The sequence below is a fragment of the Microtus pennsylvanicus genome, chromosome 8 (genome assembly GCF_037038515.1).
Source record: "Microtus pennsylvanicus isolate mMicPen1 chromosome 8, mMicPen1.hap1, whole genome shotgun sequence".
Lineage (NCBI taxonomy): Eukaryota > Metazoa > Chordata > Mammalia > Rodentia > Cricetidae > Microtus > Microtus pennsylvanicus.
Window position 1 is genome coordinate 17,673,133 of NC_134586.1, and position 144,179 is coordinate 17,817,311.

At 37.5% G+C, this 144,179-nt stretch overlaps 3 protein-coding genes and 1 pseudogene across 9 annotated transcripts; 2 read left to right on the plus strand and 2 right to left on the minus strand.

Moving 5' to 3' along the window:
* Nucleotides 1-3,821: 3,821 nt before the first annotated feature.
* LOC142855921 (killer cell lectin-like receptor 2) lies at nt 3,822-106,432 on the minus strand. Of its 4 annotated transcripts, XR_012911564.1 has the most exons (12): nt 106,366-106,432; nt 71,143-71,211; nt 67,529-67,688; nt 65,725-65,939; nt 63,965-64,054; nt 62,902-63,087; nt 61,028-61,170; nt 59,225-59,328; nt 52,635-52,708; nt 48,413-48,449; nt 7,722-7,887; nt 3,822-3,903 (listed from the first exon to the last, which is right to left on the minus strand). XR_012911564.1 is itself a non-coding variant. In XM_075982550.1 (9 exons), exons 4-9 carry the CDS (start codon nt 65,834-65,836, stop codon nt 52,549-52,551), a joined length of 795 nt encoding a protein of 264 aa, XP_075838665.1. In that variant the 5' UTR covers nt 65,837-65,939; nt 67,529-67,688; nt 71,143-71,211; nt 106,366-106,432; the 3' UTR covers nt 51,151-52,548. The 4 variants fall into 4 exon arrangements, 2 of the variants coding, with proteins under 2 accessions (XP_075838665.1, XP_075838666.1); XR_012911563.1 differs by lacking the exons at nt 3,822-3,903; nt 7,722-7,887 and having other exon boundaries at nt 48,376-48,449; nt 51,169-52,708; XM_075982550.1 differs by lacking the exons at nt 3,822-3,903; nt 7,722-7,887; nt 48,413-48,449 and having other exon boundaries at nt 51,151-52,708.
* Nucleotides 21,770-48,376, minus strand: LOC142855918 (killer cell lectin-like receptor 2). 4 transcript variants are annotated; one of them, XM_075982546.1, is made up of 8 exons: nt 44,451-48,375; nt 43,637-43,802; nt 41,557-41,616; nt 38,240-38,317; nt 34,196-34,378; nt 32,308-32,450; nt 30,493-30,596; nt 21,770-23,322 (listed from the first exon to the last, which is right to left on the minus strand). In XM_075982546.1, exons 2-8 carry the CDS (start codon nt 43,749-43,751, stop codon nt 23,187-23,189), a joined length of 819 nt encoding a protein of 272 aa, XP_075838661.1. In that variant the 5' UTR covers nt 43,752-43,802; nt 44,451-48,375; the 3' UTR covers nt 21,770-23,186. The 4 variants fall into 4 exon arrangements, with proteins under 4 accessions (XP_075838661.1, XP_075838662.1, XP_075838663.1 ...); XM_075982547.1 differs by lacking the exon at nt 38,240-38,317 and having other exon boundaries at nt 34,196-34,399; nt 44,451-48,374; XM_075982548.1 differs by lacking the exon at nt 38,240-38,317 and having other exon boundaries at nt 44,451-48,372.
* LOC142855920 (killer cell lectin-like receptor 2) lies at nt 87,183-102,936 on the plus strand (annotated as a pseudogene).
* Nucleotides 106,433-111,705: 5,273 nt separating the features above from the next.
* Nucleotides 111,706-132,129, plus strand: LOC142855922 (killer cell lectin-like receptor 2). The gene is made up of 8 exons (XM_075982553.1): nt 111,706-111,825; nt 113,451-113,617; nt 115,137-115,226; nt 116,161-116,382; nt 118,685-118,824; nt 119,573-119,676; nt 129,777-129,926; nt 130,011-132,129. Exons 2-8 carry the CDS (start codon nt 113,503-113,505, stop codon nt 130,054-130,056), a joined length of 867 nt encoding a protein of 288 aa, XP_075838668.1. The 5' UTR covers nt 111,706-111,825; nt 113,451-113,502; the 3' UTR covers nt 130,057-132,129.
* Nucleotides 132,130-144,179: the final 12,050 nt, after the last annotated feature.

Genomic DNA, 144,179 nt, shown 5'->3' on the forward strand with positions numbered 1-144,179 from the left:
GAGTTAACGATGGGCAGGTGGTAATTTGGAGTGAAGTTTCAGAGGCAGAGAGGATACCTACATCCAGGTTAAGCGATCTCTGTTGCCCTTGACTATTTTGCAGAACTGACCCTTGATGATGGTGTATTTACTAGGGCCAAATATGAGCTCTGAGTAAGGAAGCCCGGTGGTCAGATAGCTGTGATTTCCACAAGCATTATCTCTAGGGTGAAGATACAAATGCTTGTACACCTGCTTACAATGTCAAGTTCTAATAAATCTAGTAAATGACTGTGAGCTTAAATTTATTTCTCATTTAGAAGTCTAGGTAGGCATCACCATAGAGCTCATGATGCAGTATATGAGCTCCCTGTGTATCTTGTCAATAGTTACTCTCTTCTGGGTCTTTTTCTCTTTGTTCATGTAACACACACATGCTTTATTGATTGTACCTGTAATCATATCTCAAGCCTGGGTAAAGTGTGTTCTCATTCCTATTGTATCTTACCTGTTTTGTATATGCCCATGAGCCATGTATTTCATGTATCTCCCCTTTCTGTTCCTATGATAAATCTATATACTCTTTTTCTACTTGGCTGAGATACATGACTGAAGAAAGGTGATCTTTTATTGAAAATTTATCTCTTTGATATCCCTTTCCCATAGAATTCTATGGATTTCATTTCCTGTTTCATCTTTTTTTTTGACAGATTTTCATTAATCTAGTCTGGTTCAAATTCACTGTGTTGCCCAAGCCAGCCTTGAACTCCTGATCCTCTTGCTGTTAGTATTCAGGCATCTGTACTGGCCTGACCTTGGAGTATAAGTCCTCAGCTGTAGCCACTAAAAGCTCCTCCTGTTCACATTCACTATGTTCCCTTTTTAAAAAGGCCCTGCCCACCTCCCATCTCTCTCTCTCTTTCCCTCTCTGTCTCTGTCTGTCTGTCTGTCCATCTGTTTCTGTCTCCTTTCTCATCTCTTCTGCTACTCCTGTCACCAGAGGTTGGTTTTTCCCTCTCCCTGTGCCCCATTTCCATTCACTTCACTCCAATAAAAAAGATCCCTCTATCTGAGCTCTGTCACATGACACCTTTCTCTCTTGCATTGCTTTTTTTTCCTTAAAAAAATTACAACTCTTGCCTCTGCCTTCCAAATGCTGAGAATACAATTGTTTACCACTGTACCTGTCGACATTCATTATGTAGTATTTGTAATGGTCACTTTCCATAGATTCACTATTCATCTTGCCTTGCCTATTAAGATTAAATTTGCTGCCATGTTCTGCTGAACCTTTGGGAATTGCATTTCTTCTAAAGCCTCAATCAGCATAGGAATCTGCTTCCTGGCTGTTCATAAATATATTGAATACAGTTTTAATGATTAGTTTGTATTTGTTCAGGGGCTTGATCCATAGCACATTATTCCCTGATTTGTAATTCTCCTAATTCAGCTATCTAATTGGTGGTTATAGATAGGCATCACCTTTTTAAATGATTTATTTTTATTCAGCATTTTAAGTTACTTCTCACTGTAAGGTAGTTGTGGCATTAATGTACCATTCCACAGAGACTGATATTGTGTTGAATACAGGGAAGTCAGCCAATCACTGTTTCAGTTCAAAACTTATTACCTCTGAAGAGCGGGAGGAAAGAGGAAAACATCCCAAATAGCAGTCACAAACTCTTATCCACAACTGTATTCCTAACCTCACCTTTCTTCTTTAAACACAGTATAGGAGATCTTGGTATTGCCAACTGTGAGGCCCATTTCCAGACAGCAGAGATCCAAAAAGGACTCCACATTATCAGTGCACACTATTTTTTTTTATCTGGGGAGTTAGGGAAAAAGACACACACTCTCTTAATGGTTTCCTTTAGACCTTTCTTTCTTCTTTTTTTTTGAATTCTCTATTCTTTATTTTCTTGATGATTTCCTTCTCTTATTCTTGATATTTTCCTTCTAAATCCATCTTATTTCTTGATGTTTCCCTTTTAGTTACTTCTAACTCTATCCTTGATATTTTTCTTCTAACTCTCTTATTCCTGATGTTTTCCTTCTAACTCATTTTTTAAATTTTATTTTATTTTTATTAAAAATTTCTGCCTCTTCCCCACCTCCCTTTTCCCTCCTCCTTCCCCCACTCCCCATGCCCCCTCCCCTCCCCCTCCCTCTCCAGTCCAAAGAGCAGTCAGGGTTCCCTGCCCTGTGGGCAGTCCAAGGTCCTCCCCCCTCCATCCAGGTCTAGGAAGGTGAACATCCAAACAGGCCTTCTAACTCATTTTAACTCTCTTATTCTTGATGTTTCCTTTCTAAATCTCATTCTTGATGCCATCCTTGAGCCCATTTTACCTCTCTCTTGATGTTTTTCTTCTAGCTCATTTTAACTCTCATTAACTCTATCTCTATCTTTCCCTTATAGCTTATTGTCCCAGAAAAAATCTTTCAGGCAATACAAAAATTACAGTGCGGATACATTCTTCTTATGTGAATGATTACAATGAATACAAAATAAATAGTAAAGAACAGCATGTTTTTCACATCCCTTACCTGAGTATACATTTTACACATAATAAGTGAAAAGCAAATTATTCCAAGAACCTGCATACATTCATAATAAGCAACTTGTTATAGATTAACCATGTGGGCAAGCAAGGTACTCACAGTTAGGAGTTTCACTGGCAGGCTGAAGTTATGCAGTTACGAAGGAAGGACTAATTACTTTACTATTTATCTTGAAAGGTAATCTTATAAGGAATCTTAAAGGAATTACAAGCATAAACTTTTATATATGAAAAACTGTCAGTCCATTCTACTTCAAATCTTTAGGGTATATATCTACTCATTAATAGTTTCTTATATCAGGAGATTGAGTGTCAAAATGGATATAAGGAATTAATCATAACCTTTGGTCATCAACCAATCCTAGCAAGAAAAGTGCATCAGTTAGTAATAATAGGTTTGCTTTGTTCTTGTTTCCTGACCTTAATGTTTCACACATTCTAAAACTTTAGATTATCTTCTTGGGTTTTTCACCTTAAAGCTATCTGATGAAAACATCTTAGTCTAACTTTATTTTCAAAGCTTTGTTTCAACTGTGATGCACTCTGAAACCTGTGAGCACATCTCCCAACATTAAGGGTAAAAGAATTCAAGCTAGCTGGGCTAACTGGGACTCAGTCATTTTCATTAATCACTAAGTTAAGCCACAGTCTGTAGAACTCCTCAATAGAAACTCTTGTGTCCTAGCTGTGTGACACTTTCTTGTATTTATTTTATTCATCAAAACTCTGTATAAACTAACATTATTGTTATCAATTTGACAGGACAATTTAGGGAGGAATCATTCTCATGACAATCCAGAGATACTCTAGAAGAGTGGGAAGTTTCCATGAGATAAACACACTATATTACAGGCAGTGGGGGTCTCCCCACAGTTTTTCACACCATGCCAGATACCAAAGAAAGATAACATCAGCAAATATGTAAAGGCACAGCAAAAGCAAAAGACATTCTGGGGTCTGTGGCCTTGGGGCCTTGCCTAGCTGAGAATGGCCTATCAGAGAGTTCCCTTCTGGTGGGACACTTTGACTTTCATCTGCCACCTGCTGTTCCCCTGATATGGCCACTAATACCTTGCACTCTGTGCCACACATTTATTTTTTTTCTATGTTTGTTGCAAAAAGTATCACAGGGAAACATAGTTTAAAAATATCTCCTACACACCATAATTTATCCCTGATGCATGAGCTGAATTTTTGGAGTCCATTCGTTATGGTGGGATTCCTTGCTCAGGCTTGATGCAGGGGCGGGAGGACCTTGGTCTTCCCTTAAGCTTTAATGACTTCCCAAGGAAGGCCTTATGCTTTCTGACAGAGTAGATGGAGGTGGGAAAAGCAGGAAGCAGGGGAGGGGGAACTGAGTTTGCTATGTGAAATGAAAAAGAAATAAAAAATAAAATAAATTTATCCCCTAGTAATAATGAATTGTATTTTACTTGTGGATAAAAAATTAGCAATATGAAATAGATGAGGAGTTGAGTTGTGATCAAGAGAACATGTCAATGTTTTATTTGTTTCTATTCATTTATTTTTTGTTAATGTATGCACATGTGTTTGCAAATATCACACAGGACAGATGGAGTAAGAATATAGTTGAAGGAGACACTTCTTTCTTTCTCCTGTGTGGCATCTGAGGTTTGAACTCAGGTTATCAGGTTTGGTGATAGTGACCTGATTGCACTGAATCATGTCACTGGCTCAAGACCATTTTTTATGACTTTAGAGAAAGTGAAAAACCCTTAGTGATACTCTTATTTTTTATTCCATATTCTGTATATTTTAATTAATATACTTTGTTTTAATAATCATGGTCTTCATTACAGTAAGCTTCATTTGTAAATAACTGCCCATTATCTTTTTTTTGTTTTATAGTGATTTGATAGTAATAAAATTAGGACGTGCCACAGGAGGCTGTGCATTTCTCAGCTCAACAGGCATACAAGATTATGATTGTGATAAACCCCTTGGCTGTATATGTGAAAAAAGAGCACAAAAGTGTAAGCAAAGAAAAGGTAAAAATGGAATGTTGCCATCTGTGTTTGTTTCCTCTGATGATTTCAGACTAGTTAACACCTGAATGTTTCATTCACAGGTCTCAGTTGGCTGCATAAACCAAGTGAGGAGCTGGAAAGGGAAGATGACTTTCCAAAATCTGACTTAACAAAGCAGAAGCCATCTTCCTTCCTGATAAAAAGAGCAGCTTGTGTCAACAGTACTGATGCTCTCTGATCCCAGGCCCTGAAGAATCACTTTTTGTTTCCTGAATGACACATGGAACGAAATACAGAACATTGATAAATGGCACACATATCTTATTATCTCCAGATTAAATCATCTCTGTATCCATGGCTTTGACATAACAATGAAGTAAAATGCAGTTGTATGTTTCTGTTTCCTTGCTAGTTAGCTGATTACTGTTTGATATATTTTTTGCAGGTGGAAGAATTTATCTTGAAAAAGCATTTATTTTCTGTAAATTATAATTTCAGACTTACTTGATAAATAGTTTCAAAATAGTTTAATGAACCCATACCATAGTCCAAATATTCTCTTTCTCGATAGCTTGATGAGAAGTAGAACCCCTATAGACATGGTAATATTCATTGAGGCCAGCTTGATGGATGTCTCAGATGTATAATCTTACAGGTACAAAAGTTTGAAGAGAGTAAGTTACATAGTGAAATTTTTGAATATTGTGGGCTATAGAGTGAGATTCTCTCTCAGGAAGCCTAATAATTATGATGGTGATAATAATAATACCAAACTGTCCTTAAATATTTTCTAATGACAAATAAATTATTTTAAAACATCATTTTGAAGTAATAAATTGTAGTATTGATAAAGTTATATGTTCTAATCTATAATCCATGTTCATATTTGTCAGTTTTCTGGGTGTTTGCTTCCTCTCATCTGGGTGACAACTGAAAACTGAGCCTTTTCCCTTCCCAGAATTATTCTGTTCTGGCCACCCTGACTATAATTCTGCTTGACAACTAGCCAATCAGCTTTTTATTAAACCAGTACAGGTGACAAGTGTCACAGAGTTCAAGATCATTGTCCCACAACATGTAACAAAAGGATAAATACTCATACCACAAAGACATTTGTTCAATTGTTTTCATACCAGCCTTACTCATAACAGCCAGAACCTGGAAACAACGTAGATGCTTTCAAATTGAAGAATGGATAAAGAAAATGTGGTAAATTTAAATAGATATATTTTATGTGCCTTTGAATTGGAGTTCTTCCCCTTCCATTCCTTTTATTCTTAGGTTCAATCTTCTCATGGTATCCTAGTTTTTCTGGATGTTTTATGTTAAGAATTCATTGGATTTATCATTTTCTGTGACCAATGAATCTATTTCTTCTATAGTTTCTTCAACATTTGAGATTCTCTCTTACATCTCCTATATTCTGTTGGTTATGCTTGCATCAGTATTTCATATTTGTTTACTCAGGTCTTCCATTTCCAGAATTCCCTTGTTTTGTGTTTTCTTTATTGTCTCTATTTCACTAATCAAGTTTTAAACTGTTTCCTTCACCCATTTGATAGCTTTTCTTAGTTTTCTTGAGTTTCATTAAGAGATTTATTGATTTTTTTCCAATTTTTTGTTGTCTTTCCTCCATTTCTTTAAAGCATTTTTTTTTTCCATTTACTCCTTAAGGGTTTCTACCAGTTTCTTAAGGTTATATTTAAGATTGTTTTCTTCTGCTTCTTCTGGATTAAGATGATCAAGTCTTTTTGTTTTATGACCAGTAGGTTCTGACATCACCATGTTCCTTTTAAGGATGTTGAATAAATTTTTGCATTGGCACCTACCCATCTCTTCCTCCAATTGGTGTTGGCAGTGTCTTTTCCTCTTGGTCAAATCTTTGCAGTTGCTGTCTTTGTCTGAGGTACCTGCTCTTACTCTGCTCTGTGCAGTTGCTGTCTTTGTCTTAGGGAGCCACTGAGGTCTCTCTTGACCCACTCTCTTGGTTCACTCTGTGCAGTTTCAGTCTCTTGATCTGCTCTGAGTTCCTCTGAGGTCACAGGGGATGGGTGGGTTTGGGGGCAGAGTGGGTCTTCTTGCTTACAGTCATTGGGGGAGGGTGTTGGAGCACCCTACATGCAAGAAGTTTACCTGCTTACTGACTAGTGAAACGGAAGCAGGTGGGGAAGGGACACATGGATTTGCCCTAGTACTGAGGGCCTCGGGAGGGGGGTTCCAGCTGGCTAGCTGATCACTCACCTTGTTGTCTGCTCTATGCAGTTACCACCTGTGCTCCAGAGTTTCTCTGAGGTACTGGAGATGGGTGGATTTGGTGGCGCTGTGAGTAGTAGTTTAGCAGATCTGAACAATGGAGGGTCTACATGTACACTTTTGTCAAATATTTGTTCATATTTGTGAATCTCTCAGTGAGTTTTTCTCTTGTAGTTGTCATATGTTGAGTGTACATATATATATGTGTGTGTGTATAGAATTGTATATATATATATACATATATACACTTTGTATTCAAAACCTTTGATAGACAAATATGTTATAACATTTTCCTACTGTCTACATCTGTATATTCTAAAATACGTCATTTAACAATAGAAAAGTAAATATTTTATTGAATTGTAACTTACCACTTTTTATGTTTTCAAACTAATGCTTTAATTATATCAAATTTGAAGAGATTTATTTGTGCCTTTTTTCCTAAAAATTATATAGTTTTAACTTATTACTTTAGCTCAATTTATATTTTATTTTCATTTTTATTTTTTATGTAAGTATGTGTGTGTGTGTTGTTGTGATATTTTGTTTGTGTGTTAACAAATAAAACTTTCCTGAAGATCAGAGTGCAGGGCTAAGCCCGTAGAGGCCCGGGAGTGGTGGTACACACATTTAATCCCAGTATTTGGGAGACAGAGGTAGAGGAATCTCTGTTATTTCAAGATCACCCTGTGATACATGAGATTGAATTTGTCTAAAACAGAAAAAGAGCAAACACAAATGTGATCCCAGCCTTTGGGATCCCACACTCTTAATCCCATCACAAGGGAGTTAGAGACAGGAATGATGTGGCTGGACAGAAAGAGGAATATAAGGCATGAAGAGACAGGAGCTCAGTGCAGTGGTAACCTATTATTAGTTGATAATCATCAGACAGTTTGCAATGTCTAGTGTGTACAGTGCCTAGGAGCAGAGCACTCACCTTTGTGGCAAATGTCTTTAGAACCGTGAGTCTCATCCTGACTGGCTGGACTCTGTGACTCTGAAGAGGACTCAAAAACTCTTGAGTTTGAACATATCACGTGCTGATTCCTCATTTTGGGCAGAAGCAAGAAGGCTTAAATTAAAATATTGTCTTGGGATGATGTCTAGGTAAAGAAAAAATTAAAATGTCCAAGTTTAGAACATTCCAGAACTTTATGCTGGCGTAGGGTGGAAGATTATTAACTCATTTAAAGATCTGAATGCTGTAAAGATCTGAATGCTTCCAGGTGGCTGGCTTTCAAAACATATGATAATTAATAAACAAATTATTAAATCATCAGTATTTATGATTTATCTTGCTTCTTCCATTAAACAGTATTTGAAGGGGCAATAAATAAACAGGTAATATTAACAATTTTTGGTGATCTCAATTCATTCAACACATTATCTCTGATGACATTTTCAAAACTCATTTATAATTTCATTAATTCCCTAAAAATAAAATGTCTTCCTATTATAAAATTCTACAAAGTGCAGAAGAAAGTAGACAAACCACTTGAGCTAATCACCAACTAATTAATTCTACTGATCACTCTATATCACACACATACACAACAAAAATCATAGCACAATGAAAGAAAATTCTCTTGAAGCTAAATTCCAACAGACCTAATACAGTCTTAATACGATCAACTGTCTTTCCTATCTCTGTTACTGTCATGCCGGCCATTTCTAACTGATTGGTATTTCTATTGAATAAGTATGATCCTGTGTAAAGGTGTCTGAAGGAATCAAAATTGCTGTTACCTATAGCTCATTCAGGTGGTGATGAAGATGGAGGAAACTGGGGATGTAGAACGAGTTGTCCTTTCCTGTTCTCGTTCCCCTCAGAAGCTCCAAATGAAACACAGAAGAGAGTCCCTCTGCAAGATACTTCAGCACTTAAAGTTCTGTCCCTCCTCTCGACCAAAGTGAAAAGAGGAAATTGTACGTTGAAAGCTAATACTGAAAGATCGGAATCATGAACTATGCATTCCTGCTTATGAAATAATTCCACTTCATACGCAGCAGAATCACATTTTTAACCAGTATTTCTTGACTGAAAGGAAAAATGTAGATACATTTTGACAAAACACTGTCAACATTTTCAGCTAAAATATAATGTGATTAAAAGAAGCCATTGTTTAGAAGAAATTATTGAAACATCTCTATATGAATATAAGGGTATATAGAATAAATGGGATGACTAAATTTTTCAGTTCCAATTTATGTAATTTTCAGGAATTTTGTCTTAGTTTAATATTTATTACTATTTAAGGGGAAGCAGAACTGTTTATTTTTTAATTTTGTCTATTGAAGTCAATGTATATTAGGAATGCCATATTATGACAGTCACATTCCCTTTGTGATTTTCTTGGCATTTATTGATCTAAACTTTAATGTTTACTATGAAAGTTGATGTCTTTCCACATTGGTTTCTTTCCTGTCATTTCTATGAGGCTGGGCTATTAAACCCAAGCTCTTGCACGTCTGCCACAAGAGATGAACTTTGAGCTACATGTTCATCTTTTGAGGACTTGCTTATTTGTTTGTTTGTTTGTTTGGTTGGTTCCTGGTTTGGGTTTTTGGTTCTGTTTCAGACAGGATCATGATGTACAACTAATAATGACCTGAAACTCACTGTGAAGCCCAGGCTGGACTCAAATCCAATATTCTCCTGCATCCTCCTCCTCAGTTCTGTGTTACAGATACATATTACTGAAACAGTTTACACTGTGTGTGTGCCTGTCTCTGTGTGTCTGTGTGTCTCTCTGTGTGTGTCTCTCTTTGTGTGTGCGATGTGTATGATGACTACAATACTATTTATATAAACAAAAACTTACATGCAACAAGACATGATAATACACTGCTGCAATCCCTGGAATCACAGGAAGGAGAATAATCAGAAGTGCAAGGACAGCTTGGTGTACTACATATTGAGTTTCAGAACACCTAGAGCTATTAAGTGAGACCTTATCTGTAAAGCACCCCTCCTCTCTGGCAGCAGGTGTCATAAAGCAAGCCTATCCATCGCATTCATTGTTTTACATATGTTATCTGCAAATATCATCCTTCACGTTGTGTCGTGGGTCGACAAATGTTAGGCCTCACCCCAAATGATGACAACTGACAATAGATTTCCAACCTTGAAAAATCTGCACCCAAATAAACCTCTTTTCATTGTAACTTACTGAGCCTATTGCTCTGCTACAGTAACGGTAATGAACCAGCATACACATTGAGCTAGGTTCTTTATCCTATCATATCAAACTGGTAGTGGTAGCTAGTATTGTAGGCTTGGCAAGATCAAGCAAAGATAAGACTTAGGCGCACCTGCCAGAGATTATCTATGCTATATTTAGCTCTGAAAAAGACTATGAAGGACTATATTTGCTAGGTTAATCGAGGTGGGAAGATCCATCCATTGTAGCTGGTGCCATTTTCCTACACTGGGATCCCGTGTATGAATGAAGAGAGCATGCTGAGTTTGTATGCTCATTAATTGTTCTGTTTCTTGCTATGATGAAATTTGATCTGTTTCTTGCTATGATGAAATTTGATCAGCTGCCTCAATCTCCAGCTACAGTGACTTCTTTACCACAAAGGACTATAAACTTGAACTGTGAGTGAAAAAGAACCATTCATTCCTATGCTGGCTTATCTATGTTTTATCATAACAGAAAAAGAACCTAAGACACTGTGATGGCAAGTTGTTTTGCTTTGTTTTAGAATAGAGAAAATAAGTAAAACTCAGGATCTGAGAAATTCACAATAGTGAGAAAAACAACACTGATGACCTCAAGTCTGAGGATTTCCATCAAACTGTTCACAGAAAAGTTAATGCTGTTGAGACATTTTTCTGATTTCCATCCATGATGGGAGGCTGTGGTGCTCAGGAGGAACACGGAGCAAATGCAGAGCACACATGTGAGTGTTGTTTGTCTCCTCTCTCTCTAAGACTGTGATTCAAGCTCAATGTCCTTTCATTCCTGTCTGTGACAGTAGAATGGACAACAGATATGGTGTCAGCAGTGTGCTTGACAAGCAAGAAGAAGAGTGTGAACAGAAACTGCATACATGGTAGAGACAGAATCATACAAATAACTGGAAAGGCAAATGAAGGAGCAGCTGCAAATTTTATATTCTGTTTATTAGGAAGCTCTGAGTTTCTGATAAAGTCTGCAAATGAAGATGATTACATTAAAGATTGAGGCTCTTCACATCTAATTGATTGACACTCAGACTGCAGTTCCTTGAGCAAAGTGTAGCATAAAAAGGAAGCATGAAACTTAATCTCAACCAGCTAATAAAATAGAAAAGTGAGAAATGTACAAAATGTTTTTCATTTTCTTTATTTTTTTCTTCTAACTTCACTTTTGTGTAAAAACACATACAGATAAACATAAATATATATCCACTATATGTCTATGTTTCTGGTTCCTTGCTACAAGAATCACTTTTATTTGAAAGCCACATCATGTGCCCACTCACTTGTGGTGAGTCTGCAACTAGGAAGCTGTGCACATCAGTGCAGTCACACCTTCCAACCTCTGGTCACACCCTCAGCCCTCAGCAGGCTTTATCATTTCACATGTGCAAACTGCTCTTCCTGCCCAAGCTGAGGAGGTTATATGGATTAGCTAAGAGTCCACGGAGAAGTTTAGCTTGAACCACTTTGCTGGGAAAACTGTCTTTTTTGGTTGGTTTCCCACCTGATATTACTTCTTTTCAGAGGCTAAAGGTTGACAACACTAAACTTCACACTTCTTAAAACAAAAAAAAGAAAAAAAAAACAATCAAAAAGAAAAAACCCTCTATTTTGAGATTTTCTGTGCCCATACTCACCTGATTGTCCTAGCATTTATAATCAGAGTTGTTCTAATACTCTGTTATTGTACCTACCCACACAATGCTTATGTATAGTGCTAGTGTGTCCTTCTGGTCTAGAAGCACTGAGAGCAAGGAAATTAGAAAGACATTTTTGGAATTCAGTAAGAGTAATAAAGGGACCACTAACGGGTTTCAAATGGATATCTAGGCTCTTTCATATTGGGGAATGAAATCTATCACTAAACTTTTTGCCTCTTCAGTTCCAGTCTACTCACTATATCATAGGACAGAGAAGAGACTCTCCAACTCTGCTACATCCTCTGTGGAGTCTATAGGCTCTTCTCATCCTTCTCAAAGCATTCTTTCTTTTAAATTTAATTTTTTCCTGACACATAGTCTGATAAGAGTCGAGGATGGCCCAGAAATGCTTTGTAGCTGAGACAGGCCTGGCCTCCTGATTTTCCTCCCTCCAATTTGTGAGTTCTTCAGTTACAGTATAAGCCACTTGATTCCAGCCCTCATATCGTTCTTTCACTTTGTATACTTTTTTATTTTTTTTCAGATGTTTTATACTGGCTAGTTATTCAGTAAGCCTAGGAATGCATCTATTTAAACAATCAAAGGGAACTGTGGTGCAACTTGCACCTTAGCTCTTCAAAGTAACTCTTACACATATTAAGTGAAGATACAGGTTTCTAATAGTTCAATATGCAAATAATGTCTATTGTTCATCTTCCTGATAAAAATGTTCATAGAGTGAACTGGACAGTTGACTAAGCAGATCAGAGCACTGGCTGCTCTTCCCAAAAACCCAGTTTTGATTCTGTGAACCCACACAGGGCCTAAGAACTATCTGTATCCTCAGTTTCAGAATCTCTGACTTCATCTCTAGCATCGAGGAGTAATAAGCTCATTATCTGGTACACAGACATACATGCAGGCAAAACAACCATATATATGAAAAAAGTTTTTTTCAAAAACTGTTCACATATAGACCAGCTTGGCATTGCTTAAATACTTGCCTGTCCTCTTCACAGTACAAAGAGGCACAGAACATTGAGAGTTAAAAGAAAACTGAGTTAGTATGAGATTATAGGAGAGCCTGGTGAACACATCATTTCTCCAGTCTTTCTTGCTGCTCTCTGTTGTTGCATTGGGTGCACAGGGGTAATACGCTCAAGACTATATGTAAGAAGATGTGGATATGTGCATAGTGAAGAAACTTTCTAAGAGTTCTAGTGAAAAACTAAACATAATTCCTGAAAATATTGAATAATTTACCAAGGTAAAACCATAAAAGGTAAGTTTTAAAAAAGAACATTGATTTTAGTTTTATAAATTAACAGATAACTTCAAAATATTGAAAGACAAATTATCATTATAAACTATCAATATGTGTAAGACATAAGTCAGAATACTCAGAAAAATAAAGACCTCACCCAATGGTGAATGAAGACATACCATGAGTTCAAACATTTATTTTAACAGTGTAAACGAATGCAGACAGATTGTAAAAATATATATACAGCTTTAATGGCAAAATAGACTTACAGAACCACTGTTCCCGCGGAGTCCAGGAAAGCAGAAGGGAAGGCTGGGAGCACGCTCACCAAATTCATAGGCAAACATTAGCCCAAGGCGAACACGCCCCCCAAGGGGAGGGACTTATCCCTACATCTCTCCTTTTTGTCTAAATAAGACAGAACCAAACCAAATACAACTATATACAATAACAACAAATAATAAATATAACAAACAATATTGAGAACAAAAGCTTTGCTAAACATTCTATCTCAAGGAGTCCAAATAATGTAGAGAGTAACTACAATTATATAATCTTCAACTCCGTCAAAGATTTGAGAAGGGAATAAACACTACTCAACAAACGAGATATATCCAAAATGTACAACAATTGACAGAGACAACTGACTACCTGGGCAATCACCCAAAGTCTCGTTTGCAATGTTGAGTCAACCAATTTTGGCTAAGGCCTAACATAACTGACATACCATAATTAAAGGCAAGGAACTTTTCAAAACTATCTTACCCTGTCTTGGCAGGATATGACAGTCCTGTTTTATTCATTGATGCACACTCTGTATCTCTGTCAGTGGTTGAGGTATAGGCATTTCTTTGCCCAAAGGCCAGTTCTGCCAAATAGAAAGGCTCCAGGTGGAGTGTCATTGGTGCTCAACATTCTCTCGGGAATAGAAGAAGATGGGGCCCCACAATTCTACCTGGTTGATATGACATCATGATACTGATAGCGCTACTACAAGACCTGCTTTGGGTACCAGCTGCACAAGACTATCCCAACTTGGTTAGCTGAAATGGTGCACATCTTGTACAACATTCTGGTCAGACCTCCACAAAATACTCAGAGACTATTTGCAATTTTAAAAGACATTGATCTTGAAATTTAACCATCATTTTACTTTCACAGGATCCCCCAGAAAGAACGTCGCCCCCATGACAGCTGGAAGTAATTCTAGAGGACGACGTCCCCTCTCCCAGTAAAGTTTACCTCTGGGTTTAGGGACATCATTTAGGGGTTGGGAGGTTGGGGGAGGAATTTTATAAGCTCAGGGATCATTTTGAAAAAAAAAGAGGGAAAATGATGGGATAATAGATTTATAATTGTGAGTTACTGCTTTTAGACAAATATATTGGTATCTATTCTTGTATATTGATACAAAGTTAAATTATATTGACTATTGTATGCATGCATGTTTCTATCTCTGTTTAAAACATTTTTTATATATTGACATATATTGTATTGATATATATATATATATATTGTATACATTTACCATATTGCAATGTACATTTCTACCTCTGATTAAGATACTTATATAATGTTTGTGCATTGATATATATTTGCCATATTGCAATGTATATTTGTACAGTGTTTATATTTGGAGGTCATTATCCTCATTTGTTACACAGTTGTTTATTGTCTTAGTCTTTAAGTTAGATAGATATTGAGAATTATATAGATAAATAGTCATCTAAGTTTGCCATTTATAATTAGACTAATCAGGTTCTTTAGATATATAGAGATTATACTCAGTATAGATCGATAATCTTCAACTTCTTCAAAGAGCTGTAGAAAATGGCCTTTAATCTAACTCAGAGTGTTGTGGTAGTGAGACACAATTGCTCCTGGCAACACCACTCTATTCCCAATCCTTTAAATCAATAACTATGAGAGGCCTTCCTTTTGGTAATAAAGAGGGCAAAGGAATTCCAGATTGCAGAGGGCCCATAGGTTGAATAACCTTGTTGATGGTTCTGAGATCTGTCACCATTCTCCATTTACCTGATTTTTTCTTAACCACAAATACAGGAGAATTCCAAGGGCTGGTAGATTCTTCTATATGTCCAGCATCTAATTGTTCTTGTACCAGCTGTTCTAAAGCCTGTAACTTTTCCTCAGCTAAAGGCCATTGCTTTGACCATATTGGTTTCTCAGACAACCATTTTAGAGGTAAGGCTGTTGGTATCTCTGAAGGGACATCGATTGCTTGTTCTTGCACAGCCCGAATGGCTGGTTTTCTCTGTTTGTAATATCTTTTAATATTATTCTCAGAAATATAGGCTCTAGAAGTAGCAGGAATGTTAATTTCGGTATTCCATTGTTGTAATAGGTCACGACCCCATAAATTCATTGCGATATTGGCTACATATGGCTTTAATTTTCCTATTTGTCCCTCTGGCCCTATACATTCAACCCATCTCGTGTTCTGCCTTACTCTAGATAGGATTCCAATTCCCAGGAGCTGATCATTTACATTCTGAAGAGGCCAATACGGATGCCAAGATTCTGGGGTAATGATACTTACATCAGCACCTGTGTCCAGCAGGCCAGTAATAAAAATGCCATTTACACACACTCTCAGTTTAGGTCTTTGATCATTTATAGAAGTTTGCCAAAACACACGTAACTTATCTTTCTGATCATTATTGCTTGTAACAGTAGGCATGGGGCTTCCTAATTGTCCTGACGAGGCACCTTCTCTGCAGAAACTGAAAATGACTGAACCATGTTTGCCATGGGGGCCTGTGAGGCCCTCCCTCTCACGTTTCCCATCTGTATCAGGTTGCCTTGTCTATCTCTTGTAGACCTGCATTCATTCCTCCAATGTCTGCCTTTTCCACATCTTCTACATAAACCTGAAGGCTGAGTCCTCCTATTCCTCTTATTTCTAGAAGATGCATTATTATTATTTCGGAAATCTATTGTCTACAATTCCTTTTCATATGACCCATTTTGCCACAATTAAAACATTTGGTATTCTGGTGTCTCCTTTAACCATTGGAAATTGCTTCTTCTACCCATGCTTCAGTGCCATAATCAAATGTATCAACATTGAGTGTATGCAAGACCCATTCTTCCAAGAGCGCTGATCTGAGCTTTAAAGTCCCCAAAAATCCTTTTGCATTCCACATTTGCATTTTCATAAGCCAAAGACTTAATCATTATACGTCTTGCTTCTGGGTCAGATATCCCTATTTGTACAGCCTTAGTTAATCTTTGTAAAAAGTCACTAAAGGGTTCTCTCTGACCCTGTTTAACTCTGACAAATGATTCCATTCTCTGTCCTGGGTCTTGTACCCTGTCCCAAGCCCTTAAGGCTGTTGTAGTACACATGGAGAGTGTGTTTTCATCCAAATTAGCTTGTTCCTGAGGGTTGGAAAAGAGCCCTTCACCTAGAATTTTATCTAGGGAAATGTCAATTCCTTTCGCTTTTTCCTGCTGTTCTAAGAGTCTAGCCTCTTGCCTGAATAAGCATTTCCATTTCAATTGCGGTCCACTCTCAAGTACTGCAGAGCTCAGCTGGAGCCAGTCCGAGGGGGTTGCTCTACTTGTTGTGGCCCAAGATCTTAGCATCTCTTTAACAAAAGAGGCTTGCATCCCAAAAGTCATGACAGCCTGTTTTATTTCCTTGAGATCATTCATACAGACAGGCTCCCATGTATCCTCCTTGATGACCCTAGGGTTTCTGGAACCAATCACCTTCTCTGTTGTTATTACTGGAAAGGCAGGTAGAGCTGTAGGTAGAGCTTTGTGGAAATTGCCCCAGAGAGATTTACCCACAGATGTAGTTAAAATTTGCCTTTCTACCCTTTGCTCTTCTTCATCAGAATTTAGAAAGTCCTCAATCTTTTCAATTCTATTCACCATTGCCTTCTGCAATGTCTGAATCTCCTGTCCAGAATTATGTTCCAAAGCCTTCATTGAGGATTCTAAAGTATGAAGTTTGTCCGTTAGAGATAACATCTCATCTTTGGACATAATTTTAATGGCACAAACCGTGCCTTCTTGTATTGACAATCTTTCCATCAAACTTGCATAAGCTTTAGACAAAATCTGATTGTCACATTCAGCAGTTTTGATTCTCTCAGTTAATGTTTCATTTCCTACAGAAAGGGACTGGAGCTTATGGTCCAAATCAGCTGTTCCCTCTTCCATAGTAATGAATTTCTCCTTAATATCAGCCACTAATGTTTCAGTTCCTACTGAAAGGGACTGAAGCTTACGATCCAAATCAGCTGTTCCCTCTTCCATAGTAATGAATTTCTCCTTAACATCAGCCTGGAGAACTTCAAACTGATTCTTGAGAAGATTGTTGTCATTCTCAATTGTTTTTAAGCATTCAACCTCTGCCTTAAGAAGCCTGGATTCGTCTTGTAAAGACTTTATCATATTTCTATTATCAAACCATTTAGTGACAATGAAAACTACAAATCCCAGAAGGATCCATAGATGTGGGGTGATAGACACCTCTTGTAAAATCTCCCACATGGTACAATTTAAAAAACTGTTAAATTCTTGAATCCTAACGTGTTCAGACATTTTATTTATAAAAGAAACTTTTTTTTACCTGCAATGATCGGTTCCTGCCAGTGGTGGTCTCTGTGTTTTTTGGAGCCTGTCCTGGAACTAGCTCTTGTAGACCAGGCTGGCCTCAAACTCACAGAGATCCGCCTGTCTCTGCCTCCCAAGTGCTGGGATTAAAGGCGTGCACCACCACTGCCTGGCTGGCCTCAAACTCACAGAGATCCGCCTGCCTCTACCTCCCAAGTGCTGGTATCAAAGGCGTGCGCAACCACCGCCTGGCCAAGTCACTTTGTATCAGACCAAATCTGCCATTGTGGCGGCTTTTGTTGCAAAACCACAGGTACTTGAGCTTCTGCTACTTCTGGCAGTGGGGTTCCGCTGCAAAGTTAGCCAAGGCAGGCAGAATGGGCCTGTGTGGCCGAGTGTGTCTCGGACTTGGCACTGGGGCCCGAGTCACGAACTAAAAAACAGCACCCAGGAGGGTGCTGTGTTAGCTAGCGGGCTACCTGCTTGAGTCAGGGGCAAAATAGCCCGACGTTGGACACCAAAATGTAACGGTGTAAACAAATGCAGACAGACTGTAAAAATATATATACAGCTTTAATGGCAAAATAGACTTACAGAACCACTGTTCCCGCGGAGTCCAGGAAAGCAGAAAAGACGGCTGGGAGCATGCTAGCCAAATTTATAGGCAAACATTAGCCCGAGGCGAACACGCCCCCCAAGGGGCAGGACTTATCTCTACAATTTATTTCCTCTTTTGAGAATTCTTTGCTTAGACCATGTACCCTACTTTTAATTGGGTTGTTTTCTTTCTCTTTGATTATTTATTTATTTATTTTACAACCTAAACTCAGTTTCTCCTCCCTCCTTCCCAGTCCCTTTCCCCACTTCTCCTCTACCCCTCCTTCATCCACTCCTCTATTTTTAATGAAAAATGGGTAGGCCTCCCATGGATATCAAGAAAACATGGCATATTAAGTTACCGTAAACTCAATGTCTCCCCTTTTATCAAGACTGGGCAAATCAACCCAATATGAGAAGTAGGGTCCCAGAAAACCAGTAAGAGAAACAGACCATTCTCCCACTGTTAGGAATTCCACAAGAAGACCAAACAATACAATATATATGCAGAGGTCTTAGATCAGTTCCTTGCATGCTTCCTGATAGTTGGATTAGATTTGGTGAGCTCCTATAAATCCAGTTTAGGTGATTCTGTTTTATTGTGATGTCCTTGATCCCTCTGGCTTCTATAATCCCTCCCTCTTCTATTCATCAGGATTCCCCAGGATTAGCATAAAGTTGGCCATAGGTCTCTGCATCTATTTCCACAAGTTTGCTGGATGAAGCCTTTCTGGCAACAAGTTTCATAAGCACCAATTCCAGCACATCTAATAGGCAGAATAGACTGTAGGTCAAAGATTATGTGGTTGGGTTGATGCCCAATCCTTCCATTGCAAGTCTTGCCTAATCACAGGAGATCCCAGTTCAGGCTATGTTATGGATAGGAGACTTAGTTGAGGTCATCCTTGTAGATTCCTGGGAGTTTTCATTGCACCAGCTTCCTACATAACCCTCAAGAGCCTGCAACCTTCCAGATGGCTCTTTCAATACTTCGTCCACTCCCACCTGATCCCTTATGTTCCCATCCCAACTGCCCCCAGTCTACCCATGAAATCTCTTCTATTTCCCCTACCCAATGAGAGCTGATCAATGCCCTCAAGTCCAAGTTTTGCTCATCAGGTGCACAGTAGCAATGTGGTCAAATCTATAGGATGTTCTGCTAACTCTTTTACTAGATCTCTGAATTCTGCCCCAAGAAAAAAATTCATGCTGCTCCTTTAGGAGTGACTGTGTTCTCCAGAGTTGGCTGTTCCATAGAGGATTCTTCTCTACTTTTGGTTTTCTATATTTACCATTTAAAATCTCCATTTTCCATATATTTCCATGTGGTTCCTTCATAGTGCCTCCTGCCATGTTGATGTGCAGATAGGTCTGCCAAATTTTGTACCTCATACCTCCCAGACTGTGAGCCTAATGCATCTCTTTTCTTCATAAATCATTCAGCTTTAGGTATTTAGAAACAACAGTAATTGAAGTTGGTAAACTGGATTGATTGATTTGTTTCCCTTTTAACATCTTAAAAACTAAATTTATTAACTCCGTACAAGGGAGGGAACCCTGACTGCTCTTTGGGTTGGAGAGGGAGGGGGAGAGGAGTGGGGAGAGGGGAGAGAAGGGTGGGAGGAGGGGGAGGGAAATGGGAGGCTGGGAGGAGGGGGAAACTTTTTTTTCTTTTTCTCAATAAAAAAAAAAACTAAATTTATTTTACAATTTCCTAGCTATTTAGAATGCTTTTTGACTACATTCATCCTTACCCATTTTCTCCTTCCCATCCTCTGTCAATACTTTTTTATTTCTAAATGTCTTTTTCCAATACTAGTATCTTTTTGATTCATTTTGTGCTTCACTGATTTATTTGTTTCTTTTCTGGGGTCCCTATATCTGGCCTTGCCTCTGGAAAAGTCAAAATCTTCTTCTAACATTGTAGACCACGGTATGGAGCCCAGGGAGGGGGTGCAGTCTAGGCTCTTGGGCAGGGTTAAAAGAGTTTAATGGGCAGTGTTTTACCTGGGGTCTTCTCGATACTCTAACCTCTGAAAATGCTGTCAGGGTATGGGCCCTAATGTGGAGCCCCAGGAAACATATGCATTTTTGGGATTGCTGGGTTGATTTTAAGGAGTGTTAGTGAATGGGGATAAGTGTTTTACCTAGTTTATCTGGATCCCACCTGGCCCCTGATAAAGCCTAAGACTTCTTTCAAAGTAGTAGGCTGGTATATGGAGCCCAGGGGTGGCAGTGCAGTCTGGGGTTGTTGGGCAGGCAAAAAGAGATTAAATTGGGAGGTGTCCCGTACATACATGGCATCCCTAGGACCAACCTGGACTTCAGTAAAGCTGCTGACTCTAACATGAGTGGGGGCCTGGCTTGTTTGTTGATTTTCTGTCCCATCCAGTTTCCCACAACTGTTTAGCCCCAAGTAAAATCACACATAGGTTTCCATAAATTATAAGCTGATTGGCCCATTAGCTATAGCCTCTCACTGGATGACTCTCACATCTTGATTAACCCATTTTTCTGATCTATGTTAGCCATGTGGATCAGTACCTGTTTCAATGAGGCAGATCACATCCTGCTGCTTTGGTCATCTGGGCAGGAGTCTGAGGAATCAACTTCCTCCTTCCCAGAATTCTCCTGTTCTCATTACATTATTTCTACTTCCTGTCTGATTTTTCTGCCTATATTTCATGCCTGGCCAATCAGCATTTATTTATAACATAAATGAGAGAATACAGACAATTCTCCCACACCAGCTGACACTGGGGTCCATAGATTTGCCCTCTGCTCAGGTAAAACTTAGTTTTCTTCTGTAGTTGTATGCCAAGATATGGGAGTACACACTTATACAGCCACTTTGGAAATCAGTACTGCAGTTCCTCAGAAAACCTGGAATCAAGCTACCATAAGATCGGATTATACCATTCTCAAGGATTTATCCAATGGATGTCCAATCATACCAGAAGGAGACTTTCTCAACTATGTTCAGAGCAGCTATTTTTATAATAGCAATAATGTCTAGAACATCTAGATGGCCCTCAATTAAGGAATGGATAAAGAAAATGTAGTACATTTATACAATAAAGTATTGCTCAACTGTTAAAAGCAATGACATCAGAAAATCTGAAGGCAAATGAGTGGAATTAGAAAAAGTCTTCCTGAGTGAGGTAACCCAGACTGGAAAAAGACAAATATGGTATATGTTCAATCATAAGAAGAGATTAATTGTAAAATCAAGGATAACTGACCCTGAGAAACTAGGTAACAAAGAGTCTTCTAAAGGGCACACGAGATCTCCAGGAGAAGGAGAAATAGAAAATGTATCATGAATAAAATGCAAACAGGTGTGTGTGTGAACATAAAAATTCAGGTTCGTGGGCATAAAGATTGCAAGTACTGAAAAAGACTACTGGAAAGAGTGGCCATTTCACGGTCAGGCAAAATCCTAATGTGAGAGAAACTCCCAGGAATCTACAAAGATGACCTCAGGTAAGATTCTTAGGAATAAGGGATAAGTAGCCTGCACTGGCCATCTCCTGTGAGCAGACCAGGCTTCAAAGAGAGGGAGTGGGAAAAAAAACCCAGTCCCATAACCTTTGGCCTTTTAGCCTGCACCATGTCTTGGCTATTCTGGGTTAAGGGTGGCCTAGAGATTGGGGTTTCTATTGTTGTAGTGAAACACAATGACCAAAAAGAAAGTTGAAAGGACAATATTTATTTGACTTATACTGTTCATCATCAAAGGAAGTCAGGACAAAACTGAAACCTTGCAGGAACCAGAAGGCAGAAGCTGATTCACAGGCCACGAAGAGGTGCTGCTTACTGGAAGTTTCCCATGACTTGTTCAGCCTGCTTTTTATAGAACACAGGATCATCAGTCCAGGGGTCATACCACCTCTAAAGGACTGAGCCCTCTCTATTTGTCACTAATTAAGAGAAGGTTCTATTGGCTTGTCTACAGTAAGATCTTTTTGAGGTACATTCTCTCATGAGGTGCTCTCCTCTCAAATGAGTCTAGCTTGTGTCAAAATAACATAAAACTAACCTGCACCATGGGTTTGGAAGATATGTATATGTTTATAAACTCATATTTCCAGTGACTTACAGTGGTGACGCTTAATTACACTCCAAACTCAAATTTGATATTTTTAACGTCAGGGGCAAAAAATGAAGGCATCATAAGTCTGTAACCATTTTAGACATAAAGGACATTACAAGTGAATATAATTACAAATGATAGTGAATGTGAGGAAATGTTAATACTGATATAACCGAGAAAACTGAGAATTTTTAATATGGAGTATGGAATAGATCATATGACTAGGTCAATACTTAATTTCTTGAGTTTTATCATTTTAGTATGATGTTATAATTGAGATAGTTTAGAAAATATTTATGGAAAGTTTAGTATTATTATTAACACCATCATTATTATTATGCTTCATGAGACAGAGTTTTTCTGTAGCCCATGATGGCCTGAAGCATTTGATGTAGCCCAGACTGTATTTAAACTCAAGTAATCATAAGATTATAAGTTTGTGCCATGACATCCATCTGGACTCAAAGAGTATTACTGTATCTAGGAGATTTCAACTCATCAACAAATGATCAGACAGATTGGGAAAGAGAGAGAGGAAAGAGAAGAGGAGAAGAAAGGAGAGAGAGAGAGAGACAGAAAGAGAGAGAGAGAGAGCAAAATTACAAACACTAAGCAACCAACTGAGAAATAGAACCCTGAAACAGCATCGTACTTCTTAATTGTGATATCAAAGCAGTGGAATAGTAAAATGGTTTATCATAGTGATGATGAGTTACTTGTGCTATTTATCTGGGTTCTGCATTTGTTTCTTTGTGACATTCAGGAAACAAAGGAGTGATTCCTTAAAGCTTGGAACAAAGAGCATTCATTCTCCAGATGAAAGTTCTGTGTTTTAGCAGGAAGGAAGGTGAATTGTGCTGTGTAGTTAGATTTAAGCAGAACATTCATTTCTTTTCCAGCTCATTGCCATATTTGCTTGGCTGACTGAGTCCTGTAGTTAAAACATTCAGTCGTTAAGCAGTTAAAAATTATCACAGGATATCAGCAACGATGATAAAATATTCCAGTTTTTACTTTCCTTTCATCCTGTACACTTAACCAGGAAATCTATCCATTCTCTTTTCACAGATGCATGGGTGTTTTGCAGCACAGTCACCTTCCTGTATTCCTCGAAAACTGAGTTGTGCACAGCCTCCATTTTCTTTTAATAATTTTGGTTTCATCAAATCACTATAATGCAAAGAATATAATGGACAGTTATTAAAATATGAATCCTTTATTGTTCTATTCAATGATTTAAAAACAATGTTTATTGACTAAAATATACAGAATATGCACTTAATTGTAACTATTTTGCTAAAAGTTCTTTACTTTTCTCTAAAGTCATTTAGAAATGTATTGGTCCAGTGACATGGCTCAGTGCATGGAAACCATTGCTACCAAATCTGACATCCTGAGTTCAAACCTGAGATACAACACAGTAGAAAAAAAAGTGAATTCTTCAATTGCCTTTTAATACTGATGTGTTGTGACTGTGGCATACAGTTGTATACATTCATATAAAGAAATAAATATAAAAAAAACAAGAATGGTCTATTTATTAAAAATCAACTCCTTATATATTCCTCTCTGTTAATTTTTTTCTTCAAGTAAATATAATTTCAGCTATCACCAAAAGATAATTTCACAGTAAAGCTGATTTCCTATTATTCTTTTTGCAATAAAGACATTTTAAAAATAAAAGATAAAGTAAACATGAACCACAGGACATGGTCCCATGATTTTGGCAACACCGTGAGTTTTCACAAGACTAGGCTGATGAGAATCTGTGCAAAAGAAGGGAAAACAGTGAATAAAATCCATACTGTATTGGCAGAGATGTCAAAGGGATAAACATTCAACAAATGTTCACCATTTTTTGTCCCCTTGATTCAAGTTGTTAAAAATAAAGTATCTAGATTTACCACAGGAACATCAAAAGACATAAATTATGCTAATTGGTATTTGGGGCATAGACAGAACAGGTAAGATAAAGTATAAATGAGCACACACATTTGTTAATCATGAGGTATGATTATGGGTACAATCAATTAAGTGTGTGTATTGAATGTCGGCAAAGAGGAAAAGACCCAGAAGACAGTAACTATTCATAAGATACACATGGATCGTCTTGAGTTCAAAACTTTCTTCCACAGTAATGCCCTCTGAAATCTCTACCCAAGAAACACAAGTTAAGTTCACAGCTGCTTACTAGGTCCATTAGAAGCAGGTGTCTAAACTACTGCATTTTCACACTGGAGAAAATGCTTGTGGTGGTGAAGGAAATCTCACCTCTAGGCTTTCAAACTGAATCCTCAAGTGTGGCCCTAGTACTCATATCACCTTCAGTGGAGAGTTCTGTAGCATAGTCATGGTCTACAAAGATGTTTTAACCTGAATGCAGGTATCCTCCCAGGCACTGATACTTCACACCAAATGTTTCTACTTGCCCATCTCTGACTCTGTATAGTGCTTTAGCCTATAAATATATTCACTAACTTTGTGGCCAACTATAGTGCGTCACAGCATCAATTCTAGTGCTTGGGAGGTAGATGGAAAAGTATCGGGGCTATCAAGTATAAAATGATACTTAAAATATAAAAACCAAAACTAATAAAAGCGAAAAGATTCTGTGTTCTTTGAATATATTTTAACATCTTTTAAGAGTGTCTGTATCCTGGCCATCTCTGTGACAGCCTGCTTGAGAGTGTACTTGAAGGATAAAGAAACATAATTTTCTGTATATTTGTAAATTAGCTCTCCACTTTTGCAGGATCAAGTTTAAATAGAAGTGAGCCAGTCTTGTCATGTTCCCAGACAGTGAATGAAATATTCCTGAGTGTGAATATCATGCTTCAGATAGTTTTGTGTCTGTTGGCGAAGAAACTCAGTAAATACAACAAAGAAAATGACATCATGAGCAAAAGCCAGCAGAAATAGTACATTAAACCCATAGAACTTTAGACACTGGGATTACCAACTAACACAAGTGAAATCGAAATGGTTGATATCTGTCCAGAGAAAAAGGACCATACAGGCAGAGTCACACCTGTCCACAGTCCCATCACCTGAGAGATGGAGACAAAAATATCAGTAGTCCAAGGCCAACATGGGAAAAACAAATTTCTTTCTAAAGACAGCAAAATCAATATAAATTAAAATGATTCCAAATGCAATTAAAACATAATTAGTCCTCCTTTGCTTCTGGGACTGTTAACTTGTACTATCACTTAGGATATCAACATGGTTCTTTCTCAGAAAATGGTTAATCGATCTATATCAAGAGCTAGTTGTGCTTCGCTTGGGCTTATACACAAAGCATAATCCTTCCTACCACAAAGGATGGTCCATACTACCAAAAAGGGCATTTTCACTTACATTCATAGTGGCTTTATTTATAATAGTTGGAAATTGAAAATAGCACAGAAAAAGAGCACAAAAAGAATGGATAGAGAAAATGTGGTATATTTTCACAATGGATTAGTGTGAAGCTGTTAAAAGCAAGGACATCAGGAAACTTTCCCCAAACTGGCTGGAACTTGAAAAGATCATTCAGAGTGAGATAACCCAGATCCAGAAAGAAACATGATATGTACTCACTTATAAGTGGATTTTAGCCATAAACGAAAGGATACCTATACTTCAATACACAGATTCATGAAGTTAAGTGATGTGGGAATGTCATATATCAATCTGTTGATTTCATTGGTTAAGCAATAAAGAAACTGCTTGGCTGGCCCTCATAGGTTAAAACATAGGTAGGCGGAGTAAACAGAACAGAATTCTGGGAGAAAGAAGCTGAGTCAAGGAGTCGCCATGATTCTCCCACTCCAGACAGACGCAGGTTAAGATCATTCCTGGTAAGGAAGGTCGTGGGCTACAGCAGATTATTAGAAATGGGCTATTCCAGGTGCGAGAGCTAGCCTAGAAGAGGCTAGATAGAAATGGGCCAAGTGGTATTTAAAAGTTTCGGTGTATTTATTTCGGGACATAAGATAGAGCTAGCCACGTGGGCGGCCGGGTGCCGGGACGTAGCCCCGCTGCTCTTACTACTACAGTTAAGTAACAAGGAGGGCTCAAATTCAGGGGGCTTGCACAACAAATCTCACTGTGAATTGGAAATAGAATAGTCCTCATGGGTGGATTATTGTAGGTGGGCATGGGAACAGGAGCAATCAGGCTTGGGGAAGATGGCAGATGAGAGTACTGGGAAAGACAACTGGAATGAGGGTCATTTGTGGTCTGAGTTAGAAACCTAGTGCAATGGAATCTCCCAGGCATCAGTGAGGGTGACCTCAGTCAGAATTCCTAGCAATGGGGCATACAGAGTCTGAACCGGCTATTTCCTGTAACTAGGCAAGACATTTAGTGGAGGAGTCGAAACCTCATCCCAATCCCATAAACTCTGATCAATAATTTGCCCTGCTTATAAGAGATATTGGGGTAAAAATGATGCAGAAGAAATTAGAATGGACAGTCAATGATTGGTTGAGTGTAATATCCATGCCATGAGAGGGATCCTATCCCTAAAACTGCGTGAGGCTGGACAGGCCAGAGACCAAGGTAGGAGCCTAAAATGACTCTCAAAAATGTCAGTGAAATGATTCCTATTGATATTCTGCTATACTCATATATTGTTGCCTAGTTCAATTATCACTGGGTGCAGCAATAGATGGAAATGTGAAGAGACACAGAGCCAAACCTTAGGAAATCCTTGGGGTATCCTGTGGAAGAGGGGAAGAATGATTATGAGCATCAGAGGCACCAAGGATTCCACAAGAAAACCACAGAATCAACGGCACAGTGCTCATAGGGACTCACATATACTAAACAAAAAGCAGGGAGCCTGCATGGGAGTGACGTAGGTCCTCTGTAAATGTGCGACAGTTGTGTGGCTTGGTCTTCTTATGTGTCTTCTAACAATGAAAGTAGGACTTTTCTCTGACTATGTTACCTGTCTTTGGGACCTGAATGCTGTGGGACAATGGTCTGTACCCTGTCACATGTATTTTAATAAAATACTTATTAGCCAGTAGCAAGGCGGGACGTATGGGTGGGGTGACCAGGCAGAAAGTAGAGGTGATGCAATAAGAACAGGAGAATTCAGGGAAGAGGAAAAGAGGCAGTCTGCAGTATTCATACAGATACATTGGAAGCAAGATGAGAACAACTCACTGTTAAATGTACCAAGCCAGGTGGCTAACAAAGACAAGAATAAAGGGTCAAATTAAGATATAAGAATAAGTTAATAAGAATTCGAGCTAATAGGCCAACCAGTGTGTAATTAATTTAGTAGACCTCTGTGTATTTCTTTCGGTTTTATTTACTGCAGGACCAAGTGGGACAGAAATTTCTGTCAGCAAATGGTGTCAATGTGGACAGACAAATCCACTTAAATCCTGACAGACCTTGGGAAGTAATTCTAGAAACAAAAGAACAGAGCTATGTATGGCTTCTTAGTAGCAGCATTTTCTCCAGTGGGCTTTGTTTGCAGGAGGCAAGTGTGTCTCATTTTAGAAAGGCTTCCTGACAAAGCTTTATCTGCAAAAACATGAAGCCATTTTAATTGTCTGCTGGCAATTCCTTGTGCCTCCTCCCTTCTTCTTACCAGTGTCTTCTGTGCTTGGGAATTCTGCCTAGCTATTGGCCACTCACTTTTTTTATTAAACCAGTAATAGCCACACATCTTCACAGTGTACAAAAAGAAGGACCCTTTCCTCATACTGGATTGCCTTATGCAGCTTCAATTGGAAACAAGATGCCTACATGGGAGGAGGACTGCCTTTTTTAGAAGAGAAAGGGAGGGGGAGTAGATTAGAGCTTGGAAGAGAAAGAGAAATGGATAGGGACTGAAAGTAGATGAGGGAGGGAGAGAAGACTGTAACTGGACTAGAAGAAAATAGTTAATTAATTAACATTATTTTATTTATTTATTTTTGCTTTTTTAAGACTGGTTTCTCTGTACAACACCTCTGACTACTAATTTGTGGACAAGTTTGATCTTAAATTCACAGAGAAATGCTTGTGTCTCCCACCATGTGCTGGAATTAAAGGCATGCACCACCACCACATGGCAACAAAAAAAAATTTTAAATTAGTAAAAAATAGGCAACCCTCAAAAATAAAACAGTATTTTCTTTTTTTTTCTCTTTGGATATTCACATTGTAAAAATTGAATAATAAACACTGTGTTTTTAAAATATATACACATACATAAATACACATACATATAGATATATACACACATATACATATGTTTTACAATTTATTTGAGGAGAAACACAGAATTCCTATGAGATAAATTTCAATATTAGTATTTCTAAAACCATCAATAAGCATGAGGAATTGATATATGTGAAATGCAAATAGAGGGATGAATTCTGAGGATTAAAAGATCAAATGACAATAGCACTGAGGTAAAAAAAACAGGCGAGGTAAAAAGGTGTATTAACTGAAGCTAAGGATCTATAAAAGGACTTACAGACCACCACTAGTTAATAAACTTGTGTTTGGAAAACACACTGCAGGATCTTTTTCACTTAGGTAGTTTGGGATTTTTGTTTGTTTTTGTGTGTCTTTGTATGTGTATTTAAACATTTTTGTCTGATTGGGTTTTTTGTTTGATTTAATTGTCATTCTTTTGTTTTTGTTTTTGGAGAACAAAGGAAAGAACTTGATTTTAGATGGTCAGGGATGTGAGAAGAATGTGGGATGTGTTAGCGGTTGGGAAAGGTGATCAAAATATAGTCAATTGAAAATGAAAATATGACTAAAAATGAATAACAAAAAACATAATTATTAAGAGAAAATCAAAGTATAAAGCAGGAGACACACGTAGGGGAATTACTGGTCAGAGAGACCACAGAGGTCACCAATACAACACAGCTTTTTGCCATTGCCCTTGGATAATTCCCCTTGCAAGATGGTAAGATCTGTAAGCTGAAGACAGCACACAATTTGTTTTCAGGACATAGAGAAATCAATATCAAATCAATCAGGAAACAACTTTACCTGGGCTTGTTTTCAAAGGATGACAAGGTGCTGCTGGAGTAGAAAAGATAATAACGGTCTTACCCAGCACTGAAGCCAGCATGCTACAATACTGGGCTGCTAGGCAAGATGTGCCCAGTGGTACCATTATTATGGGATAACTTACTGCTCTCTTATAGGAATTGAGATTTTTAATACACGAAGAATAATGTTTGGTATTGTAATTCAAATCAAAAACTTATGATTGTGGAGGTCAAGGACCCTAAGGTGGAACCTGCGCCAATTATTTTGTTAGGTGGGCATGTAGCTAACTGCTTTCCACCTTGGTCAGAGAAGCTTCTTTTGCAGTAGATAGTAATCTGCACAGAGCAAGGGAAGCAGTCAAAGTTCTGAAGAGAAGAAAAATGTGTTTAGCGTTACAGGGACATCACCTTCTTCACCCTCAAAAGCACCCAAGTCTCTGGGAACAACAGGGCAGAGGAAGAGGAAAAAATATGAGAGCCAATTGATGCTCTGTGCAATCTTGCCATCTGGACATGACAAGGCTTTACCACTCACAAACTCACAGTAACTGTGGTTACCTATGTGAGACTTGAACAAGATCAAAATGGGCGACATTCCAGCATAGATGGGGAGGGATCCTCTATCTTTTAATGAGTGGCTATTGTTAGGTGACAGCTGCTGGATATGCTAGAAACATTTCTTATTAAGGTTTTGGCCAGGTATCCTTGCCCCAGTGAATGTCCATTAAACATGTACCAGGGAAAAACTTTGGTTACAAAAAGAGGAAGCTTGAGAGGGCAAATAGGGTATAGATAGGATAATAATTCATTTTGTATATATATGAGATTTTTAATTAATATTATTTATAAAGAAAATCAATAAACAGTTTTCTGCCATGTCAGAAGTGAGCAAGCTCAGAGCTTATAGACTAAAGCACCTTGAAATGTAAAGTAGATATGTATACATATAAATATATGTGTATATATATTTCTATATTTATAAATTAAAAATTATATAAAATTACTACAGAAACAGGTCATGAATGTTTAAGATACTCACACTCATTGTATCTTCCATGAAGATCAAATCACTTCACATTATCTTAAACTTTGGGTCTTTTTTGTTGTGCCCTGTGCATATTACAACACACAATCCTGAGCTGTGTTCACTAGTACATTACTGGCCATCAGTTCCTACACATTTCTATTTCCTGTCTATCATTTGCTCAGATACTGCCTTCTTCTTCCTTTCCCTACCCCTGAGCTTCATAGAAAATGAGAAAAGTCATGTATAATGAGAGAAAAGCCTTTGCACAAATCCTACCAACTCTGAAACCAGTGTTAGAATTGAAGGGTTCAGGAAACTCACAGTTTAAATGTGCCATTGTCAATCCATTGCCATTCGCTTTTGCTTGTTTCATAAAATAATCCAATCCAGAAAGTGTTTGTATTAAACTGATACTTTAGAAACTTCTGTAAGGAAAATAAAATTTTATCTTAAGATAAAATTTTTCTGTTTGATGAGAAAAGAACAGCAATAACAGTCCTGATATTCTTATGTCAGCTCTTTTCTGTCCTGTCCTCCAGCCCTTCAGTTCCTCCAAGTTCATTTTTAAAGTGATTTCTCATGTTATGTCAGAATCAGACCGTTACAAAAATTATTTAAAATGAAGCACCAATGTCTAGAGATACTACTTTCATGAAAAGATTTACATCTGTGATTCTCATTGAAAGGCTCAGTGTGTAGCCAAGCCTGGCCTTGAACTCACAACCTCCCTACTTCAATCAGTAAATGCACATTGCATATCCAGCTCCTTAAGTAAGTTTGATGCTTCATGAAATTATACAAATTCATATTTCAGGAGACTATGGATGCATGTGAGAAGTGTTCATCCTAAGTGAACCCCAGCTTCAAACCAAATTCATTAAGATGAAAAATACCATGAAAAGCTGTGCATTAACCTCCATGTTCTAGTGAGAAAGCCATGCTATTTTTCAGATCTAAAAGTGACAGAACTTGAGGAAGTGGGAGGTTATGGAAGAAATTAATGTGTCTTGCATGTGACATAGTTGGCCGTGATGGCTAATAAAACTATTAAATATCTTAGGGTATGATTTTAAATTTATCCATGTTTACTGTATCAAATGAAAAATTATATCATTACTTCATATAAAAATTTATTTTATTCTGTAATTATTCAGCATGTATTATATTGGTGGAATATTGTTCCTCATGGCTAAATGAAAAAGATTTCCAGCTGACCATTCAATCATTTCTCTAGAATAAAACCTTCTATGTATTTGAAGAGATTTCTTTCTTTGTTTATTTTTGTGTTTTGAGACAGGTTTTCACTCTAGCTTTGAATCCTATTCTGGAGCTAATTCTTGTAAATAAGATTGGTTTTGAACTCAAAGAGATCTCTCTGCCTCTGCCTCTTAAGTTCTGGGATCTAAGCAATGAGCCACCAATGCCAGACTTTGAAAAAATTTCTATACTGAAAATGTAAACATCTAATGTCAGTATCTTGGCCACTTGTTTTCCCTTAATACTCATTTCTAAAGATAGATAACATTTTGTGAAAAATTAGAATATCGTGAGGTAAGTATTATGGACAGATTCAGTGAAAATCAACATGGTTCTAACTAGAAAAATTACTTAATTCCATGGTTCTCATGTAATCTACACTTTTCAGGTTGGCCCATTGGTCAGTTACATTCCCCACTGCCATCCAATTACTCATCTCAGGCAGTCTCACTTCTGGGTTCCAAAGAACAAACCCAAGGCAGTTGCTTTTCTGTGTGTAGCTGGCCCTCTATGGAGACACATAACTGTCAGTCACAGAACGTGCTGTAATAAAATAATTAAATAATAACATCATCAGGGAAAACATGTTGCTCTGAGTGACTCTCTTGCAGATTCATGAGAAACAGGGGAGTTTGCAAAGACTGCTGTCTCTTTAGTAGAGCCTCCCCATAACAGACTCCATGTCCTGACGACTAATCTAGAACCAGGAGGGGTATCCTGAGAGACCCTTAATGAAGTATTATCTTTTATTAAAGGCAACTATATCTAATCCTTGATGGTCTCTCTTTCAATAAACCTGCCTGTGGTTAATATTTCATTATCCAAGATTTAGAAACAGAGTCTAAGAGAATAAATGGGCAAGTAAAGAGTCTAAAGTACCAGTTCATCATCATCATCTATCTTTATAAGGGAGAAGCTGCAGTCCTGGCAGGTCTTTTTACAGTCATTCCAGCGTTTATTGTCCATGATGAAATAATAACATTTTATTCCACAGCAGAACAAGTGTGCTTCAGCACATTTGCCTACAACAGAGAAAGAATTGTGAAAATCTTAATCTCAGGTGTTCTATTATTAGAACAATGTATTTCTTACCCATTTATAACTGAGTAAAATCTCATAGCTCTCAGAAATTGAGATTCTAGAATGCTGAGTGAACCTTCTACACCTGTGCTCTATGCAGCACCATTTATAACAGAAATGTGAATATGATTTAAGTGTTCATTATGGATGAATCAATAGAAATAAATGTAGCATGTATACACAAAGTAATACTATCTATCCTTGAAAGGGAAATAAATCCAGCGGGGCATGGCTTATGCCCATAAGCCCATCTCTATTTAGGCCGAGGAAGGAAGTTCACCTCCAGTTTGAGGTCAGCCTTTGTTAAACAGTGAATTCCAGGCCAGCCTTGCCTATACAGTATATTCCAAGTGAGCTTTGGTCATACAGTGAAAATATACCTAACACCTAGCACCTAATAACACCTATAAGTCTGTCAGGTAACTCCTTACTGCTGATCACTTAGTGTCAGTTGCCCACATCTATTATGAATGTACATCTGTGCTGTGGTCTATGTTACATGCTTTTGCCTTAATAGAAATAAGAGACGTATAAGGAAGCTTTTGATGGCGATTTTATGTTCTCCTGCCTTCAGTAGTACACTCACAGCCCCAAAGTTCAAATTTGAATACATTAAAACGTGTGGTTTCTTAGCTACATTTATTTGTTTACTCTGGTGGTGACGATACCCCCTCTCCATTAATAAACATTTATGTCCAACCCTTATTTTTCTGTGCAGAGTTAACATCCCTGTGTAGTTCAGGCTCCTTGGAATTTACTAGACACCAAGACTGTCCTCAAATTTGCAATTTCCTTCCTTTGTGTTCTAATCACAAGCATTGAAGAATTGTGCTACCACTTAGAGTTGATAGTTATTTTATTCTAATACAATAATACAAAACATTTTTGATGAGTTTGGAATGCCTCAAGGATTATTTTTGAATCTTTATTTACTTATTTATTTATATTTTAAATTTACCAGTTTTAAAGATATTTTTAGTCTTTAACTAGTAAAGATTGTCAACTCCTGCTATCAAACAAGTGAGATCATATGCAAGAGTTCTTTGTGAACTCTAAAGTCTGAAAAAATAGTTCATAATTAATGGTAAACTGTATCAATTATAGTTAACCAGTCATGATGCAAGGGAAGGTTCCTTGTAACATTTGATATTTTCATCTTTGTGTCACTGATAGACATACAGCAGTGTGAGCACCATGGTGAAGCTCTCATGTGCACTGTACGGAGGACACTCTGGTCACAAAGAGACCAACTTTCTGATGCCAATGTAGAAGGAAAACAAACATACAAACAATTTTTTTATTACTGTGTCCATGTCAATGTTTTAAGCTCTTATCAGCCTAGGAATTTGGAAAACACTCTCTTACTGGGAACTCCCACATTCTGTTAACAACAAAAGGGAGACCTAGATTTCCTCACAGATGAAAACAACTTGAATTCTCAGTTGTGGTGGTTTGAGCTGCCTTTCCTGGAGCAGTAGGAGACAGAACAGTCACTGAGTTCTAGAAACTGTAAGATGTTGTAATTCAAACAGGGACTTCTTGTGTTCTGGGCCCCTACAGGATATAAAGAAACCCAACCATTAATCCACACATCACCAGGACTGTAACCTGATAACTAGACTTCAAATCTTTTGGAGAAGAATCAATATAGAACAATGCAATTCCTTATTCAAGTTCCCCTCCTTACCTGTGTACTTTCCGTAATCTAAAACAGCCTTAGTTTTCCCACTGTTCTGTTCCTCCTGATTTTTGCAGCCTTCATAATTTGATGACTTATTTGTCAATGTTTTATTAGAGGAGCTGATATTTTGTACAGTGCTTTGATTGAGGTTGTTTTGACATTTTATTAGATCATGTTTATCTTGAAAAACTAAAATTAAAAAAGATATAACTGAAAATGGTTATTAATACTAAATATTTAAACTTAAGATATAAGAAAAGATCTCATGTTGTTAACATATACCATTACTTCATTTGATATTTTGCCGTTTTAAAAAATAACATCTCAATTGACTCACTAAAAAGTTGAAAACATCATTTTCTACCATAAAGTTCAGTATAAAGTAAATGATAAAGCAGAATTAAGTTATGGTTGAAGCTTATTACTTTCCAATCCCTTCAATTTTTTCTCTGCATAAAACTTACAAATAAATATCAAACTAACGAATTCAGTCAACCTTTAACATACTGGAAATGAGAATTAAGAAACATAAAGATATGGCACAATTCTCAAAGCACTAGATGGAAAATACAATATTCTTTTTTATTTATTTTTTCCTTTTTTTTATTGATAAAAGGAGAATAAAGAAAAAAAACAAATTTCCACCTCCTCCCAGCCTCCCCTTTCCCTCCCCCTCCTCCCACTCTTCTCCCCCTCATCCCACCGCTCTGCCCTTCCCCCACTCCTCTCCCCCTCCCTCTCCAGTCCAAAGAGCAGTCAGGGTTCCCTGCCCTGTGGTAAGTCCTAGGTCCTCCCCCCTCCATCCATATCTAGGAAGGTGGACATCCAAACTGGCTAGGCTCCCACCAAGCCAGCACATTGCCTAGGATCAAAACCGCGTGCCATTGTCCTTGGCGTCTCATCAGCCCTCATTGTTCGCCATGTTCAGAGAGTCCAGTTTTAACCCATGCTTTTTCAGTCACAGTCCAGCTGGCCTTGGTGAGCTCCCAGTAGATCAGCTCCACTGTCTCAGTGGGTGGGTGCACCCCTCGTGGTCCCGACTTCTTTGCTCGTGTTCTCCCTCAGTCTCATACAATATTCTTGTGTGTAGTTATATTTTAGTACCACCTGGGAGTTATTTCCTCCAAAGATGTGAAGGAATCCAACAGCGGTGAAGTTTTAACATCTCTGTATGCATCTAGTCTTTTTATATAATCATATCTTCAATATAGACTGAGCAAAAAAATAAAAGAACACCATCATTGAAACATCTTGTGTGAGGTAACCCAACCTGGAAAGACTAGCATGGTGTATAATATGCACTTATAAGTGAACATGAACTGTAAATAGGACAACTACATTATAGTCCACAGATACAGATAGACTAGCTAACAAGGTAGGTTCATGGGAAGATGTCTGGATCTCTCTGGGAAGGGAGAAAAAGAAGAGATTTTATCAGTGGACTGAGGACCGGGAGGGATGGAGGAAGATGTTCTAAAAGAGAAGAATGATGAGGGTGGTTGGATTCCTGGCTCAGGTAGAGACCTGGCACAAGGGAATTTCCTATTCATCTACATGGATGACCCCAGGTAAGACTCTTGGCAATGGCAGCTATGTAGCCAGGAAAGACCAAGTCCTGTGATCTGCTAAAACTGCCAGTGAAAGAATTGAGATGGCAACTCAACCACATAACCTTTGACTATAGTCAGTTCTGCCGATAAGACTGGCATGGATAAGGGTAGCCTAGAGATTGGGGGTATAACCAACCTATAACTTATCTACCCTAAAATAAGAATAAGCCTACCCATGACACTACCAGGACCTAATTGCTGGAGCAACAGGACCCCAGATACCTAAAATAGAACCGGACAACTAGAGGGAAAAATGTCAATGTAATGATGCCTAGTAATATTCCACTAAACTCATAATGATTCCTAGTTCAATTGTCTTCAGAGAGGTTTCATCCAGCAACTTATGTAAGCAGAGACAGAGACCCTCAGCCAAACCTAAGATTCAGCTCCTGCTGAAGAAAGGCAGGAACCAACAGCATCAAGGACTTCAGAAGAGAAGTAACAAAATCAACTACTCTTGACTCATGAGAGCTCACAGTGCCTGAATAGACAATCAAGAAGCCTGCAAAATAATTACTGGACACTTCCTATGTGGCATTTGTATAGCTTGGTCTTCTTGTGAAACACCTTACTGTGGGAGCAATGGCTGTCTCTTACTCTTTTGTTGGCTTTTGGGACCCTATCCCTCATGTTGGGCCACACTTTCCAACTTTAATACAAGGGTAAGTGGTCTTACAGCAACTTGATATGTCCATTTTTTGTTAATATTCATGGAAAGCGGACTCTTTTCTGAACAGGAAAGGAGTAGGCATACATGGGGGTTGGGGGTCAGAAAAGATTGGGAGTGCCTGGGAGAAGAGGGGAGGGGAAATAGCAGACAGGAGGTAAATAAACAATTTTTTTAGAAGTTGAAAAATTCTGTGTGAAGAGCTGTGCATTAGACTTCATGCTCCAGAGAGGAAGCCATTCTTTAGTTCAGACTTGCAAGAGGCAGAACTTGATGAAGAGAGGTGATGTGGGATTCCCCTCTGTATGCTGTGAATTCCATTGGTAAATATGAAACTGGTTTGTCCTGGTTGTGTAGATAAGAGGGGAAAACTAAACTGATTGCTGGGAAAAGGGAGGCAGATTTGAGAGAAGGCATGTATCCCAGACAGAGACAGAAGCCACTCAGAACTTTACCTGGTAAGTCACAGACACATGTCAATACACAGATTACTAGAAATGGGTTCAATTAATATGCAAGAGATAGCCAAAAGGAAGCTAGACCTAATAGGGAATGCAGTGATTAAAATAATATAGTTTCTGTGTTGTTATTTTGGGGCTGAACAGCCAGAAAACAAACAAGTGGACTCCTTCCAACAAAGAGGGGAAGATATTTGGAATTATTATAATGTACTTTAAATTTGATATCCCAATAGAATGAGGACTACTAAAATTACTAAATATATTTTGGCATATGAATTTGAATTTAACTATGCTTTCTGTAACAAATAGAAAAGTACATAATTACATAATATGGAGGTAGATTTTATGCTGTAATTGTCCAAACATGTGTAAATAAATTAGTTTAAGTTATGCATCATGTTCTAAATGATTCAAGCTGATTCTGCAATCATTTTTCTAGAAAATACCCTCAATGTATTGGAATAGATTTCTTTCATAATAAATGTAAACAATGTCAGGATCTTGACCATTTGATTTCTTAAATCCTCATTTCAAACGATAGACAGCATTTTTGAAATATATGAATATTATGAAGCTAATATTATGGGCAGATTCAGTTAAAATAACCATGGGGCTAACTGGTAAAAACCACTTATTTTGTGGCTCTTATATAATTTCCATTTTGCAAATGGGCCCAGAAGTCAGCTAGTTTCTCTATTGTCATCCAACTGCTCATTTCAGACAGTCTCACTTCTGGATTTCAAGGAATAAGCACTATGCTCCAGGCAAGTGTAGTTGGCATTCTGTGGAAATAAATAGATATCAGTCACTGGATATTCTACACTAAAGGATTAAAATTATTCAGGGAAAACTTGCTTCTCTGAGGGACCCTCTTACAGATTCTTTAAAAAGGGAGGAGATTGCAAAATCAAAATTGTCTCTTAAGTATCAAGTCTCTTTGTAAAAGACCCTGTGTCCTGACCCAGCAGGAACAGGAATTAATTTCCTTGGAGACTCTTACTGCATCGTTTTGCTCACATTATTGGTAAACCATATACAACCCTTGAAGGTCTTACTTTCAAAAAAATACCAGCACTCAGTACCTCACTTTCAAAGGGTAACAACAGAGTCTAGGATAAAAAGTGACAAGTAAGAGTCTACAGTACTAGTTCATCCTCCTCATCTGTCTTCAAAAGTGACAAGTAAGAGTCTACAGTACTAGTTCATCCTCCTCATCTGTCTTCAAAAGTGACAAGTAAGAGTCTACAGTACTAGTTCATCCTCATCATCTGTCTTCAAAAGAGAAAAGGTGCAGGCCTGCAGGTCTGCTTACATCCACTCCAGTGTTTATTGTCCATGATGAAATTACATTTTATGTCACAGCAGAAACAGTGTCCTTTAACATCTTTGTCTACAGCAGAGCAGATAATAGTCAAACCTCTTATTCTCTGGTATTCTGTTATTAGAATAATGTATTTATTAAAGGTATGTAACGAAGTAAAATCTCACAGCTCTCATAAATAGAGATTGTAGAAGGCTGAGAGACCCCATACATACTCATGCTCTATGTAGCAATATTTATAATAACAATATGGGGAACAACTTAAGCATCCATTATAGATGAATCAGAGAAATCATAGCACATACACACAAAGGAGTACTATATATCTTTTAAAGAAATGAAAATGGCTAGGCATGGTGGTTTGTGACTATAACCCTGGAAATCCATAGGCTGAGGCAGGAGAATCACCACCAATTTGAGGCCATCCTTGACTAATAAGAAAATTCTTGGCCAACCTTGGCTATACCATGAGCCCGGACTATGGAATTAAAACATATCTCACATCTAATGCCTCCAAAGAGAAATCCACTTAAGTGAACAACAGTTATGTAATAATCTCCCAAGAGACTCCTGTCTGCTGTTCAGTTAGTGTCAGGACAGAGCATCTGCAGTGCGCATATTAAATTACTAAAGAGACAGCATTGTCTTTGCATTATCCTCCCATTCTCAGAAGTCTACAGAAATTCTGTCAGAGAAGCCTGGATGGATTTGAGGATGCAAAGTGAAACATTCCTGGCCCACGACCATACTTTATGATTCCACTCAGATGAGCTTCAGTGCCCAAGTTCAAGAAGCAGAAGCTTTGAGGATCCCAGGGTTTGATTAGTGGGAAATGAGCTGCTCTGAGGCCATTACATGTAGAACACAGTGCTAGATCTGCATTAATAAACAGAGCCCACAGTAGTTCACAAGTGACTGTGCACTCAGAGTTGTGCTGAGATCTATTTTAAATGCTCTTTCCTTAAGACAACAAGTAAGAGACTCACAAAAAAGCTTTTGAAGGTGATGGACTTTTCTGGTGATTGTAGAGATGCCTTCCCAGGTACACCCAGATCCCCAAGCATGTCAAGTTAAATACATTAAAATGCTTGAAGTTTGAATAGTAATAACAATTCAATATGATTGTTTTGTGAAGTGTTGGAGTTCGCCTTGCTCTATTAATAAACTTTGTCTCTGACCTTTGTTCTGTGGAGTTTTATCACTGTGTAGCTCAGGCTTTCTTGGAATTTGCTGGGCTGCCCAGACTGTCTTCAAATATAAAATCCTCCTGCCTTGGTCATTTAATCCAAAGCATTACAGAATGGTGCTATAATTGGAAGTGATAGTTATTTTATTCTAAAATCATAACATAAAACATATTTTATTAGTTTGGAATGTTTCAAAGATTTTTTATGCTTTTTTTCTTTCACATATTTTAATTCATCAGGTTAAAATATTATTTGTCCTTGTACAATGAGAATCTGCACTCCTATTGTGAGTAGAGACCATATGCAAAAGCTCTTGGTTAACATAAAAACCTGAACGAATGTTAAAAGTTATTGACAAGAAGTTAATTAAAGAAAAGCAGTCATAATGGAAGGTAAAGAAAATTTCTCACAACACATCACATTTTAGTTCTTCTCCTATTACTAATGGAATCCCTAGCAGAAGTACAGGAGTGTGGGCACCATTATATAGTTCCCACGTGCTTGTAGGAAGTATGGCTCGGTCACAAACTGGCAACATATTTGATATCAACTAATGAGGAAACACACACACACTTCTATTTTTTACTGTAATAATTCAAATACCTTATTCTATTTCATACCAAATACTCGGTAAATATACTCCTACTGGAAAATTCCATGTTCTTCAAGAACAAAGTTAAAGACTTGGATTTGGTCATAAACCAAAGAATTTATTTTCAGGTGTGCTAACTTGTGAATCTATCTCCTGGATGCAGTAGAAAAAAGAATAGCCACTGGGTTCTAGAAACTGTAAGATTGTCCTAATCCAAACAGGAATTTCCAAGATTTAAGGCCCCAGCACGAAATAAGGAAGCCCAACTATTAAGCCACAGATCATCAACCTCATAAGTTGCTAACTGGATTTCAAAGCTTCTGTAGAAAAAATACAATACAGAAAAATGCATTTCCTTTTTTCAAGATCCCCTCATTGCCTGTGTGCCCTATGCAATTCAAAAACAAAAAACAAAAAACAAACAAACAAACAAACAAAACTCATCTTCCCTACAGCATTTGTTTCATTCTCTGTTGAGGGACTCCAGTTCATTTTGATGTTTGTGGCCACCACACTCCCTAGGTTTTTTTCTCAGCATTTTTCCTCAAGTATCTGTCCTTTTCCATGGTTTAATACATTAGATTGAGGTTGTTTAGAGTTTTTTGCAGTTGATGTTTTTCTTTGCTATACTGAAGAACTAAACTTAGTAGTAAGTATAATATAAAAAATGCTTATAATAAGTAAATATTGAAATTTAAGGTTAGAGAAAATCTTCAAGTTGACAGGAAATACATATCATTATTTTATTGCTATTTTGACACCTAAAAAGCAACTCTTCATTTAACTCACTATAAGAATGGAAATATGAACTTATCACAATTGGCAGCTTCAGTGTAAAGTAGATGAAATAGCTAAAAATATTATGATGCAAGCACCTTATGTTCTGATTACTTCAGTTTTGTAGCAAAAAACTTACAAATAAATATTTAAGTAAAATAGTCAGAGAAACAATACAGTTTGGAAATTTGAACTAAGAAACATGAAATAACACTGCAGTTATCATTAGAGCAGATGGAGTACCCACAGGAAAAGAGACAATCATATGTAGATTTGCAGCTTTGTTGGAGCTTAGCCCATCAATGGTTTTCTCTAAGGATGTGAGTTCATCAAACAAAAGGTAAAGCTGAAGTTCTAGAACTTCTAACTTCTGTGTACAGATTCCATCTCATCACTTAACCATGTCCGTGATATAAAATTTTCAAAGAAATCCACAAAACAACGTAATTTATTTTGTACTGCTACTTTTTATAGGCTGTCTATGTAAGATTCATAATCACCCAAGCAGAAATCAGAATATCAGCAATACATATGCTATAACAGGAAATCTTATTATGAGTAAGACAAGCAGCCCCAGAGTCATTGTAATGTCCAAGGGTTTAGGAATCCAAGGGAAAAAAAAAACTTACAAATTCTGGGCCACATGGAATGTCACCTGATGACAGACAAAATAATGGACAAAGTATGTTCTCTGTGGCATAATTAGTGTCTATTGGCATTGCCTAGGAAAATGATGTATGCAAATTACTCACTGTATGTCAGCCACAGTGCGATTGCCGTCATCAGAAGTAAGCAAAGGATCCCAAGAGCCACTGCAATGAGATGTACGGAGATTGTAAGAGATATAACTCTAAAGACATCAAAATTGGTAAGAGAATTATCCCCAGGACCATCCCATGGTTCACCAGTAGCCATAACCTGGAGCTTCATATGACAAAGGGATGATAAACTCTAATGTTTCAATCAAAATTCCAGAATACAAACTAACTCCTACACCTAATGTTCAGGGAACAGCTCAGAAGAGAGGACATTGTAAAATTATATACATACAACGTATAAACATTGTAAAATACAGAGATTCAAGACATGGAGGATACATTCAGCAATATCAAAATTAGCTTAACCTAAGCAAGACTAGCCCAACCCCAACCACTGAGAACATGCCAATAAAGACCGGGGAAAGGTTTACCTGATCCCAGCCAATTGATGGCAGGTGATAGAGAAAATAAATCTCTTCTAGGTTTGAGCCCATAATTGGATATCTAATACCAAATTGTCAGCTCTAAAATACATGCATGTGAACAGTAATAAATGGAATGTCAGATTGAATATATAAAGACATGTAAAAATATTACTAAAAATTAAAGGGAAGGAAACGATAAAGATAATACATCAAAGTAGGAGCATTATGAGGAACTGGAAGGGTAACAGAGAAAGGGGAATGGGATATAATAATAATGAATAAAGACGATAAGTAAATTATATTTACTTGCATACACATGTCATAATGAAACCCTTTATTTTATATAATAAATAAATTTTAATGATCTCTAAATAGTTTATGTTTTAGATTTCTAGATGGCAGAACACTATTCTGCTCATTCCCTATGTATAGAAGAAGTTCTCTAGGAGTTTAGATAATTTTTGCCCATTCAGCCTTGAACTCTCAGACTTCCTGACTGAGTCTCTAGGTAGCTGGAATGACAGGTTTGAACTGCCTCTTCCAGCTGCACACAGTTTGTTCATCTTACAAAGCACTGAAGGCATAAGCACGATGCAGGTGCAAAACTCCAAACTGTAATTAGCAGCCCACTAAAGAGATCACAACTCAGCATGAAGAGGAAGGAAAGATCAATCTTGACAAACTTTGAGAACCTGGTAGCCAGTCTAAAAATTCTGAACTCTATAAAGTTCCATCTTAAAAAATTCTTAGAATTCAGCTCTTTTTCCTTTCTATCAATTATGTCTTTCTCAGAAAATAAGCTATCTACCCTTGTGACTCAAGGTCTTGGGTTCTAGGGTCCCGCATCTTATTATCACCACACTAACATAGCAGAAGTTTTCAGTTTAGACATTGAATGGGACAATATATGAAGACAAGGGAATGAGAGTAATGACTTTGACTTCCCTTCTGACATGACTATTGATGCTGATGATTGGCATTGGAATGTCTTGTTTAAAAAGACATATGCTTTTAACACATACTTTTCTTTTCTTTTTTTGTTTGTTTTGTTTTATTTTTTCAAGACTGGGTTTCTCTATAGCTTTTGAGCCTGTCTTGGAACTAGTTCTTGTAGACTGGGCTGGCATCAAATTCACAGAGACCTGTCTGCCTCTGCCTCCTTAGGTCTTGGACTAAAGGTGTGTACCTGCATGGTCCAGCTTTACTTTTCATTTCTTTAAGATTTTATTTCTTTAGAAAATTTGGTGTTTCCTCAGAATGTAGTTCATTTCTAAAGGCCTCATATTTTAAATCATAATTTGATAAAATTAATTAAAAGCTGATGTTTTCTCAAATTTATAAAAATGTATTCAAGGCAGGCTAGTTGGCTCACAACTGATATCCCATCATTTGAGCAGCTGAGCGGGGATAATCAAGTATTCTGGGCCACTTTTTGCACACAGCACAGTTAATATTTGTCCTGGCTACTTGAGATCCTGACTCAAAAAAATGACAAATAAATTATTGATTTTTTCAGTCTCAAATTTTACTTTTTTAATAAATGCTTCTAAATCTTCACTTCTTCCAGCAGTGATTACCTATTATCAGTTGATAATCATCGACAGTTTGCAATGTCTGGTGTGTACAGTGCCTAGGAGGAGAGCACTCACCTTTCTGGCAACCCTCTCTAGGACCATGAGTCACATCCTGACTGGCCGGAATCTTTGACTTTGAAGAGGACTCAAAAACTCTTGAGTTTGAATATATCACGTGCTGATTCCTCATTTTGGGCAGAAGCAAGATGGCTTAAATTAAAATATTGTCTTGGGATGATGTCTAGGTAAAGAAAAAATTAAAATGTCCAAGTTTAAAACATTCCAGAATTATAGGGTGGAAGATTATTAACTCCTCTAAAGATCTGAATGCTGTAAAGAGTGTGGAAGTTGGCTGGCTTCCAAAACACATGATAATTAATAAACAAATTATTAAATCATAAGTACTTATAATTAATCTCATCTCTTCCATTAAACAGTATTTGAAGGGGCAATGAATAAACAGGTCATATTAAAAATTTTTGGTGATCTCAATTCATTTCAAGTATATCTAACACATTTTCATTGATGAAATTTTCTAAACTCAATTACAATTTCATGAATTCCCTAAAAATAAAATGTCTTCCCATTATAAAATTCTACAAAGTGCAGAAGAAACTATATAAACCACTTGAACTAATCACCAACTAATTAATTCTACTGATCACTCTATATCACACACGGACAACAAAATTCATAGCACACTAAACGAAATTCTTCTCTTGAAGCTAAATTCCAACATTCACAGGCAGACCTAATACAGTCCTAATATGATCAACTGTCTTTCCTATCTCTGTTACTGCCATGCTGGCCATTTGTAACTGAATGGTATTTCTATAGAATAAGTATGATCCTGTGTAGAGGTGTCTGAAGGAATCAAAATTGCTGTTACCTATAGCCCATCCAGGTGGTGATGAAGGTGGAGGAAACTGGGGATGTAGAACAAGTTGTCCTTTCCTGTTCTGGTTCCCCTCAGAAGCTCCAAATGAAACACAGAAGAGAGTCCCTTCTGCAAGTTACTCAAGCGCTTAAAGTTTTGCCCCTCCTCTCGACCAAAGTGAAAAGAGGAAATTGTATGTTGAGAGCTGATACTGAAAGATCGAAATTATGAACTATGCATTCCTGTACATGAAATGTGGATCACATTTTTAACCAGTATTTCATGACTGAAAGGATAAAGGAAGATACATTTTGAGAAAACACTGTCAATATTATCAGCTAGAATATAATGTGATTAAAAGAAGCCATTGTTTAGAAGAAATGACTGAAACAGCTCTATATGAATATAAGCGTATATAGAATAAATGGGATGACTAAGTTCTTTAATTCCAAATTTTAATAATTTTCAGGAATTTTAGCTTAGATTTATATTCATGAATATTTCAGAGGAAATGTCACAGTTTATTTTTTTAATTTTGTCTATTGAAGTCAATGTATATTAGGAATGCCTTAATACAGTCACATTTCCATTGTGATTTTCTTGGTGTTTACTGATCTACCCTTTAATCCGCACATGTTTACAATGAAAGTTGAGGTCTTTCCACATTAGGTGGTTTCATTGCTGTCATTTCTATGAGGCTGGGCTATTAAACCCAATCTCTTTCATGTCCTTCACAAGAGATGGACTGTGAGCTATGAGTTCATCTTTTGAGGACTTGCTTATTTGTTTGTTTGCTGGTTTGGTATTTTTGTTTCTGTTTCAGGCAGAATCATGTTGTATACTAATAATGGTCTGGAATTCATTATGCAGCGTAGGCTGGATTCAAATTCAATATTTTCCTGCATCCTCCTCCTCGGTTCTGTGTAACAGATATACATTACTAGAACAGTTGACACAATGAATATGTGTGTGTGTGTGATGTGTATGATGACTGCAATATGACTTATATATACAAAAGCTAACACGCAACAAGGCATGATAATACACTGCTTCAATCCAAGAACACAGGCAAGAGAATAATCAGAAGTGCAAGGACAGCTTGGTCTACTACATATTGAGTTTCAGAATACCTACAACTATTAAGTGAGACCTTATCTGTAAAGCACCCCACCTCTCTGACAGCAGGTGTCACAAAGTAAGCCCATGCATCCCATTCATTGTTCTACACATGCGAATCTGCAACTATCACACTTCACTTTGTGTCATGGGTCGGCAAATGTTAGGCCTCACCCCAAATTAAGACAACTGACAATGAGATTTCCAACCTTAAAAAATATGCACCTAAACAAACGTCTTTTCATTGTAACTTACTGAGCCTATTGCTCTGCTACAGCAACTGTGATGAACCAGCATACACAATGAGCTAGGTTCTTTATCCTATCATATCAAACTGGTAGTGGTAGTTAGTATTGTGGACTTGACAAGATCAAGCAGAGAAAAGACTTGGTCACAACTCTCAGAGATTCTCTAGGCTAGATTTATCTCTGAAAAAGACTATGAAGGAATATATTTGCTAGGTTAATCTAGGTAGGAAGATCCATCCATTCTACCTGGTGGTATTTTCCTACATTGGGATTCCAGACTGTATAAATGAAGAGAGCAAGGTGAGTACAATCACTCATTAATTTCTCTCTTTTTCTTGCTATGATGAAATGCGATCATCTGCCTCAAGCTCCAGCTACATTTACCTCTTTACCATGAAGGACTATAAACTTGAACTGTGAGTGTAAATTAACCCTTCATTCCCTATCTGGCTTGTCTATGTTTTATCATAACAGAATAGGAAACTAAGACACTGTGATGGCAGGTTGTTTAATATAAGTAAAACTGAAGATCTGAGAAATTCCCAGTAATGAGAAAAACACCACTGAGGACCTCAGGTCTGAGGATTCACATCAAACTGTTCACAGAAAGGTTTATGCTGGTGAGACATTTTTCTGATTCCCATCCTTGATGGGAGGCTGTGGTCCTAGGAGGAATACATAGCAAATGCAGAGCAGAAGAACATGTATGAGTGTTGTTTGTCTCCTCGCTCTCTGAAACTGTGATACACGCTCAACATCCTTTCCTTCCTCTCTGTGACAGCAGAATGGACAACAGATATGGTGTCAGCAGTGTGCTTGACAAACAAGGACAATAGTGTGAACAGAAACTGCATACATAATGGAGACAGAATCTTACAAATAACTGGAATGGCAAGTAAAAGAACTGCTGCAAATTTTATCTTCTGTTTATTATGAAGCTCTGAGTTTCTTATGAAGTCTTCAAATGAAGATGATTACATTAGAAATCGAGTCTTTGCACAACTAATTTATTGACAAACTGCAGTTTTTTGAGCAAAGTAGAGAACAAAAAGGACGTATGAAACTTAGTCAGAATCAGCTAATAAAACAGAAAGTTGAGAAATTTAAAAATGTTTTTCATTTTCATTAATTGTTTTCTTCTAACTCCTCTTTTGTGGAAATAGATAAATATATATTCCACTATATATCTATGTTTCTGGATCCTTGCTGCCTGAAACAATTTTATTTGGAAAGCTGCAACATGTGCCCTCTCACTTCTGATGAGACTGCAACTAGGAAGCTGTGCACATTAGTACAATCACACCTTCTAACCTCTGGTCACACCCTCAGCCCTCAGCAGGCTTTAACGTTTCACCTCTGAAAACTGCTCTTCCTGACCAAGCTGAGGAGGTTATATGGAATAGATAACAGTCTACCTGACAAGTATGGTTTGAAACCCTTTGCTGGGGAAACTGTTTTTCTTGGTTAGTTTCCCACCTGATGTTACTTCTCTTCAGAGGCTAAATGTTGACATCATTAAACTTAACACTTCTTAAAGCAAGAAAAACAAAAAAAGAAAAAAAATCCCATATTTTGAGATTTCTTTTGCCCATAGTCACCTGATGTGTCCTAGCATTTATAATCAGAGCTGTTCTTATACTCAGTGTTATTGTGCCTACCCAAACACTGTTTATGTATATATAGTGCTAGTGTGACTTGCTCCTCCAGAAGGCCCAAGAGCAAGGAAATGAGTAAGACATTTTGGGAATTCAGTACGAGTAATAAAAGGACCCCTAAATTGTTACAAATGGAAAACTAGGCTCTTCCATATTGGGGAATGAATTCTGTAACTAAGTTTTTTGCCTCTTCAGTTCCAGTTCACTCAATATATCATAGGTCAGAAAAGAGATTCTCCAACTCCACTACATCCTCTGTGGAGTCTGCAGACTCAGATCATCCTTCTCAAAGTCTCCTTTCTTTTACGTTTAATTTTTTTTCTTACACATGGTCTGATGTAGTTCATTTGGCCCAGAAATGACTTTGTAGGTAAGGCAGGCCTGGCCTCCTGATTCTCCTCCCTCCAATTTGTGAATTCTGTGGTTACAGTATAAGCCACTTGGTTCCAGCCCTCACATTATTCTTTCACTTTGTGTATTTTATATTTTGATGAGATGTTTTATTCTGGCTAGTTATCCAGTAAGCCTAGGAATCCATCTATTTAAACAATCAAAGGGATCTGTGGTGCAACTTGCACCTTAGGTCTTCAAAGCAACTCTCACACATTTTAAGTGAACACAGGTTTCTAATAGTTCAATATGCAAATAATGTTTTCTATTGTTCATATTCCTGATAAAAAATGTTTACATAGTGGACTACATACTTGGCTAAGCAGATAAGAGCACTGGCTGCCCTGCCCAAGGACCCAGTTTTGATTCCGTGAACCCACATAGGGCTTTAGAACTATCTGTATGCTCAGTTTCAGGGTCTTTGAGTTCATCTCTAGCATTGAGGAGTAATAAGATCATTATCTGTACACAGACATACATGTAAGCAAAACAATCATACCTATAAAAAAGTTTTTTTTAAAAAAAAACTGTTCAAATACAGACCAACTTGGCGTTGCTTAAATACCTGCCTGTCCTCTTCACAGTACAAAGAGCCACAGAACCTGGAGAGTTAAAAGAAAACTGAGTTAATGAGAGATTATAGAATAGTCTGTTGAATGCACCATTTTCTCCAGTCTTTCTTGCTTTTCTTTGTTGTTACATTGGGTGCACAGTGGTAATATTCTCAAGAATACAGTGGAAGATATAGTTATGAGCATAGTAAAGAAAATTCCTAATGTATCTAGTGAAAAACAAAACAAAAATCCCGAAAATATTGAACAATTTACCAAGGTTGAACCATAAAAGGAAGGCTTTAAAAAGAACATTAATTTTAATTTTATAAATTAACAGATAAATTCAAAATAGTGAAAGATAAATTATCATTAAAAATTATCAATATATGTAGGACATAAGTCAGAATATCGTGATGTGGGAGTGTCTTCTTTCTATCTGTTGATTTCATTGGTTAATTAATAAAGAACTGCTTGGACTGATAGGTCAGAATTTAGATAGATGGAGTACACCAAACAGAATGCTGGGAAGAAGGGAAGTGAGCCAGATGCAATGGAGCCAGCCACTAGGTCAGACGTGCTGAATATTTCCTGGTAAGCCGCCACCTCGTGGTGCTACACAGATTATTAGTAATGGGTTAATCAAGATGTTAGAGTTAGTCAGGAAGTGGCTGGAGCTAATGGGCCAAGCAGTGCTTAATTGAATACATTTTGTGTGTTGTTATTTAGGGTGTAAAGCTAGCTGTGCAGGAGCTGGGTGGGACAAAAAGCAGGCCTGCTCATCTCCTTACTACAATAGTGGGAGAAATAAAGACCTCACCCAATGGTGAATGAAGAAACACCATGAGTTCAAACATTTGTTTCCTCCTTGAGAATTCTTTGCTTAGTCCTGCATCCCACTGTTAATTGTTCTGTTTTCCTTCTCTTTGAATATTTATTTATTTATTTTACTACCTAAACTCAGTTTCTCCTCCCTCCTTCCCAGTCCCTTCTCTTACTTCTCCTCTACTCCTCCCCATCCACTCCTCCATTTCTATTGAAAAAATGGGCAGGCCTCCCATGGATAACAAGAAAACATGGCATATTAAGTTACTGTAAAACTGAATGCCTCCTCTTTTATTAAGGCTGGACAAATCAAACCAGTATGAGAAGTAGGGTCCCAAAAGCCAGTAAAAGAAACAGACCTTTCTCCCACTGTTAGGAATTCCACAAGAAGACCAAGCAATACAATATATATGAAGAGGTCTTAGACCAGTTCCTTGCATGCTTCCTGATAGTTGGATTAGATTCTGTGCGCTCCTATAAATCCAGTTTAGTTGATTCTGTTTTATTGTGATGTCCTTGATCCCTCTGGCTTCTATAAAACCTCCCTCCTCTTCATCAGGATTCCCAGGATTAGCAGAAAGTTTGACTATCGGTCTCTGCATCTACTTCCACAAGTTTGCTGGATGAAGCCTTTTTGGTAACAAGTGGCATTAAGTGCCAATTACAGCACATTTAATAGCCAGAATAGACTGTAGGTTTTTTTCCAATACTAGTATCTTTTTGTTTAGTTTTGTGCTTCACTAATTTATTTGTATCTTCTTTGGGGTCCCTATATCTGCCCTTGTCTCTGGAAAAGTCAAAATCTTCTTCTAACATTGTAAACCATGGTAGGTAGCCCAGGGAAGGGGATGCAGTCTAAGGCTGTTGGGAAGGGTAAAAGAGTTTAGTGGGCAGTGTTTTACCTGGGGTCTTCTTGATACTCTAGCCTCTAGAAAAGCTCTATTGTGGGTCTGGGCCCTAATGTGGGGCCTCAAGTAACATATGCATTTTGGGACTGCAGGGTTGATTTTAAGGAGTCTTAGTGAATGGGGAGCAGTGTTTTACCTAGTTTATCTGGATCCCACCTGGCCCCTGAGAAAGCCTAGGACTTCTTCAAAAGTAGTAGGCTGGTATATGGAGCCCAGGGGTGGCAGTGTAGTCTGGGGTTGTTGGGCAGGCTTAAAGAGATTAAATTGGGAGGTGGCTTGTACATACATGGGATTCCTAGGACCAACCTGGACTTCAATAAAGCTGCTGAGGCTGGGGTTCATAGATTTGCCTCTGCTCAGGTAAAACTTAAGTCATCTTCTGTAGTTTTAGCCCAAGATATTGGAGTACACACTTATATCACCACTTTGGTTTTTAGCACTACAGTTCCTCAGAAAACCTGGAATCAAACTACCATAAGATCTGACTATACCATTCTCAAACATTTATCCAATGGATGTCCAATCATATCAGAAGGAGACTTTCTCAACTATGGTCATAGCAGCTTTGTTTGTAATAACAAGAATGTCTAAAACGTCTAGAAGCCCTCAATTAAGGAATGGATAAAGAAAATGTAGTACATTTATACAATAAAGTATTGCTCAACTGTTAAAAGCAATGACATCAGAAAATCTGAAGGCAAACGGGTGGAATTAGAAAAAGTCTGACAAAGACTACTGGAAATAGGGGCCATTTCACAGTCAGGTAAAAACCTGATGTGAGAGAAACTCCCAGGAATCTACAAAGATGACCTCAGCTAAGATTCTTAGGAATAAGGAATAAGTAGCCTGCACTGGCCATCTCCTGTGAGCAGACTAGGTTTCAAAGGGAGGGAGTGAGTAAAAAACCCAGTCCCATAACCTTTGTCCTACAGCCTGCTGTTCTGGGTTAAGTTGACCTAGAGATTGGAGTTTCTATTGTTGTAATGAAACACAATGACCAAAAAGAAAGTTGAAAGGACAATGTTTATTTGACTTACACTTCAGCATTGCTGTTCATCATCAAAGGAAATCAGGACAAAACTGAAACCTGGCAGGAACCAGAAGGCAGAAGCTGATGCACAGACCATGAAGAGGTGCTGCTTACTGGAAGTTTCCCATGGCTTTTTCAGCCTGCTTTTTATAGAACACAGGATCATCAGTCCAGGGGTCATACCACCTCTAAAGGACTGAGCCCTCTCTATTTGTCACTAATTAAGAGAAGGTTCTATAGGTTTGTCTACAGCCAGATCTTTTTGAGGTACAATTCCCTCATGAGGTGCTCTCCTCTCAGATGAGTCTAGCTTGTGTCAAAACAACATAAAACTAACCTGCACCATGGGTTTGGAAGATATGTATATGTTTATAAACTCATATTTCCAATGACTTACAGTGGTGACGCTTAATTACACTCCAAACTCAAATTTGATATTTTTAACATCAGGGTCAAAAATGAAGGCATCATAAGTCTATAACCATTTTAGAGATAAAGGACATTACAATTGAAAACACAAATGATAGTGAATGTGAGGAAATATTAATACTGATATAACCGAGAAAACTGACAATTTTTAATATGGAGTATGGAATAGATCATATGACTAGGTCAATACTTAATTTCTTGAGTTTTATCATTTTAGTATGATGTTATAATTGAGATGGTTTAGAAAATATTTATGGAAAGTTTAGTATTATTATTAACACCATCATTATTATTATGCTTCATGAGACAGAGTTTTTCTGTAGCCCATGATGGCCTGAAGCATATGATGTAGCCCAGACTGAATTTAAACTCAAGTACTCATAAGATTATAAGTTTGTGCCATGACATCCATCTGGACTCAAAGAGTATTACTGTATCTAGGAGATTTAAACTCATCAACAAATGATCAGACAGATGGGGAAAGACAGAGTGGAAAGAGAAAAAGAGAAGAAAGGAGAGAGAGACAGAAAAAGAGAGAGAGAGCAAAATTACAAACACTAAGCAACCAACTGAGAAATAGAACCCTGAAACAGCATCCTACTTCTTAATTGTGATATCAAAGCAGTGGAATAGTAAAATGGTTTATCATAGTGATGATGAGTTACTTGTGCTATTTATCTGGGTTCTGCATTTGTTTCTTTGTGACATTCAGGAAACAAAGGAGTGATTCCTTAGGGCTTGGAACAAAGGGCATTCATTCTCCAGATGAAAGTTCTGTGGTTTAGTAGGAAGGCAGTTGAATTGTGCTGTGTAGTTAGATTTAAGCAGAACATTCCTTTCTTTTCAGCTCATTGCCATATTTGCTCAGCTGACTGAGTCCTCTGGTTAAAACATTCAGTCATTAAGTGGTCACAAATCATCACAGGATATCAGCAAAGATGATAAAATGTTCCACTTTTTACTTTCCCCTCATACTGTACACTGAACCAGGATATCTATCCATTCTCTTTTCACAGATGCAGGGATGTTTTTTAGCACATTCACCTTCTTGTATTCCTCGAAAACTGAGACATGCACAGCCTCCATTTTCTTTTAATAATTTTAATTTCATCAAATCACTAAAATGCAAAACATACAATGGACAGTTATTAAAATATGAATCCTTTATTGTTGTATTCAATGATATTAAAAACAATATTTATTGACTAAAATATACAGAATATGGACTTAATTGTACGTATTTTGCTAAAAGTTCTTTTGTTTTCTCTAAACTCATTTAAAAATGTATTGGTCTAGTGACATAGCTCAGTTCATAGAAGCCATTGCTACCAAAACTGACATCCTGAGTTCAAACCTGAGATACAACATAGTAGAAAAAGAAAAGTGAATCTTTCAATTGCCTTTTAATACTGATGTGTTGTGACTCTGGCACACAGTCGTATACATTCATATAAAGAAATAAATATAAAAAAGCAAGAATGGTCTCTTGATTACAAATCAACTCCTTATATATTCCACTCTGTTAATTTTTATCTTCTAGTAAATATAATTTTAGCTATCACCAAAAGATAATTTCACAGTAAAGCTGATTTCCTATTATTTATTTTGTAATAAAGACATTTAAAAAAATAAAGTAAACATGGAACATAGGACATGGTCCCATGATTTTGGCAACATTGTGAGTTTATACAAGGCTAGGCTGATGAGAATCTGTGCAAAAGAAGGTAAAACAGTGAATAAAATTTATACTATATTGGCTGAGAGGTCAAAGGGATAATCATTCAACAAAAGTTCAACATTTTTAGCCCTTGATTCAAGTTGTTAAAAATAAAGTATTTAGATTTACCACAGGAACATCAAAAGACATAAATTATCCTCATTGGTATTTGGGGCATAGACAGAACAGGTAAGATAAAGTAGAAATGAGCACACACATTAGTTAATCATGAGGTATGATTATGGGTACAATCAGTTAAGCATGTGTATTGAATGTTGACAAAGAGGAAAAGACCCAGAAGAGAGTAACTATTCATAAGATACACATGGATTGTCTTGAGTTCTAAAGTTTACTTCCATAGTAATGCCCACCGCAACCTCTACACAAGAAACACAAGTTAAGTTCACAGCTGCTTACTAGGTCCATTAGAAGCAGCTGTCTAAACTACTGCATTTTAACACTTAAGAAAATGCCTGTGGTGGTGAAAGAAATCTTCTCACCTCCAGACTTTCAAACTGAATCCTCAAGTGTGGCCCTAGTACTCATATCACCTTCAGTGGAGAGTTCTGTAGTATAGTCAAGGTCTACAAAGATGTTTTAACCTGAATGCAGGTATCCTCCCAGCACTGATACCTCACACCAAATGTTTCTACTTGCCCATCTCTGACTCTGTATAGTGCTTTAGCGTATAAATATATTCACTAACTCTGTGGCCAGCTATAGTGCGACACAGCATCAATTCTAGTGCTTGGGAGGTAGATGTAAAAGAATCGGGGTTAGCAAGTATAAAATGATACTTAAAATATAAAAACCAAAACTAATAAAAGCAAAAATATTCTGTGTTCTTTGAATATATTATAACATCTTTTAAGAGTGTCTATATCCTGGCCATCTCTGTGACAGCCTGCTTGAGAGTGTACTTGAAGGAGAGAGGATCTTAATTTTCTGTATATTTGTAAATTAGCTGTCCACTTTTGCAGGATCATGTTTAAATAGAAGTGAGCCAGACCTGTCATGTTCCCAGACAGTGAATGAAATATTCCTGAGTGTGAATATCATGCTTCAGATAGTTTTGTGTCTGTTGGCAAAGATACTAAGTAAATACAACAAAGAAAATGACATCATGAGCAAAAGCCAGCAGAAATAGTACATTAAACCCATAGAACTTTAGACACTAGGATAACCAACTAACACATGTGAAATCGAAATGGTTGATATCTGTCCATGTAGTAATAAGAGCAGCAGGGCTGCGTTCCCAGCACCCCGGCCGGCCGCCTGCTCGGCTAACTTATGCCCCGAAATAATTACATGGACACTGTATTCTTTTAATCACTGCTTGGCCCATTTCTATCTAGCCTCTTCTAGGCTAACTCTTGCACCTGGACTAGCCCATTTCTAATATTCTATGTAGCACAGCTAGGTGCGCTTACCGGGAACATTCTAGCCTACGTCCATTTTGGGTCAGAGCTTCATTGCGTGCATCTTCCTGGGAGCTGGGAGCATGGCGTCTCTCTGAGGCGTCTGCTCCCGAGAGGAGAGCAGTGGAGTCTGAGCCCACTTCCTCTTCCTCCCAGCGTTCTGTTCTGTTTACTCCTCCCACCTATCTTCTAACCAATGAGGGCCAAGCAGTTTCTTTTTATTTAACCAATGACCTTCCTCCATCATGTCCAGAGAAAAAGGACCATACAGTCAGAGTCACACCTGTCCACAGTCCCATCACCTGAGAGATGGAGACAAAAATATCAGGAGTCCAAGGACAACATGGGAAAAACGAATCTCTATCTAAAAACAACAAAATCAATATAAATTAAAATGATACCTAAGACATTTAAAACATAATTAGCTCCTCCTTTGCTTCTGGGACTGTTAACTTGACAATCACTTAGGATATCAACATGGTTCTTCCTCAGGAAATGGATAATCAATCTATGTCAAGAGCTAGTTATGCTTTGCTTGGGCTTATACACAAAGAATAATCCTTCCTACCACAAAGGATGCTCCATACTACCAAAAAGGGTATTTTCATTTACATTCATAGTGGCTTTATTTATAATAGTTGGATATTGAAAATAGCATAGACATCCATCAGAAAAAGAATGGATAGAGAAAATGTGGTAAATTTTCACAATGGAGTAGTGTGAAGCTTTTAAAAACAAGGACATCAGTAAACTTTCCCCAAAATGGATGGAACTTGAAAAGATCATTCAGAGTGAGATAACCCAGATCCAGAAAGAAACATGGTATGTACTGACTTATAGGTGGATTTTAGTCATAAACGAAGGAATACCTGTGCTTCAATACACAGAATCATGAAGTTAAGCAACAGGAGGGCTCAAATTCAGGGGCCTTGCACAACAAATCTCACATAGACTGAACCCAAAAGCAGGGAGCCTGCATGGACGTGACGTAGGTCCTCTGCATATGTCTGACAGTTGTTTGGCTTGATCTTCTTATGTGTCTTCTAACAGTGAAAGCATGGCTTTTCTCTGACTATGTTACCTGTCTTTGGGACCTGAATGCTGTGGGACACCGGTCTGTACCCTGACAAATGTATTTTAATAAAACACTTATTGGCCAGTAGCAAGGCAGGAAGTATGGTTGCGGTGACCAGGCAGAAAGTAGAGGTGGTGCAATAAGAACAGGAGAATTCAGGGAAGAGGAAAAGAGGCAGTCTGCAGTCTTCATACAGATACAGTGGAAGCAAGATGAGAACAACTCACTGTTAAATGTACCAAGCCATGTGGCTAACATAGACAAGAATAAAGGGTCAAATTAAGATATAAGAATAAGTTAATAAGATGTCTGAGCTAATAGGCCAACCAGTGTGTAATTAACTTAGTAGACCTCTGTGTATTTCTTTCGTACTTATTGCTGCTGGACCAGGTGGGACAGAAATTTCTGTCAACAAATGGTGTCAATGTGGACAGCCAAATCCACTTAAATCCTGACAGACCTTGGGAAGTAATTCTAGAAACAAAAGAACAGAGTTGTGTATGGCTTCTTAGTAGCAGCATTTTCTCCAGTGAGTTGTGTTTGCAGGAGGCAAGTGTGTCTCATTTTAGAAAGGTTTTCTGACAAAGCTTTACCTGCAAAAACATGCAGCCCTTTTAATGGTCTGCTGGCAATTCCTTGTGCCTCTTCCCTTCTTCTTACCAATGTCCTCTGTGCCTGGGAATCCTGCCTAGCTATTGGCCACTCAGTGTTTTTATAGAACCAGTAATAGCCACACATCTTCACAGTGTACAAAGAGAAGGACCCTTTCCTCATACTGGGTTGCCTTATACAGCTTCAATTGGAAACAAGATGCCTACAAGGGAGGAGTACTGCCCTTTTTAGAAGAGAAAGGAGGGGGAGTAGATTAGAGCATGGAAGAGAATGAGAAATGGAAGAGGGACTGAAAGGAGATGAGGGAGGGAAGACTGTAATTGGACTGAAAGAAAATAGTTAATTAATCAAAATTATTTTATTTATTTTTCCTTTTTTAAACACAGGTTTCTCTGTGAAACTGCTCTGACTACTAATTTGTGGACAAGTTTGATCTTAAACTCACAGAGAAATGCTTGTGTCTGCCAATATGTGCTGGGATTAAAGGCATGCACCACCACAACGTGGCAAAAAAATTTTAATAATAAAATAATAGGCAACCGTCAAAAATAAAACTGTATTTTCTTTTCTTTTTTTACCTCTTTGGATAGTCACAAAGTAAGAATTGGATAATAAACACTGTGTTTTTAAAATACATACACATACATAAACACACATACATATAGATATGTACACATACATATATACATATGTTTTCGATGTTATTTGAGGACAAACACAAAATTCCTATGAGATAAATTTCAATATTAGTATTTCCAAAACCATCAATAAGCATGAGGAATGGATATATGTGATATGCAAATAGAGGGATGAATTCTGAGGATTAAAAGATCAAATGACAATAGCACTGAGGTATAAAAAACAGGCGAGGAAAAAAGGTGTATTAACTGAAGCTAAGGATCTATAAAAGGACTTACAGACCACCATTAGTTAATAAACTTGTGTTTGGAAAACACACTGCAGGATCTTTTTTACTTAGGTAGTTTGGGATTTTTGTTTGTTTTTGTGTGTCTTTGTATGTGTATTTAAACATTTTTGTCTGATTGGGTTATTTGTTTGATTTGATTGCCATTTTTTTTTGAAGAACAAAGGAAAGAACTTGATTTTAGATGGTCAGGGAGGTGACAAAAATGTGGGATGTGTTAGGGGTTGGGAAAGGTGATCAAAATATAGTCAATTGAAAATAAAAATATGACTGAAAAATGAATAACAAAAAACATAATTATTAAGAGAAAATCAAAGTCAACAGCAGAGGACACATGTAGGGGAATTACTGGTCAGAGAGACCACAGAGGTCACCAAAACAACACAGCATTTTGCCATTGCCCTTGGTTAACTCCCCTAGCAACATGGTAAGATCTGTAAGCTGAAGACAGCACAGAATTTGTTTTCAGGACATAGAGAAATCAATTTCAAATCAATCAGGAAACAACTTTACCTGAGCAAGTTTTCAAAGGATGACAAGTTGCTGCTGGAGTAGAAAAGATATTAACGATCTTACCCAGCACTGAACGCAGCATGCTACAATACTGGCCTGCTAGGCAAGATGTGGCCAGTGGTACCATTATTATAGGATAACTGACTGCTTTCTTATTGGAGTTGAGATTTTTAATACATGAAGGATAATGTTTGGTATTGTAATTCAAATCAAAAACCCATGATTGTGGAGGTCAAGGGCCCTAAGGTGGAACCTGCTACAATTATTTTGTTAAGTGGGCATGTAGCTAACTGCTTTCCACCTTGGTCAGAGAAGCTTCTTTTGCAGTAAGCAGTAATCTGTACCAAGCAAGAGAAGCAGTCAAAGTTCAGAAGAGAAGAAAAATGTGTTTAGCGTCACAGGGACATCAACTTCTTCACCCTCAACACCACCCCAAGTCTCTGGAAACAACAGGCAGAGGAAGTGGAAAACATATGAGAGCCAGCTGATGGCCTGTGCAATCCTGCCATTTGGATATGACAAGGCTTTCCCACTCACAAACGCACAGCAGCTGTGGTTACCTATGTGAGACTTGAACAAGATCAAAATGGGCGACATTCCAGCATAGATGGGGAGGGGTCCTCTATCTTTTAATGAGTGGCTATTGTTAGGTGACAGCTGCTGGATATGCTAGAAACATTTCTTATTAAGGTTTTGGCCATATATCCTTGCTACAGTGAATGTGCATTAAACATGTACCAGGGAAAAACTTTGGGAACAGTAAGAGGAAGCTTGAGTGGGCAAATAAGGGATAGATAGGATAATATTTCATTTTGTGTATATATATATATATATATATATATATATATATATGAGATTTTTAATTAATATTATTTATAAAGAAAATCAATAAACAGTTTTCTGCCATGTCAGATATGAGCAAGCTCAGAGCTTATAGATAAAGCACCTTGAAATATAAAGTAGATATGTATACATATAAATATATATGTATATATTTTTATATTTATAAATTAACAATTATAAAATTACTACAGAAACAGGTCATGAATGTTTAAGATGCTCACACTCATTGTATCTTCCTTGAAGATCAAATCACTTCACATTATCTTAAACTTTGGTTCTTTTTTTGTTGGCCCTGTGCATCTTACAACACACAATCCTGAGCTGTGTTCAGTATTACATCACTGGCCATCAGTTCCTACACATTTCTATTTCCTGTCTATCACTTGCTCAGATACTGCCTTCTGCTTCTTTTCCCTACCCCTGAGCTTCATAGAAAATGAGAAAAGTCATGTATAATGAGAGAAAAGCCTTTGCACACAATCCTAACAACTCTGGCACCAGTGTTAGAATTGAAGGGTTCAGGAAACTCACAGTTTAGATGTGCCATTGTCAATCCATCCCCATTCGCTTTTGCTTACTTCATAAGATAATCCAATCCAGAAAGTGTCTGTAGTAAACTGTTTCTTTAGAAACTTCTGTAAGGAAAATAAAAATTTATCTTTGGATAAAATTTTTCTGTTTGATGAGAAAAGAACAGCTATAACAGGGTCCTGATATCCTTACGTCAGCTCTATTCTGTCCTGTCCTCCAGCCCTTCAGTTCCTCCAAGTTCATTTTTAAAGTGATTTCTCTTGTTATATCAGAACCAGACAGTTACATAAGTTATTTAAAATGAAACTTCAAGTGTCTAGAGATACTACTTTCATGAAAAGATTTACATCTGTGATTCTCAGAGAAAGGCTCAGTGTGTAGCCAAGCCTGGCCTTGAACTCACAACCTCCCTGCTTCAATCACTAAATGCACATTGCATATCCAGCTCCTTATTAAGTTTGATGCTTCATGAAATTATACAAATTCATATTTCATAAGACTACGGAGGCATGTGAGAAGCATTCATCCAAATTCATTAACATGAAAAATACCATGAAAAGCTGTGCATTATCCTCCATGTTCTAGTGAGAAAGCCATGCTATTTTTAGGATCTGAAAGTGACAGAACTGGAGGAAGTGGAGGGTTGTGGAAAAAATTAATGTGTCTTGCATGTGACATAGTTGGCCGTGATGGCTAATAAAATTATTGAATATATTTTAGGGTATGATTTTAAATTTATCTATGTTTACTGTATCAAATGGAAAATTATATCATAAAAATTCACATAAAAATTTATTTTATGCTGTAATTATTCAGCATGTATTACATTGGTGGAGTATTATTTTTCATGTTCTAAATAAAAAAGATGTTAAGCGGACCATTCAATCATTTCTCTAGAAAAAGACCTACTATGTATTTGAAGAGATTTCTTTATTTGTTTGATTTTTGATTTTTTTTTTTTTGGATTTTTGAGACAGGTTTTCACTCTAGCTTTGAACCTTGTTCTGGAGCTAGCTTTTGTAAATCAGGTTGGTTTTGAATCCACAGAGATCTCTCTGCCTCTGCCTCCTGAGTTCTGGGATCTATGGAATGAGGCACCACTGCCTGACTTTGAAAAAAATTTCTATACTGAAAATGTAAACATCTAATGTCAGTATCTTGGCCACTTGTTTTCTCTTAATACTCATTTCTAAAGATAGATAACATTTTGTGAAACATTAGAATATCATAAGGTAAGTATAATGGACAGATTCAGTGAAAATTAACATGGTTCTAACCAGAAACATTATTTAATTTCATGGATCTCATATAATCTACACTTTGAAGGTTAGCCCATTGGTCAGATACATTCCCCACTGCCATCCAATAACTCATCACAGGCAGTCTCACTTCTGGGTTCCAAACAACTAACCCAAGACAGTTGCTTTTTTGTGTGTAGCTGGCCCTCTATGGAGATACTGTCAGTCACAGAACGTGCCGTAATAAAATAATAACATCATCAGGGAAAACATGTTGCTCTGAGTGACTCTCTTGCAGATTCCGGAGAAACAGGGGAGTTTGCAAAGACAGCTGTCTCTTTAGTAAAGCCTCCCCATAACAGACCCCGTGTCCTGACGACTAATCTAGAACCAGGAGGGGTATCCTGAGAGACCCTTAATGAAGTATTTGCTCTTATTAAAGGCAACTATATCTAATTCTTGATGGTCTCTCTTTCAATAAACCTGCCTGGGGTTAATATTTCATTATCCAAGATTTAGAAACAGAGTCTAAGAGAATAAATGGACATTTAAGAGTCTACAGTACCAGTTCATCATCATCATCTATCTTCAAAAGGGATAAGCTGCAGTCCTGGCAGGTCTTTTTACAGTCCTTCCAGCGTTTATTGTCCATGATGAAATAATAACATTTTATTCCACAGCAGAACAAGCGTGCTTCAGCAGATTTGCCTACAACAGAGAAAGAATTGTGAAAATCTTAATCTCAGGTGTTCTATTGTTAGAACAATGTATTTCTTACCCATTTATAACTGAGTAAAATCTCATAGCTCTCAGAAATTGAGATTCTAGAATGCTGAGTGACCCCTCTACACCTGTGCTCTATGCAGCACCATTTATAACAGAAATGTGAATATAATTTAAGTGTTCATTATGGATGAATCAATAGAAAAAATGTAGCATGTATACACAAAGGAATATTATCTATCCTTGAAAGGGAAGTAAATCCAGCGGGGCATGGCTTATGCCAATAAACCCATCTCTCTTTAGGCCGAGGCAGGAAGTTCACCTCCAGTTTGAGGTCAGCCTTGGTTAAACAGTGAATTCCAGGCCAGCCTTGCCTATACTGTATATTCTAAGTGAGCTTTGGTTATACAATGAAAGCATACCTAACACCTAGCACCTAATAACACCAATAAGTCTATCAGGTAACTCCTGAGTGCTGATCACTTAGTGTCAGTAGCCCACATCTATTATGCATGTACAGCTGTGCTGTGGTCTGTTAGATGATTTTACCTTAATAGAAATAAGAGACATATAAGGAAGCTTTTGATGGCAATTTTATGTTATCCTGCCTTCAGTAGTACATGCACAGCCCCAAAGTGTCAAATTTGAATACATTAAAATGTGCGGTTTCTTAGCTACATTTATTTGTTTACTCTGGTGGTGAGGATATCCTCTCTCTATTAATAAACATTTATGTCCACCCCTTATTTTTCTGTGCAGAGTTAACATCATTGTGTAGTTCAGGATCACTTGGAATTTACTGGACACCAAGGCTGTCCTCAAATTTGCAATTGTCCTTCCTCTGTGTTCTAATCGCAACATTGTAGAATTGTGCTACTACTTAGATTTGATAGTTATTTTATTGTAATACAATAATGCAAGCACTTTTGTTAAGTTTGGAATGCCTCAAGTATTATTTTTGAAGTTTTATATACTTATTTATTTATATTTTAAATTTACCAGTTTTAAAGGTATTATTAGTCTTTAACTAGTAAAGATTGTCAACTCCTGCTATCAAACAAGTGAGATCATATTCAAGAGTTCTTTGTGAACTCTAAAGTCTAAAAAAATACTTCATATTTAATGGTAAACTGTATCAATTATAGTTAACCAGTCATGATGCAAGGGAAGGTTCCTTGTAACATTAGATATTTTCATCTTTGTGTCACTGATAGGCATACAGCCGTGTGAGCACCATGGTGAAGCTCTCATGTGCACTGTATGGAGGACACTCTGGTCACAAAGAGACCAACATTATGATACCAAAGAAGAAGGAAAACAAACACACAAACAATTATTTTTATTACTGTGTCCACATAAATGTTCTAAGTCCATTTCAGCCTAGGAATTTCAAAAACACTCTCTTGCTGGAAACTCCCAGATTCTGTTAACAATGAAAGGGGGACCCAGATTTGCTCACAGCTGAAAACTACCTGAATTCTCAGCTGTGCTGATTTGAGCTTCCCTTCCTGGGAGCAGTAGGAGACAGAACAGTTACTGAGTTTTAGAAACTGTAAGATGTTCCTAATTCAAACAGGGAATCCAGGGTTTTGAGACCCTACAAGATATAAAGAAACCCATCCATTAACCCACAGATCATCAGGACTGTAACCTAATAACCGGACTTCAAGTCTTTTGGAGAAGAATCAGTACAGAACAACAAGTTCCCCTCCTTACCTGTGTACTTTCCGTAATCTAAAACAGTCTTAGTTTTTCCACAGCATCTGTTCTGTTCCTCCTGATTTTTGCAGCCTTCATAATTTGATGACTTATTTGTCAATGTTTTATTAGAGGTGCTGATATTTTGTACACTGCTTTGATTGAGGTTGTTTTGATCATATTTTTCTTGACTAAACTGAAAAACTAAAATTAAAAAGGATATAACTGAAAGTGGTTATTAATGCTAAATATTGAAATTTAAGAGATAAGAAAAGGCATCATGTTGATAATACATGCCATTACTTCAATTGCTATTTTGACATTTGAAAAAATAACATCTCAATTGACTCACTATAGAGACGGAAACATCAGTTTCTATCAGCAATTTCAGTATAAAGTAAATGTAAATCAGAATTAAATAATGGTGGAAGCATATTACCTTCCAATCCCTTCAATTTTTCTCCGCACAAAACTTACAAATAAATATCTAACTAATGAACTCAGTCAACCTTTAACATACACTAAAATGTGAATTAAGAAACATATAGGTATGGCACAATTCTCAAAGCATCAGATGGAATAAATAATATCCTTGTGTGTAGTTATATTTTAGAACAGCCTGGGAGTTATATCCTCCAGGAATGTGAAGGAATCTAACTGGGTTGGAGTTTTAAAGTCTCTGTACACATTTAGTCTTTTCACACAATCATGTTTTCAATATAGACTCAGTAAAAAAGAAATCCATCATTTCTTTTGTACAGTTGTTTCTCACAGATTGTTTAAGATTCACAATCACCTGAGCTCAGAAGGCAGACTATCACCAAGTTCTCAGAATGAACATTACCACTAATGAGAAAGCACAAAAGCTCTCAACAACCCCCAAATTAATGAAACAGGTGTAGAGAAAGGGTGTAGAGGAACAAGGGTAGTGTGCCAGGAATAAAATCTACCTAAGTCCAGAGCTATGTGACACATCCCCTGATTATAGTCAGCACAATGGAAGAGTGTGTTGACTGCATAATTAGTGTTTGAAGTTATTGCTTAGGCACAAAGGCAAAGAAGATACATGCCAGTTACTCACTGAGTGTCACCAACACTGCCACTGTCACCAGCAGAATAAAACAAAGGATTCCGAGAGGTATCACAATGAAGTGCCAAGGTGTTGACGATTCTTAAATCAACAAAGCAAAGCAAAAAAGTCATCATTGTGAATAGCATATTCCAATACTGATAACAATTTTATGTAGCGTGGAAACAAGGGGATATTGGTCTCTAAATATTTTACAGAAGTCCATCAGACAAACTGACTGAACACTTGCATTCAAAATTCTAACTTTCTACGTAAATGTAAATATTGCAGAAATCCTACATGTGTAAAGCTTCACTGGATTTTAAACCTTGTTAAAATATTTGATCTTACATTATCAATCTTATTAACTCAACCTAGAAATAGCTGGATGCCAGGCATGTGCCCCTCACCAGGTACTACAGGATCAAAAGTGCATCCTTCAGAAAGCATTGAGGACACAGACACAATCCAAGTAGAAGATGACAAACTGGAGCATGCAGTCCGCCAAGGGAGCACAACTGAGGATGCAGAGGAAGGAAAGAGGGGTGGATGTTCTTCAGAACTGTAGGGAACCATGGTGGTTCTGGAGCTGACCTGTATACAGGTACATTCTTGAAAAAGACAAAAGTTAACTCTCTCCATTTTTTTTCTGTAAGTTCTATTTTCTCTAGATAATACAAAACATCTTCATTTATCTGAGGTGTTGGGAATCTGAAAGTCAAGCCTCTGGTTATCACCATGTCAAATAAGTTAATGTTTGCAACTGAGAGTTCATCGGTGACATTATATACAGAGTGAAGAGAAAAACAGAATAGAATTTTTTTATTAATTAAGTTTATTTCTCCTTTGACATTTTCAAAAACACATAATGCAGTTTAGTCAGCTTCACCCTCACTACTCTCTCTCTCTCTCATCCCCTCTCTTCCTCTGCCCCTTCTTTCCAGGAAGAGACTCCTTCAATTGATGGACTAAGTTTGTTGTTTCATTATATTAGAGGTTGTAAATATTTGAGGCAATTAAAACACCTGCTGTTAGAATAAAAGTATTGTTTCTAATGCATATTTTGCATTTCCTTGAGATCTAATTTCTCTAGACTATCTGGTGTTTCTTAAGACTTTATTGTTACTTTAAAAAGTTCCAGAATGGTTCTTTATAAGACTAAAAACTCAATCTCTTAATTGTTTCTCAAATTTGACAGATTATATTTACTTCTTCCTTCTCCATTCTCATAATTGTTTCCTTCCAGTCTCCCAGTGTTCTACTTTGCCCATCTGGCTTGCTTTTGTTACTAGCTAACAACTAGAAATAGGATTATTGCTGAGTGGTGGTGGCACACACCTTTAATCCCAAGACTCAGGATGCAGAGGGAGGTGGATCTCTGAGTCTGAGGCCAGCCTGGTCTACAGAGAATGTTTTAGGAGAGACAAGGCTACACAAAGAAACCTTGCATGAAAAAAAAAACTAAATAAATGAATAAACAAATAAAATGAAACAGACTTTCGCCAGACTTGATGGTACGTGCCTTTAATTCAAGCACTTGGGAGACAGAGGCAGACAGTTCAGTTAGAGCTCAAGGCCACCCTAGTCTATAAAGTGAGGTCTAGGACCAGTTAACATTATTAAGCAGGGAAATCCATCTCAAACAAGCAACAACAACCACAGCAACAAAAGTAAAATTACTGTTTTTAATGTCAGCCAGTTAGATATTATTTTCAAAATTAGAAGTTTGTGTTGAATTCAGAACAGGTAAATTAAATGCTTAAAACACTTACCTCTATGGACAGCTTCTCTGGACCTTTGTGTCTCATCAGGCCTTGCTCGGTTCTGCAACTTTGAAGACCTATGGAATCTCACAGTTGTGTAAGTGATTTCCTTGTCGGTCATCTTGGGAATATATGAAGTGTGGTCTATGTACAAATTTGATCTTGAGGGATTTCCAAAGAACAAGTTAAAATGTTCTCCTTCATGAAAATACCTGCATCTGATGCTGCAGTGCAATAGGAAAGGATGGTGTCTAATTAATTTAATGATACAAACAACCTAAATCACATGGACTGGTCCTGATTTCCACTAGAGATGAAACCTTTTGTGGATTTCTGTCATTTATACATCTAATGGCCACAGGATGTTTTATTAGGAAATATAGAAAAATTAAAAATTTACTAACAAGTCGTTGTAATATTGACACAGTACATTTATAAAAATGTTACACAAAATTGGCACTAGCACAAATTATTGAAAAGCTTTTAAACTATCAATTAAAATGACAAAATTCAAGGCTTTCCAAATAAATAAAAATCTTTGCTTTAAAATTATTTACATGGTCTGATAAATACATGAATATAAACATGCTTTTTTAGGCTTTTTAGTCATATGTGACCATCAGAGTTTCTTAAGCACTACCTTTGAGGCAATATTTAAATGTTAATTCTACTTACTGGTGATTAACATTATGGGCTCCAAGTACATAAATATCTCTTGTGTTAAAGCCCAAACATTTGATATGTCCACCTTCTTCACCTAGCACACCCACACATTCTTCTCCAGGGTCTGGCCTACTAAATGGACGCCACTGGGAAAATTTTACTGAGTGGGGTAACACAAACTCAGAAAGACAAATGCTCTATGTTCTCTCACATCTAAGGCTCCTGGCTCCACGTATTCATACATGATACAAAACCTGAGTGGCTACAGCAACCAGAAAAGTAGAAAGGGTCATTACATAGGTAGGTATGGAAGCAATAGAGAGGGTAATAGCAGGATACGACCTAAAGCTTTAATCTCAAATTATTCAGTGTACATAATCATTTTACATATAATGTTGTAGTATATGATATTGTTAGATGAGCATATAGTTAAATAAATTTTATAATTATGCAGTCATTAGTTCATGCTCATAAGGGATACAGTCTGGTAATAGATACCAATATATTACAAAATAATAAATATTTATAACTCACCCTGACCATTACTTTAATAACTGAGATGGTAGCCAATAGATAATATGGACAGCAAACTTTTCATCGATTGAAGCTTCTCTAGTTTTAATTTATGAAGTTTCCTGAAATTATTTAAATTTCCCCTAATTTCTTAAGTGAAAGGAATCTTTCTATTATATACATATATTTAATTTTTATTTATTATTATTATGTTGGGTAGGTGCCTGTGTCATTGTGCACAAGTGTGCAGAGGAGAACTTTACTGAGTGAGGCCACTCCTTCCACGTTTTGTGGGTTTCAGAGATCAACTCAGGTGGTCAATTAGACTTGTGTAGTAAGTATCTTTACACACTGAACCATCTTACCTGGTTGCTATTATGACTTTTTCAAGATGGATAATATAAAATTATTTGACCTAGTTATAGAGTAATAAACTCCATAGATTCCCTTCACCTTACTTAGCACACAGTACGAGACATAGCATACTCAGAAAGAAAACAATCAGTGCCCAAATCCAATTTTCACATGCCACCAACGTTAACAAAATCTAACACATCCCCGCTCTTAAGTTATAGACACCTGAAATTCTCTAGTGTATGCAATTATATGATAGGAAAATAATAATAACATTTGTTACCTGAGTCTCTACCAGGAAGCAATTCCTGTGAGTGAGTTGACCCTCCAAGTCAGGGACAAGCTGGCCTTTCCTGGCCTCGATTCTCTCAGAGCTCCAGGAGAAAAGTCAGAATGAAGTCGTCTCTGAGTGATACTCAAGCTCATGAATTTTAGCCCCTCCTCTTAACAAAAACAAAAAGAGGAAATTGTACGATGAAAGCTGATGCTGACGCAGAAGAAAGAACCAAGCTACCATATCGGTTAGTCCAAATGATGTCCGTAACCAATATTTGAAGATTGGGGAAATACATATAACTGTGAGAAAGTAAAACCAGTGTCCCTAGCAAAAACACTAGTAAAAAGAGGGGCACAGTTGCTCCACTCTTAATTTTGTAATAAGTTGATTGAAGTTTTTTTCTAACATTACTATTTGAAAATACATTAAAATTACTTTTTATTTTTGAATTATGTTTATTACACCTAAGTGTGTCCTAGGAATTTTTGTAAGGCACTAATATTTTTGCTATAAAACTCCTACTAAAAGTTAGCTTCTTATTTGTAGAGAATGTTTACAGTGGTCTTTTATGTTATACCATATGGAGTGGTCTCATTGCTGAGGTTTTCATAGATGTGTGATATCAAATCTAAGATATTCTGTATGCTTTGCAAATATTCTAAGACTGAGTAAGAGACTCAGTCTTTGTTTACTGTTTTGTTTTGAGATTTTTTGGTGTTTTTTTTGACAGTTGTTATATCATATTTATTATGCATCTCAGGCTGGCATAAAACTCTGAGTCCTTTGGACTTAATCTCTTCAGTGCTGGATATATAGCTATCTGCCACAATACAAAGTTATACTCTGTTTCTAATTTAACTTTTTAATAAGTAATAAGCATTTTCATTTTGTAAATATTGATTTACAAATTTTTAAAGACATGATTATTAATCATTTCTGCACACTATAAATTAAGTAATTAGGTACTACTGTTGAATAGTTAAATTATTTACACTATTTTGTTGGTTGTTAATTTCAAAATCATATGGGCTATACTTTAGAACATACTTAGGAAGACATTTTATGTGTGAAGTCATGGGATCAAAGGAGACAGACATTTAATGAGCTATAGTATAGATTATCACACACACTGTAAATCATTTGTAGTCTACCAGTTGTGTGAGAAAATATTCACAATTACTTTGTTTAAAGCTGAAATAAGCGGATTTTTTTTCTCTATGAGTTTTGCTCATAAAGTTTGTGATGAGAATTCCTGCAAAGAAGCTGTGTCAGTAAAGACTGATTTGCTCATTACTAATTAAAACTACAGTGGAGAAGTTGGGATTTTGTAGACACGGAGACTAACTACTACATGATAGCTCTAGTTCCTACACAGCCATTCTTTGGCCACCTACAACAGAACTAACATCCTGTAATTAATAGATAAAGACTATGTGAAACCTATTAACTTAGCAGATTGCTAACTTCCACCATACTGAAAGCTAAGCATGTCTTCTGATGTCATATGGAAAACTTCCTCTCCTCCATATTGCTTTAACCAACTTTCTGTTGCCCATCAATATATCTTAAATTTGCCTTGATTTATAACTTTCATAGTTCTGCAAAATTAAAGAAACTTCATGAAACTACTTCCACTTTGGAATATGGACCATGGTCACTTAAAGTGACTCCTGAAGAAACTATCTTTTATTACTTTAAAGGGAAAAGCTGGTTTTTGCATCAACAGGACTTCGGTCAAACTCTTGGTGAGTTCGCACATTCTTCTACTGAATGATAACTTTAGAAACATCTTTGGGATTAGGAGTACAATTCAAGGAAGAACTTTGCTTGACACATATAAAGGTCCAGACTAGACCCCAAATAGCACAATGGTGATGGTGGGAATGATAATGATGATGATGATGATGATGATAATGATGATGATGATGATGATGATAGAGGAAGGAGGAAAACAAGACTATTTGATTCCTATAATCCATTGCCATTAGCTAACCTTTGTCAGAATGTCTCAATAAACTTTATTTTCATTTGATTATAGAATTTCTAACCTGATGGTTTGTTTTTGATAAAACTAATATAAATTGTACATCAGATCAAGTGACAGAAATTAGTGGAACACTGGAGAATGGGGAATGGGCTACAGAAAAGAAAAGGAACTGATGAAGCAATGGAAAGTCTGACCCCCACTTGACTATAGCAGAGGTGAACTTCCTGCTTCTCTCTTGTAATTTGAAAAAGCAACATCAGAGAGAAAGACACCATGCAACAGAGCTCAGGTAGAGAGATGTTTTATTGGGGGAAAGTGAATGGAAAAAGGGTGGAGAGAAATAAGGGAGACTGCCTCTGGGGACACGAGTGACAGAAGAGAGAGGCAGAGAGACAGAGGGGGGAGAGGAGAGGGGAGGAGAGGAGAGAAGGAGAGGAGCAGAGAGGAGGAGAGGAGGAGAGAAAAGGAGGAGAGGAAAGAAGAGAAGAGAAGAGAAGAGAAGAGAAGAGAAGAGAAGAGAAGAGAAGAGAAGAGAAGAGAAGAAAGAGATTAGAGGTGGGCAAGGCCCACCCTTTAAAATGGAGTAAATGGAGTGTAGTGAATGTGGACAGGAGTTGCTCTTAATGATTGCTGTCAGGTCCCCAAGAGAAGGCCAGCATAGATGCCTGACTACTAACATCTCATGCTTTACTTACTTCTAGCCAGCCTTTAATTCTCAGTCCCTTAGTCTTCATTCATTTCCATCTCCTATGTTTGCTACTATTTCACAAAGCTACCTGTGTCTTACATGGTCAGTTTCAATCTCTTTACATGGCTCCTTTTTGTAGACTTAAAAAATTAAAATTTATTATAATGTCTAGTGAATGTGTGTGAGTTTGAATGCATTCATGTCATGGCTTGCTAGGGAGGGTAAGAGGACAACAGTGGGAATTAGTATTTTTCTTTCACTTTGGGTTCCATGGATCAAATTTGGGGAGGTTATCAGGCTTGTTTGTCCAGTGCTTTTACTCATGGAGACATTTCACGGGGCCATTTCATGGTCCTTAAACCATTATCTCGGAGTCATCACTCAAATCTACCATTATTATACACCAGATTTCTCCAAAAACAGTTCACAGACATGAATTCATCTCAACAGTGTACGGCAAGTTCATTGGGTGATTTCAGAGTGCCTCTAGCTAGTCACATTTATCTCTATTCCCAGTAGATCAGCATTGAGTAGTAGGGCCCGGGGAGCCCCTTCTTCTTCCATAGGTGACTGTGCTGAGCACCTGACTGTGTGGACCTAGTGCTACTGCTCAGAGGCACAGCAGCTATGACTAAGCAGGTTCTTTGTCTAACCACCTTCAACAACTCCATATCACACACACTATTTTTTGTTTGATTCTTCATTTGTTTTTCCAAGACAGGGTTTCTCTGTAGCTTTGGAGCCTGTCCTGGAAGTCACTCTTGTAGACCAGGATGGTCTTGAACTCACAGAGGTCTGCCTGCCTCTGCCTCCCGAGTGCTGGGATTAAAGGCATGTGCTACCACCACCCAGCTTCACCCACACATCTTTTAAGTGACATCCCAGATCTGTTTCTTTCTGAAGAAAAGTGATAGTTCTCACTCTTCTATGTATTCAGTAACCTACCCTGTACCCTTGCTCGGAGATGTGGTGGCTCTGGAGTCAGTGCAGCCTACTGCTTCACTTCTGACTAGTCTGAAACAGAACATGCAGATTTTCCTGATAAGTAATCCCGGTCTCATTTTGTAGTGATTTTATAAAAACAACACCAGAAGTCCGGGTGACATGATGTGAGACTAAATTATTTGCTAGACATTCTATATCTCCTATGGTTACACACTAAGTTTTACTGTTGATGCTAATGATCAAAGAGTTGCCTATTTAAGCACAGATTCTGCCCAAAGAACATAAGCAAAGAAATCACCCAGTTCTACCCTCTGAACTCTGTTCAACTAAGCCCTGGATTTCTTGAATAAATGTACATTATTGAGCATAAATATCATTAGAAAATAGAGTCAGTTCAGATCAAATTGACTGACAATTCCACTGTGATTCTTTGACCAAAGCGCAGCACAAAACAGAAAATAACCAAAATTCATCCCAACAGACTAGGGAAGCAGAGATGTTAGAAACTTGAAGAAAATTTTTGTTTTCTTGAATTTTGCCTCGAAATTTATTGTTTTGTGGAAAAATACCCACACATACACGCTCAGGTATCTATTTACTTCTCTGGATTCTTTGCTGTGAAAGCCTTTATTTGTTAAACCACAACTTCCTGTTCCTTTATGTTGAAACACATAAGTCTAGTCACACATTGAAACCAATGGGTCCTTCAGATCTCAGTGGCCTCATCATTTCACAGTACAAATAAATCTTCCTGTCCCAGGCTGAGGTGAAATGTTACTGGTAGTACTGGCTGGTCCTGGTCAACTTCACACCTCTTGGTGCTTCTGCCTTAAGGTGGAACTTTGACAAAATTGAAATATGGTAAACATCACACCTCTTAAGAAAACAGAAAGAGCTCTATTTTGAGATTTCCTGTGACCATAACCACATGTGTCCTGGCATTTACAATAACAAATTTTCTAATACTCTGCGTTATCATGTCTACCCACAGAGTCTTGCTGAGCTGCAAGCAGTGAGAGGGAGGAAATGTAAAGGATGCTTCAGGAACTCAGTAGGAGTGATAAAAAGGGTTTCACATGGGTATATGGACTCTGATACAGAGACATAAAGCTTATAGAGGAGAAAACAGTTAAATATCAACACATAATACCTTTTTAGTCCCTGTTCTCTACTGTATCATAGCTCAGAGGAGTAACTTGAAGACAACTCCACGGCATCTCTGTGGAGTCAGCACACTCAGCTCATCCACTTCAAAACACTATTTATTTTAAATTTAATTTTCTTTTTTTTTTATTTCTGATGAGTGGTCTGATATGGTTCAAGATGGCCTAGAACTGACTATGTAGCTGAGACAGGCCTAGACTCTTAATCCTCCTCCCTCTAACTTTGAGTTCCAGGATTACAGTGTGAACCACCATCCCCAGTCCTTACATCATCTATTTTTTTTTGATTGTGTATATTTTGATTTTGTATATTTTGATTTTGATGTGATGCTTATCCTAGTTCATTATCCAGTAGCCCTAGGAATCCAGCTATTGAAACAATCAAATGGTTCTGTAGTTCAATTTGCCCACTAGCCTTTTATAACAGCTCTCACACATTTTAAGTAAAGACATCTGAGTCTAATAGTAATATATTCAAATAATCTCTGTTATCATTTATAGTCCAGATAATAATATGGTATAGCTATATTATTAGTGTCTACTCTTCAAGAGACCCCAGTTTTGATATATAACACCCAAATGGAGTTAACATCTTGGAAACTTTTTGTCTAAACACCTTTATTATGGTTTGTTTTCATTTCCGTTTGTCGCATATTAGAATCAGCTGATGTTAGAGCCAGCCTTTCCAGGCTTTCATAATGAACTAAGAAACAGGTGCTCTCCAGGCATCTTGATGTTTGGTGCTACACTGGGATGACTGGGGTACCTAGCTACGTGAACTGAGAACTATTGATTAATGAGCTTCCCCAGTGATAGATGATCACTCTGGAACTGCTCTAAATGTTGAGACAGCAGCTGCAAGGACTGGGCAATGAAATAGGTCTTCAGCTCTCCCTTTTGATTCATATGTTGTTACCCTTTTAACAATGAAGACCTACTATATTCTAATATATGTTCCCTTAGGGTTACTAATTTGAAGAAGAATTGTCCCCATATGTTCAAATCCTTGAACATTAGTGGGCAGCAGTAACTAAGAGGGATTAGGAGGTGTGGTCTTTTTGGAGTAAGTGTGGTTTTGTTAGGGGATGTGTAGCACTGCGGGTGAGCTTTGGAATTTCAAAAGCCCAAGTCAGTCCCAGTGTCTCCTCTTCCTGCTGCCTGCAAGATCCAGATGTAGGACTCTTTGCTACATTTCTAGCACCATGTCTGCTTGTATAATGTCATGCTTCTTGATATGATGAAAATGCACTAAACCCATTAAATTGTAAGCATAACCCAATTAAATAGTTTTTTTTATAACAGTTGCTTTCCCCTCTTTCTTTTTGGACTGAAACAAGACAGATGATAATATACTTTGCACTTTTTATTCATCAAGGCCTATTATTTGGATACAAATACTAATTACCATAGAACAAACCTGTAGTTATTGGGTATTAAATTGCACAATGAGAGGTAAGTCAACAAACTTTTCATAGCAAAATGAGGAGAAGGACCACACATTTGTGAATAGCAAAAGGAACCAGAGAATATTTTCTGGCAACAACAGACTACCAAGCCAGAATCTACAGCTATACTGAATAAAGCCACAAACCACCCAAATACCTAAATTAATCATAACTAAACAGTGCAATAAATAAATAGGTAAATGAATAAATAAACTCTACTGATACCAACTAGGTGAAACTTCAGCAGGCCAAAGGTATTGGGTAGATTGGATATGGATGTCCATAATTGTTACAACTTGGAATGTTTGTCTTTTCTCCTTTAAAATAAGAAAGAAAATAATTGTAATAGCACTGTATTTTTAGATACACTAGATACAGATGAAGTAATCAGTAACCATCGCAGAAATGGCAGTGGCTCTCTATGGGCATGCACCTATATAAAACAGTTCTGTTATTAAAAAATGTTCAATGAACAGAGCCACTTTACTTCTCTCTGCTCAACACAGTTCTCAGCCTTCAAAATCTTTCATCCTGAAGTCAGTGCTGTTTCCTTCAACAAGTAGATTACAACTACCAAAATAGCATAAGGCTTACACTGTGGATTCAGAGAGAGACTGAAATAGGACACCAGCAGCAGAATTAACAAACATAATGAAAGATGAACTCTACTGGAAAGAGGTTCAAAGGAACTGGGAAATATGAGCAGGACTTGTTTTCATTAGAATGTGTGGTTGACAGTTGGGGCAGAATAAGGGGCCAATGACAATGGCACTGGGATTTGTCTCTACTGTATATACTGGCTTTTTGGATTTTCTCCTTGGATGTATACTTTGCTCAACCTGGATGTAGTGGCGAGGGCCTTTGGCCTTCCCACAGAGCAGGGTGCTTTTCCCTCTCTTAAGATTTTAGGGGGATTGGGGAGAGGGTGTGTGGAGGGAGTGGGATGGAAGTGGGAGGAGGGGAGAAAGTTGGAATTTGGAATGGTATTTTTAAAGTAATAAAATAAAATAATAATAATAATAATAAAAGGAATTCAACAATATGTGTAATACTGTCCTAGTCTGCTTTCTGACACCATGCTAAAACACTGAACCAAATAAACTTAGAAGGTAGTGGTTTATTTCATTTTATATGTTATTACTCAACATTGGGAGAATATAATTCAAAAATTTAGGTGAGCAGAAATCACAGAGTAGCTCTCTTACTGGCTTGCTCCATGGCTCAGGGTTAGCTGTTTTTCTTATATAGCCCACAAACTGCTATCTAGGGATGGTACCATGCACAACTAGCTAGACCTCTTAGACTGATTGGTAATCAAGAATCTGCCTCCACAGACAAGGTCACAAGCCAGTGTGATAGAAAAAATTCTTCTAGGTGTGTCAAGAGGACAAACAAGATTAACCATCACAAGTCCAATCATTTACAAATTGGGATATCACTGATGAACTACAACCTTTCCTTTCTTTCCCCTAAGAGTTTAGGTTAGTATAATAGAAAAAACTTTACAACCTTTAAAAGTTAAACAGTTTTTAAAAATATTTCCAATGGTTTAAAAGTCCAAGCGCTATATTTTTTTAAAATTCAAATTTCTCAATTGTGGCTGCTATTAATAAAAATGTGTTACACACCTTCTTGCAGAAGAAATGAAGATGCATGACATAGGAAAAATATGATCTAAGCAAAATCAAAATTCAATTATGCCAATCCATATTCTATAGCTCAACGTCTGGTTTTTGAAACTCACTCATGATCTGGGCTTCAGAGCATCTGGGCAGTAACACTTCTCAACTTTTTCTGCATAGCAACTGTTTGTTAGCATCTAAAAGAAGTCCCACAAAAGACCACCATCCATGTATGCAATCAACAAGAGCATTTATGACGAGTATGCTGGAGATGTGCGTTCTACATAAAGGCAAAATGGTGATGACCCTGAGAAGGACATGTGGCTTCCTTTTAAGCACAGCTGAAGGAGAGTTCCCTAGGCAGTTAGGTCATTTTAGATATGATTGGATTAAGCAAGTGGCAATCATACTAGTACATTCTAATTGGTTAGGGTAAGTCAGGGACTGATTAAGGCTACAATTTTTCCATTTTGGGGTATGCCTGTGTGAGTCCCAAGCTTTGTCTTTGGTTATTATCTTAAGCTGTTATGGCACAGGCCTGGTATTTCATGTACCAGGCCTCCTCATTCTTTTAGTTGGGGGTGTTGGAGATTGATTGTCCTTTGTTTGTCCTTTGTTGTTCTTCCTCAGAAACTTCCTGCTCAGTTCCAAGAAGCAATGACCAAGGCCTAGATCTTAACTGAATTATTAGGGAAGACAGTCATGATATTTTCTTGGGCTTCTCAGTATCAAGCCATCCAGGGCCACACAGTGAGACTGGGCCTCCAATAGCCAAATAAACAAACAAATGGGAAAATTAAATTTGAGCTGCACGAGCCATTTAGAAAAATGCCTGTACCATAAGTAATTCATAGATAGGTTACTCAAGAGTCTTCTACAAAGCCTGTTGTTTACTTATTACTGGAGAGGAGGTCTTTATAAGGTTTCTTTGAAGCTTCTGGATCCTATGAGCATCTTTAAGCCTCCCTAGCATCTCTGTACAAAGGAAAGCTAATGCATAAGACTCATGAGAGTCTTCTGTAGGTGATCACAGCTTCTCTATTTCTTCAAGAGATGGCAGTGATCATTCCCAAACCAGAGGAAACACCTACACATCTGGGTTACAAGGTGAAGTTTGGTTGCACACCTGTAATCTCAACACTGAGGAAGTCAGGGAAGGATAACCAACAATTCATCCTCTTCTGTAGAATAAGTTTGAAACTAGGCTGATATCTGAAATCCTGACCCAACAAAATAAAAAAATAAACAAACAAACCAAAATCTGAACTCCATACAGTAAGAGAACAAACATTGTTCTCTTTCTTAGAGCATCCCTAAGAAACTTAGTGTAGTTTCTTCATGTAGCTGCACGTACAGTGCTATTACAATTATTTTCTTTCTTATTTTAAATGAGAAATGACAAACATTCCAATTTGTAACAATTATGCACATCCATATCCAAGAAACTTGCACAGTTGTAAAATCAATAGAAATTTAACAATTTTAACAAAAGTCACAAATATATTAAAAGACAAATTTCCCCAAATTAATAAGTATAAATTCCTATATTGTGTTGTCTACTAAGTAAATGTTGCTCCTAATGTAGTAAATTCCTTGCCCCAAAGATATCTTCATGCCCAGATTTTTTCTTGGTGATTGAATATTTAAGAAAATAAAATAAGAATCCTTCTAAAAATTTCAAAAATATAAGAATGACTTCTAAAAATTCCAAATAAACATAAAGGTTAGTGTTTTCTCCATATTATAAAGAGAAAAGGGCTCTGGGCGATGAGTCTCAACTTTAATCCCAGTACTCAAAAGGCAGAGACAGGAAGACTTCTGTGAATTCAAGGCCAGCCAAGGCTATAGAGTAAAATCCTATCTCAAACAAGCAAGCAAGCAAACAAACAAATACAATTTTAAAGATAACTATATGGCTCACATCCATAATTGTAACACTTAAGGCAGGACTACTGCCAAGATGTGAGGGCCAGCTTGTGCTACATAGTGAGTTTCAGGTCAGTGTGAGACACTCGTTCAAATAATAAAACAAATGAGATGCAGGAAGAAAGAAAAGGAAAGAAAGCTACAGGCCAATCTGTGTTACCGGAAGAGATAGAAAATGGGGAGGAATGTCATGACAGATTTATAGGGATTGCATGGCTAAGGCTTTTATGAAGTTACAACATCTTTGGTTACTTGCTTAGTGTCTGTTCAAGACTGAGCCCTTGAATAGTTATAAAGACCAATCCTCCAAAGGAACTTTGGGCTTTCAATGACTTTTGGAGAACAGAAGTTCATTGTCTTCAGTGATGTGGACACCATTGAGTTACTCTGGCTACAGTGCATAGTTCCACATTCATGAACCTATGAGCATCCCAGGTTAAATTCTGTATGTCAAAAAACAAATATAGAACCTCAAAAAAGATATGAAAGTAGGATGAGGGATTCACAGGCATAAAGTTGATGGTGATTTGCAGGCACTGAAAGTCATGGGGACTATGTGTGACTAGAATGTGTTAAATTCAAGTATGAAATTGTCAAAAACTAAATTAACTTTTGTATATACACATATATTCCATGCATGCAAAGCTATATACAATGGATAATAAATATAAAAAGAACAATTGTGTTGTCTTCACATGTAGCAATTCATTTAACACTCAAACAGCAGTGATTGCATTTGTTTATGGGTATAAACATCAGTATTGAAAAGGTAGGTTGATACTATTTCAATTGATCTAAACAACAGTATTTAGTTCCCTCCCACCTTGAGAACATGACCTGTGTATCCATGGGTTTGGACCAAATTCATAGTACCAGATATGAAACCTCTTTTTAGGGGACCTCAAATGCAATCAGAGAGTAATTGATTGCCTTCATAATGATCATAGCATTATAGCACCAGTGAGCACATCTTGCCTGGCAAGCTGGTGTTTTAGCAATCAGGATCCTCAGCTTCATCAGAATGTTGGTAGATTTTTACCCTTCATAGCTTACAAGTCACCTTCTGTCTCTGTGTACACTAGACAGAAGAGAGGAAGCTTACAGATGTTTTTCAACTTGATTTCTGTATGTGCTGTAACTAAAGTATTCAACAATAGTGTCTTTTTTTGAAAAAAGTAAATACACTATTTATTTTATAATCCAGACACAGATTTCCCTCTGTCCTCTCCTCCCAGTCTCTCTTCTCCTTATCTCTTCCCTAAATCCACTTTTTCCTTTCTGTTTAGGAAAGGGCAAGTCTTCCATGAATATCAACAAAACATGGCACATGAAGTTGCAGTAAGACTAAGCACCTTCCCATGTATTAAGGCTTGGCAAGGTGGCCTACTATGAAAAATAGGGTCCAAAAAGCCAGTAGAAGAGTCAGAGACAGCCCCTGTTTCCACTGTTAGGTATCACACAAATGGATCAAGCTACACAACTGTAAATTGTCTGTATAGTACCGATGTCAGTTCAGTCCCAGGAAGTCTCCATGGTTCTCTGTGAATGCCTATGTGCCCAGGTTAGTTGATTCATTGGGTTTATTGTGGTGTTCTTGAACCCTTTGACATCTACAATCCTTTCTCACCCTTTTCTATAGGATTCCCTAAGCTCTGCCTAATGTTTGGCTGTGGGTTTCTGTGTCTGTTTTCATCAGCTGCTTGATGTTCCTCTCGGATGACAACTGAGTTAGGCACCAATCTATGACTACAGCAGAATATTGGTTAGACATGATTACATTGACATTTGTTTCCCTCCAATCATATTTGGTTCTATGCTTGGTCTCTAGGTCATCCAGACTATGGGTCCTGGTGCTATAGACAGTGTCAGCCATGTGCTTACTCTCCTGGAATGGGTGTTAGACTAGACCAATCATTGGCTGGCCACTCCCTCAATCTCTAGGTTAAATTTACTGCAGCCCAGCCCAGAGGCAAGTCAGAATATAGACCAAAGGTTATGTGACTAGATTGGTTTCCCACTCCCTCCGCTTGAAGACTTGCCTGGTCACAGGAGATGGTCAATGCACACTATAAGTCCCCTACTTCTAGGAATCTTAGCTGGTGTCATTCTTGTAGATTTCTGGGAGTTTCCCTTACACCAGGTTTTTGCCTAGAATGATCTAGTAACTGGGAGGTTACAGAACTTCTGGTAGATTTAACTATTTCAGTACTGTGCATATGATGATCAGGACTTCAACACAATAACTTATGGCAGACAAACATGGTAGGTTCTCACTTGAAAGTCTATATTAGCTGTAAAGTAAAGGAAAACTGTATACAATCTACAGACTCATAGATGAAAAGTAGCAAGGAAGGCTCAAGGGGCTTGCCCAGATCTCTCTGGCAAGGAGAAATAGAAGATTTTATAGATGGACTGGGGACAGGTGAGGATGGGAATATGAGGGATCAGGTGAGAGCGAAAGTATTGAAAAAGACAACTGCAAGGGGGCAGTCATTTCAAGGTTGTGTAGAAAGCTGCATAAGTAAAGCTTCCAAGAATCTACAAAAATGACCCCATCCAAGAATCCTAATGGTAGGGTAGCCTGAACTGGGATCTCCTGTGACCTGGTAAGACTTCCAATGGAAAAATTGGGCATCAATCCAGTCACATAACATTTAACCTACCATCTATCCTGTCTATTAGATGTGTTGGAATTGGTGCCAACTGTTACCAGAGATTTTTCCAGCAACTTGTGGAAATAGATGCAGATACCCATAGGCAAACTTATACTAAGCCTGGGAAATCCTTCTGAATAGAGTGGGGAGGGATTATAGGAGCCAAAGGGATCAAGGACATCACGAGAGAACTTACAGAATAAACTAACCTGGACTTACGGGAACTCACAGAATCTGATCCACCTACCAGGAGGCATGCTTGGTATTGGCATAAAAACAGAGAAGTCGACCAATGGAATCAAATAGAAGACCCTGACTTTAACCCACAAACCTATGAACACCTGATTTTCGATAAAGGAGCTAAAAGTATACAACGGAAAAAGAGAGCATCTTCAACAAATGGTGTTGGCAAAACTGGATGTCAATCTGTAGAAGAATGAAAATAGATCCATATCTATCACCATGCACAAAACTCAAGTCCAAATGGATTAAAGACCTCAATATCAGTCTGAACACACTGAACCTGATAGAAGAGAAAATGGGAAGTACTCTACAACACATGGGCACAGGAGACCACTTCCTATGTATAACCCCAGCAGCACAGACATTAAGGGCCTCATTGAATAAATGGGACCTCCTGAGACTGAGAAGCTTCTGTAAAGCAAAGGACACTGTCACTAAGACAAAAAGGCAACCCACTGACTGGGAGAAGATCTTCACCAACCCTGCAACTGACAAAGGTCTGATCTCCAAAATATATAAAGAACTCAAGAAACTAGACCGCAAAAGGCTAATCAACCCAATTATAAAATGGGGCACTGAGCTGAACAGAGAATTCTCAACAGAAGAACTTCAAATGGCCAAAAGACACTCATGCTCAACTTCCGTAGCGATCAGGGAAATGCAAATCAAGACAACTTTAAGATACCATCTTACACCTGTCAGAATGGCTAAAATCAAAAACACCAATGATAGCCTTTGCTGGAGAGGTTGTGGAGAAAGGGGTACACTCATCTATTGCTGGTGGGAATGCAAACTTGTGCAACCACTCTGGAAAGCAGTGTGGCAGTTTCTCAGGAAATTCGGGATCAACCTACCCCTGGACCCAGCAATACCACTCATGGGAATATACCCAAGAGAGGCCCTATCATACAACAAAAGTATATGCTCAACTATGTTCATAGCAGCATTGTTTGTAATAGCCAGAACCTGAAAACAACTTAGATGCCCTTCAATGGAAGAATGGATGAAGAAAGTATGGAATATATACATATTAGAGTATTACTCAGCAGTAAAAAACAAGAACTTCTTGAATTTTGCGTACAAATGGATGGAAATAGGAAACACTACCCTGAGTGAGGTAAGCCAGACCCAAAAAGAGGAACATGGGATGTACTCACTCATATTTGGTTTCTAGCCATAAATAAAGGACATTGAGTTTATAATTCGCGATCCTAGAGAAGCTAAATAAGAAGGTAAATCCAAAGACAAACATATAGGCATCCTCCTGAATATTAACCTTCATCAGGCGATGAAAGGAGACAGAGACAGAGACCCACATTGGAACACCGGACAGAAATCTCAAGGTCCAAATCAGGAGCAGAAGGACAGGGAGCATAAGCAAGGAACTCAGGACCGCGAGGGGTACACACACACACTGAGACAATGGGGATGTTCTATCGGGAATTCACCAAGGCCAGCTGGCCTGGGTCTGAAAAAGCATGGGATAAAACCGGACTTGCTGAACATAGCGGACAATGAGGACTACTGAGATCTCAAGAACAATGGCAATGGGTTTTTGATCCTACTGCACGTCCTGGCTTTGGGGGAGCCTAGGCAGTTTGGATGCTCACCTTACTAAACCTGGATGGAGGTGGGTGGTCCTTGGACTTCCCACAGGCCAGGGAACCCTGATTGCTCTTCGAGCTGATGAGGGAGAGGGACTTGATCGGGGGAGGGGGAGGGGAATGGGAGGCGGTGGCGGGGAGGAGGCAGAAGTCCTTAATAAATAAATAAATTAAATAAATAAATAAATAAATAGCTGATTTCCTAGGCTTACTGGGTCATGAGCTGGGATAAAATATCTCATCAAGATAAAAAATATACAAAGTGATAGAATGATGTGAGGACTGGAACCAGTAACTTACACTATAACCCCAGAACTCGCATATTGAATAGAAGATAATCAAGAGTCCCGTCTCAGCTACATACTTAAGTCTGGGCCGTCTTATATTAGACCATGTGTCACGAAAGAAATTAAATGTAAAAGAAAGAATGCTTTGAGAATGATGATGTGAGCCTGCAGACTCCACAGAGGGTGCTGTGGAGCTGGAGAACTACTTAGTCTCTTCTTTAAAGTAAGATATAGTGAGAGGACAGAGACTGAAGAGACAAAAAGCTTAGTTATAGATTTCATTCCCCAATATGGAAGAGCCAAGATATTTGTCTTATACCTTTCTTGGGGCACTGTTATTACTCTTAGTCAGTTCCCAAAACATATTGCTCATTTCCTTGTTCTCAGTGCTTCTGGCTCAACAAGATGCATCATGCACTATACCCAAACACTGTGTGATGCAGAGTATTAGAGCAGCTCTGAGTGTAAATGCCAAGACACATTAGGAGGTTATGAGCACGGAAAATCTCAAATTTTTTCATTTTGATTTTTTTCTAAGAACTGTGAAGCTTAGTGTTGTCAAAGTTTGACCTCTGAAGAGAAGTACCATGACGTGGGAAACTGACCAAGAATGACAGTTTCCCCAGTGAAGTGGTTCAAACCAAGCTTCTCAGTGGGCTATTATTAGTTATTCCAGATAGCCCTTAAGTTTGGACAGGAAGAGTGCATTTGCAGATACAAAATGATAAAGCCATTGCTGAGGACTGAGGGTGTGACCAGAGGTTAGAAGGTGTGACGGCACTGATGCACACAGCTTCCTGGTAGCTGTCTTACCACAAGTGAGTGGGCACATGATGTGGCTTCACAAATAAAAGTGGTTCTTGCAGCAATGTGCCAGGAAAATCAATATATGCTAGAGTATATAAATATGTATATTTATGTTTATCTGTATGTGCTTTTGTACAACAGTGAAGTTAAAAAAAAATCAAAGAAAATGAAAAACATTTTTTAAAATTCTCACCTTTCTGTTTTGTTAGCTGGTTGTGATTCACTTCCATACATTTCTTCTTTTTTCTTTCTTTCTTCCTTTCTTTCTTTCTTTCTTTCTTTCTTTCTTTCTTTCTTTCTTTCTTTCTTTCTGTTTTGCTGCACTTTTCTCAAAGAAGTGCAGTGTGAGCGTCAAACAATTAGGTGTGAAGAGACTCAATCTTCAACATAATCATCTTCATTTGAAGACTTTCTCTTTTAGAAACTCAGCTTTATAATAAACAGAAGATAAAATGTGCAGGTGCTGCTTTTTTGGATTTCCAGTTATTGGTCTCTACCATGTATTTAGTTTCTGTTCACACTATTGTCCTTGTTTGTCAAGCACACTGCTGACACCATATCTGTTGCCCATTCTACTGTCACAGACAGGAATGAAAGGACATTGAGCTTGTATCAGAGTCTTGGAGAGAAAGGAGACAAACAACACTCACATGTGTGCTCTGCATTTGCTCTGTGTTCCTCCTGAGGACCACAGTCTTCCATCAAGGATGGAAATAAGAAAAATGTCTCAATAGTGTTAACCTTTCTGTAAACAGTTTGTTGTGAATCCCCAGACCTGAGGTCTTCAGTGGTGTTTTCTAGAACAGCAGTTTCTCACTGCTGTGACTTTTTCAGATCCTCAGTTTCACTTACGGTCTCTATTCTTAAAACGAAACAGCTTCCCTCCCAGAATCTTAGGTTCTTTTTCTGTTATGATAAATTATAGACAAGCCAGCATAGGGAATGAAAAATTTATTTTCACTCACAGTTCATGTTTATAGTCCTTTATGGTAAAGAAGTCACTGTAGCTGGAGTTGGATGTAAATGATCACATTTCATCATAGCAAGAAACAGAGAGCAATTAATGAGTGTTTGTACTCAGCTTGTTCCCTTCATTCATACAGTCTGAGATCCCAGTGTAGGAAAATGGCACCAGCTGCAATGAATCTTCCCTCTTCCATTTACCTAGCAAATATAATGATTCACAGTCTTGTTCAGAGCTAAATCTAGCATAGATAATCTCCGATAGGTGTGCTCAAGTATTATCTCTGCTTGATCTTGTCAAGTCCACAATTCTAACCACTACTCCCAGTTTGACATGATAGAATAGATAATCTATCTCATTGTGTATGCTGGTTCAATACAGTTGTAGAAACAGAGCAATAGGCTGAGTAAATTGCAATGAAAAGAGGCTTGCTTACGGGCAGATTTCTTAAGGTTGGAAATCTCATGGTCAGGTACCATCATTTGGGGTGAGACCCAACATTTGCCAACCCACAACACAAAGCGAAAGATTGCAGATAGGCATGCATAGAATGAACGGGATGGATGGGCTTGCTTTATGACACCTACTGTCTGAGAGCAGGGGTGTTTTACAGATAAGGTCTCACTTAAGAGCTCTAGGTGGTATGAAACTCAATATGTAGTAGATCAAGCTTTCCTTGCACTTCTGAGTATTCTCCTGACTCTGATTCTTGGGATTACAGCAGTGTGTTGCCATGCCTTGTCATATATAAGTTTTTGTTTATATAGCCATAGTGAAGCTATCCTATGCATTATACACATATCACACACACATACACACACACAGAGTAAACTGCTCAAGTAATGTATATCTGTAACACAGAACCGAGGAGAATGATGCAAGAGAATATTGAGTTCAAATCCAGCCTCAGCTTCATAGTGAGTTTTAGGCCACTATTAGTTATACAACATGACCCTGTCTGAAACAAAACCAAAAAACCAAACCAACAACTAAAAAATAAATAAGCAAGCCCTCTGAAGATGAGCATGTAGTTCATTGTCCATTTCCATGGACCTTGGGTTTGATAGCCCAGCCTCATTGAAAATACAGCAATAAAACTACCTAATGTGTAAGGACATGAACTTTCCTTGTAAACATGTGTGGATTAAAGGGTAGATCAGTAAACCTCAAGAAAATCACAATGGAAATGTGAGTGTCTTATGGCATTCCTATTATATATTAACTCCCAATAGACACAATTAAAGACAAAAAGTAGTATTTTCTCTGAAATATGAATAAATATTAATCTAAAGCAAAATTCCTGAAAAGTATTGAAATTTGGAACTGAAGAACTTAGTCATCCCATTTATTCTATACACCCTCATATTCATATAAAGCTGTCTCAGGGATGGTAACACCTCCAGAAGATCCTTTATTGTATAAGATTGTTTTGGCTATTATGGGTTTTTTGTTTTTCCATATAAAGTTGATTATTGTCCTCTCAAGATCTGTGAAGAATTTTGATGGGACCTTGATGGGGATTGCATTGAATCTATAAATTGCCTTTGATAGAATTGCCATTTTTACTATGTTGATCCTCCCAATCCAAGAGCAAGGGAGGTCCTTCCATTTTCTGGTATCCTCTTCAATTTCTTTCTTCAATGCCTTAAAGTTCTTGTCAAATAGATCTTTCACTTCCTTGGTTAGAGTTACCCCAAGATATTTTATGCTGTTTGTGTCTATCGTGAATGGAGAAGCTTCTCTGATTTCCCTCTCTGCTTCAATATCCTTTGTGTATAAGAGGGCGACTGATTTTTTGGAGTTGGTCTTGTATCCTGCCACATTACTAAAGGTGTTTATCAGCTGTAAAAGTTCTTTGGTGGAATTTTGGGGGTCGCTTATGTACACTATGCGCTTCAATGGAAGAATGGATGAAGAAAGTGTGGAATATCTACACATTAGAGTACTACGCTGCGGTAAAAAACAAGGACTTCTCGAATTTTGCATGCAAATGGATGGAAATAGAAAACACTATTCTGAGTGAGGTAACCCAGACCCAAAAAGATGAACATGGGATGTACTCACTCATAATTGGTTTCTAGCCATAAATAAGGGTCACAGAGTCTACAATTGGTGAACCTAAACAAGCTAAATAAGAAGGTGAACTCAAGGAAAAACATATAGTTATCCTCTTGGCTATGGGAAGTAGACAAAATTGCCAGGGAGAAAATTGGGATCTTGGGGGTGGGGTGGGATGGGGGTAAGGGGAGATGGGGAGAGAAAAGTGAGAAGCGGAGGATGGGGGGAACTTGGGGAAACAGGATGATTGGGATAAAGGAAGGTTGGATAGGGGAGCACGGAAGCACAATTCTTAGTTAAGGGAGTCACCTTAGGGTTGGCAAGAGACTTGAACCTAGAGTGGCTCCCAGGAGCCCAAGGCAATGTCCCCAGTTAGTTCCTTGGGCAGCTGAGGATAGGGAACCTGAAATGACCCTATCCTACAGCAATACTGATGAACATCTTGCATATCACCATAGAACCTTCATCTGGTGATGGATGGAGATAGAGACAGAGACCCACACTGAGCTCCCAAGGTCCCAATGAGGAGCAGAAGGAGGGAGAACATGAGCAAGGAAGTCAGAACCACGAGGGGTGCACCCACCCACTGAGACAGTGGGGCTGATCTATTGGGAGCTCACCAAGGCCAGCTGGACTGTGACTGAAAAAGCATGGGATAAAACCCGACTCTGAACATGGTGAACAATGGGGGCTGATGAGAAGCCAAGGACAATGGCATGGAGTTTTGATCCTAATTCATGTTCTGGCTTTGTGGGAGCCTAGCCAGTTTGGATTCTCACCTTCCTAGACATGGACAGAAGGGAGAGGACCTTGGACTTTCCACAGGGCAGGGAACCCTGACTGCTCTTTGGATTGGAGAGGGAGGGAGAGAGGAGTGGAGGGAGGGGGAGAAGAGTGGGAGGAGGGGGAGGGAAATGGGAGGCTGGGAGGAGGCGGAAACTTTTTTTTCCTTTTCTCAATAAAAAAAAAAAGCTGTCTCAGCCATCTCTTCTAAACAATGGCTTCTTTTAAGTATATTACATTTTAGCTGAAAATATCGAAAGTGTTTTCTCAGAACATATTTTCCTTTATCCTTTCAGTCACCAAATACTGATTACAAACATGATTCTGATGCATATGAAGTGGGGATCATTTCATATGCAGGAATGCATTGCTCATGTTTCCTATCTTTCAGTATCATCTCTTAACATACAATTTCCTCTTTCTGCTCTGGTCAAGAGGAGGGGCAGAACTTTAAGAGCAGAAGTATCATGTAGAAGGACTCTCTTCTGTGCTTCCTTTGGAGTCTCTGGGGGGATATAACTTGTTCCTCGTCCTCAGTTCCCACCACCTGCATCGCCACCTGGTTGGGGTACAGGTAACTGCCACTTTCATTCCTTCAGATTTCTCTATCACAGGATCATACTTATTCTAGAGAAATGTCATTCAGCTACAAATGACCTGCATGATGGTGACAGAGATAAGTAAGACAATTGATCATGTTAGAACGCATTGTCTGCTTATGAACATTGGAGATAAGCTTCAAGAAAGGAATTTTCAATTATTGTGTTACGATTTTCTTGTGAGTGATGTAAAGAGAGGGATCATGATTAGTAGAATTACTTTGTGACTATTTCAAGTGGTTTACATAGCTTTTTCTCCACTTTGTAGAATTTTATAATAGGAATCCATTTTATTTTTAGAGTATTAGGAAAACTGTAAATGTATTTAGAAAATTTCATCAATAAAATGTGTTAGATATACTAGAAATGAATAGAGTCCATCAACAATTTTTAATATTACCTTTTTTATTCATTGCCCCTTCAAATAATGTTTAATGGAAGAGGCAAGGTAAGTCATGAGTACTTATAATTTAATAATTTGTATATTCATTACTATCCTAAGAATGAATATTTTATGAGCATTTATTATGCCTACTAACAAATTATTTTCATTCATTCTTTCTATTTTTTGAGACAGAATCTCTTTCTGTAGTCTTATCTCTCTGGAAATTTCATATCTAGATGTTCTGCCTGCTTCAGATTACCAAGTGCTTGGACAAAAGTCAGGTACCACTGTAGAAAAATTTTAGTTTTATACAGGACCCTCAAGTAACATTATACATTTTACGTTGCTTTGTGGAATGTTCATGTCCATGGAATCCTTTGCGATTATGAATACAGGTGTTTTAGCTTTTACTCAGGAGACTTTTATTATCATATCTGGGATCTGATTTTAATTTTTTGTATTTTTCCTTTCATATAATCCTTTGGACATTGTTTCTGGCATATACTTTATAAAACTTGTCAAAAGGAGACTAGATCATTTTATATCCATGTGAATATCACATCATTTACAAAAGCTTTAAAAACAAAGAGATTTGTCTTTAGGCAAGTTTTCAGTTTTTAATGTATTGATAATCATTTTAAATCATGTCAGTTACTTAGGTGGCACCTTCAAGGTGTTTTACCATACCTCTGAACAATCACTGATGTGGCCACTAGTTAAAAAGTTTTATCATATGTTGTGGAAGCCAGTCACCTTCCACACTCTTAAAGAATTCAGATCCTTAAAGGAGTTAGTAATCTTCCACCCTACCCCAGCATCAAATTCTAAAATGGACATTCTAATGTTTTCTTTACCTAGACATCATTTCAAGATAAAGTTTTAATTTAAACCTTAATTACTTCTATCCAAGATGAGGAATCAGCAGGTAACATATTCAACCTCAAGACATTTTGAATTTTCTTCAGAATCACAGCGTGCAGCCAGTCCTCATGAGACACAAGGGCCCAGAGAGTCTGGCCACAAAGGTGAGTGCTCTCCTCTTAAGCAATGTACACACCAAACATTTAAAATTGTCCCAGCCTTTCTACTTATTGCCAACTGGTAATAGGAGATCACCCCAGGAAGAAGTGAAAACTTACAAGCTTTTGAAAGAAATAACATTTGAGACCGGAAAAAATCAATAATTTATTTTGCATTTGTTAGTTTTTTATTGTTTACTTTATGAGTCCGGATGTCAAGTAACCAGAACCAAGCTTAATTGTGCTATGTGGAAAACAGTGGCCCGGAATCCTTGACACGGCCTCTCAAGTTATAGGATTACCGTTGTGAGCCACCTAGCCTGCTTTGAATACATTTTTACAAATTTGAGAAAACAACAAGTTTTAGTTAATTTTATCAAAATATGATTTAAAATGTGAAGCCTTTAGAAAGAGAAACTACATTCTAAAGAAACACTGAATTTTCTAAAGAAATACACCTTAAAGTAATGAAAAGTGTAGCCAGACTGGTGCCGCACACCTTTAATTCCAGCACATTGGAGGCAGAGGCAGTCAGATCTTTGTGAATTCGATGCCAGCCTGGTCTACAAGAACTAGTTCCAGGACAGGTTTCATAGCTGCAGAGAAACCCTGCCTCAAAAAAAATGTTGAAAGCAAAGCTTTCTAAACAAGATATTCCAAGTGTTTCATCAAACTTCAGTGTCAATTATCAGGGTCAACAGTCAAGTCAGAAGAGAGGTCTAAATTCTTTACACTTTTTCTTGTCCTTCAAATATTGTCCCATTTAAACACTAATCTGAACATTAGTGTGATGATAAGGAGTTGCGGGACCCTAGAACCCAAGACCTCAAACACAAGGATAAATACCTTATTTTCCTGAGAAAAAAAAAGAATTGATAGACAGGAAAAGAGCTGACTTCTAGAAGTTCTTTTATAATGGACCCTTATAGAGTTCAGAATTTTCACCAGTTTTTTAAGGTTCCTCGGGATTGATCTTTTTTTCCTCTTCATGCTGAGTTATTTGGAGTTTTCCATTTGCCTATTCACTCAGTGCTTTGTAAGGTGAACTAACTGTGTGCACCTGAAAAAGGCAGCTTAAGACTGTCATTCCAGTTTTCTGTGAGATGAGTCAAGGCTGAATGGGCAAAAATTATCTAAACGACCAAGGAAATCAAGACCATGAGGGGTGCGCCCACCCACAGAGACAGTGGGGCTGATCCAATGGGAGCTCACCAAAGCCAGCTGGACTGGGTCTGAAAAAGCATGGGATCAAACCAGACTCTCCGAACGTGGCAGACAATGAGGGCTGATGAGAAGCCAAGGACAATGGAACTGGGTTTTGATCCTACTGCATGTACTGGCTTTATGGGAGCCTAGTCTGTTTGGATGTTCACCTTCCTAGACCTGGATGGAGTGGGGGGAGGACCTTGGACTTCCCACAAGGCAGGGAACCCTGACTGCTCTTTGGACTGGAGAGGGAGGAGGAAAGGGGGAGAGGGTTGAGGGAAGGGGGAAGGGGAGGGAAATGGGAGGCTGGGAGGAGGCAGAAATTTTTAATAAAAAAATCTCCTAATTAAAAAAAATTATCTAAACTCCTAGAGATCTGCTTCTATACACAGGGTATAAGCAGAATAGGTATGTGTCATCCAGAAATATAAAAGTTAAACTTTTTAGAGTTTATTAGAATTTATTAATTATATAAAATAAAGGGTTTCACTATGACTTTTGTATATGAATATAATTTACTGATCATTTTTACCCATAATTATTATATCTATTTCCCCTTTCCCTGTTACCCTTCCAGTACCTTCTAATGCTTCTACTTTGATGTATTGTCTGTATTGTTTCCTTTCTCTTTAATTATTAGTTACATGCTTACAAGTGTTACATATATTAATCTGTCATTTCATTTAGTGCTGTTCACATGCATATGTTTTAGAACTGACCACTTGGTATTAGATATCCACTTATGAGCTCATTCCTACAAGAGATTTAATTTCTTTCTCACCTGTCATCAGTTATCTGTAGTTCTTCATCTAGGAGTGGGGTTTTGTGGAGCTTTCCCCCGTACATATTGGCATGTGTTGCTTAGGTTACACTATTTTTGAGATTGTCTGATTGCAGCTTCCCTGTTTGGAGTCTCTGTATTTTATAATCTCTAGTCTGCTCCTCTGAGCTGTTCCCTGAACATTAGGTGTAGGAGTTAGTTTGTATTCTGGAATTTTACTTAAAACATTAGAGTTTGTCATCCCTTTGTCACATGATGCTCCAGGTTATAGCTAGTGGTGAATGATGGGATGGCCCTGGTGATGATTCTCTTACCTGTTCTGATGTATTTAGAGTTTTCAATCTCCTTACATCTCATTGCAGTGGCTCTTGGGATCCTTTGCTTATTTCTAATGACGGCAATCGCAGTGTGGCTGACATACAGTGAGTAATTCATATACATACATCATTTGCCTAGGTACTAGCAATAGACATGAAGCATGGCATAGAGTATAATTATTTTGTCTGTCATCAGGTGACATTTCAGGTATCCTGGAATTTGAAAGTTTTTTGTTTTCCCCTTGACTCCGGAACCCTTGGGTATTACAGTGACTCTGGGGCTGCCTTGGACTTATTCTGTCTTACTCATAATAATATTCCCTGTGATAATGTGTGTTGCTAATATTCTGCTTCCGTAGCTTTGATGACTTTGAATATGACATAGACAGCTTGTAAAAAATAGCTGTACAAAATAAATTACATTGTCTTATGGATATTGAGGACATGGTTAAATGAAAAGATGGAATCTGTAGACAGAAGTTAGAAGTTGTAGAACTTCAGCTTTACCTTTTGCTTGATGTCCTCACATCCTTAGAGAAAACCACTGATGGGCTAAGCTCCAACAAAGCTGGAAATCTGCATATTATTGTCTCTTCTATGATGGATAGTCCATCTGCTCTGATGATAACTGTGGTATTACTTCATGTTTTTTAGTTCAAATTTTCATGCTGTGTTAGGTGTCTCTGACTATTTTACTTAAGTATTTGTTTGTCAGGTTTTTTTTGCTGTGAAAAAATGAAATAATTAGAACAGAAGGTGTTTCCACAATAATATTTTTAGCTATCTTATCCTAAAGCTCCCAATAGTGAAAAGTTAATTTTTCCATTCTTATAGTGAGTTAATTGAAGTGTTAATATTTAAGTGTCAAAATAGCAATCAAAATAATGACATGTATTGGCTGTCAGCAGGAAGATTTTCTCTAACCTTAACTTTCAATAGTTATGCTTTATAAGCATTTTTATTTTATCTTCTACTAATTTTATTTTTTCAGTATAGCCAAGAAAAAAATACAAACTGCATACAACCACAATTTCTATAATTAACTGATTTGTTAATTTCTAAATTTTAACATACAAATTAAAGTAATAATATATGTTGGTGTCAAAATGAAGCTTTTTGTCTAATCTTCTATTTTAATACTTATTCCATATGAGGATTTTTTGATGTTTTATCTGCTACTAATTTTAGTTTTTCAGTATAGTGAAAAAAACCATAATCTGCAAAAAACTCTAAACGACCTCACTCAACAGTATCACACCCTGCAAAGGAACAGCTCCTTAATGAAAGAAATGCTGAGAAATAAGTCTAGAGAGCTTGATGACTACAAACATCAGAAGAAACTTGACTCCTCCAACAGAGAACAGAACAGATGCTGTGGGGAAAGTAAAGTTTTAGATTGCATACAGTTCACAGGTATGGAGGGGGTCTTGAATAAAGTACTTGACTTTTCTGTAATGATTCTTCTCCAAAAGATTTGAAATCCAGTTAGCCATTTTTAACACTGGTGGTGTATGGATTAAATGTTGAGGTTTCTTTACTTCATGTAGGGGTAAGGAACCATGGAAATCCTTGTTTGGGTTAGGATAATCGTATAGTACCTAGAACTCAGGGGTCCTCTGGTGCTCCTACTGCTACCAGTGCACAGAATTACAATTCATCCCAGCTAAGAATTCAAGTCATTTTTATTTATGGGAAAATCTGAGTATCCCACTTTGTTTTTGTCAGAACATGAAGTTTTTATTAAGAGTGTATTTACAAAATATTTAGGTAAAAATGAGCATAGAGCATTTAGGTGGATACAGTCACAGAAATAACAATGTGTGCAGTGTTTTCTGTCTTATTATGATAAATTGACCTGTTTGTGACTAAGATATCCTCCCTAAAGCTTAAATGAGAGTTTCAGCATCGCTGTTCACAATTATGCATTTCTAACAGTAACATTATAAATTATACTTAAAAGATACACATACCAAGTGTTGTGAGGAAAGTTTTTTTTGCATCATGAATGATTATCTTTCATTGATTCAACTGATCAATAATTATTAAATAATTTTTCAAATTTAGAGTTTACAAAGAGCTTTGTGTATGAACTTACTCTGCTGTAATAGTTAGGGTTGACAATTTTATTATGCAAGGACAGATGATAACATTAAAATTGCTATATTGTAACATATATGTGAAGAAAAGAAAACGCTCCAAAAATATCTTTGAAGAATCCCAGATCCATGAAAAACATTTAATATCATTAATTTTTTTTAAAAAAGCCTTGTCAACTGTAAATGATAGTTTAACACTGTAATTCCTGTACTTAGGAGGCTGAGACAAAAGGATTGTAAATTTGAGAACAGTTTAACAAATTCCAGGCGAGCCTGAGCTACACAATGATACCTCTTCATAGGAAAACAAAGATTGAAGATAAAGTTTGTTAATTGAACATGACCCTCCCAATCCCCTCAATAAACAAAATAATTGTATTGAGGTGTTGTTGTTAAAATAACTGGAAACATTTCATTGTTTTCAACTTGACATGTTTGGGTATGTGGGCATACCATTGAATGCATCAACATAATCAGAACAGACTTTCACCTTCAAAAGCTCTCTCATATGACTCTTATAACTCTTAAAATAAGAGCATCAAACATAGAACACAGCACATCTTTAAATGCACAGTATGTATGAACGAGTATGAGCCCAGAGCTTACTATTAATCTAGAATTCTGTCATCTTTGTAACAGATTTGAACAGCCAGTGTTTGTTCTCCATCCTCAAACCTTACTATAAGGCTCTGTTTCTTAGACTTGGACTGTGTTAAAACCCTCATCTGAGTTGAGTCATAAAATTTGGTCCTAGGCCTGGTTTGCTTCATTTTGCACACCATGCTCAAGTTCATTTATGTTTGCCACAGTGGTCCTCGTCTGTATTGGTCGTGTTGGGGTGTTGAGGCTCTGTAGCCCAGGCTGTCTTAGAATCTACTTTCTAACCAAGGCTGGTATGGAGGTCATCACTAATTAGCCTATGCTGGCCTCAAACTGCTGGTGATTCATGGGAATAAGCCACCATGCCCAGCTGATTTACTTCCCTTTCAAGGATAAACAGTATTCCTTTGTGTTCATCTGCTATATTTTTTTGTACTGATTTATCCACAATGGACACATCAGCTGTTTCCATATAAAGAACTTTGCATAAAGCATGGGTGTACAGGAGTTTCTCTGCATGCTAGAATCTCAATTTCTGAGAGCCGTGATAATTTTCTTAGTTATAGAGGCTTGATAAATGAATTTCTCTGAATACAGTATGCCAGAAAATGCGAAGTTTAGTTATGCACTTTCTCTGTTATAGGCAAATATGTTGACGGATACTGGTTATGTTCTGGAATAAAATGTTATTTCATGATGGACAATACACACTGGAGTGGATGTAAACGGACCTGCCAGGACTCAGCTTGTCACTTTTGAAGATAGACAATGATGATGAACTGGTATCATAGATTCTTCCTTGCTTTTCTATTCTCTGGGATTTGTGTCTCTAACCCTTGGATAGTGGCATACTGAGTGTAGGCATGGTTTTGAAAGTAAAACCTTCAAGATTGTATATGGTTTGCCAGTAATGAGAGCAAAATTGCAGTAAGAGTCTCCCCAGAAACTCACTCCTGCTCCTGGGTTAGTGTCAGGTCACAGGGTTTTGACAAAGATACTCGATATTGAGAGGCAATTGCATCTTTGTAATCTCCTCCCTTTCTCAAGAATCTGCAAGAAAATCTCTCCGAAAATCATGGATTCCCTGAATAAGTTTAATGCTTTGATATAGAATATCCAGTGACTGACATTTTTTATTTCCAGAGAGAGAGTTACACCATTACGTGGAACTTAGTGCTTGCTCCTTTGAGTCCAGAAGTGTCTGAAGTGAACAGTTAGATGACAATAGAGAAATTAATTGACTTCTGTGCCCATTTCCAAAATGAAAATTATATAAGATCCATGTAATAAGTGTTTTTAACTAGATAGTCCCACTGTGATTTTCACGGAATCTGGCCATAATATTTACTTCATATTTCAAAACTGATATCTATCTCAAGAAATGAGTATTTAAAGGAACAAAATGATCAAGGTCCTGACATTTTCTGTTTACATTTGTTACTAAAGAAATGTATCCAAATACACAGAGGATATTTTTCTGGAGAAAGAGTTGCAGGATCAGCTTGAAACCTCAGTCATTTAGAACATGACACATAATTTATACAGCAATTTATTTACAAGTTTGTATAATTATAGTACAATTTTTGTTTCAGTTTGATGTATTTTTCCTTTAACACAGAAAATGTAGATAATCTAAAAATTATATGCCAAAATAGATTTAGTAATTTTAGTAATCATTCAATTGGGATGTCACATGAAAAGTACATTAAATATTTCCAAATATCTTTTTCTCTCCTCATCAAGTTCTACAACAGAATAGCTTCCTGTCTGCAGCACGGATTTTAATGCATGGCTTTTCAAACAGAATTTTTCAACTTTTAGAAAATTTGTTTATTTTACTTCCTGTTTGCTGCTTTTCCTCCTACCTCTCCTCCCAACCTCTCCTGGCATTTCCTCCTGACTTCCACCCCCAATTCTTTGCCACTCCTTTTCTGTTCAACAAAGAGTAGGCTTCCCATGGAATCAACAAAAAAAAATGGGCATACCAAATTGCAGTAAGAACAGACAGCCCTGTCCCCTCCGCATTAAGACTGGGAAATGTGAACCAATATAAGGAATAGAGTCTTAAAGACCAGCAACAGAGTTAGAGACAGCCCATGCTACCACTATCAGATGTTCCACAAGAAGACTAAGTTACACAACTGCCCCATATAAAGAGTCAAGTAAGTCTTATGCAGGCTCCCTACTTGTCTCTTCAGACACTGTGAGCTTTCATGGGTAAGGGGTAATTGATTCTGTGACTTCTCTTCTGAAGTCCTTGATCCCTTTGGTTCTTCCCTCTCCCTCTCATTAGCAGGAGCATGGTCTAAAGTTTGGCTGAGGGTCTCTGTCTCTTTTTCCATCAGTTCTGGATGAAGCCTTTCAGAAGACAATTGGGCTAGGAATCAATCTTTGAGTATTGTAAATATTATTAGGCATTATTACATTGATATTTTTCTCCAGTTGTCTGATTCTATCCTAGGTCTCTGGGGTCCTGGTCCTCCAGCAAGTGGGTCCTGGTACTCCAGGTATTTTAGGATTGTAGGGTGGACCAGCTTTGATTGGCCACTCCTGTAACCTCTAGGCCACCCTTATCCAAACATGTCTCATTGGCAGAACTGACTATAGTCAAAGGTGCATTTGAATACTTTCATAATTTCAGAATTACATATGGAGCTGGTATGCCATGTTCATTTAGGGGTCTAAATAAGGGAGATTGTGAATTCAAGCACAGCCTTGGCTAGACAGTGTGACTTTCTCTAAGAAACACAGTCACAAATCATTTTGTGAATTCAGCATCTTTAGATACCTGATTTCTATTTAAAATAAATTATGGAATTGATTGGTTCTGGCACAAATTAGCCACTAAGGAGAAATTGCTTCAAAAATGAATTGCAATGGATTGGAGGAAAGGACAATAGAGAATTGACATAAAATTAGCTAAGATGTGTTATGTTGTTCTTTCTCTGAAACAGAAGGAAATTTTATCATCAGATATGGCTTTTCCTTTTCAGAAGTTCCTTCAGTTCAAAGTTAATCCATACACTTACTGGATTGGATTATCGTATGATGCAAGAAATAGCAAAAAATGGCAATGGATTGATGAAGAGGCATCTAACCTGTGAGTTTCCTGAACACTCACACACTAACAGTCGTACATGAGTTGGGAGGATTGTGTGATGTGTTACCTTTATTAGTTAATGAGTAATGATGTTTTGGTCTGTGGCTTAGCAGAGTAAAGCCACTTGGGAAGTCTGAACAGAAATAAAGAGAGATGCCATGTAGCTGCTGAAAGAGAAACATATTGCACCAGTAACCCACAGCCTTTTCGCAATACACAGATTAATAGAAATGCATTAATTTAATAGAGCTAACTAGTTAGAATTCTAAGCCATTACCAAACAGTATTATAATTAATATAATTTCTGTGTGATTGTGTCTGGGCAGCTGAAAAATGAAATCACAGTCCCTGTTTAATAAAGATATGCATAATTTGCATTGGTATGAATCTTGGTTTATTGATACAAATTTAAGGTCAAGTTTGTTATATGTTCCTGTATTTCCGATCTTGATTAAGTTATTGTGTTTGTGTAGCTCATTTAAAAATGTGATGTATAATTAAGAATTATAAGTTAATAGATAATCATCTATAATAGTCAAGCTTGTAGTCATGTTAGTTAGGATTTCTAGATGTAAAGAGATGTATTTCTGATGGATAGGCATTCTTCAAACCTTTCAAGGACTATGAATTATGGCATTTAAAATGTTTTAAGAACCTAAGACTTTTCATGACAATGAGACACATCTGCTTCTGGCAGCACAATGTACTTCAAGTAGAAAATGGGCATTAAGAGGCTCCTTATTGAGTTGGTTAGCCATTTGGGCAAGAAACTGCTCTTTCCTGGACTGCTTGATAAACTGGACATGCAGAGCCGACAGAAAGATGACTGCTCAATTTGTCTAAAGGTGACACTGTTCTTCGGAGTTCCTCCTTCATAAAAGTGCCTGCTAGATGGTCTGCAGGACATAGAAGAAAATAACTGACAAACTGTGAATATAGGTACAACTGTCTTTGTAATTTCCTGCATCATGGAAAAGTCTGCTGGTTACTATGTGCCAGTAGTCCTAAGACGGATGCCCCAATGATACAGAAGAACTTTGGGTGACTGTCCAGGTAGCAAGATGTCTATTTCAACTCTAGAGATTTGAGAGTAGATTACAATGAATTTATTGTTTACTTTGATAATATTATATCCATCTGGAGTCTTTGATGGAGTTGAAAAATTTATAGATATAGTTTTTTAAATTAGGATAAAAGATAAAGTATATATATTACATATATATATCACAACTATAATTTTTGTTTGATAACTGTTTTGTTGTATGTAATTTTACTATGTTATTTTTAAAGCCTTCCTTTTTGTTTAAACAGAAAAGGGAAAATAGTGTGGGAGGTCCTTCTGTCTCTGTGTTGCTTTTATTAGTTAAAAGAACTGTTTTGAGGCTATGGCAAGGAAGATCGTAACTAGGCAGAGGAAGCTAGGCTGTATGCAGGAAGAAAGAAGGGTAGAGTCAGACAGAAGTGATGGAGACACCAGAGACAGACACTGGGAACTTTTGCTGGTAAGCCACTGTCATGTGGCAATACACAGATTAATATAAATAGGTTAAATTAATATAAGAGTTAGCCAATAAGAAGCTTGAGCTAATTGGCCAAGCAGTGATTTAATTAATACAGTTTCTGTGTGATTATTTTGAGACTAAGCAGCCAGGATGCTTAGAACAAGTGGTCCTTCTTCTGAAACACCTGTTTAAATGTATGCAAAGGCATTTCTCTCATTTTACATTTACATGGCTTTCCTCATTATTTATTATCTTTTTTATATATTTTTTTATTTATTGAAAATATTTCCGCCTCCACCCTGCCTCCCATTTCCCTCCCCCTCTGCTCCATTCCTCTCCCTTTCCCTCTCCAGTCCAAAGAATAACTAGGGTTCCCTGCCCTGTGGGAAGTCCAAGGTCCTCCCCCTCGGTCCAGGTCTAAGAATGCGAGCATCCAAACAGGCTAGGCACCCACAAAGCCAGTACATGCAGTAGGATCAAAACCCAGTGCTATTGTCCCTGGCTTCTCATCAGCCCTCATTGTCTGCCATGTTCAGAGAGTCCAGTTTTATCCCATGCTTTTTCAGTCCCAGTCCATCTTTTGGTGAGCTCACAATAGATCAGCCCCACTGTCTCAGTGGGTGGGTGCATCCCTCACTGTCCTGACTTCCTTGATCATGTTCTCCCTCCTTCTGCTCCTCATTTGGACCTTGGGAGCTCAGGCTGATGCTCCAATGTGGGTCTCTGTCTCTATCTTCATCCATCGCCAGATCAAGGTTCCATGGGTAAGAACAAGATACATATCACGTGTTTTGATGAAGTGTTACGGAGGGAAGAGAAATGGTTTAGAAGATGGCTGACAAAATGTAATACTGAACACACATCAGGACTGTATGTTCTATAATGTACAGAGCAGAAGCAAATAAAAAGCTTAAGAGGACATGATATGATTGGATCATGCTGACAGATACAATGAGTGTGAATATCTAAAACTTTCACTTGACTTTTTTGTAGTTAACATATATAATTTTTGTTGTTTATAAATATAAGAATATGTTAATGAATAATTTCCATCTAAAAGTGTTATAGTGTATAAGGAGATTAAAGGTTATTTTCAATCTAGTAGATTGTTATTCACTACTTTACTTAATTAACTTTATTTATTGAAAATATAATATACAGAATGAAATTTGATCATATTCACCCCGTGCTTGCCCTCTCAACCTTTCCATGACTATACACTAAAGTAGTCACCTGTAACTTAAGTTTTCTTGATTAATACTGTCCATTGTTTTATGGCTATAGGACAATCAGTGGAGCAAGCAACACAAGCAGTAGCCACACCACCAATAAAGAGTGAGTCTTGTATTTCCAACAGCAGTCAGCTAACAATAATGATTCACTAAAGAGTAAAGAGCAGCTCCTCATCTATGCTGTAATTTTAGCTGGCTTAACCCTGTGCAGGTTGCATATAGGCAACCATAACTGCTGTGTTTGTAATTTCATAGCCGTGTAAAGTCCAGAAGGCAGCATTTCACAGAGCTTTTCAACATCAGCTGGTTCTTACATTTTCCCACTTCCTCTTCATTGATATTGCCTGAGTATTTGTGGTGGTCTGGAGGGGGTTGGTGAAGACATCCCCATAGGACTGCACACATTTTTTCTTCAGCACTTTGAGCAATCCTGCCACTCTGTTGCCCACTATATAAAGAAGCTTCTCTGATGAAGTTTGAGATTAATCCTGCTTTAGGGCATAAACCAAAATATCAGAAATACAATTTGACCACTTGACCATTTATCAATGCCATTTTAGCAGATACCAACCTAGGGCTTGTGACCTCCCCAATATTGAGCTTTTGATTTAGATTACAATACTGAATACTGAACATTATATCTCTGATGTGTTAAAGACCTCAGGGCCTATAAGAAAGCAATTACTCATCCTATAATGATAGTTCCATGGGGGCATATCTTGCCTTTCAGGTCAGTATTGTGGCATGCATAATTTGGCCAAAAAAACTTTTTTTTAAAATCATTGACTATATCAATATATTCTTCGAATTGTAATAACTGTCCATTATATGTTTTTTTACAGCGACTTGATGACAGTGAAATCATTGCAGGAAGGTAAAGGCTGTGCATCTCTCAGTTTTGGAGGCATAAAACCCCATGACTGTGGTAGAAACTACCCCTGCATCTGTGAAAAGAGAAAGGATAAATTCCCTCATCCAGTGTGCAGTATGGAGGAAAAGTAAAAATGGAAATTTTGTCATCTTTCTTGGTTTCATGTGATGATTTGTGACTACTTAACAATTGCGTGTCTTAACCACCAGTCTCTGTCAGCTGAGCAAACAGATTAATGGATGGGAAAGGGAAGCAATATTCTTCTGAAACCTGACTTAACACAGCAGAAGCCATCTCACTTCCTGTAAACACAACAGCTTATATGTGGAGAATGGATGCCATTTGATCCCAGCTCTGAGAAATCATTTTCTTTGTTTCCTGAATGAGATATGGATCCAAATACAGATACTGAAAAAGAGGGTACACATCTCGTTCTCACTAGGCTAATCCATTTCTATATCCCACTCTTCTGGCATCACAATTAAGAACTAGGATGCAATTGTGGATTTTTGTTTATTAGATGTTTGATAATTGCTCATTATTTTTTGAATGTAGAATTTATTTTAAATAAACATTTCTGTGCTATAAAATATATTCCCAGATTTGACAAATAGTGGTCGGGATAGGTTAAGAAACTCATACACCCATCTATAGGCGTTATGTGTTCTCATTCTCTCTCTCTCTCTTTGTCTCTCTGTCTCTCTCTCTGTCTGTCTGTCTGTCTCTCTCTATGTCTCTCCTGTCTCTCTTTCTCTGTCTCTCTCTCTTTCTTTGACATTTTCTCATAAGTTGGGATCACATAGATACAGTAATATTAGTTGAGAGCAACTGGATGTTATGGCTCAAACTCAGTTTCTTTCAGGTACACGAGTTTGGGTACAACATAGACTGCATAGTAGGTTTGAGGTAGTTTAGGGCTACAGAGTGAGACTTCTCTTGAATAATAATAATAATGTTGATGGTAATAATAACACTGAACTTAATAAATATTTTCTAGAGACAAGCATTTTCTTTTTTAGCATCATACTAAAACTATAAAGCTTATGAAATTTAGTATTTACCAAGTAATATGATCTTATCCATAACTCATATTCATATTTGTCAGTTTTCTACATCACATCACTGTCAATATTTCCTCATGTTCGCTATCACCAATGCTTACACTTGTAATGTCCTTTAGATATAAAGTTGTTATTGAGTTGTGATGTCTGGTTTTGACCTTGACATTAAAAAATATCAAAATTTATCTTGTAGTATATATGTAAGAAAATGCATCCAGTCTAAGTCATTTGAAATGTGAATTTTACAAACTATGTACAGATCATTAAAAACAATTGTGTAGACTCATTGTATGTCAACTTGACACAAGTTAGATAGACTCGGGGGAGGGGGAATCTCACTTGAGAAAGTGCCTCAAAAAGATCTGGCTGTATGCAGACCTATAGGGAATTTTCTGGATTAGTGTTTGATGGGAGGGTTCCACCAGGTTGTGAGTGATGCCATCCCAGGACTAGTGTTCCTGAATTCCATCAGAAAGGAAGCTGAGAAAACTATGGGGAGCTTCCAGTAACCGGCATTCCTACATGGTCTCTGCGTCAGCTTCTGCCTCCCTGCCCCTGTCAGGTTTTAGTACCTATCTTGACTTCGTTTAGTGATGGAGTGTTATTTGGAATGTTAGAAAAACAATTTCTTTCCTCCCAAATTGCTTTGGTCATGTGTGTTTCATCATAGCAATAGAAACCCTAAGACAACAATCAAAACTTAAAAGGAAAATTGCTTTTACCACTGAAAGTTCTTTTGTCATTTTTGGCCTCACCACCTGGGCCCAGGTAAGCAGGCATATGCTCTCTTGTACTGTAAATTAATTAGGCATTCCATAGTTTTATATACTAAGCACAATTTTGTCATTGGTTCCATATTTCTTTGTATCTTTTATTGTTATTATTATTACTTATCTAACCCAATCTTATTTCATGGGTTAGTGTTTCATTGTTTTTGTTACTCAACACTTTCCTATTACTCAAATTTTCTACAATATTTGTCATTCACACATTCATATATGGTGTGTTTCTAAGTATTAACCATTATTAATGAACTTCTTATGCTAATTTTTGTTAGTCACTGTGTGAATATATATTTAATTCTATTGGTAGACATCTAAAACTCTGATATTAGAATCCTTATGTTAAGTGAAATTTCATTTAACAAGAGACTTCCAACATGTTTCACATGGCTTACATCATCTTATTTTCTTTGTATCACAGGAGAGTACTCTTTGTCCCTCGTCTTTGCCAATACTTCATGGTCTCAATGCTTTGGATTTTTACTATCATGATAAATTTAGGATTTTGCATTTCTCTTAGAACTGATGATATCGACCATGGTATTTCAAATACTTCTATGTCACATATATGTTTTGTTTTGTCAAATATTTGTTCATTATTTTCTTACCACCCATTGGCTTTGTCTGTCCTCTAACTGTAACATTGTAAGAGGTTTGTGTAGCAATATAACGTAACATTGCAGTTGATAGAGCTATGTGTTAAGCATTTTCTACTGTCTAGTCTGTATAATCTGAAATAAATCATTCAGTAATAAAGTTAAACATTTCATTCAAGTTTGACTATCACTTTCTATGCTTTCATAATAAGTATTATAAAAAAATTCTTATTTCAAATTTGCATAGATTTTTAACAGCTTTATTTTTCCGAGATATTATAGTCTTAGCTTACACATTTAGCTCAAGGTAATATTTTTTCTTTATTTAAATGTTCCTGTGTGTGTGTGTTTCTGTGTTATCACATGCCATGTATGTATGGGTGCTTCACCGATCAGAAGAGGGCATTGGATCCCCTGGACTTCAACTTTTAGGAGTATTTGAGTTACCAAATGCTGGGAACTGAACTCAGGACCTCTGTAACAGTAATATGCTCCCTCCTCTCATTTAAAAACTATAATAGAGCTTGGGGGAATGGGATAGTTGGGATAATGGAAGGATGGATATGGGAGCAGGGAAGTGTATATCTTATTTAAGGGAGCCATTTTAGGGTTGGCAACAGCCTTGACTCTAGAGGGGTTCCCAGGGGTCCAGAGAGATGTACCCAACTAGGTCCTTGAGCAGCTGAGGAGAGAGAGCCTGAAATGGCCCGATCCTATAGCCATACTAATAAATATCTTGTATATCACCATAGAAACTTCATCTGGTGATGGATGGAGATAGAGACAGAGACCCACATTGGAGCAATGGACTGAGCTCCCAAGGTCCAAATGAGGAACGGAAGGAGGGAGAACATGAACAAGGAAGTCAAGACCACCAGGGGGGCACCCACCCACTGAGATGGTGGGGCTGATCTATTGGGAGATCACCAAGGCCAGTTGGACTGAGACTGAAAATGCATGGGATAAAACCGGACTCTCTGAATATGGCGGCACAGCTCAGAAAGCTGGCATTTTAAAACAGCCAGTTTTTTCCTGCTGCTGAGTCAGGACAATTTCTTTGCAGTATGCAACCCATAAACAGCAAAAAGCTGTCTTAGATTCTCTCTCTCTCCTTTTTAAGCCTTCTCAGGTTTTACATGGAGTTTATTAGCACATTGGGTGCCACTCTTGTAATAAGAGCAGTGGGCTGCTTCCCACCACCTGGCTAGATTTATACCCATAATAATTACACGGAAACTGTATTCTTTTAAACACAGCCTGGCCCATTAGTTCCAGCCTCTTATTGGCTAGCTCTTACACATTGCTATAACCCATTTCTAATAATCTGTGTAGCCCACGAAGTGGCTTACCAGGGAAGATCTTAACCTGCGTCGGTCTGGAGTGGGAGAACCATGGCAACTCACTGACTCAGTTTCTTTCTCCCAGCATTCTGTTCTGTTTACTCCACCCACCTAAGGGTTGGCCTATCAAATGGGCCTAGGCAGTTTCTTTATTAATTAACCAATGAATGCAACAGATTAGAAAGAAATCACTCCCACATCAAATACAAGTCTATATGAAAATGTTCTTGCCAGTCGGTGGTGGTACATGCCTTTAATCCCGGCACTCAGGAGGCAGAGGCAGGTGGATCTCTGTGAGTTCGAGGCCAGCCTGGTCTACAAGAGCTAGTTCCAGGACAGGAACCAAAAGCTATGGAGAAACCCTGTCTCAAAAATCCAAAAAAAGGAAAATGTTCTTGAGAATTGACAAGTGAGAAGTGAATACCTTTCATCACATTCGCGAAACTCTTAGGAGGTTTTTATTATTTAGTCATGTCAAGAAGAATTCTGAAACTGTTATAAGTGACAAACTGGCGTCTGAGGAGACAACAAATGTCCCTTTATTACTGGTCTGGCTTTCACGGTTGCCAGCTCACTGTTAAAAATAGAGTTATTCTTTTCGTTTTTTAACTTTTCAAAATCGATTGCTTAATTTTAGACTTATTTTTGAACAAATTTATATATGATTACTCTCCCACCCAAAATCACTTATCTTTCTCTTTCCTCTGTGTATCTCACAGATAAGATGGGGGTTTATATATTTTTCAATAAAAACCAGTAGGGTATTGTTTTCAAATGTCAAAAGTTACATTGCATAAAAACAGGTGAATTTAGACACTTAAAACACTTACTTTTGTGGCGAGATTTTCTGGGCCCTTGAATCTCATCAGGCCTTTGCTGTTCTGCAACCTTGAAAGTTTATATAATTTAACAGTTGTAAAATTTATCTCCTAATCCAGCATCTTGGAAGTAAGTGAAGTACTGTTTGTGTCAAAACTAGGCTTTGAGTAATTTCTAAAGAAAAAGTTAAAATGCCCAACTTGAGGAAGGTACCTGGATCTGGATCTGATGCTGCAGTGGGGTGGGAAGGGGTAGGATCTGATTACTTTCCCTAATGATAAAAACACCCTAAATCACATGGACTGACCCTGACTTCCAATGGAGGTAAGAAGGTTTCTGTCCTTTATACCTCTTAGGTTCATGGTACTTAATATTAGGAAATACAGAAAGAATTAAAAATTTACTAGTAAGTTATTGTAATATTGGCACAGCATATTTGTCTAAAATATTCAGCATATATAAATTGTTAGGAAAAAGTGGAACTACTGCAAATCATTGAAACACTTTCAAACCATCAATTTAAATAACAGTCAAAGCTTTCTAGATGAATAAAATTTTGATTTACAATTATTTACACATTTTGATAAATGTGCAAATATAAAAATGTTCATACAGTATTTTCAATTATATATGACTCTCGGTGTTTCCCAGACACCACCTTCAAAACAATGTTATGAAGGTTAATACTCTGGGTGATTAACATTTTGGGCTCCTTGACACAGAAATATTTCTTTAATTAAAGACCAAACACCTGAGATGTCCACCCTCTCCACCCAGTCTTAGCCTACACAATTTTCTCCAGGTCAGGATGGTAAATGCATGGAACTAGGAAAATCCTACTGAGTAGGGTAACACAGTCCCATAAAGACAAACACTACTTTTTCTCTAGCATTCGAGACTCCTGGCTCCAAGTCTTCAGACTTGTTACATAACCTGTAGTAACTACATTAGTCAGTAAAGTTAGAAATGGGTATTGCAGGAACTGGGTTTGGTAGCAATAGAGAGGGGCATAGTGGGATACATTTTGAAGTTTTAATCTCAAATCCTACCATGTGCATAATTATTTCACATATGAAATTCTAATATATGGCATTGCCAAAGGAACATATACAAAAACAACTTTTGTCACTATGCAGCAGTCTTTAACTAATACTCATGAAGGATTCTGTTGAAGTAGCAGCAGGCTGTGTTCCACCGCCCAGCTCCTGGCCACCAGCTAGCTTTAATCCTGAAATAACAATACACAAGCTATATTCTTTTAAATACTGCTCGGCCCATTATATCTAGCTTCTTTTCGGCTAACTCTCGCACCTGGATTGCCAATTTCTAATAATGTGTGTAGCACCCCAAGGTGCACTTACCGGGAAGATTCTAGCCTATGTCCATCCTGGGTCAGAGCTTCATTGCGTCTGCCCCAGAGAGAAGAGCTATCGAGTCTGAGCTCGCTTCCTCTTCCTCCCAGCATTCTGTTCTGTTTACTCCACCCACCTATGTTTTAACCTATGAGGCCAAGCAGCTTCTTTATTAATTAACCGATGACCTTCCTCCATCAGGATTCAATCTGATAATATATATCAATATATTATCAAATAGTAAATATTCATAACTCATCTTGTCCCTTACATTTATAACTGAGATGGTAGCTAACGGACATATGGAAAACAAATAGTACATGGACTTGTTCTGTTCTAGTTTACTAATTTATGAAGCCTTCTGAAAGTTCTCAAATTTTCTCTTATTTTCTGAGAAAAGGGAAACTTCCCATTACAGAATTCATTTCTAAAATTGTTATTTATTATTACTGGGTCTTTTTTGGGGAGGTGGAGGTACCAGAGGATAGCTTTACTGAGAGAGTCCTCTTACTCCACCCACATTTGGTTTCCAAGGATCAAACTCAGGTGGGTCTGACAGGTTTGTGTAGCAAGTGTATACTGAGTACACCTGGCTCCTATTATGACTTCTTCCTCATGGATAATACATAAACATTTAACTTGCTCAATAGTAATGAATTCCATAGAACCCTCTATCTTGTTTCCTTAGTGCACAGAAATCACAGCACACACAGAAAGAAAATAACCACTGCTGAACTCTTATTCCACTTGCTGCCAGAGTCAACCAAATCTAACCCACCAACAGGGCTTCCCTATCAATCCTGCTCTCATGCCACTCCGCCTGAAATTCTCTAGAGCATATATGATCTTGTATTGGAAAAACAATAAAGGCAGCTATTTAACAGTGTTTTGACCCAGAAGCAATTTTGGTGGAGGGAACCGATCTTCCAGTTGGGGAACAACTTGAACTTCCCTGTATTGATCCTCTCAGAACTCTAAAAGAAAAAAGCAGAACTGAATCTTCTCTGACTGATACACCAGATAATGATTTTCAGGCCCTCCTCTTGAGAGAAACTGTAAAGAGGAAACTGCATGATGAAGCTGATGCTGACAGAGAGGGAAGAATAAATGAATCATGACATATGTTGCAAATCAAGTTTGTTTCTAAGGCTTGTAACTTACCAGTCAAAATAGCGTTATTTTCTTCAGTAATTAGTTGTAGAGCTTGCATATTATCGGTTGTAAACGTTTCTAAAGCTGTTTCTTATCAGTAAATTTCTCATATTTGGCACTGATATCAACCAACATTTTTAGGGATAAAATAACTACCAAAATGATAATAAATAAAATTGACATTATGTACATTCTAGCTAAGTTAATTATCCCTTCATTTAATTGTTTCATTTTCAAACCATCCATTGTAGAATCATACAGAGACCTAACTTATTCCATTATAATATTGTTTCCCATTTTTTGAAAAATTTATTTTTATTTTATATGCATTGGTGTTTTGCCTGCACATTTGTTTGCATTATTGAGTCAGATCTTGCAGTTACAGGTAGTTGTTATCTGGGTTTTTTTTTTTTGAGGCCTAAGGCTTTGAAAATGATTGGACTTACCTCAAGTCACAGGATCTTGGTGTTTCCCATCATGTCTCTCCAGATTCCACACTCATGCTTTGTGGAAAGCTAAACCCAGGCCCTTCTGAGTCCACATTAGATTCAAATTCTGTATACAACGTTAGGCTTTGTTTATAGGTCCAGAGTTAATCTTATGGTGTCCCTAAGTAAATCAATGGACTTCTTTTTTTGTTTTATTTTTTATTTTATTTATTTATTTTTTTAATTTATTTATTTATTAAATATTTCTGCCTCCTCCCCGCCACCGCCTCCCATTTCCCTCCCCCTCCCCCAATAAAGTACCCTTCCCTCATCAGCTCCAAGAGCAATCAGGGTTCTCTGACCTGTGGGAAGTCCAAGGACCACCCACCTCCATCCAGGTCTAGTAAGGTGAGCATCCAAACTGCCTAGGCTCCCACAAAGCCAGTATGTGCAGTAGGATCAAAAACCCATTGCCATTGTTCTTGATTTCTCTCAGTAGTCCTCATTGTCCACTATGTTCAGAAAGTCCGGTTTTATCCCATGCTTTTTCAGACCCAGGTCAGCTGGCCTTGGTGGGTTCCCGATAGAACATCCCCATTGTCTCAGTGTGTGGGCGCACCCCTCGCGCGGTCCTGAGTTCTTTGCTCGTGCTCTCTCTCCTTCTGCTCCTGATTTGGACCTTGAGATTTCAGTCCGGTGCTCCAATGTGGGTCTCTGTCTCCTTTCATTGCCTGATGAAGGTTAATATTCAGGAGGATGCCTATATGTTTGTCTTTGGGTTCACCTTCTTATTTAGCTTCTCTAGGATCGCAAATTTTAGGCTCAATGTCCTTTATTTATGGCTAGAAACCAAATATGAGTGAGTACATCCCATGTTGACTTCTTTACAGTGCTTCCTTTTGGAATTTTGAGACAACACAAGCATCTTCCTGCATTGGGACAGAGTGTCTGTTACTTTCTCCAGTACTGCTGCTCTTCCACCCCCACTCACTGTTTTTTTCAAGCACAACTTTACTAAGTCTCTCCTTTCATCCCTTGTATGTATGTATGTGTGTGTGTGTGTGTGTGTGTGTGTGTGTGTGTGTGTACATGTGTGTATGTGCTAACACTAGAGATAGAGATTCCCCATGATGGGGGATACAGACAAAAGTGATTGGATGAAGGTATTTACACTCTGCGCCCAGTGAACCTACTTTACACTGTTGAGATGAGTTAATGTTTATGGGTGATGACTCAGAGATATCAGGGTTTAGGAACATAAAGGGATGTTTCAATGGTAAAATCTCTCTGGGCACACAATGCAAACCTGAACATATCCCTAAATTTGACCACAGAACCCTCAGCAGAAGAAAAGAACCAACTCCCCAAAGTTTTCCTCTGACAATTTTGCACACTATATGGCTTGCATGCACTCAACTTCTCTCAAAAGCACACACACACGACACAATAATAATAAATATAAAAGTTGTTTTAAGTCTACAAAAGGAACAAGGTAAGGAGATAGAATCTGGTCATATAAGACACAGGCAGCATAGCCAAGTGATGAGAACATGCGTAGATGGGGAAGCAGGAGGAAACTTTGGAAGTGGGAGCAAGTAAAGGCTAGGAGAGATGATTAAGGGCTGACTAGAAGCTAGTAAAGGAAGAGAAAAGCAGGAAGTTTACTTCTGTTCCAGTCTGATAAGAGCCAGGCTTGTCTGTCATTACATCATCAGTTCCTCTTCCTGTTTTCCAGCCCATTCCTCACTACCCATCCCCCAGTGCCCATTAACCACTGTCACTTGATTTGAAGAACAACTTAAATTGCTTTCTTTAAAAAAAAAAAAACAAGTTCTCAGGTTGGAAAAGCTCTAATCAAGGGAAAGAACAGTTTAGTGAGAAATTAGAACATATTCTGGCACGGGTTAGCACATGTTGACAGACAAGAAATCAATGTCTTTTACTTCCTCTCTTTGCTCTCTTATTATTGTTGCTGTGTTGTTTCTATCAGTCTTGCTACTAAGGTTATTGTCTTTTATTATCATTAGAATGATAATATAATTACATTTTTAAGTCTACAAATGGAACAATGCCAGGAGATATTTGTGGTCAAGCCTGGACCTTTGCACATGCCCAGCAATGGCACTCTCTGAATTGTACCTCTAATTCCAGTGAAATTTCTAACATCTTTAGCATTCAGCATTAGAATTTGAGGCCTCCCTGGGAATGTGAACAGCAAGAGTTTTGAATGAAGAACTATGAATGCAAAAACAGCTTTCATCTTAAAGGGAATAATGATAGCTTATTCTGGACTTATTTTAAGTGACCCTAACTCCATGTTCAATGTGGAAGCAGTTTCATAAAGTTTTGTAGTTTTACAGGTCTGAGAAAGTTATAAATCAAGGCAAATTTAAGATATATTTGTGGGTACATCAGAGAGGCAGTTACAGTCAGATGGAGAAGATTTGGTATAAGTCATCAGATGGCGTTCTTAGCATTCAGGTCGGTGAAAGTCAGTGGTCTCTTAAGTTAACAGGTTTCATGAAGATTTTATGTATTGGTCATGGGATATTAGTACTGACACCATTGGCAAGAAACGTCTGTTTAAGAGGCTAAAGCTATATTGTGGTAAAGTAATTAGGCCCTTGACCTACAACCTCTTCATCCCACTGTATCTTTACTCAGCAAATCAGTCTTTGATGACACAGTTTCTTTCCAGGAATTCTCATTTGCAAACCTACGGGCAAAACTCACAAGAAGAAAAATTCACCTTATCTCATCTTTAAAAAAGTCAACTGTGAATATTCTCATATACAATGGTTACACTATAAATAAACTACAGAACTTGTGATAATGTGTATTAGAGCTCATTTAATCTTATGATTTTATACCTAAAACATCTTTCTAAGTATATTTTTCAGCAGTAGAGAATTATTTGATTTATACTGTATACAAGTGATTAATAATTATATTTGGCTTAAAATATCTCATAGATCAATATTTATAAACATAGAAATGCCTTTTATTTATTAGAAAATATCAAGAAATGTGATGTAAATCAATGTGGTGGTATGTAGTTGTAATCCCAGAAGTGAAGAAATTGAGTCAAGAGGACTATGAGATTGAGACCAGCCTGGGCTACATAGTAATTGATGTAACAACTATATCAAAACAAATAGACAAACAAAAATAAAACAAACACACAAACAAAGTAAAAAAAAACAGAACAAAAAGAACCAAAGATTATATATGTAACTCAAAGGTAGAATATTTGCTGAGCATGTTCAATGTCTTATAGTTGATAAATCACACCATGAAAATAGCAATAAGACTACTCTATATGGAAGGCCATCAATGTTCACGGTAAATATTATGTGTGATTAAAAATCTATAAATGTTTGCAGCAAGTTTCATGGTGGAAATGTGAGTGCTGCAAAAGCTTCTTAAAACATGCATAGCTGCAATAAGCACGATTCAAAAACAAGAAGTAACTTTTTTCTTCAAATAGTAACATAAGGGAAAATGTCCAACAGTCTATTATTACAAAATTAGGAATGGAGGAACATTAGTCATCTCTTTTTACTAGTGGTTTTGCTAAGGACACTGATTTTACTTACTTGAAGGAATGCTCCTTTTGGTCTTCAAATATCAATTACACACATTATTTGCAGCAGCTATCATAATATGATGATTCTTCCCTTTCTGTCAGCTTCAGCTTCTTTATGCAATATCCTCTTTTTAGTTTCTGTCAAGAGGAGGGGCTGAAAATAATGAGCTGGAGTATCACTCTGAGGCAATTCAGTTCTGCCTTTTCTCTTGGAGCTCTGAGATCAGTACTGGGAAGTTCAAGTTGATCCCCAACTGGAGAATCAATTCTCTCCACCAAAATAATTTCCTGGTTGAGACACAGGTAATAGTTTCTTTTGCTGTTTTTCTATCATGTGATCCAGTGTTCTCTAGAGAATTTTAGATGGTCTGACTTGAGAGTGTTAGGTCTGGTAAACTATGGCAGCTTATGGAAACAGTAGAACAGTACTGATACTTTTCTTTCTGGGTGCTGTGACTCCTGCTGTGTGCTAAAGATCTATAGAGTTCATTAATCTTTAACTGGGTCAAATATTATCCATCTTGAAGAAGTCATAGTAGGAACCGTGTGAGATGACTCAGTGTGTAAAGATACTTTCTACACAAACCTCACTGACCACCTGAGTTTATCTCTGAAACCTACTTAAAGGTGGAATAAGATGACTCACTCAGTTAAGTTATCCTCTGGACACCTACACCATTGCTCAAGTAATTCCACCCCCCCAAATCCCCACTAATAATAAATAACAATTATAAAAAATATTCTTAAATTAAAGTTTCCCCTTTTTCAGCAATTAAGGGAAAATTTGAAAACTTCATAAATTAGAAAATTAGAGAAGAATCAATCCACATCATATTTGTTTTTCATATTACCTGTAGGCTACCATATTAGTTATGAATATAAGCAGCAAGGGGAGTTAGGAATATTTACTATTTAATAATATATTGATATTTATGATCAGAATGAATCTTTCATGGACATTTGCTAGTGACTGCTTTATTATCAACAGAAGTTATTTTCAAGTAGATTCCTCTGGCAATATAGACTAAAATATACTGTGTGAAATAATCATGCACATGGACTGATTTGAGATTAAAATTTCAAGTTGTTATTCCTCTCTCTATTGTTCCCAAATCCTACCCATGCAATACCCCTTTTCCTCTTTCCTGGTTGATGCAGTTATTCCTAGTTAAGTATCATATCTGAAGACTTGGAGTTGGATCCTCAGATGAAAGAGAAGATGCAGTGTTAGTCTTTCTGGATCTAGGTTGCCCCAGTCAGTAGGATTTTCCTAGTTCCATGCCTTTTCCAGGCTTGGTCCTGGAAAAGAATGTGTAGGCTAAGGCTGGGTGGAGAGGGTGGAGATCTCAGGTATTTGGGCTTTAACCAAAAAAAAAAAAATTATGTATCTTGGAGTCCAAACTGTTAATCACCTCCAGTATTAACCGTCATACATTGTGTTGAAGGTGGTTTCTGGGAAACACTGAGAGTCATATATAATTGACAAAACTGCAAGAACATTTTTATATTTGTGCATTATCAAAATATGTAAATAATTTTAAGGCAAATTTTTTATTTATATAGAAAACTTTGTTATTTGAATTGTTAGTTTGATAGTGTTTCAATAGTTTTCAGTAGTTCTCATTTTGCTTAACAATTTATATATGCTTAATATTTTAGAGAAATACGCTGTGCCAATATTACAATAACTTACTAGTAAATTTTTAATTCTTTCTGTATTTCCTAATAACATGTGCTATAAATATTAGAGGTATAAGTGATAGAAATCTTCAATGACTTCTCACCTCCAATGAAAAAGAGGGTCAGACCATGTGATTTAGGGTGTTTCTATCATTAGGAAAACAAATCAGACTCTATCCCTCTCCACTCCACTGCAGCGTCAGATCCAGGTAATTTTCTAAAGGTGAATATTTTAACTTTTTCTTTAGAAATCACTCGTGGTCAGGTTTTAACACAGTCGGCTCTTCACTTACTCTCAAGATGAGTGAGGAGGAGATCACTTATGCAACTATAAGATTCCATAAGTCTTCTTCAGGGTTGCAGAATGAAGGAAAGCCTGATGAGGCTCAAGGGCCCAGAAAAGCTAGCCACAAAAGTAAGTGTTTTATGTTTCTAAATTTATCTATTATTATGCACTGTAACTTTTGACATTTAAAAACAATATGCTACTTTCTTTCGTTGAAAACTATAGTACTCCATTTTAGCTGGATGTGGTGATACACAGGAATAGGAGAAAGATAAGTGAGTATAATGGGGAGAGTAACCATGTAGCAAATTGTTTAAACATTAGATTAAAAATTAAGTAATCAATTTTTAAAGGGAAAATGGGAAAGAAAAATTATTATTTTTAACTGTTATCTAGTAACATAGAAAGCCAGATGAGTAGAAGTTTATAAGAAAAGAGTTCTTGAGGATTTGCAAGTGAGGAGTAAATACATTTCATTACAATTGGAAAACTCTTAGGAGGTTTTTACTATTTAAACTAGTCAAGAAGAATTCTGAAACCTTAAAAAGTGACAAAGTAGAGTCTTAAGAAACACCAAATGTTCTAGAGGAATAAAATATTATTGAAATTCAATGTATGCATTAAAAACAATATTTCCTCTCTAGAAGAAGGTGTTTTAATTGTCTTAAGTAATTCCAACATCAAATGTGATGAAGCAGCAAGATCAGTCCATCTGATGAGGAAGTCTCTTCCTGGGAAGAGAGCTGCAGAGGAAGCCAAGGGATGAAAGAGGGTAGTGGGGATGGGGATGACTAAATCACATTATGAATTTGCAGAAATGTCAAAGAACAATTAAGTTTATTAATAAAAACAAGGAACTCTCACTTTTCTTTTCTCTTTTCTGCTTACTTCGCATAAACTGTGACAGTTGAACTCCAAGTGCTTTAACGTCTTTGACATAGTGATAATCAGAGGTTTGGCGTTCAGACCCTAAGGAACACAAAGATGTTTAGTATTGTTAGAGAAAAATGGGACTTATGGGAAAAAAGAGAGAACTGACTTGTAGGCCCCAGAAAAGATGGATCTGTATACAACCATGGTTCCTTACAGTTCTCAAGAACATGGACCCCTTTTCCTTCCTCTTCATCTTCAGTTATGCTGCTTTGGTGGATGCATGATCCAGTATGGCATCTTCTACTTGGACTGTGTCTATGCCTCCAGTGCTTTCTGGAGGATGAACTTTTGATCCTGTAAAATTGGGTGAGGGTCACATGCCTGTCTTCTAGCTACTTCTAGGCTGAAGTGGGAGGATTGAGAATTCAAGGCCCAAGGTAAAAAAAAAAAAAAGCAAGCAAGCGAGAAAGAAAGAAAGAAAGAAAGAAAGAAAGAAAGAAAGAAAGAAAGAAAGAAAGAAAGAAAGAAAGAAAGAAATCCTGTGAAACCTCACACCTGTAGGATTTCTATAGCGGGTAACATTCGAAGTAGAAATCTACAAATTTAGAGAGCACATGTTAAGTCAGCTTGTATGATGGACTACTGTAAAACTTTAATTAAGAGATCTATATCCCCTTGTTTCTATGCTACACAAAATTATACTTATTATTTGGACATGCTCTTTCCACTGAGATTATTTTCTTGCTTTGTTTTTTTAATTGTTTGTTTGTTTAAGAGTGCTCAGTCCCATGGCACCTCATTGCAATACCTCTGGGAATCCTTTGTTCCATTCTTCTGGTGGCTGTTGCAGTGTTGGTGACACACAGTGAGTAACTGGCATACACCTTCTTTGTCTTTACACCTAAGTAATAACTAACTTTAGTCACTAATTTTGGAGTCAACATGCTGTTCTTGTGCTGCCTATAATCAGGGATGTGCCAGATAGTTCTGGACTTTGTTTTTGCTTTTTAGGTTTTCGTTTTGTTTTGTTTCATTATGTTTTGTTTAATTTTGCCTGGCACACTACAGTGTCCTATTCTCATACATATCTATTCTATTAACTCTGGAACTGTTGAGAGCTGCCTTGTTCTGTCTTATTCTTGGTATCCTTTCTTTTGAAGACTTGGTGATAATCTGCTTTGTGAGCTTAGTTGATTGTGAATATTATGTAAACATCCTGTGAGAAAAATCTGTGCAAAAGAAATGATGTTCTTATATTTATTTTCTTCTGTGTATATTGAGAACATGGTTGAGTAAATAGACTTCATCTCTACAGAGACATTAAAGCTTAAGCTTCATTGGATTCCTTCACATTTTTAGAGGAAATCACTCCCAGGCTGTGCTAAAACATGGCTACATATCTGGATATTTTGTTTTCCTTCTGGTACAATGAGAATTGTGTCATTTTTCATGTTTCTTAGTTCACATTTTCAGGCTGTGTTAAATATTCACTGAATATTTTACTTATGTAGTTATTTGAAAGTTTTGTGCTATGAAAACTTAAATAATTAGAAGTTGTTGTTCATCCTCCATAATTTGATTCAGCTGTATTCTTTACTTTACATTAAAGTTACCCCAATAGAGGTAAATTTCTGTTCCCATTCCTATAGGGAGTTAATTGAGGTACTACTTTCTAAATGTCAAAGTACTGCTTAAAGTAATATGTGTTGGTTGTCAACATGAGCTTTCTCAGTTTTCTTCAATTTCAATATTTACACCTTATGAGCATTTTTTGTTGTTATATCTGCTACTAATTTTAGTTTTTCAGTATAACCAAGAAAAGCATGAATTTCAGAAGACTCTAAATAATCTTCGTCAAGAGTACAGACCCATGAAATATGACAACTACTTAAGGAACGAAATGTTAAGAAATAAAACTATAGAGTGTGTTTCCCTCAAAGACCATTCAAACTCCCTAGAAAGAAAACAGAGCAGATGCTGTGAGGAAACTAAAGTTGTTTTAAAATGTAAACAGCGCACAGGTAAGGAGGGAATCTTGGATAAGGGATTGCATTATTCTATATTGTTTCTTCTCCAGAAGATTTGAAGTCTGATTAGCAGCTTGTGTTTAATTGGCTTGGGGTTTCCTTATCTCATGAAGGGGTCTGGCATCCCAGAAATCCCTGTTTGTATTAAGAGAATTTATAGCTTCTAGAACTCAGGGGCTGTTCTGGCTTCTACTGCTCCAAGTGGATGGAATCACAAGTCAGCACAGCGACAATTCAGGTTCTTTTGGTATATGGGCAAATTTGTGTCTCTAACTTTGCTGCTGATAGAATATGGAAGTTTCCAGTAAGAGGGAATTTACCAAATTCCTAGGCCAAAATGGGCATGGAGCATGTATATGATACACTAATAAAATACTTCTCTCTCTCTCTCTCTCTCTCTCTCTCTCTCTCTCTCTCTCTCTCTCTCTCTGTGTGTGTGTGTGTGTGTGTGTGTGTGTGTGTGAGAGAGAGAGAGAGAGAGAGAGAGAGAGAGAGAGAGAGAGAGAGAGAGAGAAGAGAGAGAGAGAGAGAGAGAGAGCGTTTCCTTATGCTTTGGTATGAGAAAGTTGGTGTATTTGTGACCATGGTGAAACTCCCTGCAACACATTTTGGAGCTTCAAAATGGTGTCCACACTTGTGTAACTCTGTCAGTGACACAGTGAAGAGGCCAAAAAGATAAAAATATCAAGGATAATAAGGAACCTTTTTTTATCTTGTATCATGACTGGTTAACTTTAATTGACACAGTTTAGTATTCATTATTAAATATTTTTTCAGAATTTAGAGTTTACAAAGAGTTTTTGCATCTCACTATGACATCATAGGGGTTAATAATGAGTATTATACAAAGATTACAATATATTTAAAACTGCTAAGCCTGGCAGTGGTGATGCACACCTTTAGTCCCAGCATTCAGGAGGCAGAGGCAGGTGGATCTCTGTGAGCTCAAGGCCAGCCTAGTCAAAAGAGCTAGTTCCAAGACAAGCACCAAAGCTTCATAAAGAAACCCTATCTCAAAACAACAACAACAAAAGTTAATAGACAAAAAAAAATAACAAGAACAAAAAACCCTGCCACATTATAAATTATTTGATAGGAAAAAAGAAAGTGCCATATTTTGAAAATATTCCAGATTGATGAAAAATGTTTTGTGTTAATATTTTAAAATAATTTTATCATCTGTAAATAGTAGCATATTGTTGCAGTCCCTGTCCTTGGGAGGCTGAGACAGAGGATTATAAATTAGTCGATAATCTGAACAGCTCAGCAAATTTTAGGCCAGTATGAAATAAACATTAATACCTCTTCACAGGAAAACAAAGATTGGAGATAAAGTTTGTTGATAAAGTATGGTCATCCTCAGCCCCTCACTAAACAAAATAATCATATTGAGGTGTTATTGCTAAACAAGCTGCGCTCATTTTAACATATTCAACTTGACATGTTTGGGTATGTATGCATACTCTTGAAGGCATCAGCATAACCAGGAGAACAGACTAACACCTTCCAAAATTTCCTCATGTGTTTCTTATTTCTCTTAAGAAAATCTAACACAGTCCACAATGCAAGTTTAAGTGCACAGTATATGTGGACAAACTGAGGACACAGTACATTACTGCATATCTAGAATTCCATCATCCTTGTAACTGCCTCTGTGCAGCAAGGGTTTGTTCCCCATACTCCAGTTCTGATAACTCACGAGCCTCTACTTCTTAGAGCTGGTTTGTGTTAGAACCCTCATCTGACTTGAGTCATAAAATACGGCCCTGGGCCTGGCTTGTTTCACTTTGCACACCATCTTCAATTCATCCATATTCATCACCTAGTTGAGCATCTCTCTTTTGCAATGTTAAGTTGTGAGACATGGTTTCATTCTGTAGCCCAGGCTGTCTTAGAGTCTACTTTATACTCAAGGCTATCATGGAAGTCACTACTTAGCCTAGGCTGGCTTAAAACTGGTGGAGATTCTCCTGACTCACTCTGTGGAATGCTCAGGTTATAGGTATAAGCCATCATGACCAGACAATTTACTTCCCTTTAAAGGATAAATAATATTTCTTTGTGTGCATGCGCTCCATTTTTTTCTATTGATTTATCCATCAGCTCTTTCTACATATCTACTGTTATAAACAACACTGCATAGAGCGTGGGTATACAGGGGTCTGTACACATTCTAGAATTTCAATTTCTCAGAGCTCTGAAATGTTGCTTAGTTATAGATGTTTAATTAAAATAGTACACTGATAACAGAATACTAGAAAATAAGAATTTTTACCGTTCACCCTCTCTATTGTAGGCACAAGTGTTGAAGGATACTGGTTCTGCTGTGGCATCAAATGTTATTTCATCCTGGGCAAAAAACACTGGACTGGATGTAAACAGACCTGCGAGGACTGCAGCTTATCACTTTTGAAAACTGATGATGAAGATGAACTGGTACCATAGACTCTTACATGCTTCTTTATTCTTAGACTCCTTCTCTAACTCTTGGATAGTGAGATACTGAGTCTAGTCAGGATAACTGAAAGAGAGACCTCTAAATGTTGTATATGGTTTGCCTGGCAAGCAAAAATTGTGCAGGAGAAGTTATCATTGGCTTCTCCTTGCTGCTCCTGCCTTAGTTTCAGGACCCAGGGTCTGTTATGAGAAGGCTTACTACCATGAGACAATTGTGCCTCTGCAATCTTCTCTCTTCCGCATTTTTTATATTAATGAATTTGCTTTGAAGACAGGGCATTGCTTGCCATATGCTCACTTCCCACATGCTTCTGTAGTCTTTGGGAATTCCCATTTGAATGATTTCACAGTGTCAGAAATTATTTAATGAACCATTAATTCATTTTGTATGCAGCTTACTTGTTATTAGGAGCCACAAGCAGGAATATTGTGAGCTCATGGTCAGTCTTGGCTACACAGTGAGACTTTCTCTGAGAAACACAATCACAAATCATTTCATGAATTCAGTATCTCTAGACAACTGAAATTTTATTTTAAATAAGTTATGTAACTGACAGTTATTGACATAAATGAGCAACTAGTAGGAAATCATTGTAAAAATAAGCTTAGAGGAACTGAAGGGCTGGAAGAGAGAACTGACATAAGAGTAAATGGAACCTGTTGTGCATGTTATTTTCTGAACCAATCAGGGAAATTTTATCACCAGATACTTTTTTTTCTCTTACAGAAATTCCTTCAGGTCCAAATTAATCTAGACCAATACTGGATTGGATTGTCATATAATAGAACAAAAAGTAAATGGCAATGGATTGATGGATACCCATCTAAACTGTGAGTTTCCTCATACTCTAACACAATGTACAACAACTTATTTCTCATTTCACATAAATTTTCTTATTTTCTATGGCACTCACAGGTAAGGACAATTTATATAAGGCAGTGTTTGAGCAAGTTTTAGACAGGGAAGCTGACTGCTAGTGATGTAATACTGAACACAGCTCAGGGTTATGTGTTCTCAGATGTAGAGGGCTCAAGCAAATCAACAGCTTAAGATGATGTGAAATGACTACACCATTCTGACAGATACAATGAGTATGAGTATCCCAGACATTCACTTCACTTGTTTCTCTAGTTATTTTATATAAGTTATTTATATTTATATATATACATATATATATATATATGTGTGTGTGTGTGTGTGTGTGTGTGTAGAGAGAGAAATAGAGAACATTTTATATGTCCATACATATGTATATCTACCTTCCATTTTGAGATGTCATATTGTATAAACTCTAAGATTTTAGTTGTATTTATTGAGCTTTGTATTTTTCTTCACTCCCCTCCCTTATTCCCTTCTCCTCTTCTACTCTCTCCCATGATTGCAGTGCTTCCAATTTACACAGAAGATCTTGCCTTTTTCATGCTTCCAATTTACATAGAAGATCTTGCCTTTTTCTATTTCCCATGTAGAATAGATCCATGTATATCTCTTCTTAGAGTTTCTTTGTTGTCCAGGTTCTCTATAATTGTGAATTGTAGGCTGGTTTTTCTTTGTTTCATGTCTAGAAGCCACTTATACGTGAGTATGTATTTTATTTTTCATTCTGGGTCTGGGTTACCTCACTCAATATGATGTTTTCTAGATCCATCCTTTTGCCTGCAAATTTCAAGATGTTATCATTTTTTTTCTGCTGTGTAACACTCCATTGTATAAATGGAGTATTCTCTTTTCCTTATCTATTCTTTAGTTGAGGATCATTTTGGTTGTTTCCAGGTTCAGACTGATAAATAATACTGCTACGAACATACAAACTCCAAGGTTTATGTTAGTTTGCAACCTTGTAGAGATCTATTCACTGATTGTCTTTATTAACATTATTCCTTTTTCTTGAATATATCATATATACATAAAATATAATATGATCATATCCTTCCCTGCCCTAACAAGCTTTCTCTGCTTCTGTCCTAACATGTGCCGCTAACTCATGTTTTTTTAATTGATGCTGTCCCTAGGTGCATGGTAGGGTATAGCCTAGAGCAAGGATACCTATCAGTGACCATATACCCCCAAAAGAATGAATCTGCCTTATCCAGCAACTGTCACCTAACAATAGTGATTCCTTAAGAGTAGTGAGCAGCTTCCTAGAGATGCAGGAATTTTGTCATGTCCAGAAGGCTGTTTTTCACATGCTTTTCCTCTTCTCTGTTTCTTGCATGATTTCTCCTTTCTTTTCCCTTCTATTTCCTGAGTCTTGATGGTAGTATTTGGGAAAATAGGTTTATGAAGCTATCTTTTTTATGGCTGAGTATGTATTATCTTCTCCTATGCACTTTGACCAGCTCTGCTTCCCTGAACTGCCCACTGATCACTGTAAAAAGAAAGAGGTTGAGAGCAGCCCAGGTCTAGGACATAAACCTAATTATTAAGAGTACAATTTGACCACATGGTCACTTAATACAATGATAGTATCACGTTTCTTATGAGGGCCCATGACCTCAAAAATCATGAGTTTTTTATTTGGATTACAAGAGCAAACCTGGCATCCTTCAACTCCAATAAGAAAGTAGTTACTTATCCCATAACAATGGTTCCACTGGATACATCTTGCCTATCAAGTCAGTATTTTGACATGCAGGTTCCAGTGCTGGGTAAGACCACTCATATATTTTCTCTCTGTGGTAGTTTGAATGTAATTGGCCCCCATAATCTCATAGGGAGTGGTACTATTAGGAGGTGTGGCTTTGCTGGAGTTGGTTGGGTCTTGCTAGAGAAAATATGTCACTGTGGAGGCAGACTGAGATTTTCTAAGCTCTGTGTAACATGAACGGGAGGGCTTGTTGTTGGGGTTTCTGTCCCACCAAGTACCCCACAACTGTTTAGCCCCAAAGAAAATCACACATAGGTCCCCATAAATTATAAGCTAATTGCTCCATTAGCTCTAGCCTCTCATTGGCTAACTCTCACATCTTGATTAACCCATTTTTCTGATCTATGTTAGCCATGTGGCTCAGTACCTTTGTCAGTGGGGCAGCTCACATTCTGCTGCTTCGGTGATCTGGGCAGGAGTGGGAGTAATCAACTTCCTCCTTCCCAGAATTCTCCTGTTCTCATTACATCATTTCTACTTCCTGTCTGGTTTTCCCACCTATATTTCCTGCCTGGCCAATCAGCGTTTATTTAAAATATGATTGACAGATTACAGACAATTCTCCCACACCAGCTCTGGATACCACTGAGTGTGTCAATAGACTTCCTGTAGTGTATATATTAAGATGCAGCTAGCACCAACTCTGCCTGCACACCACCATGCTCCCCACCATGATAATAATGGTTTGAACCTCTGTAACTATAAGGAAGACACATTAATTACATGTTTTCTTTATAAGAATTGCCAAGGTCATGGTGTCTCTTCACAGCAATAAAAAACCTAAGATATTCCCTAAGAGCCTGAAAAGTGACCTGTAGACTACTCACTGAAAACTAACCCAAGAGCAGGTGTTTCCTGATTGGTTGGAGATTGATTTCTCTATGTCCTGATACCACCAATGGCATGGTAACAGTGTCATTTGGAGATCTCTGTAGTCTCCTGAGCAGTAATTTCTTTGGAGGTGTCCCTTGTCTTGCACTTTGATTTTCATTTAATAACTCATATCTTCTGTGGCTCTAACTCTTTTTTAAATTATATCTTGTTTTTTTTAAATTACATTTTCCATAGAATATGTTTGATCATGTTTTCCTTTCCACTTAATATCAATTTCCTCCCCACCTCCCTCCATAATCACTCACTTTCAAGTTATTTCCTTCTCTCCCCACCCCAAAAAAAGAAAAGGGAAAAATGAAATCAAACTAAAAGAAACAACTAATAAGACAAGAAAATTGTCCCAAAACAAGCACACACACACACACACACACACACACACACACACAACCAAACTACCAAAGAAAAAAAGGAGTCTGTTTTGTGTTGGTCAACTATTATCTTATTAACTAATTCCACAGGCCTTTTATACATCCTTAGCTTTGGTAGATCATCATTTATTCTCTCCTGTTCATTCTTTTCCAGAACTCATCCACATTTTATCATTTAATCTTCGAGAACTTCCTCTGCCTTCAAAGCACATATTCATTATTTTTCCTACTGATGTTTTTTAGAAATACAAATTTTCAAAAGTTCCCTGATAATTCTATTTGACCTTTAATAGCATTGTTAGCAAGTTACATTTTAAGTTACCTTTTATATTATTCAAAAATTATTTAATCTTTATTGTTTTGTTATTGTTGTTTTGAGATAGAGATTTATGCTGCTCAGACTGGTCTTGAACTCTTGATCCATGTATCTCCATCTCTCAAGTGCTGAGAGTACAGGCAGATGTGGCTGTCTTTTATCTCTTTCAAGATATCAACCATACTTATTTTACATTTGTTAGGTGGTAATCCTTTTGTCTGTACTTTCATCAGATTAATGTAGTGTTTCTGCTGGATTTTGTTGATGATGACATTTTCTTTGTAGTACTCAGTGAATTTCTTCTTCAGCAGCTAGAGAAACTATCAGAGGCATCAACAGTAATAATTTTCTCAGTAATCTTTCATTCAGTACATAAGAGCATGGCAGGTCTTGCTCTCTTCTATTTAAACATGGCCCTGCCAGCATGGACATCTAGGCTCACCATTATCCATTTGTGCTTTATTTTTTATCATTTTTAATTACTTTTTCATTGGAAGGTAGTTGTGGATTTAGTATTCATCATCCATCAGAGACTGAAGTTGTGTTGCATGCAGGCAAGTCAGTGGATCTCTATGTTTCAGTTAGTTACCAAAAGATCTGAGGAGGGGGGAAAAAGAGGAAAATGACCGCAACAGTAGTCACAAACCCTCTTCTGTGACTGTACTACAAACTTCTCTTTTCTCGTTAAAACACAGGCATATAAAACCTTGCTCTGTGTGCCACATGCAATGTTGTTTTTTACTTTTAAACTGTCTTTATTTCTAAAAATAATCATATGAAAACAATTTAGTGTAAGATTGGTCCTTGACAATACAGAAAATTAATTTAACTTGCTCAAAAAAAATTGGCAGTGAAGTAGATAAAAAACTTTAGTTTTGACCAAAAGATCATTTTATTTTTATTTTAGTCTATTTATTTATTTTATGCATATATTTACATGTACTATAACATTCAAGCCACAGTACAGGTGTAGATAGGGGATCATTGAAATACTCACTTCTCTCATATTGTCTAGGGTCTGAAGTCTGAACTCTGGTTGTCTGATCTGGAGCTAATGGCCTCCACTCACTGTACCATGTCACTGGCCCAAGACAATATTTCTGAGTTTAGAGAAAATGGAAATTTTTTATTGATATACTGTAGTAAGAGGCCACTAGTTAGTTCCTAGCTGCTTAGCTCCAAAATAATTACACTGAACCTATATTAATTAAAACACTGGTTGGCCCATTAGCTCTAGCTTCTATTGGCTAACTCTTAGATACTAATTAACCCACTTCTATTAATCTGTATATCATCATGTGGCTGTGGCTTACCAGGTAAAGTTCTGGCATCCATCTCTGCTGCAGCTACATGGTTTCTCTCCTACTCCACCCTTCTTTTTCCCAGCATTCAGTTCCATCTTCCCTGCCTACATAATTTCTGCCCTGCTATAATTCCAAAGCAGTTTCTTTATTCATTAATGATAATCACAGCACACATTGGGGACTCCTATGTCAATATACTTATGATTAATTCCATATTGTGCACATTTTGGTGAATAAACTTTAGCCTGGAATCAATATGGGCTCTGAATTTAAATAACTGCCAACTTTATCTTTCATTTTATACTGTTTTGACAATAATGGGATCACTACACAAGAGAGGAAGCTGTGCAGTTTTCATTTCAGCAGGTATAAGTAAGGGTGACTGTGTTAGAACCCATACATGTGTAAAGAAAGTGGATAAATTGTCTGATTCACTGTGAAGTTGGAAGAAAAGGTAAAATGGAAGATGCTCATCTTTGTTGGTTTCCTTTGATGATTTGTGACTACTTAACGACCGAATGTTTTAACCACAGGTCTCATTCTGCTGTATAAATAGGGTGATGATCTAGTAGCGAAAGAAATGTTTTTCTGAAATCTTACTTCTCAGAGCAGAAGACATTTTCATTCCTAGAACACATAGCAGCTGTGTCTGTGGAGTAGATACCTTTGGTCCAATACACCCAGGAATCACTGTTTTTTTTTAATCATGAATGATAAACATAATTTAATACAGAACCCTAATAAATAGAGTGCATATATCAGCATCACTAAGAGAAACATTCAAATATTCATGGCTTTGACACGGCACAATTAAGAACTAGAGTGCAGTTGTGGGATTCTCTTTGTCTGTTAATTACTGTTGGTACTTTTTCCATAAAGATGAACGTGTCATCTTTAGCATGCATTTATTTGGGGCTTATTTAATAGTTTCACATTAGTTCAAGACTTCATACAACCTTCTACAATCCATATGTATTCTCTCTCTCACTCACTCCTTCCTTCCTTTCTTCCTTCCTTCCTTCCTTCCTTCCTTCCTTCCTTCCTTCCTTCCTTCCTTCCTTCCTTCCTTCCAGCCTTCCCTCCCTCCCTCCCTGCTCCATTTGATGGTGCATTAAAACTTCATAGACACAGTAATATTCTTTGAGGCCAGTTGGATGTTAAAGTTCAAGGTTTATAATTTATTGTACTGAGTTTAGGGACAGCCTAGGCTACATAGTATGTTTGAGGTCATTGTGAAATACAGAGTGAGATTCTGTCTCATGGAGCCTAATAATGATGGTAGTAATACTATTAAGTGGTCCATAAATATTCTCTAGGGAGAAGGGATTTATTTTATAGCATCATACTAAAATGACTAAACTCAAGAGATGTAGATCGATCTAGTAATATCATTTAACCCATAATCCATATTCATGTTAGTCAGTTTTGTCAGTTTTCTGAATCATGTCACTGTTGATATACCCTCGTATTCTGGATCATACATTACATATAGTTGTAAAGTTTAGTTTTGAAACAGTTTGACTCATGATTGATTTCTTCCTTCATTCCTTCCTTCTCCCCTTCCTTTCTGTCTTTCTTTTTTCTTTTAACAATTACGTTTTAGAAAACCATGTATGGATTTGAATTGTGCGTGTAATAAAATGCATCTCCTGTAAGTCATGAGAAATATGAATTTCAGCAGATATGTACACTTTTACCAGCATCATTGTGCAAACTAGTTTTATGTCAACTTGACACAAGATAGAGTCCTCTAAGAAGAGGCAACCTCAATTGAGAAAGTGTCTCAATAATAAATATCTGGCTATAGGCAATCCTGTAGGGCATTTTCTTAATCAGTGACAATGTGGGAGACCCCAGCACATTGTAGGAGGTATCACCCATGGGCTGGAAATCTTCAGTACTGTAGGAAAGTCAGCTGTGATGATTTGGGGAAGCAAAACAGTAAGGTGAATTCCCCTTTGACATATGCATCTACCCCTGCCTGGAGTCCAGGCTCCAGAAGCACAGGGCACGAAAGAAATTCACTCAATCTGTGTACTACTTTTTGATCTGACGGTATAAGGGAAAGATACTCACACATTCTCTTGATGAAATTCTTCTGTATTCTTTATTGTGTGTTTCTATTCTCTGATATTATTTTCCTCTACAACTTATATACCTCAACAAAATTATTCAGGCATTATAAAAATTATAATTTGGTCACATTCTGTTTTTCAAGTGAATGAGTATATCAAATACAAGAAAATCCATGTTTTTCTTCTCTCTTACGTTATTTAAACAAAGTCATCCCAAGAACCCAAATACATTTATATCTAAATAACTTGTCATAGATTAACAAGGTGAGAGCAAGAAAGGTATTCCTCTCAGGTCTTTTAATGTCAGGCTGCATATTGTGGTCACAAAGAAAGAATCAATCCCTTTGTGACTTATCTTGAAAGGTAATCTTTTAAGGAATCTTAAAAGAATCGCAACCCTAAGCTTTTACATATGAAAATCAACCAGTCAACTCTATTTTAAATGTTTAGGGTACATACCCACCATCAATAATCTTTTGCTAACTGGAGATTGGGGGCAGAAGTAACTATAAGAAATTAATCATCATCATTGATCAATAATAAATCCTAGCAAGAAAAGTATGTCAATTAGTAATAATTGGGCTGCTTTGTTTTTTTGACCCCTGACCTAATGAATGAATCAACTATGTATTCTTGAGAAGTTTAGATTGTTTCTAGAGTATTTTATCTCCAGGCTATTATCAAAACATCTTAATCTAACCTGAAGTTATCTTAAGGCTTTGTTTCAGCTGTCATGCATACTGAAACTGGTGAACCATCTCTCTTTATTAAGATGAAAAGGATTTAAGCTTGTTGGGCAAATAGGACTCAATTATTTGTTTTAATCATTAATCTAAGCCACATATATGGCTCCTCAATAGAGACTAATGAGTTCTAGCTGTATGATACTTCCTTGTTTGATTTTTTTTACCTCTGCAGCCTCTGCTTTATTAGCGACAAGGGAAGCATTTTATCCAACCTTTGCCTATGTTAATTTTTCCACTAAACTAGCCTCTATCAGGATCCCTGACTATATTTATTAAAAACTCTCAATCATCAAAATCCTACTTAAAGTAACACTATTACTGTATAAAATTATTGCTTCAGTTAAACAACATAGCTTATGGGAAAATCAGTTTTCATAACAATCCACATGTAAGATTTCCCAGTAGAATGGGATCTTTCCAAGACATTATCATTATTCATTAAGGGCAGTGGGGAATCTCCCCACACCCATTCACACCATGGCATATACCAGAGTAATATTGCAGCAGCAAACATGTGAAGATACAGCAGAAGCAAAAGATATTCTGGGGTCTGGGGTCTGGAGTTTCAGGGCCTTTCCTTTCCAATATTTACCCATCAGGGTTTTGTTTCCTGCTTGGTCAATCCCCTGAAGTCACTTGCCATCTAAGCTCCTCTGACATGACCACTGGCATGCATCAGATTGTGCCTCCAAGCTCCTGCCCAGTTTGATTCTTACCCTAATTTCCTTTGATGACTGATATAGTGTGGATATTTAAGCAAAATAAACCCTATCCTCCCCAAGTTGCTTTGGTTCATGGTGTTTCTTCACAGCCGTAGAAATCATCAAACAAAAACAAGGCAATTTTTTACCCTCCAAAGTTCTTTTCTGCACTTTCCCCCAACCTGGCCTTAGTCAAGAAGGTATGTGTTCTCTTGTACTGTAAATTAGTATGGTCACATCCAGAGTGTCATATCCTATGCACAGAATTGTGATTGGCTCCATTTTTCTCTGCACCTCTTACCATTATTAATATCATTATTATTAAGCTCTTCTCGGAGATCAGTGGATCATTCTTTTTGTTACAAAGCACACTTTTATAGCACTAATATGCCATATTTCTCCACATGTGAATATATGGTGTGTTTCTGAGTTTCAATAATTATGAGTAATTGACAATTATGAAAGCTATCATGCCAATCCATGTATAAGTAACTGTGTGAGCATACATTTTATTTCTCTTTAGTATATATCGTTTTTGTACAGTTGGTGTCTTCTGGGTTCTTTCTTCCTTTTGCACATGTTCAACATACACACATGATTTCCTGACTGCACCCATAATCATGTTTCATGTGTGACTAATATATATTCCATACCTAATATAACCTGTTCTATAGTGTACTAGAAGCCACTTGGTTTTGTTTATCTTCCTTTCTTCTAAATTTCTATGATGAATTTGAATATTCCATTTCTTCTCATCTTATATACAAGATTCAAAGAAAGTGATTTATTTTGCTAAGCGGTTCACGTTGAAGTCTCAGTTTCATACAATGTGAGTGGGTTTCATCCTTCTCTATTTCCTAGTCAGAGTTTCATTATCCCAGACTAGCCTCAAAATCCCTATATATTGAAATGTGCCTCAAACTCTCGAGGTCTTGAACTGTTATCTCCCAATTACTGGGACTCCAATTGTACCCCAATATTCCTGGTTGGATTCATTATTGAGGATCTCCATTTTGAGTACGTCTTTAGTAAGCTTCCTCTAACTATTATGGGGGAACCTGGCTATTGTGCTTCCCTGACTATTTGAGGATTTTCCTAACTCCTGTTAACACTTGAGCCTGAGTAGGAATCTGATTTCTGTCAGTTTTTACAGAATCATAATAATTACTAATTAACTACTTTTTGACTTCTAATTTTGCTATATAGCCCAGGTTGAACTGGAACTCATAGTCCTTCTGTTTTAGCCTATGTGATAATTTGCTTTGTCTTCTAATTGTAATACATTTTTTTTTATTTTGCAGCATTTTTTTTATTTTTTAGAGTAGGAAAGTTTTGCCCTCTAATATGTCATCCTGCAGAAACCAGAGTTGTCTTGTATACAGGGAATTCAGCAGATTACTATGTCTCAGTGAAGACCAATTAGCTATGAGGTTGGGGAAATGGGGGAGGAAGAAAGGAAAACCAGCCCAGAGCATTAGCTGTAAGCCCTCATCTCTGACTGTATTACAAATCTTCCTTTTCTCCTGAAAATACAAGCATATGAGAACTTGTTCTCTGTGATACACACCTTTATTGCTACCTAGCACATTAATTGACAAAATGTGAGCAGGAAAGCAGGTTTAGCATAAAATAATTCCTTGGAAATATTTAAAATCAGTTTCATCTGCTGATCAAAATTTGTGAGTGTGGAATAGGATGGGAATTTTGGCATGATCAAGATACCATTTCTTTATAATGAGCTCAGAGAATAAAAAATAGTAATGAGTTTATTATTAATAGTTGCATATTCTGCATATTTTAGCTAACAGAATTTTTGAAATCAGGACATTTTAGTGAATATTGAAAATTAAATAATTGCCTTTTTGTTTTTGTTCCTTAGTGACTTGAACATAGAAAAATTCAGTCATAAAACTGGAAAATGTGTATTTTTATCTAGAACAAGACTAGAAAATAATAACTGCAATAATGTCTATCCCTGTGTCTGTGAGAAAAGACTGGATAAATTACCTGATTTTCTCTCCAGCAAGAGGTAAAGTTAAAATGGAGTGTACTGATCTTCATTTGCTTCCTGTAATAATCTGTGACTTCTTATGAACAAATGTTTTGATCACAGGACTTGTTCCTCCTCGCAAACAGAGAGATGTGCTGGAAGAGGTTGAAAACATTCTCCTGAATCTGACTTGACAGACCAGAGGTCATCTTCTTTCTTGGAAGGGTATATCTTCTCTGGTACATGGACACCCATTGCTCCAAGCCCTTAAAGAATCTGCTCTTTCTGTTTTCTTAAACACCCATAAAACTAAATAGAGAACCCTAATAAACAACCTGATTATTTCATTATCAACATGATAAATCATCCTAATTGAAAGCACAATTAAGAACTATAATGTAGCCATGGGCTTTCATTTCTTATTTGTTGGTTGATTGTTGTTTTGTTTTGTGTTTTGCTTCATGTAGAAGTTTTCTTCATTGTTGAAAACATTTCTTTTAGACATAAAATATAATTTCAAATTTGGTGAACAGTTGAAAGGAACTGGTGACTATATTTTATCTAATACATCAGTTTGTTCCACCCATCTTTAATCCATCTATAAGTTGAGGCCTTATAGAAATAGTGGTAATAATTTAAGTTGACTTGTTGCAGTGGCTTACACTTGTAATCTTAGCAATTAGAAGGCTAAACAAGATTGTTGAAAAAAATGAGAGTCTGTGTCATAGAACCAAACAAACGAAACAAAATTGAAGGTCAAATGTTTCTACATATTTTCCAAAGACAAAACATTATTTTATATAACCAGACCCAAATGATTGAACTCATTGCATTTAGTATCGATAGAGTAATTTATTCTAATCTAGAATTCATGTACTCATTCACTGGCTGGGAATGTCACTCTTGGTATTTCCTATATGTTCAGATTCTCATGCATTCAGTGCTGGTGTGATTGTAGTGTCCTTTAAACCAGAATAGGTTTTTTTTTAATGTTCTCATGTGGTTTGTTGTTGATTTTGTTTTTTTTTTGTTTGTTTGTTTTTGTTTTCTTCCAAGACAGGGTTTTTCTGTGCTACCTTGCCTGTCCTAAAATTCTTTCTGTAGAATAGGCTGACTTGGAGCTCAAATTTGCCTAGTTCTGCCTCCTGAGTGCTGATATTAACGGTATATACAAGTGTGTGTGTGTGTGCGTGTGTGCATGTATGTGTGTATAACCTTGCCCAGCCTAACTCTTGCTATATAGACAAGATTGTCCTCATCTTATGGAGATCTGATGGAGGAAGGTCATTGGTTAAGTAATAAAGAAACTGCTTGGCCTCATAGGTTAAAACATAGGTGGGAGGAGTAAACAGAACAGAATGCTGGGAGAAAGAGGAAGTGAGCTCAGAGACGCCATGCTCCCCTCTCCTGGACAGAGGTGATAGCTCTGCTCTCTGAGGCACAGGTGATGAAGCTCCTACCCAGGATGGACGTAGGCTAGAATTTTTCCTGGTAAGACTGGTGCTACTTAGATTATTAGATATGGGTTAAAGCAAGATAAGAGAGTTAGCCAGAAGAGGCTAGATAGAAATGGGCCAAGCAGTATTTAAAAGAATACAATTTGTGTGTTGTTATTTCGGGCCATAAGCTAGCCAGGTGGCTGGGGTGCAGGGGATGCAGCCCCACCGCTCCTAATACTACAGAGATCTACTTTACCTCTCAAGTGCTGGGATTAAAGACATGCAACATCATGTCCAGCTGAGGAATATGAACCTTAATAAATACACTTTGTATCCACAATTACATCCAAACAGAGCATTTCCAACTCCTCTTAAGGTTTTTTCTGACTCCAGCTGTGCTGTCTTACATAGAAATTTAGTTCTGTTCCCATTAGAGCTTTGTATCCACTGTATCTGCTTTCTATTTGCTCACTCACATTTTAACATTAGCTTATGATTTCTCTTTTTGAAAAATGTTTTTATTAATTTCTTGATAATTTCATATCTTGTAATTAAGCATGTTCACTTCCCTGCATTTAACTCCTTCGAACTCACTCTCACCTCCCTACCCACTCAGTTCCCTGTTTTTTTTCTTTTTTTTTTAAAACTCATTGAGTCCAGTTGTGTTTCCCACCTTCTTTTGGGTATAGAGCATATTGTGGAGTTGGTTCATTGAAAATGTTAGCAATTTTGACAAAACTTTGTCCAAATTAACAAAAATATACTGAGAGGATCTATATTAATAAAATGAGTGATGAAAGTCAGACATTATGAGAGTCACTGAGGAAATTTGGGGAATCATAAGGACACATTTTTCATTTCTTTCTTTCTTTTTATTTATTTATTTATTTATTGTTTGTTTGTTTGTTTGTTTTTTGAGACAGGGTTTCTCTGTAGCTTTGGAACCTTTCCCAGAACTCATTCTGTAGACCAGGCTGGCTTCAAACTCACAGACATCTGCCTATCTCTGCCTTCTTAGTGCCATGTTTAAAGGTGTGCACTATCACTGTCCAGCTTTTCTTTGTTTAAAACAACCTTTTCTCGTTTTACATACCAATCCCAGTTCCCCATCCCTCCCCTCCTCTTGCTCCCCCTACCTTCCACCCACCCTACTCCCTGCTCACTCCTCAGAAAGGGTAAGGCTCCTCATGGACTGCCATATCACATTGAAGCAGAACAAAGACCTTCTCCCCTATATCTAGGCTGGGCATGGTATTTCTCCAAAGAGAATGGGCTCCAATAAAACCCATTCAAGCAGTAGTAATAAAGTCTGGTCCCACTGCCACTGGCCCTACAGACTGCCCCAGCCACACAACTGTCACCCACCCACACTCAGAGGGCCTAGTTTGGGCCTACTGTCAGTCTGGAGTCAGCGAGTTCCCATTAGCTCAAGTCAGGTGTTTCTGTGGGTCTTGACCTTTTTGCTCGTATTATCACTGGTAATAGCCAGAACCTGGAAACAACCTAGATGCCCCTCAACTGAAGAATGGATAAAATGTGTGGTACATTTACACAATGGAGAATTACTCAGTGGTAAAAAAAAAAATGATATCTTGAAATTTGCATGCAAATGGATGAAACTAAAAAAAAAAAACAAAAAACAGAGTGCTCAAGAACAGTTTTAAGATCCTACACTAAGGCTACCCACCCAGAGCGGTCAGTGCCTGCTTACCGGGCAGGCCTCAAGGTCCCCTGTAAGGGAGCCCGGGCACCTTCAGCTCCCGCGCCAGGGTCTCCTGTGCTCTTCTGGATACCGCTCCCCCCCTGCTCCATTCATCCTGGATCATTGGGCTACCAGGCAGCCCTGTTTAGGTGCTGAGGAATTCCATCTGGACGGGTGAGTGCGTGCTATCCAGGGGCAGATTGTCCCTGAAGAGAGCACAAACCCCCTTCCCCCAGCTCCTTCTGCAGGGCTGTCTTTCTTACGCACGACCCCCCCCCCCCCCAAGTCTGCGTTTTCTGCAAGGTCCTTTGCTCAAGAACAGTTTTCTGCTCCTACACTAAGGCTACCCACCCAGAGCGGTGAGTGCCTACCTACAGGGCAGGCCACCCGTCCCCACCCTGCCCCCCAAGTTCCCCCTTTTGTCCTCGGGTCATTGGACTACCAGGCGTCCATGTTTTGGTGCTGAGGAGTTCCATCTGGATGGGAACGGTTCCTGCTTCTACACTGAAGAGATATACCCAGAGAGTCAATCACAGCAAAGACTGGACCAAGACACCAGGCCTCTCCTGGCTCCATTTAAAGGAAGAGATGGGAAGGCGCCAATGCAAGAATTCCTCCAACAACCTGAAAGGCAACATGACATCACCAGAATCCAGGGATCCTGAAATAAGAAGAATTGTACACCCTACTCTAGAAGAATTAGAAGAAATCGACTCAAAAGTGAACTATATGAAAATAATAGAAGACCTTAAACAGGAGATGAAAAACTGCCATAAACAATTAGAGATTACAAACAAAAAGATAGAGGAAATGAATAAATCGCTCAAAGACACCCAAGAAAACCATGAGAAACAAGAAAAAGCAATCAAACAGGTAAGGGAAGCAGTTCAAGACTTGAAGAATGAAATGGAAGTAATGAAGAAAACACAAATCGAGGGAAGGATGGAGATGGAAAATCTGGGTAAACGAACAGGAACTACAGAAACAAGTACTAACAACAGATTACAAGAGATAGAAGAAAGAATGTCAGACACTGAAGATACCATAGAGAAAATAAACACACTGATCAAAGAAAACAGCAAAACCAACAAATTCTCATCACAAAACATTCAGGAAATATGGGACACAATAAAAAGACCAAACCTAAGAATAATTGGGATAGAAGAAGGAGAAGAAGTACAGCTCAACGGTCCAGAAAATATATTTAATAAAATTATAGAAGAAAACTTTTCCAACCTAAAGAAAGATATTCCTTTGAAGGCTCAAGAAGCATACAGAACACCAAATAGACTGGACCAAAAAAAAAATCCTCGCCATATAATAATCAAAACACAAAACATACAGAATAAAGAAAGAATATTAAGAGCTGCAAAGGAAAAAGGTCAAGTTACTTACAAAGGTAAACCGATCAGACTTACACCTGACTTCTCTATGGAAACCATGAAAGCCAGAAGGTCCTGGATAGATGTACTGCAGAAACTAAGAGACCATGGATGCAAGCCCAGACTACTATACCCAGCCAAGCTTTCTTTCACTATAAATGGAGAAAACAAAATTTTCCAGGATAAAAACAAATTTAAACAATATGTAGCCACAAATCTAGCCTTACAGAAAGTAATTGAAGGAAAATCACAAACCAAGGAGTCCAACAATGACCACAATAACTCAAACTTCTAGAGACCCTTCACCAGCACAACTCAAAGAAGGGAAACACACAAACTCTACTACTAAAAAAGTGACTGGAGTTAACAACCACTGGTCATTAATATCACTTAATGTCAATGGACTCAACTCACCTATAAAAAGGCATAGGCTAGAAGATTGGATACAAAAACAGGATCCAACTTTCTGCTGTTTACAAGAAACACACCTCAACCACAAAGACAGGCACCTACTCAGAGTAAAGGGCTGGGAAAAGGCTTAAGCAAATGGACCCAAGAAACAAGCAGGTGTGGCCATACTAATTTCTAACAAAGTTGACTTCAAACTTAAATCAATCAGAAGAGATGGAGAGGCACATTTTATACTCATAACAGGAACAATTCATCAGGATGAAGTCTCAATCCTGAATATCTATGCCCCTATTATAAAAGCACCCACGTACGTAAAAGAAACATTACTAAAACCCAAGGCTGCCATCAAACCGCACACACTAATAGTAGGAGACTTCAACACTCCTCTCTCACCAATGGACAGGTCAATCAGACAGAAACCTAACAGAGAATTAATGGAGATAATGAATCAAATGGACTTAACAGACATCTATAGAACATTACACCCAAATAGGAAGGAATATACCTTCTTCTCTGCAGCTCATGGAACCTTCTCGAAAATTGACCACATACTTGGTAACAAAGCAAACTTACACAGTTACAAAAAATATTCGTAACCTCCTGGGTCTTATCAGATCACCATGGATTAAAGGTAGAATTCAACAACAATGCTACCGCCAGAAAGCCTACAAACTCATGGAAACTGAACAGTCAACTACTGAACCACACCTGGATCAAGGAAGAAATAAAGAAAGAAATCAAAGTCTTCCTTGAATTCAATGAAAATAAAGAAACAACCTATTCAAACTTATGGGACACTATGAAATCAGTCCTGAGAGGAAAGTACATAGCACTAAGTGCCTACTTAAAGAAAACAGAGAAAGTACACAATGGAGACTTAGCAGCCCACCTGAAAGCTCAGAAAAAAAAGAAGCAGACTCACCTAGAAGGAGTAGAAGACTGGAAATAATTAAACTGAGGGCAGACATCAACAAAATAGAAACACAGAAAACAATCCAAAGAATCAATGAAACAAAAAGCTGGTTCCTGGAGAAAATCAACAGGATTGATAAACCCCTATCCAAACTAATCAAACGGCAGAGAGAGAATATGCAAATTAATAAGATCAGAAATGAAAAGGGGGACATAACCACAGACACAGAGGAAATTCAAAGAATCATTAGATCTTACTACAAAAGCCTGTATGCCACAAAACTGGAAAATGTAAAAGAAATGGACACGTTTTTAGATAAATACCATAAACCAAAGTTAAATCAGGACCAGGTGAACAATCTAAATAGACCTGTTAGTCGCGAAGAATTAGAAGCTGTTATCAAAAACCTCCCTACCAAAAAAAGCCCAGGACCAGATGGTTTCAATGCAGAATTCTACCAAAACTTCCAAGAAGAGCTAATACCTATACTCCTTAATGTATTTCACAATATAGAAACAGAAGAGTCATTGCCAAATTCCTTTTATGAAGCTACAGTCACTCTGATACCAAAACCACACAAAGACTCAACCAAGAAAGAGAATTACAGGCCAATCTTACTCATGAACATAGACACAAAAATCCTCAACAAAATACTGGCAAGCCGTATCCAAGAACACATTAGAAAAATTATCCATTGTGATCAAGTAGGCTTCATCCCAGAGATGCAGGTCTGGTTCAACATACGAAAATCTATCAATGTAATCCATCATATAAATAAACTGAAAGAAACAAACCATATGATCATTTCATTAGATGCTGAAAAAATTTTTGACAAAATTCAACGTAACTTTATGATAAAAGTCTTGGAGAGATTAGGGATACAAGGGTCATACCTAAATATAATAAAAGCTATTTACAGCAAACCGACAGCTAACATCAAACTAAATGGAGAGAAACTCAAAGCCATCCCACTAAAATCAAGAACACGACAAGGCTGTCCACTCTCGCCATACCTCTTCAATATAGTGCTTGATGTTTTAGCAATAGCAATAAGACAACATAAGGGGATCAAAGGGATTCGAATTGGAAAGGAAGAAGTTAAAATTTCATTATTTGCAGATGATATGATAGTGTACACAAGCGACCCCAAAAACTCCACCAAAGAACTCCTTCAGCTGATAAACACCTTTAGTAATGTGGCAGGATATAAGATCAACTCCAAAAAATCAGTCGCCCTCCTATACACAAAGGATAAGGAAGCAGAGAGGGAAATCAGAGAAGCATCACCTTTCACGATAGCCACAAACAGCATAAAATATCTTGGGGTAAATCTAACCAAGGAAGTGAAAGATCTATTTGACAAGAACTTTAAGGCATTGCAGAAAGAAATTGAAGAGGATACCAGAAAATGGAAGGATCTCCCTTGCTCTTGGATTAGGAGGATCAGCATAGTAAAAATGGCAATTCTACCGAAGGCAATTTATAGATTCAATGCAATCCCCATCAAGGTCCCATCAAAATTCTTCACAGATCTTGAGAGGACAATAATCAACTTTATATGGAAAAACAAAAAACCCAGGATAGCCAAAACAGTCTTACATAATAAAGGAACTTCTGGAGGCATTACCATCTCTGACTTCAAACTCTTATTACAGAGCCACAGTAATGAAAACAGTGTGCTATTGGCATAAAAACAGGGAAGTTGACCAATAGAATCGTATAGAAGACCCAGATTTTAACCCACAAACCTATGATCACCTCATTTTCGATAAAGGAGCGAAAAGTATACAATGGAAGAAAGAAAGCATCTTCAACAAATGGTGCTGGTACAACTGGATGTCAATCTGTAGAAGAATGAAAATAGAACCATATCTATCACCATGCACAAAACTCAAGTCCAAAAGTATCAAAGACCTCAATATCAATCTGAACACACTGAATCTGATAGAAGAGAAAGTGGGAAGTACCCTACAACATATGGGCACAGGCGATTGCTTCCTAGGTATAACCCCAGCAGCACAGACATTAAGGGCAACATTGAATAAATGGGACCTACTGAAACTGAGAAGCTTCTGTAAAGCAAAGGACGCTGTCACTAAGACAAAAAGGCAACCCACTGACTGGGAAAAGATCTTCACCAACCCCGCAACAGACAAAGGTCTGATCTCCAAAATATATAAAGAACTCAAGAAACTAGACTTTAAAATGCTAATTAACCCAATTAAAAAATGGGGCACTGATCTGAATAGAGAATTCTCAACAGAAGAAGTTCAAATGGCCAAAAGACACTTAAGGTCATGCTCAACCTCCTTAGCAATCAGGGAAATGCAAATCAAAATAACTTTGAGATATCATCTTACACCTGTCAGATTGGCTAAAATCAAAAACACCAATGATAGCCTCTGCTGGAGAGGCTGTGGAGGAAGGGGTACCCTCATCCATTGCTGGTGGGAATGCAAACTTGTGCAACCACTTTGGAAAGCAGTGTGGCGGTTTCTCAGGAAATTCGGGATCAACCTACCCCTGGACCCAGCAATGCCACTCTTGAGAATATACCCAAGAGATACCCGATCATATGACAAGGGCATTTGTTCAGCTATGTTCATAGCAGCACTATTTGTAATAGCCAGAACCTGGAAACAACCTAGATGTCCTTCAATGGAAGAATGGATGAAGAAAGTGTGGAATATATACACACTAGAGTACTACTCAGCGTTAAAAAAAAATGACTTCTCAAATTTTGAATGCAAATGGATGGAAATATAAAATACTATCCTGAATGAGGTAACCCAGACCCAAAAAGATGAACAAGGGATGTACGCACTCATAATTGGGTTCTAGCCGTCATCTGGCGATGGATGGAGATAGAGACAGAGACCCACACTGGAGCACTGGACTGAGCTCCCAAGGTCCCAATGAGGAGCAGAAGGAGGGAGAACATGAGCAAAGAAGTCAGGACACAAGGGGTGCATCCACCCACGGAGACAGTGGGGCTGATCTACTGGGAGCTCACCAAGGCCAGCTGGACTGTGACTGAAAAAGCATGGGATAAAACCGGACTCTCTGAATATGGCGGACAATGATGGCTGCTGAGAAGCCAAGGACAATGGCACTGGGTTTTGATCCTACTTCATGTTTTGGCTTTGTGGGAGCCTAGCCAGTTTGGATATTCACCTTCCTAGACCAGGATGGAGGGGGGAGGACTTTGGACTTTCCACAGGGCAGGGAACCCTGATTGCTCTTCAGACTGAAGAGGTAAGGGGAAAGGAGAGGGGGGAGGGGGAGAGGAGTGGGGGGAGGGGGAGAGGAGTGGGAGGCTGGGAGGAGTTGGAAATTTTTTTTCAATAAAAAATATAAAAAAATTAAAAAAAGAAACTGAAAGAAAATAAAACAAAAAACAAGAAAAAAATCATGAGTGAAGTAACTCAGACCCAGAAAGAAAAATACTATATATACTTGTTCATAAGTGGATATTAGAAATAAAGCAAAGGATAACCAACCTATATTGCAAGACCCCAAAGAAGCTAGGTAACAAGGAGAACCCCAAGAGAGATATACATGGGTCACCCTGGGAATGGGAAATAAAACAACTGCTGAGAAAATTGAGAACTTGGGGAGGAGAGGGGAGGATGGAAGAGACGGGTAGAAGAGAGAAGGGGAGGGAGAGGAAAAAATGAGGGGAGAACATGAGGGAACAGGATGGTTGAGGTGGGGGAAAGACTGTGAGGGAGAAGCAAGGAAAGAAATTTTTTGATTAAGGGAGCCATTATGGGGCTAGTGAAAAACCTGGAAAGAAGGAAATTCTCAGGAATTCATGAAAATGACCCCAGCTAAGACCCTAAGCATTAGTGAATAGGGTACCTGAACTGGCCATTCCTGTAATTAGACTATGACTACCTTAATTGTTATCATAGAAGTTTCATTCAGCAGCTGATGGAAGCAGATGCAGAGATCCACAGCTAGTTCTGGGCCAAGCTCTCAGAGTCTGTTGAAGAAAGGGATAATAGGACACACTTTAAAAAAAATCTTTATTCTACTCAGGTAGAAACTGTCTTCCACTAACCTTGGACCATAGCACAGAGTAAGGAACACTTTCAAATTCTTTTTTGAAGCCAACAAATGTATATTGAAATATCCTCCTGATGAAATTTTCCTCTAATGAGTATAAAATGACCTCCCCTGTTGCTTCTCACTATTTTTGGTTTGATTTTTTTTCAGATAATAGAATAAGTACCCCTGCTTTTTTCCTAGTTCCATTTGCTTGGAATACATTTTCCCCCCATTCCTCCTAAGTTTGTATAGGAATTACTTTTCTAATGCTTGATAACACACGATGATCAAGACAAATTTTAGAAAGAATGGTTTATTTTAGCCTTTGATTACTGAAGGTTAGGGTCTATAATGGCTGATTATTTCCACTTCAAATCACACCGAGAAAGCAGAGCAAACTCCTAATGTAGTGAAAGCTTTGGAAACATCGTAGCCTGTTATAGCCATTTACTCATTCCTCCAACTGCCTGGTTGCTCTCTCGGCCCCTGATAGCACCTCTTCTGTGAAACCTTATAATAAAACTGCTGCAGACTTTCTAAATTTTAGCTATCTTGACAGTATAACAAGAGCCAAAGATTAGGGATGTTTAAAAATTCGGTGATCTTGAAAATGGTTTTGAACAACTGGGTGATAAAGATTTTTCATTATACTTGCTCAAATTTATGTCAAATAACTACATACTTATAGTTGTTATACATGTCAGTGGGCTTCTTATAATATAAAATTTAAGAGTGCATGCAGTTTCTAGAAGTAAGAATGGCCTCATAGTCAAGGTAAAACATGTGGATCCATCATAATCATGCTGGATTTATTATCCCTGCAGCTATAAACTTTGGTCTTACAGCCTGGCGGTAGAAAAGATACCACAGTGCAAAACAAGACAATCTAAGTTGAAAAACAACACACAGAAGATGGCAACTGAAACGGAAATTTTTGTGGCTTATGGTTGAAGAATTAACAGGACCTTAGGTCTCCCAGGCCATCAAAGCTGCAGAACTCTGGCCTCTTCCTGAGATCTTTGCTTTATGTAAATGTATCTGTTATATTGATTTTTTTCTGCCCACAGGAGGAGGAGAATTTCTTTTCTGTTTCAATAAAAAGGAAATCATTAACCTTAACATAGCAAAACTACATATAACAAAACAGGTATCAAGCAAGAACTATAGTTACAATATTTATATCTACTTTATCTTTTATCAAAACTAAGGAAAACCAAAACTATAACTATAAATTTTTCAACTCCATCAAAGACCCCAAAATAATATATTACTTAAGTAAACAGGAAATGCATTGTGAACAACTTTTAAAAATATAGAATTGACAGAGACATTTTGCTGCCTGGACAGTCATCCACAGTTCTTTTGTATCATTGGGACATCAGTCTTTAGCCTACAAGCCCATGTTATTCTCTTTTTTTTATGAAGCAGGAAATTTTAAAGACAGTTCTGCCTATGATTGGCAGTTTGCCAGTCACTTTTTTGTGTGTGTTTTTAAGAATGTCTTGCAGACTCTTTTATGAAACAATCACCCCAAAGGCCCCTTTTCACCTTTAGGCAAGTTTAGCAGTCATTTTTTGTGGGCCCTGCATGTCCAGTCCATCAAGCAGTCCAGGAAAGAGCAGGTTTTGCCCAAATGGCTAATCAACTCCAAAAAGAGCTTCTTTGAGGTCCCTCTTCCTCTTGAAGTAATTGGTGCTGCCAAAAGCAGATGGGTCTCATTGTCATGAAAATTCTGAGATGGTGGGGCTGATCTATTGGGAACTCACCAAGGCCAGCTGGACTGGGACTGAAAAAGCATGGGATAAAACCAGACTCTCTGATATAGTGGACAATGAGGGCTGCTGAGAAGCCAAGGACATTGGCACTAAGTTTTGATCCTACTGCATGTACTGGCTTTGTGGGAGCCTAGCCTCTTTGGATGCTCATCTTCCTAGACCTGGATGGAGGGGGGGGAGGACCTTCAATTGCCCGCAGGGCAGGAAACCCTGACTGCTCCTTGGACTGGAGAGGGAAGGGGAGAGGAGTTGGGGGAGGGGGAGGGAAAAGGGAGTCAGGGAGGAGGCGGAAATTTTTAATAAAAAAAAGAAGAAAAAGTTCTTAAATATTTTAAATGACATATTTTGAAGGTCTCTGAAAGATTTGAGAATACCTATCTAACTGAAATATATCTCTATACATCTAGAAATCTAACATGACTACAAGCTTGATTATTATAGATGACTATCTGTTAACCTATATTTTTAATTATACATTATATTTTTTAAATAAACTACACAATCACAATACTGTAATTAAGAGCAGAAATAATCACCTAACAAGATTGACCTTAAATTTGTATCAGTAAACGAAGATCTATACCAAGGCAAATGTCTATAGCATATCCCCCTTTAAATGTAAAAAAGCATTTACAAACAATATTTGGGAATATGGGCATAGTTTTGTTCAAACATTTTTCTGTTGCTTATTGGGTGAAGCAATTTTTTGAGGGTGTTTGTGGCGACTTCTCAGGTGGTTGTGGTCTAACAAACCATATTAGCCTGGAATGAATTCCCAGGTTCTCATCCTCTGTAGAAATCAAAGAAGAGCCTCTTTTTAAAGCAACATATCCTTAGACCCAAATTTTGAAGCCAAGAAACCTTTATAATATATATGTGTTGGTTTAGCCTAGCAGCCCATACAATGAAATGTCTTTCTGTATTAGCTCCTTTACAGTAAAAAATTTAAAGAAAACAAAATAATATTCATAATCCAGACTTGTATAGTCCATCTTTATATGGCTTATTTTTCTTACTGCATTACTTTTTCTGCAAGTTTAATATTTATTTTGTTATTTTTAGTCCTTTAATCTATGACTGTACTCTGTCTCTTTAAAGACTTTATCAATAAAAGTAACAGACAGACAGAAGGACCTACCACACCACATATGTTTGACTGCTTAGTCTGCAGGCATTGGAACTGTTTGGAAAGTTTTAAAAGGCAAGGACTTGTTGGAGGAAGTATGTCATTTGGGAAAGGGGCTTTGAACTTTCAAAAGTCCATGCTATTTCCAGTTAGCTTTTATTGTCTTGTACTTGTAGATGTAAATTCTCAGACACTGCTCTAGCATAATATCCCTTGCCTGCTTCCTACCATGATGGTCATGGACTCTAACACTCCAGAATCATTTACCCTCAACTTTAATGATTTCTTTTATACATTCCGTTGGGCATGGTGTCTTGTCAGAGAAATTGAAAAGTAACTAATAAAGCTGCAAGCACTATATTTTTTTAATAATCTAAAACTTTAGTGCAATTCCATATTCTTTTGTGAATCTTGTAATGAATATGTGTGAGAATCTACATCCAAAGACACCAAGTTTGAATCATTCCAAGTATTTAATGAAAGATTTGAAAGAATATTAGTCATATATCATATACTACTTCTAAAAATTTTTAATTTTTAAATTTTAAATCTTTGCTACTGTGTGGAAGAAAATAGAGGGCACTGTGAGGGTCATCTTGCCCATTCTGTTAAAGTTCTCTGCCCTGGGTGTGGAGTGTACAGAGTAAGCTCCTAAGGCTGAGGCTTCCTGTGTGGTTTTACACAAATGCCTTAAGTCACTCCAGATACCTCTTTTCCTCTGTTAGGTTAGCCTCTCAGGAAACATCTGGGCTATTTTTATAGCATCAATAAGTACAATGTTTTATAATGACCTTTCAATTCTTATAATGACGGGTAGCTAGCATAGATAAGCCATAGGCTAGAACCTATCAGTTATTTAACTAAATGTCATATTTTCCTACTGGTTTGCGTAAACTTTGAGTAATTGTCCAATTATTACTGGTATTGCACTCCCAATTCTGCTTACCTCTCTAGTCTTTGTGATCTCTGTTGAGTGGATTCTGATGAGACAAGTTGTAAGGTAGAAACAGGCAGTGCTTAACACAAAATAATGCGGGGGGGGGGGCTTTTTGTGGGTGCAAAGAGGGATAAACCAAGGAGGCTTTACAGAACACACTCTGGCTGTTCATTAAATCATAATCTATCCACCCAGAGACACTCACCTAAAGGAAAGCATGTGGAGGTCAGAGGACACCTTTCAGCAGTCAGTTTTCTCCTGCCACCATAGGGTCCTGTTGGGACTAATGAGTCCTGGCCTTCAGCTGCTCTTCCCTCCTAGAACCTTCTAATTAAAGTTACTAGGAGCTGTGCCTAGCTTAGAGGATAAGAGGATGGGATTTTCGCCTGTTGACCATTGACTGCAGTGTATTTAAGCCTACATGGTGCTAATAAAGAGGGGGCTTTGGTATCAGTGTTTGAAGGTCTGCATGTCGGTCTGTCTCTGCGTGTGTATTCTCAACCTCCAGCCCCTTGCCCAAAGCTTGCGAACTGGAGTATCAGCACCAAGTCTTTAGG

What these genes read in the sequence shown, in the direction of transcription:
- LOC142855918 (XM_075982546.1), bottom strand. Translation starts at nt 43,751, where the DNA reads ATGAGGAATCAGCACGTGATATATTCAAACTCAAGAGTTTTTGAGTCC. An exon ending in TAGAGAGGGTTGCCAGAAAG is followed by an intron (nt 41,617 to 43,636) that starts GTGAGTGCTCTC and finishes ATCTCATTGCAG; the next exon opens with TGGCTCTTGGGATCCTTTGC. An exon ending in AGATTACGGAAAGTACACAG is followed by an intron (nt 32,451 to 34,195) that starts GTAAGGAGGGGA and finishes TCTCTGTTGTAG; the next exon opens with GCAAATGTGCTGAAGCACAC.
- LOC142855921 (XM_075982550.1), bottom strand. Translation starts at nt 65,836, where the DNA reads ATGACCGACAAGGAAATCACTTACACAACTGTGAGATTCCATAGGTCT. An exon ending in CAGAGAAGCTGTCCATAGAG is followed by an intron (nt 64,055 to 65,724) that starts GTAAGTGTTTTA and finishes TGTTGATTTAAG; the next exon opens with AATCGTCAACACCTTGGCAC. An exon ending in GACAATGGCACATCTAAACT is followed by an intron (nt 52,709 to 59,224) that starts GTGAGTTTCCTG and finishes TTTGCATTTTAG; the next exon opens with TGATTTGATGAAATTAAAAT.
- LOC142855922 (XM_075982553.1), top strand. Translation starts at nt 113,503, where the DNA reads ATGAGTGAGGAGGAGATCACTTATGCAACTATAAGATTCCATAAGTCT. An exon ending in AAAATGTAAACAGCGCACAG is followed by an intron (nt 116,383 to 118,684) that starts GTAAGGAGGGAA and finishes TCTCTATTGTAG; the next exon opens with GCACAAGTGTTGAAGGATAC. An exon ending in CTGATGATGAAGATGAACTG is followed by an intron (nt 118,825 to 119,572) that starts GTACCATAGACT and finishes TTTCTCTTACAG; the next exon opens with AAATTCCTTCAGGTCCAAAT.